The sequence below is a fragment of the Dipodomys spectabilis genome, unplaced genomic scaffold (genome assembly GCF_019054845.1).
Source record: "Dipodomys spectabilis isolate Male_0828 unplaced genomic scaffold, ASM1905484v1 ptg000054l, whole genome shotgun sequence".
NCBI lineage: Eukaryota > Metazoa > Chordata > Mammalia > Rodentia > Heteromyidae > Dipodomys > Dipodomys spectabilis.
Window position 1 is genome coordinate 40225546 of NW_024870731.1, and position 121896 is coordinate 40347441.

At 41.6% G+C, this 121896-nt stretch overlaps 1 protein-coding gene and 1 pseudogene across 3 annotated transcripts; one reads left to right on the forward strand and one right to left on the reverse strand.

Annotated features, from left to right (window-relative positions):
• Nucleotides 1-40525: 40525 nt before the first annotated feature.
• On the reverse strand, nucleotides 40526-112913 carry Rad18 (RAD18 E3 ubiquitin protein ligase). 3 transcript variants are annotated; one of them, XM_042679802.1, is made up of 13 exons: nucleotides 112830-112913; nucleotides 109294-109375; nucleotides 104905-104966; nucleotides 103245-103315; nucleotides 92902-93245; nucleotides 91016-91115; nucleotides 86727-86911; nucleotides 78182-78258; nucleotides 76609-76669; nucleotides 69143-69241; nucleotides 65920-66094; nucleotides 53737-53799; nucleotides 40526-41392 (listed from the first exon to the last, which is right to left on the reverse strand). In XM_042679802.1, the coding sequence occupies exons 1-13, from the start codon at nucleotides 112878-112880 to the stop codon at nucleotides 41290-41292; spliced, it is 1473 nt and encodes a 490-aa protein (XP_042535736.1). In that variant the 5' UTR covers nucleotides 112881-112913; the 3' UTR covers nucleotides 40526-41289. The 3 variants fall into 3 exon arrangements, with proteins under 3 accessions (XP_042535736.1, XP_042535737.1, XP_042535738.1); XM_042679803.1 differs by lacking the exon at nucleotides 53737-53799; XM_042679804.1 differs by lacking the exons at nucleotides 91016-91115; nucleotides 92902-93245.
• Nucleotides 98851-99262, forward strand: LOC122107937 (annotated as a pseudogene).
• Nucleotides 112914-121896: the final 8983 nt, after the last annotated feature.

Below are 121896 nucleotides of genomic sequence, written 5' to 3' on the forward strand. Positions count from 1 at the left end.
AGCCCCAAGGTAATGATTTTTTAAAAAAGAAATACACAAGGAAAGAAAAAGAAATTCAGACAATAAATCTTCTGCACAAAAATACTGTGAGACCTGGAGAGGAGAATGATTTTGGAAAAGGCACAACACTTCTAAAGAAACAGCTTTTAATGTGCTAATCTAAATCAAGTAGGAATTGTGGGGAGGGCAGTTTTTACAAATTAAATATAATATAGGACAAAAGCCAAGAAAAAAATATTCACTCTAAAACTCACAGTGACCATGGCTTTTTTCCCAACCCATTGTGGAAACCATCTCTAATCAAGCTGAGTTACTGTAGCAAGTGCAACAGGGAGTCTCTGGGCCTTCTAATGTTGCAGCCACAGTAATTATGCCGCCCCTGACTTTCCCAGACTCCTTTTGCTTTTCAAGGAACCAAGTACTTTAGAAAGGCAATCACTTAGAAAGGAGAAAACAATCCACTGAGTAATTATAATTAAAAAAAAAAAAAAAAAAAGCCTGGCTCGAGTGGATTACATCTGAAATCCTACCTGAGTTCTGAGAGGCTGAGTTCTGAGGATTACAGTTCAAAGCCAGCTCAGGCAGGAAAGTCCATGAGACTCTTATCTCCAATGAACCACAAAAAAACAAAACAAAACAAAACTGGAAATGGTGCTGTGGCTCAAAGTGGTAGAGTACTAGCTTTGAGCAAAACAGCTCAGGGACAGCACATGGGCCCCAAGTTCAAACCCCATGACTGACAAAAAAAAAATTGAGTTCTAACAAACACTACCAGACTAGGGGGAAAAAAAATGAACCTTTCTTATTTTCTTATAAAGATGGGTGGTTCATGCCTGCATCTGCCACACAGGAAAAGGACCCACACCATGTCGTGCCAAGATTCAACGGCTATACTTTTCTCAGGCCCAGGCTTCATGTATAACATTCATGGGACTGCTGTACTGACTTACTGCAGAACTTAACTCCATCCTACATCCCAGGCTGGGCCCCGGGACTTGGGAAAGGGATGGTCAGGCCCTGGGGGAAACTCAGAGATGAATGGCTTGACACCTAGGGATGGATGATGGGGCAGACTTGGTGATGGGGTAATGTCTCCAGTGTGCATTACTTACTTTTCTTTCTTTTTTTTTTTTTAAGCTAAAAGCCTAAGAGCCTATTTCTTAAGGTCAAGAAGCGTGTCGCCAGCTGTATCAAAGCTTTTTGCCTTGTCAGATGGTCCAGAGTTGGTCCAGAGCTATACTAGGAGTCTTCTGTTGTCCGTGCACTTCCTGTCTTCCCGGAGGTTTCTCTCTGCGTCTGGAAGAGCCAGCTGGCAGACACCCAGGAATTCTCATTGGCAGTGGATAAGCCTGGAGTTTGGCAGGCCAACAGGGGCCTGGGCCCTGCCATCCTGAGTTAGGACTGAGAGGAGAGGGGGAGAAGAATCAAGGGGAGCTAGGTTCTGGTCTTTAGTCTTGAGCAACACATTCCTTGATACTTTAGCCCTAACAGGGCTTTCACGTGGATTGGCTGGATTTGGAAACCTCGCCAATCACAAATGTGAAAAGAATTTCTAAGACTGTGCCGGCATTTACCACGGGCGGTGAAGACCATCATCTCACCAGGGAAAGCAGCGTTGGGTTTTTATGGGACACTCAGGGCTGCTGGATGGCCCACCCCTGGCTTCCAAGAGGTCGCTGCCATCTGTGCTCCTCAGGTTCCTCACCCAAATGCCAGCCCTAACTATCTGAGTTGCAGAATTGCTCAGTTTCCATGGAGAGGAAAAGGGTGGGCAGAAGTAGGGAACGGCTCTGGGAAGAAGTTCACCCTGTCAACAGTAACAGAACATTAGAGAAGCATCAGCAGCTCTCTCTTTACCTACTCTGTACCACTGGTTTCTACTTAAGCCATGATGTTGGTACATGATGTGTTTTAAGCTTCAGTGATGAATGCAGCTGGGATCTCCCTGGGTCCTGAACAGGCCCTCAGCTAACACAGAGGCTGCTAATAAGCAGACAGTCAGGGCTGCAGCCCAGCAAGGAGAAGAATCACCTATGAGCACAATCTGGGAGATTCCTCACTCCAAGTCTCCCTTCCTAGGGTTCCCAAATTTCACCATTAGAAAGCTATTTCTCCATTTCTCCTTAATCTATTTCTCCTTAAGTCCTACGGCTCCTTCTCTTACCTCTATTAGCTGAATCTTTCCAGTTTCCTGTGTGAAGGGCCTTTCTCTGTCCACCTATACTCTCTGTCTCCCAGGTGGTGGGTCCCACCCTCAGCCCTGTCTCCACTTACCACCTCTGTGCTCAGCAACCCAAATGTCCATCTCCATCCCTGACTCCTCTCCTTGGACTCCTTCCTCTGCTTTCCAGATACCTCAGCGATCCATAATGACACATCAAATCAACATCTCCTTCAGATGCTCCCTGCCATGACTTATGTATGTAGATCAGTAAGTCCCTTAAGGATACCTGGTTGAAACTGGATCCCCATTTGAAGGATTAAGGTGGAAATTTAATTTGATTCTGGGGCCCCTGGAGCTGATGGGATTATGATGGGGTTAAGAAGATGCATCTTGCCCTCAGATTTTCTGGACCATATCAGAACTCTGCAATGAGAAGTACCTCACTAGCTGTGGGCCTTTTGCCTGCCACCCCAACCCCGATAATAAGCTAAATAATAGCCCCCAAAGATACGGAGGTCCTGAATCCTGAACCTGCAAATACTACATTAAAAGAGAAAGAGGAAAAAATCTTTACGGAGGTGAGGAAGTTAAGGAATCTGGTGACAAGATGTTCCTTGGTTCTCTAGGTAGACCCACACACTTCCCACCTAGATCTCACAAGCCACTCCCATTCCAAGGCCTTAGTTGGTTAGGTTCATTTGTGATTCAGACAGGTCTCACTTCGAAAGCAGGGGGGGAAGGTTGTGCGCTAACTGAGCCACAGACACTGCATCCTCACAGAAGCCCTTGTTTGTTAGATCCATACCCCGTCGGCACCACTTGTATGAACCACTCAGGTTGTTGTGTGGGCCGTGGCTGATTTTCATCACCACAGGTATCTCTTCCTCTTCTGGCCAGGAGGTTCTAGGAACAATTTCCGAAGGGGTTCTGGGAAATAGACTTCTTCCCTCTTAAGGGAAAGTGTTGGAAAGCGGTGCCTCTGCTGTGCTGGAGCTGTCATTTGACCAGGACCAGAACTAGCTATGGATGCAGCTGACACTGGGACAGCAGAGTGGAGAGATGGCAGGAGTCCCTGCCCCTGAACTTCCTCTAAACATCCTGGTGTCATCACCAGAGATGATGCCAATGTCTTGCTGAATATCCCTGCTTCTGGGAAGTTTGTTTCTAAAAGGACCTGACACAGTCAAAAGACTGGACCCTTGCTTCCTGCTTCATGCCTCATATCATCCAGGCAGAGCCTCTGCCTTTTGCTTTTCGGTCAGAAGAAGTGATCGATATCAGATATCAGATCTCACAGACAGGGCTGTGAGATAATAAGCAGACAGACAGGGCTGCACCCCAGCAAGGACAGAAGGAAGAATCACCGACAAGCACATGCTCACAGAAAACGAATTCTATCTCTAACACGCAGGCAGTGGCGGGAAGAACAGGACCTCTGCTTTCCCTGTGAGCAGCAAAGTAGGAGAAAACAGCCTCACAACTAGAGCTGCCTCCAAGAGTGGCTTGAGAAAGTTACTTCAAAACAGCAATGCCTCTTTGATGGGCAGTGAAGATGACCCCAGGGAGATGACAGCCAGGAGAGCCTCCGGTGTCACCTTTACCTGGCCTTCATGAGGTAATCCCGCACAGCTAGTGACAGAATTACAAAACCACATGGGCGAATACCAGGGGATGATGGATCCACCTTTGCTGCTGGCTAGCCAAACTGCTCTGAGCGTCTTCGCAGCCCAGGAAATGGCAGCAGTGGTGCCCACTTGATAGCACTGACGTGAGGATTCAATGCACGGGTGTCATACCTGCTCTTACTTTTAAAGGAGCGTGGATGCTTTGAAGAGCACAGATCATGACAGCTCAAGATGATTGAGCAGTGGCATCCTGCGACGGTACCCCAGGCCAGTCTGTCGCCACGCCAGTGCTGTGGCGCTTGGCCAACTGTCTGGACTATAACTAAAAACTTGAAAGAAAAGATAGCCCGGAGCTGGAAGCCAATGAAGTGAAGCAGGAGAACGCCCCCGCGGGGCACAGAAGGGGCGTCTACCAGCTAGACACTGGCAGGACGCAGCCATCTGCCTTCTGTCTTGTTGGAGCGGTGTTTAAATTCCCATGGAAGCCCGTGGTCATTTCCTGGAATCGTAGGTGGTCAGGCAGCCCTGAGTCTCACCCATCGGTTTAGAAGCCAAGACCCAGGGGCTCACAGAAGGGACCGGCAGATGGGCAATACTGACGTTAGAACCGAGGACTCCCGACACCCAAGCCTATGACTCTAATGCTTGAGGGAATCATGACTGTGTTGAGTTTGCCCTGACAGATCATTTTTCTCTGAATTTATTTGTTTATGTGAACTCAAGTGTCCTTTCAGCAGTCACAGAGAAAAACTGTGGAGGAGGCACAGAAGTCCCATTGTTCTCAGCCTCCCTTGGATTCCTATCAACCATCAACACCAGAACTTCCTGGCTGTCTGGTCCCATCCCTCCCTTATATCTGCCACATGCTCTAAGTGTTTTATGGGGTGTTTACTTGTTCTTCATGGCTCTGCATCCCATATATAATTATCAACTCCATAAAGGCAGAGCCGTTAGTCAGGACTGGAAAACCAACCAACAAATTCACCCACATAGAGGTGACAGAACCCTACCAGACTCCTTCCAGTGATGTACAGTGTGAAAGAGGACCCTCCAGGAAAGGTGAAATGGGCTGAGAAGAAAAAGTAGAATTTGCTGAGACCTCGCAAAGGGCCAGACATTCTGCTGGGTAATTAACACACATTATCCAAGACAATGACCTTGCATAGTAGATCACCTGTGACAGGAAAATGCTTAACTCAAAGTAAGGAGTCTCTGGAAGAGATTTGAGACATGGAAGAAATAAACAAAGGAGTTGGGCGATGGTGGCTCATGCCTGTAATCCTAGCTACTCAGGAGGCTGAGACCTGAGGATCACAGTTCAAAGCCAGCCTGGGCAGGAAAGTCTATGAGACTCTTATCTCCAACGAACCACCAGAAAACCGAAGTGATGCTGTGGCTCAAGTGGTAGAGTACTAGCCTTGAGCTGAAGAGCTCAGGGACAGTGTCCAGGCCCAGCGTTCAAGTCCCATGACCGACAAATAACTAAATCAAAAAAGATTTTGAGCCTGAGATGGAATCTTCTCTTTTATTTTTTTAGCCATTAGTATTATTTATTGTATGTTATTTGTCTTATAAAGAGATACGTTCACAGGCATCTTTTTAAAACTTCCTTGATTTTAAATATTTTCTTGCCAGCATTCTAGAATGAAGTTTATTTCTAGAGTGTAAATTAAGTATTACAAACTAAATGCTGACTATCTGACAAAATATTAGGGGAAACAAAGCAGGGCATATCTAGGACCAATATATCAATTTGGAAGTCGTCAGGAATTTGTCAATGAGTAGATTATGAGATGGAATCTTCTTAGCCACTCTTAGCACAATCTAGAGACCCAACTAACTCTGTCATTTAGAGAAGGGGAATGTTTTGATATCACAACTTCTCAGTAATAACCAGAGGAATCATCACTATCCACAGGGCAAGTTTTCAACTGCTGGAAGTTTTGTGCAGCTTTCACATAAGATGTGCACAGAGGGGGCTGGGAAGGCGGCTCAGTGGTAGAGTGCTTGCCTTGCATGCATGGGGCACTGGGTTCGATTCCTCAGCACCACATAAGCAAAAAGAAAAAAACCGGAAGTGGCGCTGTGGCTCAAGTGGTAGAGCACTAGCCTTGAGCTGAAGAGCTGAGGGACAGCGCCCAGCCTAGCGTTCAGGCCCCACGACCGGACCCCAAAAAAAAACAAAGATGTGCACAGACGGCTGGAAGATGCTTTGTTAAGACATGGACACAATTCAGCTATCTTTTCATCTATAAAGACAAGGGATTTTAAGGATATCATCCTGTAGCTTTCTGACAAACCCATGGTAGATGTGAATATGTCTACATAGAGGACCAAACCTCAGAAAATACTGGAGCCTTGACTCTTGTCAACTAGACTTCACACAAATCTGATCCACGGGAAAACCACAGAGGTTTTGGTGGAACGGAACATGCAAGCATGCTGCCAGCCTTGACTCGGATCTGGATTGTGATCAAAGGTGGCTCAATTTAGTAATACAGGAATTAGGTTGAGCCAGCTATCTAGCTGTCAAGAAGGCCGTTTAGGGCGAAGTGCCAGAGGAAAACTCCAACAGACGGTGAAAAGAAGACTAGACAATCACTCCCAGGGCAAAACTTAGACCTTAACCAAGAAGATTCCTCACTCTTGAGTAGGAAGACCTATTGCTGTGGGTTTGAGGCTTACTGTGTACCAGTGAGTGCTTCTGCCCTCTCATTCTTCCCCCTTTTGAAATAAAAGTGTCCATTCTATCCACCTAGGCCTCTTAGATATGTATGGATCAGACCATTAATCTGGGTCCCTGGGTGTCCAAAACAACAAGCTGCTACATTTGAGAAGTCACACTGGAACCTGATATGGATCCTAATAAGGTCCTGGACTTCAAGCGTAACATCACAGTTCCATGAGGATGGGGAAGGGGGACTAGAATGGGTGGAAGCATCTTCGTATCTGGGATGAATATGCAAATAACTCTGTTCAGAAGATTCACTTTAGTGGGCTAAAAAAAAAGAAAGAGGATTGCAACCAAAAATCTTATTTCTTCCACTACCTGTGTCATTTGTAACATTCTTTCGCAGCCTCTCCCATGAATAGCTGAAGTTGATGTCTGTATCCTTGGCTCCTGGCTGGCCTAGTGACATATTTTGACTATGTGTACACTCATCTCTCCTCAGCTGTGAATCCTGACATCACTGTATGACTGCCCATTTGTGCTGCTCTAACAGAATTCTATGGATCGGGTAATTTACAAGGACCAGACACTTATTTCTCAAGATTCTCAAGGCTGGAAATCAGGATGGGGGTGCCAGCATTATTAAGGGAGGACTGCTCTCTGCTTCTAAGATCCTCTGTCTGACATGCTCTCAAATGGTAGAAGGCAGAAGGGTAAAAGAGGTGAATTCTCTCTGAAGCCTCTTTTACAAGGGCATTAATTCACTCATGAGACAGGAGCTTTGGTGATGTCACCACCGCTTTTATAAAACCCTACCCTTTAACACCACAACAGAGATCAAATCTCAACATAAAATGTAAACATGCTGACTGAATAATTGAAGACCTGTGGCCTGGTCCACGCCTTTGTCCCAGGTGATATCCAGACAGTGGCAGACATGAGAAGGAGATGGCCCTAACCCAGTTAGCTGTCCACCAGCTGACCTTCCAGCTGCCCACTGGTGCAGGAGCAAGCTCAGTTGTAGGAATCCCAGGAAGAACACTCAGATCAGCTACACTGCTCACTTGACCTGCACACAACGAGCAAATAGTAAACAGCTACTATTTTAAGCCACCAGGTTGGCTCAGTGATATTTACACTACAAAAGCTTATCAGTGTGTTATTCTTCAGCTTTGAAGCCTTTGTTTTAGTTATGAGATTTCCCTGGTTTGGAGTCTTCTTCCTGGCTGCCTATCCCTGCAGCGAGGCCATTCATGTTCTAATAGCCGTCCTTGTCTCTTTGGCCTTCTCCAGTCACACTTGTGAATTCTGCTTCCTTTGTGTTTGGCAAGATACAGTGAGGCAGTAAGGACAAGGTGGTCCGGCTGGTCTAAGGGGCAAATGCAGGCATAGTACTGAATGAAAGATGAAGCAGGTTCTTGGCATCCTAAGTTTCTGGTGCTGGAAGAGATTGGGCCAGATTCATTTTACAAGTGAGAAAAATGAGGTATAGAGGAGAATTAACTTGCTCAAAGTCACATGGAAAGTTAGCAGCAAAGGTGAGAAGAGAATCTAGGTTTTCTTATCTCTGGTTTACCTCTTCCCATTGCCCTGGGTAGCATCTCCAGGCCAAAAGATTTTGAAATCTTTGGAGGACCCTTTCTCTCTTGGTGTTGCTACTAGCTTCCAAATCCCCAGTGCCCAAACCCGTGTGTACTACCCACTTTCCAGCTGTCTGACCTTCCTGACTGATCTCCTCACTTTCCCCTTGGAACCCCTCCTCCAAGGTTTTCCAGTTGCCTGGCCTGGCTCACAAGGCTCAGCTCAGACATTCTTCTGCAGCCAACTTCATCTTTCTGGGTTTTCCTCCTATCTATTCTCTCTTCTAGGATCATTTGGAATGTTCTGAGACAGCAGGTCACATCATTCTCCTCCTTGGATGTGAAGTGATTTCTGATGCCCTGAAGATAAGGGTTGCATAGCTTCTCACAATGAGTAAAAGGCCCTGCTCCATGCTTACTGTTTTGGCCTTCTTCACTCCCTCTCATCCTCCATCCTGTTTCTATAAACTCCAGCCACAACCGTCTTCACTCCCCAAACATGTGCCTGGCAGCATACGTCTCCATGGTTTCAAACACCTCCTTCCCTATGATCCAGCCAAGGAACATCTGTATCTCATCTGTGTTCCCTGCAATCCATTTAGCAGCCCCCTGAGAGTCCCTGGATCTATGTGTTGGAAAGGAAAATGTGCCTAGACCACCATATAGCATCATCTCATCTCGAGCTGCCTACATAGCCAACTGCCTTGCTAGTCCATGGACTGCTCATACAGACAGCTTCTCCTTATCTCCGAATCCTCTAGTGCTTAGTAAAATGCCTGACACATAATAGGGGCTTTTAATTACTATGCAAATGAGTAGATGAGTAAGTGCATGAATGAGTAAACCGATGGCCTTGTGGTGCAGCTGAATTTGTCAAATGTGAATTTCCTGTTCGCAAAATGAAAAACGAACCCTCTGGGGTCAGGAGTGACACTGAGGTCTCTCACTTATCTGCACAATGCCTGGCGCAGGGCTGCCAGCACGCAAGGGCTTGGAAAAGGCTCATCCATGGCTGACTTCCTGGCTGACTTCCTTACTGTCTGTGGCTCAGTTTCTGTAAGAGACAGGCATGTTCTTTATGGCTTCTTTTCCCATCCTTCACCCCTGGCCAGTCAAGCCTAGACTACTGCAAAATCACTTTTTAAAAAGTAATATGAAGCAAAGGATAGAATTCTTTTGTCCTTAATCATCAGGGTGGCCTGACTGCCTGAAGGCAAGAGTGAAGCGAACCCCTTCCTAGAGGAGATCCTGAAAGGGGGCGGCGGGGAGAGCTTGAAGGACAGGAGGAGGGGCAGGGCTGTGCATCAGACCCTGGCATGTGTCTCAGATGTGGACCCTGCCCTTGAAAACTTCTAGTTCATTAGTGGAGCATGTGGTGACATGATTCAGGTAATATTTTGTTAATCTTTACTATATGCTAGTAGATTGGGTGTTGAGGGATACACACATGAATAATATATCAAAGAAACTATTAAATGAGGGAAGAAGAAAAGGGATCCTTTAAGCTGGAAATAGGGCGTTATCAGAAAGGGCCTGAGAAATCTTGAAAAAGAGCCAAAAATCTGGCAACTAGCAGTGGGGTCATTCTAAATGAAGTTAGAGAAAAACTTCTCTATTAGTGCAATAAGAGCATTTGATAAAATTCAGCACTCTTTAAACACCTTAACAACCTAGAAATTATAAAGAAACTTCCTGACAAAGACCTATTTTAAGAACTTAGGGGGGAAATGTCATAACTAGTGATGTGAAATTCTGAGAGCATTCCCTTTAAAATCAGGAGCAAGCTGAGGACATCTGCCAATACTTTTGCTCTATGCTCAGCTGAAAGCTGTTTGTTGTGCAGAAACTTAAAGAAGAAAGAAGGTGTGTAGAACATAAAGGAAGAAACATTATCATTGTTTACAATGATGAATCTATCTGCATAGGAAATCCTAAAGAACTTTCAGATAAATCATTAAAAATTGCTAAGTCAATAAAATTAATCACATTATATATGATTATACATCATAACACTCTTGAGATGAAATTTACCATAGCAACAAGATAGTATCACTAGGGGGAAAAATAAATGAAAGAAACAAAATCCCTCCATAGAGAAAAACTATTTAAAAAAGAACTTAAAATCTAAGAATCTAGAGACATAAACCATATCTTTGGCCAGAAGGTACAATATCATAAGCATGTCAACTCGCCTCCATTTGATGCAGAAACTCAATGCAATTCCAATAAAATTCAATAGAGTTTTTCATCAATATTGACAAGGTGATTCTAAGAATACACATGGAAGAGCCAAAGGAAGAGAATGGTCTGAAGAAGAAAAAACAGCTGAGGGGACTTGTCCTCCCAAAGGCAAATATAGTTGTAGTAATTGCAGCAGTGTGGCAGTGGTGCTGACAGACAGACCTGTGGCACCGTATGGAGAGACAGCATATGCATACCTGATCATTCATGAGAAGAGACTTAAGACACAATGGGTGTGTGGCTTCACCACTCCGCTCCATTTCCTGTAGCCCCTACAATAATGTCTTCATTAAATTCTCTTCAGTTACAATGCTTCTGGCCAGCATCTTGACTAATAGAGCAGCTTTGTAAGACAGGTGAGGGAAAGAAAGGCTACTGAGTGAAGGGTGCCAGGGTTTACTAGTTGCCCACATAAAACACTACAATTTCTCACATTGTGCACAGAAATCATCTCCTTAGGCCTCAGTAAGCAGAAAAGACTTTTCAGACAAGGTACATAGAAGACAAATTATAAAGGAGAAAAAAATCAGTTAAGATCCCCCATACTGATATTAAGAACTTCCACTGAAAGGCAATGTAAAAGAGATTTAAAAAAGACAATCCCAAAAGATTGGAGAAAATATCTGTAAAAACTTGACACCAACAAATTGCTGTTATCTTAGAAGTGTGAGGTCCAATAATGTAACTATGAGATGTGAACTTTTTCAATTAAAACTAAAAATGCAGTTTGGCTGTACACACTGGTCACATCTTAAGAACTCAATAGTCACACGAGGCTAGTCACTACCTATTGGGCTGTGCAGATAGAGACATTTTTGTCACTACAGAAACTTCTACTGAGAAGCCTGATCTAAAATAGATTGAAAACAAAAATCAGAGGAATCGCTGAGAAAAAGACAATTTGCTTGTGAGACTAGACCACAGCATGCTCAAATTAGACATTGTCTCTGGGGGTGGGGGGGCATGTCAGGACAAGATCAGCATCGGAAGCAGTAGACTCATTCTTCCCACATGTGGAGGCATGGCTAGTGAGGGCCATGTATGCCTCCCAGGTAGCTGGCATTCAAGGTGTGGGCCACTGCACCTGTAATTACATCCAATGAGACACCTGTCCTGTTGAGCACAGTACAAGCTCTCAACCCTTGCTGGGAGACGGGACACTGTCACCCCCAATTCCTGCTTCATGGTGATTTTCAGTGGCACTCTCTTACATCATGACAATACCAAAAACCCAGCTTTGCAAAGTCATGGCATCATATCGAAGAAGGTAGTCATCTACTCATTCCTTTACATGAGGTTGAATAGCTATGGAGCATTGCTTGCTATCCTTTTAAAATTATTAAATGAGACACCGGGCCCTGTGAGTTCCCAGAGCATGCTGGTACTAGGTGCCATAGTGGGAAGAAGGGGGTGATCTATAGAGTTTCACCTTAGCTGGGGCCATTTAACACCAGACAAAAATGCAAGGATCTGTAAGAATGAAAGGCAGTGGACCGAGAGGTCTTTAAGAGCATTGCTTAATTTCTCTGAGATTCCCTTTCCTTGTCAGTAAGATGGACCTAACCACAGCTCTCCTGCCTACCTTAAGGATTCTTGCAGCTTCCAAAGAGCCCATGGGCTTTGAGATGGCTTGTGACCTGCAAAGCGTGGCACAAAGGTTGGCATTGTAGTCACTGTGCTCTCTCCTCCTCAGAGGCAACTGGAGACTCTTCCTCACCCATGGTCGACTCCCAGCACCTTGCTGCTGCAGGGGACCATGGGATTCTGAATAATGCTCAAAGCACAAGTGGCTATCTGCTATTTTCTCACTTCTCAAAGAGCAGGTACTATCTCAAAGGTGAGTTTAGACAAGTTTCAGGGCCCAGCAAGTTCACTGGGGGACCGAAGGGAACAGCCCTGAATGAAGAACAAACACCTCCACTCTTCTGAAACCTTCCAAGTATCATGGCCACCGCACTTCCTCCGGGCTTCCTCCTTGACTGCTCATGTTTCCTATCAAATATGAATGAAGAGGAGGCTGACTGTATTATAAAATTAATAATGTAGGATGGTAGCAGCCAAAGCCATTCATACTTGTAATTGCTTCTGCAACCATTTTCATGAAAGCAATCTCATGTTTGTCAAGAACCAGGAATGAGAGCTCTTCCTCAGCTATTAATAGGTGCAACTACAAAATAGAGTTGTACTTTCCTGTACAAAAATAAATGTATCCTGTAACTATCTGTGTCTGATGTCTAGGGAACAAACTTATTTTTCCCAGATTAAGCCCAGTTCATTTTCTTTAAGGAGAATAACCTTGCATTCTTCTGCTGCATTTCTTAGCCTTGTTTTCACTGAAGACCTTGAATCATGTCATACGAAGGACACATGTTGTACAATCCCTTGCAGTCATCATAGAACGTCTGCAAAGGTGCTGGAAAGGGGGGATGGACATAGTATATGAGGGGTCTACAGGTCTGCCACACTGCATTGTGACACCAAGCTCATGCTCGTTAGGTTCACAGTAAGGCGGACTTCGGCTCTGGAAGGAGGGAGGGAACTGAATGCATCTGATCAAGAGAGTAAGCAGAGAGTGAATGGGAGAGCATGAGCCAAGCAGGATTGAGTCTCCAAGCATCTCTATGAGATAATGAGAGACTCGTCTGAGTAGAAAAGATGGATGAAACTCCAGTGCTCTTTGCTAGAGACTCCAGATCATAGAACAAGCACCATGACTCTCTTCATGCAGGAAGTCAGGCACATCAGGAGCTCAGAGCCCTGCCTGGAACTTCAAATATACAAATTCTGTGTAGTAATGATAATAACCAGTATTCTACCAAGTATTTTCTATATTCAATTTTAGCTTGTTAAGGAGAAGAAAGAATTCTTTAAAAAAAACTATTTAGTCTTAACACGTAGTGGGTGGCCCATACATTGCTATTGCTATAATTCATCTCATACATACTCCATCACTTAATATGCCCAATGATTCTATGATAGAAGTGTTGCCACTTGCTTCATTTCATAGCCATGGAAACATAATCAGAAAGGGTAGATAATGTCCCAGATCCTGATCAGCCTAAGACAGAAGTAGTCATAGAATTAGAATCTCCACCCCCATCTAAATTCTACACCCTGATGAATGCCTAAGGGCTATGTGCAGAGTCTAAATAACTAAAGAAAGTCAGGACTCCAAGTCTGTGGCCTTGGTCTCCAGTGAAGACCCTTGGCCTGAGAAGGCCAGGCAAGGTTATTCCCTCTGGGCTCTCAGTCCTGAAGGATGAAGCCCTCCTTCATCCGTAGGGAATCCTTAAAAGCCCAGCTTTCTGCCTCCCCTTCCCTGTCTCTGGCTGAGTCACCCTTGCTGGCTTGTATCCATCATGATCAGAATGGCTTTGTGGACTATTTGTACCCTGACTCACTTGAGGCAATAGGAAAGCAAGGAACTTGGTTGACCTGATTTATTCCTCATCCTTTCACATCAATGACAAGAAAAATGTTCAGGGTAAAATTCATGTGAAGTATCTTAGAATTTGGGGAAGAACTATTACGCTAGTGAGAAAGCCTATATTCAGGAAGCAAGCCTAGTCTGAGGCCTAGGCCTCACCATGAAAGCGAGGTTCTAATTATAGGCTGTAGGATCACACCCCAAAGTTGGCTTTAATGTTTGATGAGGAAATCTGGCATTATCATAATTGGCTTAGGCCAATCAGGATTTACCCTGAGAGCTGGAATGAGTGATCATTCCTGCCCAGGCAGGGTTTGGGGGGATAGCAATGAAAATGAAGAGAAAGGAGAGGAATTTCCCTAAATTACTAATAGTGTTTCTTTAAAAGTTTAGTTATTCTGACCTGGGCACAGGTGGCTCATGTCTAGCTACTCAAGAGGCTGAGATCTGAGGATCACAGTTCAAAGCCAGCCTAGGTTAGAAAGTCCCTGAGACTCTTATCTCCAATTAAACACTAAAAAGCCACAAGTGCAGCTATGGCTCAAGTGGTAGAATGCTACCTTAAGCAAAAAATCTCAGAGACAGCACCCAGGCCTTGAGTTCAAGGTCCAGGACAGTCAGAAACAAAAAAAAAAAAAGTTTAATTTTTATTCAGTCTGCTTGCTGATGCTATCATGTAAACATTAAAATTATTATAAAAGCAATATGTCAGCATGGACAGAAAGTTCTTCAATTAAATAAGATGGAAAAACAGAACATAAATGCATACAAAATGTCTCTATATGGACCACACTGGAAGATCATCAATGGTGAGAATAAGACAGATTTCAGTTTTCAACACCCTACGTATTCTGTATTATTATCCAGGGTTTAAAAATGTCAATGCAATGACATGGATACAGAAAAGTCAACAGATATCTATTGGCTGCCCTTAAGTATGGTTGAGATACTAAAATATAAGTGGAGTTCATGAATACCTGAGTAAGGTCAGGGCTGAGAGGTTCTTCTGAGATCCAGGTGCTATGTTGGAGGAAATGATTACTTGATGTAAAAGTCTGAGCATCTAAGCAACTCGCTAAACACAAGTGTTTCTTCTCTTTTAACAATGTCAAAAATGTAAAGAGTACATTTTGAGTGGATGGCCAAGCATTAAATATAGCCTTCTTGGTTCATCAGTATTTGTGTGTGTGTGCGTGTGTGTGCATGTGTGTGTGTGTGTGTGTGTGTGTGTGTGTGTGTGTGTGTGTGTGTTACTGGGAATTGAACCCAGGGCCTCTGCACTCTCCAGTGGAGCCCGTCCCCTCCTGTAGCCTTTCATTTGTAGTTTGTTTTTAAGATTTTGCTAATTTCACTTGGGCTGACCTCAAATTTATTATCTTCTTGCCTCTGCTCCCCAAGTAGCTGGGACACAAGTAAGTACCACCATGCCATGCCTAGCCAGAATTCACCCTTGAAGCTTCAAGAAAACAAGAAAACATAGGGCATTAACTTTCAGAGCAACTAAGTAAGAAGCTACAGGGAGACGTTTACATGCTACTCATTGAAAAGATAAACCGGTTTCAAAACCCATGGAATCTAAAGTCTCAAGGGAAGACACTTTGCCTGTAGGTGTTAGTTGGTGACAGAGCAGCTTCTTATCTGGAAAACTCTATGTAGGAAGACCTCAGGATGAATAACAGCAGATTTTTATGTACCAATATAGTTTGTAATTTCTCCTGAATAATCCCTGTTATCTATGGAGAGGGAAAGCACTAGTCTATGATATCTGTTTTTTTTTTTTTTGGGTCCGGTCGTGGGGCCTGAACTCTGGGCCTGGGCACTGTCCCTCAGCTCTTCAGCTCAAGGATAGCGCTCTACCACTTGGGCCACAGCACCACTTCTGGCTTTTTTCTTTTTGCTTATGTGGTGCTGAGGAATCGAACCCAGGGCCTCAGGCATGCAAGGCAAGCGCTCTACCACTGAGCCATCTTCCCAGCCCCGGAAAGCACTAGTCTAAAACTGTGGTGTTCTCAACTGATTGCTCCATCTGGACACAAGCTTAGGAAGGCTTCAGGAGTGGAAGATGGTTGGCTATTAGAAAGAATATCCACACTCAGGAAGTCCTGCTATCTGACACTCCTCTTAACAGCCTTTATTCCCTCTTACCAGGAACACTACAATCAGCTGTGTATAATAGAAGTAATCTCAAAATGACAGCACCAATGACATATTATTTAGTACTAGGTCCAGAGCTAGGTGAGGAAATTCAGCACTCAGTGACCTTTCTTCCTCTGTCTGTCTTCTGTCTTTAGTCTAGAGCTTTCCCTTCAGACTTGTCCTCTCATCATTCATGGTACAAAGGTAACAGCCAGATTATGGCCTCACGTTCAGATACAGTGATGTCCACAAGAAGAAAAAGTGTTCTTTCCTTATGTCTGTTTCATTTTGACAGTTACAAAGGCTTTTCCTGAAACACTTAGCATTTTACAGCTCCTTAACCATAACTGCACCAAATGCTCCTAAACTAATTACCAGCAAAGGAAATAAGATTGGCATTTTGTAAAGAAGCATGACCATGAGAAGGGTAGATTCACCAGACAGAAGGAGAAGAATTCTATTAGAAAGACAAAGGAAATGTAGTAGGGCATTCATTTAGGGATGCTATACCTAAATGTCCTATGTTTTCGGGGGGGGAGGGGGGTTGGTGTTGATGCTAGGCTTGAATTCAGGACTCTCTGCACATGTTTGGGTCTTTCTGCTCAAAACTAGTGCCTTATCACTTGAGCCACACTTCTACTTCTGGTTTTTTGATGGGTAATTAGAGATATGAATCTTGAGGTGACTTTCTTTTTTCTTTTTCTTCCCTAAGTTCAAGAGTCTCACAGAGCTGGGTGCTGGTGGCTCATGCCTGTAATCCTAGCTACTCCAGAGGCTGAGATCTGAGGATCACGGTTTGAAGCTAGTCTGGGCAAGAAAGTCCATGAGACTCTAATCTCCAATTAAACACCAGAAAACCGGAATTGGGAGCTGTGGCTCAAAGTGGTAGAGCACTAGCCTTGAGCAAAAAAGCTCAGGGACAATGCCCAGGCCCTGAGTTCAAGCCACACAACTGACAAAAATAAAAAGAAAAGAAGTCTCATGGACTTTCCTGCCCAGGGCTGGCTTTGAACCATGATCCTCAGATCTGAGTATCTAGGATTATAGGCATGAGTCACTAGTGGCCAACGCATCTTCTTGATAGTACTCTTTCCCCCTACAACAAACAAACATGGCCCTGACCTCTCTCACATTTAGGCTTCCAAGCACCTGCCCCCACCTGAATGAAGTGTCTTGCAAATTGGCCTAAGTATTAAGAAACTTTCTTCCAGATAGGTTTTATGTGGAGAGCATCAGCACTTGTGTGGAGTCTCCTGGGAACTCCTCCCATAGTCAGGTCTGTGTCTCACATCACTGTCATACTTGGCATTGTCTGTTTCCTATTTTAATTGATTATATGTCTTCTGTCTTCTCCAAACAAGGCCACAAGCTTCCAGGGGACAGACATTATGTTCTCTCCTCACAGTATTCAGTCTCTGCTTAGCACATTGTACTCGCTCTGCTCATTCAGTTGAAACCACCAGAGCTTTGCATCAAATAGCTAAGACCTAAGTGCCCACATAGTATATCCAAGTGCAACTCTTCAAGGCCAATGCTTGGGCCCCCAGGTAAACAATGAATAGTCCAATGGAGCATGAGGAACTTGCCAAGCTAGGTGGGAGGCTGTGCACTCCACCTGCATGAAAGAAAACCTCCATTCTGGAGATGTTAATCAGTAGCAGAAAGGGTCACATAGCCATGGTGAACATCCTGCACAGCATCTACCCAACCCCAAGCCCAAAAGAACCTGAGTCATCTCACTGCAATGTGCAAGAATTAGGCCAATTCCTTAACTTTGACTTCATCATTAACACAAATAGGCTCTTGCCCACTCTTATTTGGTGAGAGATGATCTGAGTAGAGTAATGTTTTTGTCTTTGGGTCTTCCAGACCTTTGGCTCCAGATTCTCTCCCTGAGTGCATGTGAAGACAGCTCTTGTCTTTCCGTTGCTACTTCTGTAACCATTTTCTGTAACCTCTCTGTGGATCTCAAAGTGACAGCAGGCCTCCTCTCAGTCACCTGGCTGGTTTCACTCACCCTAAACACTCCAGCTTGTCAGTGTCCTCTGAATGCAAAGGCCAGAGAAAACCAGAGCCTGGCAGTAGTTTGAGCAGCAGAGGCAGATGCTATTTGGGAACTACTGCAACAGAGGACAAGAGCAAGATCTCAGAACTCATGGAGAAACCTTAAGCCTGAGAGCTGGGCTCTGTTTCAAGTATAACAAAGATAAGTGGAAATGTATAGCCAACATCAAGTTGAAGGATCAGAGGAGAGAAAGTTACTCAGCGCAAACATCCTTGAAAGGGTAAGTTCCAGCTCACCTGACTCTCTGAGCTCATGGAAGGCAGACCAGACAATTGAGGGGTGAGGAACACGACCACATCTCAGGGTAGTGAGTGAAGTCTCACTAAACTGACCTAGTAGTACATTCCTGTTAAAACTGGGTGATGCACAGAAGAACACAGAAGCCAAAAGGCCTGGATGAGAAGAGTGTCCGCACAAGCCAGACTGAGGTTTGGTGAGAGATGGCATCTGGCTGAAGCAGAAAAAAAAAAGGAGATTTTTTTCTGTCCTGGTTAGGTACTTAAGTATACACAAATTGCAGATTGTTTAAGATACTACCAAAATGAACTCAGACATTGAACTCACTGGTTTAGAAAGCACAAGGACTTCAAAGTCAAACAGACAAGGTTCAAATCCCAGTCATTGACTAGCTAACTGTGTCACTTTGGTCAGGTCATATGTATGTTCTGACCTTCTGGTTCCTCATTTCTAAAACGACAAACATGAAATTGATCTCCTAGGGTCAAACATAAACTATAAATGGAGGCCCAGGACGTACGACCAGTGACAAATGAAAATGTAAACTGATTGTTTTCTACACACTTCAGTTTTGTACCAACCACACAAGTGGGAAGTACAAGTAAGACACGGAACCACTCTCAGCTCTCAGCTTATCCCAGTGCTTCCCAACCGCGATGGAAATCACCTAGGGAGTATCCAAACATGATTATCTCCCAGACCTAATCACAGACCAATGAAGTCAGGATCTTGGGGACACAAAGAGCTGATATCTATGTTTTATAAAATACAGGTCTGTGAACCACAGAACTAGACCAGTCTCCTCATTTTTCAGGGGAGGAAACTGAGGCCCCGAGAGATGAGTGGATTTTCTGTTGTGCTTTTCACATTTGACTTGCATTTAGGGCCATCAGAACCAGTCCTTGTGGACTTCAGAATTGACCCATGTCTACATCCCTTCCAGTCCACATGTTCACTTGCCTTGTCTTGTATACCTTCACCAGACCCTGACTGTCATTAGGTTGACACCAGCAAGGATGAGCTTTGCTCCATCCCTTGCTCAGGTCCTGTGGACACAACTCCCAGCCTGTGGCTGCTGCAGACATTCGCAGATGAGCCATTTGTGCCGCCTCCGCACCAGCCTCTGGAGAGGCTCCTGGAAGCTGCTCCAGCAGTTGGGGGTGGGAGGGGGGGGAGTGCTGGGTCCCTGCCTGTACCAAGAGAGCTAGGTCAGCTCTCTGCTGCAGAAGCTGTGCCCTCTCATCCTGCCCTTCCCCCAGAGGAGACCAGTAGGGCAGAGCTGAAAATGCAGACCCCTTGCTCCAGGGTTCTGCTGTGAGCACTCCAAGAAGGGCCAGCCTTACTCCAGAGCAAGTTCCTTGATTTTTGAGGGAGGGGGCAGGGTCCTGCTATCCCCTTCAAGGGCATGCCCCGGGGAGCTGACTTTCTGCCTATAGGCTCCATCTCTTACGGGTTCTACCATTTCTCAACAGTATCAGGCAGGGGCCTAAGCCTTAAAATATGGACCTTTGGGAAACATGCCAGATCCAGACGAGCAGAATGCTGAGGGCTGGTTAGGAAGTCTGCACAAATCTATAGTCTGTTTCTGTTGCTTGGGTCTGGAAGCATGGTAGTTCAGTGAGACTGGCTGTCAGGAGGGGAAGCTGGGCAGAAGGGGAGAGTAAGGCCAAATAGGAACCATGTAGATGAACTGCCGTCATGGTCAAATCATGGCTGAGCTGACAAAAACAAATGCATGCCTCTCTTGAGCAGCCTCCAGCCTCGCCTACGCCAGCACAGTGACACACTTTTTGACAGAGCTGCACGAGCAGTGCTGGGAGAGGTCTGGGGAGGAAGGATGATGGAAGCCACAGGAGCCGTGGGTTCCGGGTCCTGCCCCATGCCAACAAAGAGATGGTAAGGCAACACAGGGCAGCACTGTCCTACACCTGACACCTTCAGGGCCGGAAAATTGCTACTCCTTCACTTCACCTTCCAAATTTCATATAAATTCTGCTTGAAAACCAACCCTAACTGGAACCACACAGGGAAGGGAACTATGGGAAATACAGGTCCAACTTGCCTAAGTTGACTTAGTCCAAACCACCTCCCTTCTTCACACAGACAAAAGCAGGAAGCCAAGGGAATGACACTCCTGAGTTGGAAATTAGATAGGAGATTGCTGTGGCAGGGTTTGTTTTTTTTTATTGTGAAAATACTGTACAGAGGGGTTACAATTACATGGGCAAGATAGATAATGAGTACATTTCTTATCAAGCATTATAGCCTCCTCCTTTGTTTACCCTTCCCATCCCTTCCCAGCCTCCCCCCGCCCCCCCCATCCCCTCCCCCCCCCACCAAAGTTGTAAAGTTCGTTTTTGACATGACAACTTGTACTTCTGTGTCAGGCTTTTTGTGGGAGACCCTTCCCCAGGATCTCAGTCCCAAACCCGCCCACTCTAGACTTCTGTCACCACCGTCTCACAGGCTGCCATCTTTGGCAGCGCATGAATACTTAACTCTGGCTGCAGTGTTCCAGTAATTACAGCTTAAGGTTCTGCTCCCAGCTTCCACAGCCCTTCCCTTGACTAGCACCTTTCTCCTTCCATCTTTCTATCCATATTTTCAAAATGACCCAAAGTTCACACCTTGACCTTTCAAGGCATGGACCCCCTTTCTAGTATCCTTGCCAAATGTCATCAGTTTACAATCATCAGAACTCTCCACTACCTGCTGATAGCAACCTGCTGATATCAAAAGGGCCTGCCTAATTTTGAATGGAAATACATTAGTTATATAGTGGTAAAATATCTTTCCCTCTGGCTTCCACCTTAACCAGGTGTCACATAGGAAAAAAGAACAAATTCCCCATGTATAGCAGTTAATAGCATCAGAATTGAAACAGACAAACCTGGGTTTGGATGTTAGCCTGGTCCTTCCAGCTCTGTGACTTGGCTCTTTACCCATCCACTTCTGCATCCAGTGGTGGCTCTTGTCTTTGGAATGAGCTACATAGAAGACCAGTTTCCACATCTGTAAAATGGAAAACCTGTGAGAATTTAAAGAAATACATATTTAGCACCATGCCTGTAACACATCCTTGAAGGTCGATCGATGCTAGTTTTCATTACTCACACCTATCGACCTCCCTAAAAGGGGGAAAGGTCAGCTGAACATCTCCGGCTCATTCCCAGACTCCCCCCATTATAAGTGCTGAACAAGGTCTGGCAAGCTCATTGCCCATGAGATAGGACCGCCCTGGCCTGCTGCTTGTTCCATGTTCACCAATGCTCACCGTCATCCTCTAATATGGGGGTAATGCCAGTAGCCCCGTGCTACTGGCATGTGGAAGCTGGGAGGGCTGTACACAGGACATGTTATGCTTCTACATCTGACAGGAACAGGAGGCTCTGGGAACGCTGAGAGCTATCCCTACCCTGGAAGTGGGTAGAGGAGATAGCACCAGCTGGTTAGGCGCCAGGGTGGGGACTCAGCTCTGTAGATGCGGTGCCATGGAGGCAGGCCTGGCCCCAGCGCACACCCATGCTCTGCTCACTTCAAACTGCCAGAAAGGCACTGAGGGAGGCATGTCTTCAAACGGATACACTTCCTCTAATTCCCTACTCCAGATTTCCTCAACCCAGAAAAACAGCCAGGGAAAGGAATGTCATCCCATCTGGAGGCAAAGAGTACTGGGAATGTCTCTCCTTCTCCAAGGCTAAGGACACCCAAGGCAGACAGAACATCCTGGAGGGGCTGCCCTCAACTTCCCTCAGACATCTTCATGGGCCAGTGGCCTGGGCTCCTCGGTGAGAAAGTGACCTCCTCCTGGCCGTGTCCTTTTCTGTACAACACGGAACAGTGAAGGAAGAGAACCCCAGAGCAGGGGGCAGGGCCAGGATAATGGGGCACCTGGATTGTATACAGGGGCCAGTGGGGGTTCTCATAGTTCCCTTCAGGCTGTAGTAACCAGTCTCCAAGGGCAAGCTGAGGGAGAAAGCCTACCAGGCTGGTGCGCCTTTATTCATCTGAATCAGCTTCCCCTCTCTGCTTTGGCACCAAGTGCTGAAAGCATTTGTGCTTGATCTCAGGGGCCATCTTTACCCAATGGGAGCCAAGAACATAGGACTATGTTCATGCCATAGCGGGTGCACACAGAAAGAGGAGCAAGCGTCCCCAGTGTGTGCCCTGTCCATTGACAGCCCGCTCCCATCTCTCTCCTATTGGCTGCAATGCTGCTTTAATTGCCTGGCAACTTGCTTGTCTCTCTAAAATACCCAGTTACTGGCACTGGGAAAGGCCCAGCCCGTAGACACCCTACAGAAATGTGCTGAATTCAATGGAAGAGCTGGCATCTCAACCCTGTCTCACTAGGTCCAAGCCTGCACTTTCTATTTTCCTGTAAATTCTCTGGATGAACAGAGCTGTCAGGACCAGAGGGAAGGCCTAGGGGATGGGTGACATCTATGACACGTGTTTTTGCCCCTAAAGGCCTGGCTTCCACGTCAGTGGGGATCTGATTGGTGTTCACGGAGAAGCCACCAAGTGTGGAATAAGTTGCTAGACAGGCCTTTCATGGGTGGGAATGGAAGGCCTCTTCTAGCTCTGGGACCTCCCAACAGCCCCTCCAAAATCTTTTCAGTGCTACAGACACTTCCTGCCCAGCCCCCCTCCTTCCCATTCCCCTTTCACGGGTCCAAAGTGGTCAAAGGGCTCTGCTTTTCCTTTCTCAGACTTTCCCTCAAGTCCCTGGCGCCTCCAACTGCCTTGCCATCCACCTCACTCATTGACGAAGCGACAGAGGGGCCGAGGAGGGCAACTGTGGTACCAACGAGATACTGGAAGACCCACAAATCCCATTACTGTCTAAAGATACCCAGAAGCAGTCACTTGACTTCCCTGTAACTTTGATATGATTTGAAAGTGGCAAGTCTGGGTTTAAACTAAACTGCATTATCCAAAGAAGTGATGTCAGCTGACAGAGGAGAGAAAATGCTAAGTGCTGCCTGGTAATGTGTACCCTTAAGAAAGGCACATGGGCTGCAGGGGCTGCCAAGAGGAGAGCAGATAGACTAAAGATACGGTGACACTGCAGGACCTCAGCAATCCCAGAACCCCCAACCAGGCCCACATGGAAGGTCGGCTCTGCCTAGAGATGTGAAACTGGAAGCTGAGTTGAAGTAACTGTGGCTGGTCACTCCAAGCCAAGCTCTTCATCCTTCCTCAGAAGAGCAGCATAGAAGGGGCCTCAGAATGAAAGCAGAGCCAGGGGACCCGAACCTGAGTGGGGGACAGGAGGATCAGAAGGTCAGACACAAGCCGGACAAGGCCAGAGCAGGACTTGACCAGAGGAACCTGCGGGCTAAGGCAATCTCTTGCCTAGAGCCACCTTCCAATCTTAGCTCTTCTCCAACAGGTGTCAGGCTCGAAGGTTGGAAACCAATGGCAAGATCACCGATCTGAGACCATCAAATCCCATTGCTTTGATTAAAGTCAGATACTGCATATGGAATAGCACAGGAAACTAGAAACTTAAAAAATAGATGTGAAGCAGGGCACCGGTGGTTCACACTATAATCCTAGCTACTCAGGAAGCTGAGATCTGAGGATCATGGTTCAAAGCCAGCCGAGGCAAGAAAGTCCGTGAGACTCTTATCTCTAATAAACTACCAGAAAACTGGAAGTGACGCTATGGCTCAAGTGGTAGAGCACTAGCCTTGAGCTGAAGAGCTGAGGGATAGCGCCCAGGCCCAGAGTTCAAGCCCCATGACAGACCAAGAAAAAAAATAGATGTGAACCAGTGATAACAAGCCATTATTACACAGTTCTCATTTTGCCCTAGCTAAAGGAAAACATAAACCTAATTCAGAGTTTAAATGCCTTGAGAAACAGTTACCTTTGACCCTTGGACTCCATCAATTATGGCCATAGTTTTCATTGTCATATTTTTATGTTCATCTTCTTAATACTGAGGTCAGGGAAGAAATATGTAAGTATAGCTGGGCACACTGACTCATTATCTGTAATCCTAGCTACTCAGGCAAAGACAGGGACAATAGCAAGAAAGAAAGAAAGAAGAAAAGAAAGAAAGGAAGGAAGGAAGGAAGGAAGGAAGGAAGGAAGGAAGGAAGGAAGGAAGGAAGGAAAAGAAAAACTAGCAAGACTCCATCTCAACCAAAGCAAAGCTAGGCATCATGGTATCTCTATCTGTCACCCCAGCTAAGAATGCACAAATAGGAGAATCTCAGTTTAGGCCAATTCAGGAACAATGCAGATCTTATCTCAAAAACAATCCAAGTGAAAACAAAAAGAGAGAGGGACAAAGAGGAAAGCAGGAAGAAAGAGAGGAAGAGGGAGAAGGAAGGAAGGGAGGGAAGGAGAGGCAGGGAGGAAGGAAGGAAGGGAGGGAGGAAGGGAGGAAGGGAGAGAGGGAGGAAGGGAGGAAGGGAGGGAGGAAGGAAGTAAGGAAGGAAAGAAGGAAGGAAGGAAGGAAGGAAGGAAGGAAGGAAGGAAGGAAGGAAGGAAGGTAGGAAGGAGGGAGGGAGGGAGGGAGGGAGGGAGGGAAAGGTGAGAAGAAGGGCGGAAGGAAGGGAGGGAGGGAGGGAAGAAGAAGGAGAAGGTTAAGTACACAACAATAACCATATTTAACATTATTTAACTGTACCCTACTGACAATCTTTTAATAGAAGGGCATACAAGAAGGGGAGGGAGCCCTGTAAAATCAATAATCTGCTTGGTAGTTATGGTTTTATGGTCTATGCTTAACTATCATGCAAAATTTTATTCAGTGTGGAAGGGCATAGGATTCTGCTTCGTTCTCATCCATGTTGACTAATGTGAACCCATTCAGCCACTCTCTTTCTGGTAGTAAAAGCCCCAAGGATTGATCTGGTCAGGGTCCAGAGAAGTCTTATTCTTATCCAGATATCAAGGAAGTTGTGTAGTAACAACATGAATGCATCTGAAGCCCAGGAACGCTGGCCTCTGAGTTTAAGAGAGCCTTAACACAGAGCCTTTACAGAATCTGTGTGACAGCCCAGCTTCACAAATGGATCGAGGTGAAAGCAAGGCACCTAGAGGGACAACCTAAACCCAGATGATGCCCCTAGCGCATTTCTCTAGGCTGAAAGTGCACATCTCCTGTCTAAGTGACATGGGCAGAGTAACAGCCTCCGGAGGCAGCCATATCGTCACTCCAGAACTTATGAACATGTTGGCAGAGGGACAGCAAGGGGCAGATGGGACTAAGATGACCTTAAAACAGGGAAATGACTCTATCAACCTTCCCTCCTTTAAATTGTTTCTGTCAGGGAGTTGGTCACGGCTATGCAAATGTTAACAGATGCATTCCTCATATACTACATCTACAGTCCTGTGAAATGTGGCACCCATGACCAAACACACAATTCCACATAAACAGAGAGTTTGGGGACCAAGTTCAACAGTTCCAGTACTATATGTGAGAGCTAGACCAGTCACAGTTCCTCAAGCGGGTGTTTCCAAGTCATTGCAGAGAATCTGGATTGTTCCAGCCCTGACGTTCCAGGGTGGTACTTAATACCATCATTCATCTCAACGAGTATTCATTGTTCTTATTCTAATTTCATCACACTCATCTCTGATATTTGTACATAGTAACCTAGACAGGTTTTCTAATGTTGGCCAGAGCTGTGGAGTCTCTTTGGTTTGCCAGGTTGCTGCTGGGGAAGCAGGCACCCTAGGAAAAATGGCATCCTACAGCAACTGCTTGAGCCGTCCAAACACCTCCAAGCACTCTCCTGGTTATTTTCCTACGTTCTCTTCTCAGGTGCTTTCCAACACAGAGCCTTTCAAATCTAGTCTGTATTTTTCTTATGCAGATGACATTGACATCTATTTTTCTTACCTCAGATCCTAAGCTTCTGATTCAAAGGGACAGGGTTGAGAGACTAGTTGTTTGTAAATAAAACTGGAGCACAGTATTTAAATCAAAGGCATATTTTCTTTTTTCACTTTTAAAAGATCCACTATGAACATCAAGGAATTGGCTGGCATCGGGATAGGACTTGAGCTGCTGGAAAATGCTGAGACAGTGATCCTTCTTACATTAGACTCTTTTCTGTTTTATGACTAATAGACGATGGCAATGAATTACTTATGGGAAAAAATATTTTAAAATTTAAATTAATTGAACTATAGTAATAGTGTCACTCTTTCTGTAAAAAGACTTTTCCAGACACTTAACACAATCTGATAATAGCTATAATGTATTCATCTGTATTCTTCTCAGCCAGGTAGAAAGGCAAGAATTGTTGGGCCCATTTTTTTTTTTCAGATAAGAAACATCAGGGCAGTTTAGAAGACTTACTCGAGCCACAGTGAGTCACTAACAGTTTTAACAGTACATTGGGTCAGGTGGGGTGTGTTTTCCCTTGACTTTGTGTCTCCATGGTGCAGCCTTACAAGAAGCAATTTCTCTCTGAGCTAACTGGAATGTCCTCACCTGCGAAATAATGACATTGAACTCGGCAACTTCACAAATGATTTCAAGCTTCGATGTTTTATCTTGAATTAAAGATCAAGAAAAGCAAAACAGCACCTCTCCAGCCTCTTTATTATTATTATTTTTCTCTGTCATCACAACTGCCCTAATCCTCAGGCAGCTCTGGCCCATCCCCTGATGAGACTCAATCAGTATGCTCCTAACACTGGAGTTTATATCCATAACAAAAATTGCTGCTCTTCTTGTCACAAAACCTCCAGAGAGATGTCAGCGCTGAGAATTTCAATATGACAGACACTGCCAGATAATCTGTCAAACAAATAGGAGGGCTATTAAAATCCATGCAGGCACCCAGGAAGATGGAGCACTTTCAACACTAGAAGTTTCTTAGTCATCGTCAATGAAGACTTATTTGTATAATATGCAGCTTAACACAAGGGTTCGAAGCAAAATTAAGTTCAGACTCTAAGCTAAGTGTTATGTAAAAATAGAAAATACCTTCTGTAAGTTTAGGTCTTCAGTGATGGTCCTTGTAACATTCTTTAGTTGGGGGTGGATATTTCCACTAGAAAAGTAACAAACTATGCCGGAACAGAAATTAATTTAATGTTTATAAGTTCCCAATAAATGGCAAGCACCAGTGGCTCATGGTCTATAATCTTAGGTACTCAGAAAGCTGATATCTGAGGATAATGGTTTGAAGCCAGCCTGGGTAAGAAAGTCTGTAAGTATCTTATCTCCAATTAACCACCAAAAAGCTGGAAGTGATGGTGTGGTTCAAATGGTAGAATGCCAGCCAGCATTGTGCAAAAAAGCTAAGGGACAGAATCTAGGCCTTGAGTTCAAACCCCAATACTGGCATACACATGAAAAATGTTTACAATAAAGACTTTCATACATCTAAGTGAGGAGATATACATACATACATAAAACTTATTATTCTATGATGATTAAGAGTAAGTAGTGAGCAGTGCAAATAAATGATATAATGGGTGTTATTTTCATTGAGTTGAATTCAAACATTTCTGGAACAGTTGAAGAGCAGATAGAAGGGAAGATGGAAACTGAGGAAGAAAGGATGTGGCTCAATGGGCCCTTGCCCAAGACCTCTCTGCTTTCTCAGCAAGAACTCATTCCACATGGGTTCACTGTTCAGCTCCTATGCTCAGACGCTATTTAGAATGCTGGGATTGTAGCAGTGACTAATGAGTCAGGTCCTTGATCTCACAGACCTCACTTTCAGCAAGGGAAGAAGAATCAGTCACTCCACTTAGATTTTGCTTCCTCTGTGATTTCCTTTGTGATTGAAAACAAAGTTTTCTAAGGCCTACTGTGTGCCAGATATCAGTCTAGGCCCGGCCAACTCAGCAGTAGCAGCTTCTCCTGACACAGAGCTGAGGGAGGAGGAGAATAAGGTGACACTTGCATGCCAATGATCATTGCAGCATTACTCATAATAACGAACAAAATGCCCATCTATGGAGAAACCATTTTGTGTGTGTGTGTGTGTGCTGGAAGAATAGTTCTGGACCTGTAAACCTAGCTATTCAGGAAGTTGAAGGAGGAGGATTTCAAGTTCAAGGTCAGCCTGGACAATTCAGCAAGAACCCCCCTCCAAAAACAGAATAAAAATGTTTCAGAAGTAAAGGAGAAGAAAGAAAAAAGAAATTGTATTCTAACTTAAAAAAAAACAAAAAACAAACAAACAAACAAAAAAAGCCAGGCACTGGTGGCTCACTCCTGTAAGCCTAGCTAGTTAGGAGGCTGAGAACTGAGGATTGTACTTCAAAGCCTGCCCGGGTAGGAAAGTCTGTGAGACTCTTATCCAATTAACCACTAGAAAACTGGAAGTGGCGCTATACTCAAAGTGGTAGAATGCTAGCCTTAAGTGAAAAAGCTCAGGGACAGTGCCCAGGGCCTGGGCTCAAGCTCTACAACTGGCAAGAGGTAATCATAGCTGTGGACATAGCTCAGAAGGGAGAGCTCTTGCTTAGCCCTGAATGAAATAAATAAATAGAGAGCTTGTCACATGTTACAAAGTGGCTGAATCTTGATGAAATTATTCAAATTAAAGTACAGCAATCACAAAGAGACAAATACTGAATGATTTCATTTAAATGAAGTATCCAAAGAAGTCAAATTCATAGAATCTAAGTGAAGCAGAATATTAAAATGTTGAGAAAAGACAATAAATACATGATGCCAAAGGGAACTGTGACTTTAATCACCTTGCAAAAATGACAGTTAAAAACTGGCTGCCTAAAGAATCCTTCGACTACCAGATGAGTTTAAAAGGATTGTAGAATATTTGAGATTTCTTTGTAATTATCCCTCTCTTCCCAGAGAGAAAGGGGTACTTACTCCTCCACTTGGAATGAAGCAAGGCCTGCAGTAAGTATACTCAGTGAGCTTGACACACCTTCCCTGCTGTTAGAGGTGTGGAGGGCATGGCAGGATGATGTTCAGTTCACCAGCCTCAAAGTCCAGAGCTGTCTGAGATCTAGATCTAGTTGTGATGACACTAGTTAGTCTCTGTAATGTGTACTTAATCAGTAAAAAACCCAGTTCTTCAGTTGCATGGACATTCCAAATGTTCAAGAGCCATATGGAAGAGCACATAGAATGTCTAGAAAACTCAATGGGACAGCATCAATCTAGAGAGTAAGAGACAAGGTGGGGAATGAGGAACTGCTCTGTTGGCCCTGACCTGCTTTTCCATTTGTTAGGGAAGAGACAGAAGTGTACCCAAGGCATTCAGGCTACTTAGTAAAGTTGACCTGCAGTCATTTTAAATCCTGAAGAGAACTGGCCAGAGTAGTAGTGGGATTCCAAAGTGTAGCATGTATCAGAGAAAATAAAAAATGGAGAAGGACCCAAAGAACCAAAAGCAGCACTGGGCCTGCTCAGTGGATAGCTGTCTGATGATGATATAGTAGAGTTGCCCTGGCTCCCCGTCACCTCCCTCTCTTCACAGCTTGACACACAGCCAAAAAGCAGAGGATGGGAAAAAGAATAAAGCATGGAAGGGAGAGGTCCACAAGGACCCCCCCCCCCCGCTTATATACTCACTGCTAGCTCACCCAAGCTCTAGCTGGTAGGGGGCATGCTTAACTAGAACCAAGTCCAAGGTTTACTCTGCTATTACATTAACACCAGACATATGAACCATAGAGTACAGCTTCTCCTCAACTTCCAATGGAGCTATGTCCTGATTAACCCAGCCCATCATAGCTTGAAAATACCTAAGCAGAAACACATTTAATATGTTTAGCCTACCAAACCAGGCTTAGCACCAGTCCACTGTCAAGTAAGAGTTGTCTCCCTTTGTGATTCTAAGGCTAGCCAGGAGCTTGCCAGATAGCCAGCCTGGCAAAAGATCAAAATTCAAACGTTGAAATACTGAATTTATATTGCTTTTGCACCATTATAAAACTTTTAAAAAAGTCCTAAACCAAACCATTGTAAGTTGGCGACAATCTAGATATAATACTTTGTATTATATCAGAGTAATCAGATAAGTCATTGGGCCATAGAACTTTTTATATCAAAATAGGAGATCCATTGAATACAATTGGAAGATAAAAAGTAATTGCTTCCTCATTGAGTCCCAAATGTTTGTACAACTGCTCACTACTTGGTTTGGAGCCTGAGCAACCATGAAAAGAGATGTAATGAACTGAAATAGGCAAAATAGGAGCAAAAGCAGGCCAACCATGAGGTGACTGGCTAGATTCTGCCATATGCATAAATCCTCACTACAGGCTCAAAAGCAACAGGACCAACTGGTCATAGAAAGAACTTTCCAAAACTGTTGGAAACCTAATCTTCTAGCCAACAGGACAGGAAGTGATTTCCACACATCCCAGTACTCAGGAGATGAAGCAGGAAGATTACAAGGTAGAGGCCAATCTGGACTAGAAAGTAGGACTCTGTCTCAAAAAACCCCCACAAATAAACATGAACTTTTTAGTTATTTATATACATATTTTTGATTCATTTGGGCTTATCTTAGTTTTCTCTTAATTGCTTGAGTTTCTTGGGGGGAGGGGGTTTTCCTATCCTTTCCAGCCCTACCCTGGTTTGATCAAGTTTTCCACTTCCAAGCTGAGAAAACATTGCATTATTCATATTCACTAAGGGTTTTACCCATCTTAGGATGCAAAGCAGGTCAGTGCCTTCAAAATAAATAATGCTCAGCACTGTGGAATGCCTTTACAGTCTAATTTTCTGCTCCCAGGGAATTTTGAGTTGATTGTGGTCCTTCATTATAGCCAAACACACTCTTTCTATCTTGTTCCAACCACCCTTCTCCTCCAGTCTACATTTAATTAAAACATATCATTATGTTTTCAACCGATTTCTTTGCTCACAATGCCTTTTGCTTACCACTCCTTTCTTCTAGATTCCATTTCATTCTTAAGAGCATCTTTCACAAGTACTTCTCAACAAACAACTGTCTGCATTCTCAATACACTATCCTACATAAAGAATAAGCTGGTTTAAACAGCAAACAATTATCACTTATATTCTTTTGCTTTGCTAGAAAAAAAAACAAAAAAAAGAGTTCTGGACAGGATATGACATTTAGGAAAATCTATTCATCTATTTTCCTCTTCTGGCCAGCAAATGTAAGATATTGAACCAGATATGAATAAACATGCCTCTATAAAGACTCTTTCTGTACTCATGAAAGGTGGATAGGAGAGTCAGCAACTTAATATTATGCTATGAAACATCCTGTCTTAGCCCCAACTCCTCAAGGTTTTAACCCAAGTAACTCAATACCATGTATTGAGAATAGAAATCAAAATGCCCTATGTACATGTCATGCTTTCAGAAATGTAATATTATGCTGTCAAAATGTTCTCAGCAGATAGCCTTTAGAATTCAAATAATTAATAGCAAAATGGTTTCATGGGCTAAGGCTTTAGTTCAGTAGTGGAGTACATGCCTAGAAAGCTCAAGACTTGGGTTCATACCTGGCACTTCATATAGATAAGATGGATGGATGGACAGATAGGTGATAGATACATAGACAGACAGACATGCATATATGCATAGGTACACACAGATGCATAGTTATGTAGAAATAGAAAGATGGTACAGAGATAAGCAGATAGATTCATTTAATAATTTATGAAAGTACATTTATATTAGGGCTGCTCAAAATCAGATATTACATAAAAGATGTGATGTGAAGCTTATGCAATCTGAAGAGAAAGAAAACATACTGTGTGGAATCCTAAGGTTCCAATTGTGTTGCTTGTGTAGTTCCAAAGCCAGAAAACATAGGGACCCAAAAATTTCCCCCTTGTTGCCCACATGACTTTCATTCACGTAGAGACATTCATAACAGAATGCCAGCCTTGTGTGCTGCCTATTCATCTGGTATCCAAACCAGCTGGGTTTCTTTGGCCAGTATTAGAGGAACAGTGCTGCTATGCAAAACCTGGACATAAAACATAGTAACAGTATTTTCTAGCCATTCTCCTCAGAGATGTTAAATACAAATACTATTGCATTAGAACACCAAATCTTTTTGATCTTTGTTTGCTTGTAACTACAGAATTGTCTCTAGTCCCTTTCCATTTTAGACCCTGACAGTATTGACAGTTAACACACACAGCCACACACAAAACATTTCACTTGCTATGAAATTCTCATTGAAGGGTCCTTGTGCAGTTCTTAATATCCAGTACCAAAAACCCACTTGCTGCAGAATTTAATTTTCTTTTTTTTTTTTTTGGTCGGTCGTGGGGCTTGAACTCTGGGCCTGGGCACTGTCCCTCAGCTCTTCAGCTCAAGGCGAGCGCTCTACCACTTGAGCTACAGCGCCACTTCCTGCTGCAGAATTTAATACCTTGGTGCTTTATGTTTTGAAAACCTGGCCACCTTATATTAAAAGTGTATGTCCTGGTAATTCCATTCCTTGGGGCCTAACCAAAAAAAGGAAATATACAGGAAACTATATGCACCATGATGTCAAGTTCAAAATTATCTAGAACTGGAAGAAATCAACATGCCCAACTGGAGAATACTTGTGCAAAATGCAACCCATCACCCAGATGGATGGCTAGATGATCTCGAGAGTACTGAGAATACACTGTGAAATGTTTTTATGACCAATGAAAGCTGTGATGGGGTCTCGAATAAGTCATATGCATTTATAGCGCCATGTGCATTACATTTTTGTACTGTGGCTGTAAATTAATTTGTGTAATCATCTGATTAGCATGTTTCCTTCTGGTTTACAAGTTCCACCAGAGCAAGTCTGGCTTTTTATAGACATACATACATACATACATTCTGGTTTTGTTTTGTTTTTTTGCATACATACTGGAAAGTTGAGGAAGGGAAAAGAGAAAGGAGGATGAAAATATTTTTATAATGGGGTGAAGTTGTGACTTAGTGGTACAGCACCTGCCTAGCAAACATGAGGCCCTGAATTCAATCCCAGTACTACAAAAAAAAATTTTTTTAAAGGAGAAACACTGTGGGTCCAGGTTACAGCATGCTACCCAACTAGGAGAGCATACAAGGAACACAGCAAGGTCAGGAAGGAAAGACAGAGACAGACAGGAGAACCTGAGCATCTCGCAGGTTTCATCTCAGGGCTGCAGGGAGGATGGCATCCGCGGTGAAACAGGATTCTCCAGCTGGACTAGTAACATGCTGCCCAAGCAACACGACCTAGCACGCTGAGGTGGGGGAGGGGGGAGGGGGATTAGATGCCTGCTAGGAATTTGTCAGGGAAGGAATTTGTCAGGGAAGCAGCAAGGCATTTAGGCATGAACTTGTGTCTGATTCTGAATGGTCTGTCTGGGATACCTGTAAATAGCAAGGAAGGGTGGAGAGGTACTCTCTAGAAGGTGAAAGGGTGGTCAGTCCATGAAGCCTGTTGTTGTCAAGGATGTCTGAAAACATTAAGATTAAAACCAAGGGGAAAATGGTAATGAATTCTACAATAAAGAAGTCACTTAGTAGAAAAAAATTTTCTCATTTGAAAAATTGATGTTTTCTTCAATCAGATGCTAAGAATTTTGAAATTCACCACTTCTGTCGTAGACTGTCCTGGTTCTAAGAAACACAGATTTCATGTTCAAGCACAATAACGATATGCAATGCACCAGTCAAGAAAATTCTTATCCAACAGGGCCAGGAAGCACATTAAAAAAAAAAATCCTTCACAAAGTCTTCTCTATTTGCTTTTTATTTTCTTCTTCATTAGTACTGGAGATGGGGTCTCAGGATTGCCAGGCAGGCACTATACCACTCGAACCAACACCTTTGCCCTTTGGGGTATTGGTTATTTTCAAGGTATGGTCTCTCTCTATCCTTGGGTCACCCTGGTTTGTGATCCTGTTTTACACTTCCCCATGTGACTGAGGATGACAGGCAGGCAGCACCATACTCAGCTGTGCTTTGCTGTAGCTGGAGTAACAGGTGTGCTACACTGCCCAGCCGTTGCTTTAGCTGGAATCTCGCACACTGTTTTTGTCTGGGGTACCCTTCAACCTACATCCTCTGTGTCCACTGCTCAAGTAACTAGGACTACAGACTGGAGCCACCACACCCAGTTTGTCTACTCCTTTTGACATAAATCTTCCTTACATGATGCAGTCATAACACAAATTCATTTTCCAAGCAGACCAATAATCAGTGTAGACTGGAGAGACTAGAAAGTGAAAGATGGCCTGACCCACTAGAATCATCTATATGACCTTTTCCAAGTAACGCGCAGCCCACGGCACTGACCCGAGCCTTATGTATCCCTGCCACTACGCACCAAATGGAACCGAGAGCAATTGTTACATCCTTGAGGAAAGGCAGAAAGAAGAAACAGCGAGTGATGACGTAGGTTTGGTGAGGATTTGCTTCATGAAAAGCTGTTTTAAAATTAGCAGTTTCAATTCTGTATCTGACTCTTATCTAAGCTAAATTCCTTAGTCTATGTTCAACAGACATAAAATGCTTTTCTTCCAATGTACAAATCCTGAACTGTGCTAAGGAGTAACATCTAGAGCTCAATAAATGCCTACAAGGCCTTATTTTTTCAGATAAACACAGGTGTTCTTTTGTGTTAGGTGCTTCTCAGCTTGGTGCCATTGAGAGTTTAACCTAGATCATTCTATGGGGTGTTGTGGCTAAAATGTACATTTTTCTCAAAGGTAAATAGAGGAAGTACTAACTCCCAGGACCTGACAGTGACTGGATTTAGAGACAGGGACTTTAAAGAGTTAACTTCAGTGGTTTTCATTTCTAGCGACTCAGTGATGCAGACATCATATGGATGCATAGGTGTTTTTCCGACATAGATGGCTTACCTCCCATCAGATCAGTTACTGGCTGATAGACAGTGACTAGTGCTGCTTTTGGCTTTCTTCTGTTATTATTTTGTATTAGCAGACATCATTAGTACAAAGGGGCTCCATTGTGGCAATTCCATAGACACATAGGCTTCTCGGGACAAGTTCACTCCTTCTATTATATTTCTTTACCCATCTCCTTTCTCCTCCATTTTTTTTTTTTTAGTGTTTGCGGAGATTCATTATCTTCATTCATAAGCACAAACACATACAACATACTTTGAACCTCTTCACCCTATCCCAGAACCCACCTCTTTCCCTCTCCTATCTAAAAGATTGATACCCCACACACACACACACTCCAGACAGTATCCCTTTAACGCTCATGCCCCATTGTTATTATCACCTCCATCATTGTAGGTCTAGATCCCATATAAAGGTGAAAATAAGCAATATTTGGCTCTTGGGGCTTATCTAAAGATGAAGATGTCCAATTCCATCCATTCTCCTCCAAATGACATAATATATTCTTTATGGCAATTTAATACCCCATGGTGCCTACATGCTACATTTTCTTTACTTTTTTGGGCAGTACTGGGGATGGAACTTGGGGCCTCATTCTTGCTAGGCAATGCTTCTACCATTTGAGTCACACCTTGAATTTTGAAGTAGAGTCTTACATGCCTGGGTTGTGGCTGGGGAAGTACACTACTAGGTGTTGTTGAGATGGAGTCTCACAAACTTTGATGTGTGGGCTGCCCTTAAACCATAATCCCCCATGTTCCACCACCAAAGTAGCTAGGACTAGATTTGAGCCACAATACACAGATAATATATTCCACATTTTCTTTATCCACTCACCTATTAATGGGCACCAAGGCTGATTCCACAACTTGACTATTCTTTACAGTGGAGCTGTAGACATGGGTGTGCATGTATGTCTCTTATACATTAAACTCCTTCAGATATAGTGCTACAGCAGAATCAGAAGGGTCTAATTTAGATTTCTGATGAACTCAATTTACAAAAGACAGTTCACTTTGCTTGGTATGACATGTTATTCAGGGCTTTATTTTTGTCAACCATGGGTCTTGAACTCTGGGCCTAGGCACTATCCCTGAGCTCTTCAGCTCAAGGTGAGCACTCTACCACTTGAGCCACAGTGCCACTTCTGGTTTTCTGGTGGTTAATTGGAGCTGAGTCCCACGGATGTTCCTGCCCAGGCTGGCTTTGAACTTCAATCCTCAAATCTCAGCCTCTTTAGTAGCTAGGATTATAGGTGTGAGCCACTGGTTCCTGGCTTATTCAGGTTTTTTTATGCTTCTGTTAAAGTTTTTCTGGTTGATCTACTTCCGTGAAGAATTACAGGATTTTGATAAGAATTGCATTGAACCTGTGGATTTGCTTACCACAGTATTTCTGCCTGTCCATGCACATGAGGGCATATGGCTCTCTAATGACAGCTTCTTCAATTTCTTTCTTCAAGGTTTTAGTTTTCATTTAGGTTTCTCACCTCCTTGGTTTATTCAAAGCTTTTTAGTTTGTTTTTTTTAATCCCACTGTAAGCAAATTTTCCTGATCATCTCCCAGACTGTTCCCTGTTGTATCCAGGATAGGAACACATACTCTGAAAATAGGAATAATTTTATTCCTCCCGTTCTATTCCTTTATTTCTTTTGCTGGCCTTCTTGGTCTGGTGAAGAGCTCTAAATATTAAGAGTAAGAAGAGTGTCCTCATCTTACCTGACTTCAGCTATAATTTTTGTTGTACTCATTTTGGTATCTGGGTAATATTCATTTTATAGAATGAGTTTGTTAGTGTCCCTTCCCTTCTATTTTATAGAACAGTCCTTCTTGAAATATCCAGTAGAATTCAGCAGTAAATTAATCTAGTCCTGGGCTTTTTCAGTAGATGTTACTTTTTCAATCTCATTGCTTAGTATAAATATTTGTATGGTTTGTATCTTCTTGATTCAATTTTAGTATGTCAAATACATCTAGAAATTTACCCATTTCTTGTAGATGGTCTAGTTTATTAGAATATAGTCAGTCTTCTCTAAATCTACTTTGGATCTCATCAGCAGTTGTTGTGATAGCTCTTTTTTTGTTTGTTTTTGGTGCCAATCCTGGGACTTGCACTCAGGGTCTGAGTGCTATCCTTGAGATTTTTAAATCAAGGCTAGAGTTCTACCACTTGAGACACAGCTCCACTTCTGGCTTTGGTGGTTAATTGGACTTTCCTGCTCAACTGGCTTTGAACTGTGATCCTCAGATCTCAGCCTGCTCCTAATAGCTAGGATCACAGGTATGACCCACCAGTCCCTGGCCTTGTTTCTTTTTAAAGAACAACCTTTTTGTTTCATTGATTTTAATTGTTGTTTAGTCTCCATTTCATTAGTTTTTTTTTTTTTACCATAGTCTTTAGTTCTTTCTACCTGCTAATTTGGGGTATAACCAGATGAGCTTGAGGTGCATTACTTTTTTTTGGATCTCACTGTGAGTGTGATATAGTCACTAAAAGCTATACTTTTCCTCTTAGCACTGTCTTTGCTGTTCTCAAGTGGTTCTAGTAAATTCAACAGATTCTTGGAATTTATTGATTTCACCATCTGACCCCAATAATCCGATTACTTGGTTATTCAACAATACTTTAAGTCTAGGTGCTTGAACATTTTCTGTAGTTCATTTTGTTGACTTCCAGTTTCATTCCATTGTGGCCTCCTAGAAGGGTTATTTCAATTACCTTCTATTTAATAAGATTTGCTTTATGTCCTAAAATATGATTTATTCTGGGGAAAACCCCAACATCTACAAAGAATGTGTATTTTGCAGCTGCTGGATGACATATTCTTCTTTGTTGATTTTTAGCTGTATAACCTATTAGTGAGAATGACATACTAAACTCTCCCACGGTTATTATATTGGGTCAATCCGAGTTTCTAGTTCCAGTGGTGTTTAATTAATGAAAATGAGTGTGTTGATGTTTGGTAAATACAGGTCAACAATTATTTCCTCTTCATGGGTTGTTGCCTTTACAAAAATGAAGTGACTTTAGTCTCTTTTAATTTTGGCTTGAAATCTGTCTTTATCAGATACAAGCATGCTTTTAGGGTCCATTCACATAGAAAACCTTTTTACCAAGCTTTCAACCTAAGCCAATGTTTGTCATTGTCAGTGAGATGCATTAATCCTACACAACAGTCAGGTAATCCTTTACAATCCAAACTGCCATTCTCTATCTTCTGAGTAGAGAACTGAGACCACTGGCTTAACACTGAAACGTATGTGGTATTTCTTGTCTTTTTTTTTTTTTTTTCTGAATGAATTCTCACTTGCCAATATTCTTGTCTAGTGGGATTTAATCTTTCCTGTATTTTCTTGGGTGTCTTTATCTTCCTTTTTTGTGCGCAGAATTCCTTTAGTTTGTTTTATTTGTTATGTTTTTTTTACAGTGTTGTTTTAGTGGTCACAAATTCCTCTAGTTTTTATGGTGGAAGTTTTATACATTGCCTTCAATGTGAATATCCTTGCTGCATAATTAAATCTCCATTGACAATTGTTTTCTTTGAAAACTTGGAATATGCTGGGTGCTGGTGGCTCATGCCTGTAATCTTAGCTACTCAGGAGGCTGAGATCTGAGGATCGTGGTTCAAAGACAGCGCAGGCAGGAAACTCCGTGAGACTCTTATCTCCAATAAAAACCACTAGAAAACTGGAAGTGGCACTGTGGCTTAAGCGGTAGAGCGCTCGCCTTGAGCTGAAGAGCACAAGGACAGCGCCCAGGCCCAGAGCTCAAGCCCCACAACCGTCCAAAAACAAAACAAACTTGGAATATACCATTCTATGTTCTCCTTTGGTTTCTGCTGTTCTGATGGGTTTTCTTTCATGTGACATGTCATAATCCTCATAGCTTTCAATGTTCTTTGTTCTATATATTTAGTATTCAGATTGTTTTGTCTAGATTTCTTTTCTCATCATGCTTATTTGTTATTCTGAAAGCCTCCTGTGCCTGGATGACCCTCTCTTTCTCAAGAGTGAGAACATTTTTTTGCTATTAATTTGTTCAGTACATTTTTTACGCTTTTGGCTTTTTTGTTGTGGGGAGGAGAGGGAAGCCGTCATGGGACTTAACTTCTGTCTGGGCACTGTCCCTGAGCTTTATTTAGTGCTCTGCCACTTTCAGCCATAGCTCCACTTCCCACTTTCTAGTAGTTACTTGGAGAGAAGACATTTCTGCTTGGGCTGGCTTTGAACCACAAGCCCAGTTCACAGCTTCCTGAGTAGGCAGGAACCACCAACATCTAGCTGGCGTTTATCTCTTCTCCTCTTGTATATCCATGATTCACAGGTTTGGTCTTTCTTTGGTGTCCTAAAGGTCTTGTATGAAGTGTTTGATTTTTTTTTTAGTGTTTTTGTTTTTGTCTAACTTATCGACTTCTACCTTATCTTCAAACCCCATCACTATTTCCAACTTGTTCCATTTTGTTAGTAAGGCCTTCAATTGATTTTTTTGTTACTGAGTTGACATTTCCAGGATTTCACTGATTTTCCAGGATTCCTGCTTTTGAATTCCTCCTTTTCATTCCCATATTGTCTTTATTGTTTAAGACAGCTGTGTTTGTATCCTTGGAACTCATTCAGGGGCTTTAATCCTTTTGAGCTTTGCTGTTGACTTCATTGTTTGAAATTTCATTAGCTTCACTATCAAATTGTCTTAATTATTAAAACTGTTTTGAAGGAAACATGTTGCCTTGTTTTTCTTATTCCTTATGATTCCACCCTGGGATTCACACATCTGAAACCAAGTTGTTTTTAGAAGTTTTAATCACTTGTAGTCTTCCAGTTGAAATAGTCTCACTGTTCATGTAGAAGAGTATAGTGGCTGGGCTCAGGTGCATTTCCCACTACTGCACTGGGGAGGATGGCTCAGTGTACAGTGCACCAGGATTGATTCTTAGCACTGCTCAGATTCTGTTTGTGTCTCCAGAGATCTTAAGTGTCTGAGTCTCAGGGTGACCCCATTGATGGCATCAAAGAGTGGGTGAGCAAACATACCACTGAGCTCTTCACCTGCTGGGGAAGAACTAACAGACTTATTTGCTCTGCCTATTGTCTTAATGTTGACAGACATTGTCCAGTAGTTTGCCTTCCTAACAGGAGAAGGAAGCAGTGGAAGTTTCATAGTTGAGAAGGTCTAGATTTGGGCCCTCAGTCCTGACTATGAGTAAGTACACACAGTAGGATGCCTGCTTGTAGCTATCTTAATGTAGCATTCCTAACTTTAGGCAGATGAACTATTACAAATTATTCTATAACCATTTGGAACACAGAGAACTCAGCAGATTTCAGTGTGAAAAATGCTAAAACTTGCCATATAGAAGCTCCCAAAGCATATGAAAAAAACCAATGTCAACAGAGGTATTCTCTGGAAAAGAGATGCCACAAATGTTGTCCCTGGCACATTAATACATCTGTTGTTTTAACACTGTCAAATTTTCTGTCAAGTTATTGAAAGCTGACATGTTTAGATTGGGTGTTGGTGAAAGGTGGGCGTATGCTGGCTCTGAAACACCAAAAAGAAAGCAGTAAGAACTGGACCAGGAGAGACACACTGCACCAGATAACAATTCATTATCATGATCAAAGCCTCTATTCAGTGATTCACAGGATACTGTTACAAGGACATTATTTTTTTAAAGTCTATTCATTTATAAAATGCATTTATTTCATACTTTTTGTTTAACAGCTAGGATTCAGTGTTAGTGATGTGATTGACCCAAGTGAAAAAGTACTAACTGCAATCATTTTAAGTGCCACTTCAGAAGAATAAGGTTTCAGCTATTATGACTTCGTGACTTTAAATTACAATACTATCTGACTTAAAGAAAATTATATTACTGTGACTTTATATTATAATCCTACTTTGAGTAATATGTAACAACAAACAACTGCACTAAACATCTGCCACATCCATCTAGTCACTGCTATTGGGTACTCACTCCAGCATACAGTCACTCTTAAGTCAACTGCCTGTTACAGTAAACAAGATTTGTGAAGTTGGCTTCTCTATGGAAGAAAAGGAAAAACATCTAAGGACATTCTGAAATTTAGAAATCAAACCAAATATCTTTGCCAAGCAGTGTACCCACTCTGGAAAGCTGGTGGTTGCTAGATGCAGGAAGCAACTGACCAAGGGGAGTGTTTTGTAATATTTTTCTGCTTCTGGGAAGGCAACGGAAAACAAAACAAAACAAGTTAACTGTTACATTTAGAATTAAACACATTCCCTTGGGCAATTATATATGTGCAACCTATATATGGTAATCAAAAGTACCATACTCTATCACTGTATTAGAAAAGCAGGCAAAGGCCCACACTAATTCCTATTACGCTTGTTTCTTGGCTCAGTCTCAGCATTTTCAGCTGCTCTTGTGCGGCGATTCTGTCTTGGACTTACTTCTCTGTCTTGAAGATCATTTCTGAAAACAAAAAGAAAAGAAAGGAGATCTTAGAAAGCAATACTTGCTATTCTAAAGCAAGGTCTAGATTATAAATATTTTCACAGGGATTATTTCATTAAAACCTCAAATAGCCTTCCATTCCATTTACAAGCCTCCAGCTAGTATAAACACCATCATTCCCACTTTATAAATGATAAACAGTGAAAATGAAAAGATCACAGAAAAGCAATCTTTCTTCTGAATTCACATCTAGCAGTTTTACACTCTGCTTAACATCTTAACATTTTAAAAGCTAGGGGAAAAAAGTTTCCTCTATCCTAACAAGAAAGTCCAGATAGTGTTACTGAGAGAACAGCAGTAAACTTTCTGGCCCACTGGGCTCAAGCAAAGTTTATCCACTGAAGAGCAAAAGTGAAGTCAGTCTGCTCACGAGAGAGGACAGAGAATAATTTTGTCATCACACAGGGAAAGACTCATTGCTTCTGGAGATGACAGGAAGTACAACATCCACCTCTGGAGGGCAGAAATTCATTGCAGGCAGATGATCTCACATAGACACCAAGGAACGCTACAATGGGAGGGTGGAAGGAGTAGTACTGGGAAAACACCATCCCTGTGACACAGGAGCATGGACTTACAGAAGACAGAGGCTGCAGCAAGGCAACAGAGAAGTCCTACATATGAGCCCAACACCAAGTCAGATGCAGGCATGAAACAGCCACAGAGAAGACCTTTCAGAGATGGCCGAAAGGCAGGCAGGAGGGAAATCAACCCCACATTATACAAGAGCATTATAAAAAGCATATAACTGCTAGAGGAATGTAGACCCCCTGATGCACTGAAGGTTATGTGAATCACCAGAAAATCAGCCAGGCCAAATCCTGAATTACCTGGCTCAATTTCCCATGTCTATTTCTAGACATAAACACTATTTATTTCAGTCTTGTGTGTACTTCACAGTATGTTCACCATTCAGTCAAAACTTATGACACAAAAGGAGGAAAAACCCTAGAGAAAAAAGCAACCGGCAGATACAAGATAACTCATTTGTTGGAACCATTAGACCAGGACTTTAATACAGTTATAATCACTACATCAAAAGGCTTTAGTGGGAAAGCTGGACACCACCCATGGTCAAATGGAGAACTTTAGCAGACAGGGAAACAATGAGCCAAATAGATAAGTTAGGACAAATTCACCAAAGAAAAACATTCCTTCAAAGGATTCATAACGATGATGCAGAAAGGTGATGAAAGACATGGTGAACTTAAAAGACACATCAATATACATCCAATTTCTGGCAATAGTATTCTACTTTCTATCTATGGATTTTCCTATTCTGGGTATTGCAGGTGAATAGAATCATACATATGTGTTCTTTGGTTTCTGATATAATTCTCTTGGTGAATTATTGGGACATTTGGTATTTTTGAGGTTCATCCATGTTTTAGTACATATCAATATTGTGCTGCTTTTTATGGACAAACAATATTCTATGTACAGATAGGCCATATTTAGTTCTGCTTATCAACTGATGGAATTTGAATTGTTTGCACATTTTTGTCTATTGAAATAAGTAATGATGCCACAAATATCTGTGGGTAAGCTTTGTATGGCTATATATTTTCCATCTCTTGAGTATGTACATGAGAAAGAAATTGGAGTACAATACTATATAAGTGGTAACACTATACTTAACTTTTATTAAAAAAAAAGACATATCAATAAAATTCATCCAAACTTAAGAAACAATGAGTGTGCAAAAAACAGAATCACTGGAAAAGAGAGACATAATGGAAAATAAACTAGTTGGCTGTAAATTTTCTACAAATAACTAAAGACATCAAGACCAAAAGCGGTTAAAAGACTCAAATCAGAATAAATAAGAAAAATAAAGGAACCATAAATAAAAGCATCTAGACAGCTATGTCATGAAGATAAAACCGAAGCTGGAGACAAGTTTGAACTCCAAAGGGGTGCTTCCAGTTGGAGAATGCCTCCCTCTGTCAGAGGGTCCACTCAAACAAATAAAAAAATCATTAGCCACAAGATTTGCAATCTCAAAGGGATCATCTGAGTGGGGAAGATATGCATTTCTCTATGTGTGGCTCTTCCTATTGAGATTCTGCTCCACCACCAGCAGGACAGGCAATTCTATATTCAGAGCACATCAATTTCTATATACCTTCTGATGTCAAAGCAACAATGAATTAGCCCAAAGAGTCCCTCTCCTCCCACACCCCATGCCGCCGAGGCCACATTAGCTTCCCCTGTCTGCCTACATCCAAAAGAGCCATGGACATCATAGTCCTTCCCCTCCCCAAAGATCAAAGTATACTCAGATGGGTGCACCTCCTCTGGAGGCAAGAAGACCTTGGCTTTACTCCCAGGCAACCAAGTCAGAACAGCCAAAACAGGTCTGAAAGAAATATTTAGGTTGACAACACCAAAGGCCATTGATGATGCAGGTGCACAAAATAATGCAGCGAATCTGGAAGGCACTTTAGTAGATTCTTATAAAATATACTGTTACTGTATTACCCCGTATTGAACTGCACTCCTTGATATTTTCTTAAAAGAGCTGAAAACATATCTTCACACAAAATCCTGCACACGGCTATTCCCGGCAGCATATTTCGAATCGCCAGAACTGGGAAGCAGCCAGGATAGCCTTCAGGAGGAGTAGATAAATCTGTACATCCAGACAATGAAATACTACTCAGCATGAAAAAGAAACAAGTTGTCAAACCAAGAAGAGACATGGAGGAAATTTAAATGAGTATTACAAAGAGAAAGAAGCCAAGTTGGATTGTTGAGTCCAAGTACACAACTTCTAAAGAAGACAAAAATTATGGGGAAAATACAAAACTCAGAACTTTCTATGCTTCAAGAGAAGGAGAGATGTCTAGATTGTAGGTGACCTTGAGGAAAGTGAAACTATTCTACATGACATTAACACCGTACGTGCATGGCCTTACACACTTGTCAAACCCATACAGTGAAGAACACAGAAGTGAATATTATAAAATGTTACAGACATTTTACAAAAGAGATCTCACATTATTTTATTTCAAGGCTGTAAAGCTCCAGTAATCAAGAGTTTGTTACTGATGAAGACAGAAAAAGAAAGATTCCAGAAAAAGACCCACACATACACATTCAATCATTTTTCAGTAAAGGTTATTAAATGCACATAAGATAGTCTCTTCACACCATTGGAGCAAGTAAAGATCTCTGTATAAAAAAAGAAAATTTTAACCACAATCCACACGTTGTAATGTTACAAAAATTTGCTTCAAATAGGCTACAACCTTTAATAGACCTTAATAAAAAAAGACTAAAAGGTCTAGGACATGGGATCTTGAATTAGGCAAAAATTTCATATGCAGGACAAAAACAAAGCACATATATTCTTTTAAAACTCTGAAACATATTTCTTCAAAATTTCAAAATGAAAAGGCAAATAAATAATATAAAAAGGTGAGCATAAAATCCCCATTAAGTTTTGCACTGTAGCATGTTCTGCATATAGCTTTTGACACATTTCAAAAGGCTTATACAGACTACAGCCTATAGAACTTGGTCAGACTTACAGAGCAGGGAATTCCCACTCCTCAGACCAGGCCAGGAGGCCACTGATGAATAAGAGCACTGTCGGGACGCAATCCACAGCCCACTTTAACCTGCCTGGCTCCCCATCCACAGGACTGTAAATAGAATGAACGGGTTTTGATAGTTTTACTCCTGCTGCTTTTAGGTAGTTTTCCACCCATTATTTTTGCTTCAAGTATTCTAGGGCACTTGGTAAGTGCATCTTCAAACTTCATTTTGCCAACCTCAGCCTTTTAATTGGATTATTTAAGCAACTTCAGTTTATTGCAATTATAGATAAAGTAGGATCTCTGTATGCCATTTTGCTTCTGCTTTCTTAAGTATTAAACTTTTTTTTTCTACTGCAATATTTAAATTCCACTATTTCTTACATTGCATCTTGAATTTTATATTCTTAATGGTAGCCCTGGGATTGTAATGAGCATATTAATTTACAACAAAATCCCATTCTCAATTTTAAAAAAATATCACTTGGATTAATGTCAGTAATACACAAAAAATTTGCTTCTATATAAAGCTTTCCTTCCAATCCTTGTGCTGTAAGTTGTCACATAAATTGCAACATATAGTATGACCCAAAACATAGATTTATAATGACTGCTTTATACCCTTACCTTTTAAAACAAGAGAAAAAGAAAAGTTATCATCAAAAACACATCAAAACTATCTTTTATATTGGTCTATGTATTTACCTTTACTGTAACAATTTGTTTGCTTATGTGGATTCAAGTTACTACCTCAGGTCCTTCCCATTCAACCTAAGTAGGATTCTCTTCAGTATTTCTTATAGAGCAGTTTCCTGACATTGAAGTTTTTTTATCAGGGCTGGCCACTCACCCCTACGTGCCAATTAAAGGGCAGCAATGGTGAAAACAGACAAAGGAGATTCATTATGTGGCAAGGGCCTGCCACAGGAAGGCAGCACTGAAGCCAATCTTCAGCCATCTTTGGGTACAGACATGAGCTCTAGTCTTAAATAAACAAAAGTAGGGGGAGGGAGAGAGATAGGTATGCACAGTTATTATTATACATAGTCACAGAGATGACCCAGTGGTCAGAGGTGGTAGCAGATGGTCTGACAGTCCATGCTCTCAGAACTGGTCAGGTGGGGTCTCCAGGGAGCTGTCGCATGATGGGATAGGATACCAGGCCAAAGAAAATTGGAAAAGGCAGAGAAAGAGAGCGATAAGAGAGGATAATCAGCAGGGACCAGGGGTCCCAAGGCTCTCTAGCACTTGCACCCTGAGTTCCTGCAAGCAAGTATATTCGAGTTCATACAAGGAAGGTTACCAAGGATACACGCAAAAAGTAAGGCATCTATATTAATACTACAATCAGAACTAAGACAGTTTGTGACAGACACTGGTTCCTTATTCTTTTGAGACAGAAGACTGCAGCCCAGGGAAAAGTCCAGACACAATGTCTAAGGTTAAGTTAATCAAAGTCTTTGTGTCCAGCCTACAAGGTCAGCACAGCTGCCAGCCTAAAAAAAGGAGGAGGGGTAACACCCCAGTCTCTTCATTCTCTCAAGAGCTGTCTGTTTTAACTCTTCCATAGCTCAGCATTCCAAGTGCTATCAAAGTGGTTTTCCAACCTCTCAGTTTCCAGGTTTCACAGTTCAGCTTCAGAGTTCTCTACAGGGAGCAATCTCATCTCCATAGGCAATGGTGTCCATTTGGGGAGGGAGGGAGGGTGCCAGACTCCACTGTACTTTAGGAGTAGTTTAGTGCCTTATCATAAAGATGTTATTGATCAGTCCAGTCCTTTCCTGGATTCTGTGGTCACTGCAAAGTGAATGGTTTAAAACAACGGACATAGATACAAACTGAGGCTGCTTTTAGTTATGTAGATGTCTTTCAGCAAAGGCAGCTTTCCTCATGACTGACTCAGCTGCTGTTTCTCTTGATGTCTTTATTTCTCCTTCAGTTTTCAGGTCTTTTTTTTTTTTTTTGGTAGATCATGGGGCTTGAACTCAGGGCCTAGACGCTGTCCCTGAGCTCTCTTTGCTCAAGGCTAGCACTCTACCACTTTGAGCCACAACGCCATTTTCGGTTTCCTGGTGATTAACTGAAATAAGAGCCTCACAGACTTTCCTGCCCAGGCTGACTTTGAACCACAATCCTCAGAACTCAGTTTCCTGAGCAGCTAGGATGACAAGCATGAACCACTGGCACCTTGCTTCTCCTGCAGTTTTGAAGGGTAGATTTGTTAAATACGACATTCTTGGTTGATGTTTGGTGTAGCACTTGGTTTGAATGTGGCCTTCTATTGTCTCTGGCCTCCATGGTTTCTACCAAGAAATTACCAAATCATATATAGGTTATGAGTTTGCTTTTCTCTTGATTCTTTTAAGATTTTCTTCTTTACTTTTGGCAGTTAGATTATGGTGTGAATACCTGATTTTCTGTTACTTGGATTGTAGAGTATGTTGAATATGTAACTTTTTTGTTTCTTTTTTGTCAGTTGGGGGGGGTGGGGGCGCTTGAACTCAGGGCCTGAGCACTGTCCTTGAGCACTTTTTACTCAAGGCTGGTGTTCAACCACTTTGAACCACAGTTCTACTTCTGGTGTTCTGGTGGTTAACTGGAGATAAGAGTCTTATGGACTGTTTCTTTTTGCCCAGGCAAACTTTAAATTGAGATTCTCAGATCTCTGACTCATGAGTAGTTAGGATTACAGACATGAGTCACTGGTGCCTAGCTGGATATGTAATATTTTTCATTAAATTTAGGAAACTTTTAGCCACTATTTGTATACAAATTCTTTCTATCCTTTTTCCATAGGTTTCCCATTATGCCGACATACTTACTGCCTGGTGTTCCATGGGCTCTGGAGCTATTTATTATTCTTTATCCTTATTTTCTGTTTCTCATAGTAGATAATATTAGTTGACCAATCTTCAACTTTAATGATTCGTTCTTCCTCCTACTGAAATTTGCTTTGAGCCTTGGTGAACTTGGTGAATTTTTTAAAATCAGTTCTTATGCCTTTCAAATCTAGAATGTGATTAAAAGAAAAAAAAGAACCAAAGAGACATCTATTTTGCTTTAATAGCATTCTGCATTTGGTGATTCACTATATTCCTATTCTCTGTTAGTTCTTTACACACAGTGCCTTGAGTTCTTTGGGTAATTTAATATAGGTGATTTAAAAATCCACTTTTCTTCTTGGTCCAGCCACAGGAAGAAGCTCTTTCTAAGGGCCTCCTCCTCCTTTTTTTTCTTTTTTTGTTGGTTGTAGGGCCTGAACTCTGAGCCTGCGTGTTCTCCCTCAGTTCTTCAGTTCAAAGCTAGCGCTCTACCACTTGAGCCACAGCACCACTTCCGGCTATTTCTGCTTATGTGGTGCCAAAGAATGGAACCCAGAGCCTCATGCATGCAAGGCAAGCAATCTACCACTAAGCTACCTTCCCAGCCCTCCTCCTTCTTTATAATTAGTTGTTTTCCTGCTGCAAGTACTTTCAGTTCCCTAAGGTATGTATGGGGCAAAGGGCTCATCCAGAAAACTAATGCGTAATCTTGAGTGAGAGCCAAAATCTGGCAAGCATATTTCATGGAGAAGAATCGCAGATAAACTGTCAACATTAATAAGCAAGAAATTATTTAACAAAATGTTAAGAAATCAAGTCTAACAATATATTTTTTTAAGTCTGACATCACCTCCAAATTAGACTTCTTTCAGGAATAACATCTAATTTAATATTGAAAAACAAAAACAATCCGTTACCATACAAACAAAATAAAGGGGGAAAAATCCCTTATTTATCTCCACAGACATATTCAAAGCACTGGCTAAGCGGCTGCAGTGGTGACTCAACAAAGAATTTGTCTACTATGCTTCAGTTCTTCCCCCAGAACTACAAATAAAATTTAAAACTTTGATAAAACTCAACATTCAACCACATTAAAAACTAGGAACAGCCAGCACTGGTGGCTCACGCCTATAATCCTAGCTACTCAGGAGACTGAGATCTCAGAATCAGGGCTCAAAGCCTTCCTGTGCAGAAAGTCCCCATGAGATTCTTATCTCCAATTAGCCACTCAAAAATGGGAAGTGGATCTGAGGTTCTAAGTGGAAAAACACTAGCCTTGAGTTCAGGGATGGCACCCAGACCCTGAGTTCAAGCCTCACACCACCACCAACAAACAACAACAACAACAACAAACACCTAGGAATGGGCTGGGAAGGTGGCTTAGTGGTAGAGTGCTCGCCTTACATGCTTGAGGCCCTAGGTTCGATTCCTCAGCACCACATAAGCAGAAAAAAAAAAGTGGCACTGTGGCTCAAGTGGTAGAGTGCAAGTCTTGAGCTGAAGAGCTGAGGGACAGAACTCAGGCCCAGAGTTCAGGCCCCATGACTGGACCCTACCCCACCCCCCAAAAAAACATCTAGGAATAAAAAACAAAACAATGAATGTTAACCCTCTAAAACCTGGGATAGGAAAAAGATGCCCTTATTACCATACTAGAAAACATATCCAATATGGCCAAAAATATGCAAATTTAAATCACAATGAGATAATACTAGAAGCTCACCAAAATGATTAAAATTAAAAATACCAAAAATTAAAATTACCAAATACCGGATAAGTATATGGGACTGACAGAGATTTGAACTAGTGCAATCTCTTTGGAAACATATTTGGCCATAACTACTAACCCTTGCCTATGTATACCCTTGGATCCAACATTACTCTGGGAGTATTTCAACAGAAGTAAATATGGAGGACATCTATGGCTCTTTTTTTGTAGTTGTTATTTGTGTATAGTACTCTAGGTAAAGATTGAACTCAAGGATTCATGCTCTCACTTGACTTGCTTGTTCATGGCTGGTGTTCTGCCACTTAAGCCACAATTCCAGCCTGCCTTTTGCTGGTTATTTGGAGATGGAGTCTCAGACTTTTTTGCCCAGGCTAGCTTCAGACTTTAATCTTCTATGTCTAAGCCTCCTGAGTAGCTAGGATTACAGGCATGAGCTACCAGAGCCTGGCTACATTTACGTTTTTGAGGATTTTATGTATAATAGCCCTAAACTCTAAACAAACCATTCATCTATCAACAACAAAACAGACAAATTCCTAGCATAGAATACTATGCATGAATGGTTCACAAACTTTAGCATGTAGCAGAATCACCTGAGGACGTGTAGGAAGGGGTCTGAGGATTCCACCCCTCCATAAGAAGCAATGCCAAAGAGTGGGTTTACACACTCTCTCAGTAAGCTGAGAGTGTACATCTTGTGACTGTGACTATGACTTCCTGCTATTATGAAGTCATCCATAAACATTGTACAAGAGTATCTGTTACTGGTCAAAATGAATTCTATTTCTTCTATTTGTTGACTGGTATCAAGCTCTTTTTTGAAAATCATTTTTTATAACTTTTACTCATATATTTTTTGGGGGGTCCTAAGGATTTTCTTATTATTTTGTATACTTGTTTTATATGGTAACTATTTTGCACAAATAAAAAAAAAACACTGCTATAGATACAAGAGAAGGAACAAACTACTGTTATATACAATCATAGAAAAAAAGCTCACTGACATAACACAGTGCCAAAAATAAAACATCAAGGTATGTGTACCATATGATTTCATTTGCATGAAGTCTAAAATCATGCAAAATCAACCCACTGTCAGAACCGTGCTTGTCGGTGGTGGGTTCTGATTTGGAGGCAGGAAGGAAGCTGTGACAATAGTGGTAATGTTCTACGTTACATCTAAACTGGGGTGGACTGCACAGGTCCTGAGAGAGCTTGGCTGTGATGGCCCCTAAGGAAGCACACCTTGTGCCTAGGGTCTAGCGCTAGTTCTGTGATTCTCCATTTCACGAACCGAGTAAGGCAGAAGTAAGCAGCACCCGTTGTAGGACAGTCCTTAGCTTTCATACATGCACTCTATCAGTCTGGGTTCATGAAAGGGCACAATAATTTGAAGAAAAAAGTTTTAATATAAGTAATTCCTAACTATAACAGGGATTAAAATAACAAAGGAATAGCTAGTAAGCAGAACTCTGCAGAACACAAAAATAGCAAGATAAAAGGAACAGGTACAAGCCAGGTGCTGGTGGCTCACCCCTAAAATCCTAGCTACTCAGGAGGCTGAGATCTGAGGATTGCGATTCAAAGCCAGCCCAGGCAGGAAAAGTCTGTGAAACTCTTATCTCCAATAAACCACTAGAAAACGAGAAGTGGTACTGTAGCTCAAATAGTAGAGCACTCACCTTGAGCTGAAGAGCTGAGGAACAGCACCCAGACCCAGAGTTCAAGACCCACCACCAACAAAAAAAAGGAACAAGTACAACTTCTACTACCTCAAGAGTTCCTGCCTCCCACCCAGACAGATGTGAACCTAACTGAAGAGGGCACAGCTGTGGCTATCCGCTGCAGGTGGAGCAATGGGCCTCCCTGTGATCATTACAGCAGACTCTAGAGACATTGTATGGGAAGAGGCAGGCCTGTGAACACATGGGAACCAAGAGGCAAAACCCCTTCCTACTGCTGTTTCCTGGGTACCCTCAACAGACAACATTTAACAACAGAGTTGGCAAAGGAAAATTATTTAAAGGACCCAGTTTAATCCTTACAGAGCAGGTGAGAGTATTTACAGAGCTGTCACACTTGGTGGGAAGGTAAAGCTGTTGAGAGGCATTACCTGATTCTACCTCTAAAACTACGCTACAGCATAAGCACACATAGTAAAAACCACAGCAACTGAAGCTGTTTTATGCTCAGCTGAAATAGAGGGCTCAGCTTTGATTCTGGCAGTGTCAGGTCAACAGAACTCTCCAAAGTTTTGTTCTCTATAAAGTGAAAAGATTGGGTTAGATGAAGTCCTGCATTCTTTCTGCTTTAACATTTTCTATCCATGAGCACTTAAGTGGTGGGATGTGCGCTCTCACAGTGATGATCCTATGAGGTCATCATTATCAAGAATAGTTTTGGGGCTCAAGAATGCTGGGCTATATAACTTGTTAGAGTTACTGGGATCGGGGTTTCATTTAACATGAATGGGTGCAAGACAAAGTAATTGGTAAAGGAATAACCTCCTCTCCCAAGCTTCAAAGACAAATAACATTAGGTGAGAAAAAGTACTGTGGCTGGCATCTCAAAAATGTTACTGATTTCAGACATGGGGCTAGAGCAGACCTAAGCACAAAGGGCATTTGAAGCCTATTTACAGAGTTCCTTCCTAATTCCCAGAGGAATAAGAAGTCACTGAAATCATTAACACAGAGGGATGAATAACTAATAAAACTTACACTTTGAAAAGATCACTTTAGCCTCAGTGTGGTAAGCAGAATATGAAGAAGCCAGAGGACACAAGACAAATTAAGAAGCTACTGTTCAATCAAGACATGATAGAAGCATGGATTATGGCAATGAGCAGTGGAAATAAATTGATGGGTTTTAGAGATATTTAAGAAGTAAAACCTGGGCCTGGGAAGGTGGCTCAGTGGTAGAGCGTTTGCCTTGCATGCATGAGGCCCTGGGTTCGATTCCTCAGCACCACGTGAGCAGAAAAAAAAAGCCAGAAGTGGTGCTATGGCTCAAGTGGTAACGTGCTAGCCTTGAGCTTAAGAGCTGAGGGACAGTGCCCAGGCCCAGAGTTCAGGCCCCACGACCGGACCCCAAAAAAAGAAGTAAAACCAACCGGACTGGTCATAGATTGGGAATACAAGCAAAGTAAAACAAGATGTCAGGAAAGACTTGCAATTTCTTTGGCTTAGGAAATTGGCTGAAAAGCAACACTGGAAAAGGACCATGTTTCTATCCTGTCTTAGATTCCATCAAGCCCTCAGTTTTGTGTTTTGACAGGTATTAAAAGTATCTAAGAGAAGACATCAAGTATGTGGTTAGATACGTGTTGGGAGCTCAGAAGAGGTGTAGGCAGGAGAGATAAACTTATTAGGAAATCAGTTTAATCTTGACCAACACCAACAACTGGTTGAAGATAAACCAGAAAAAAAAAAAGAAAGACAAGTAGCTGGGGAGAAGCAAGAGGGAAACCAGAGTTAGTGTTTCAGAAAGCAATAAAGGCAGATCAAGGAAGGTAAAGAGATCTGTAGTATAATGTGTAAGAGCTAAAGATGAGATCTAAAATATGTCCTTTCGTTAGCAACATGGGATCTACAATGTTTTCAATGGAAACTAGTTCAGAAGAATGATGGGCTAGCTGAATATGCTACATCAGCTACTAAGGAAGGGATGAGGGATACAATGGCAGGTACAGAGGACACCACTGCATACTGAGAGCTAACTGTGAAGACACAGCTGAGGGAGAGAGTGCCCATATAAGAAAAAGAAGCAAGGAGGGCCAACGCTCCTGGTAAGAGTAGGAATGAGATAGAAATAAGAAGGGAATGAATGAGACTCAGGTAGGAGGAGGGACAGCCTCTAATTATAAAAGGAGAGATGACAATAACGTACAAATATAAGTAGATGTCTACGTTTCGTGTGAAGATTCCCATATAATGACTTCTATTTTCTTTATTAAAACTCTCTAATGGTTATGAGCCAGTATTTAAGGCCAAACTACTAAACAATGCGTAGAAATAATCTGGACTTACAGAAACAATTCCTACTAATTAGCCAGTGTTCCAATAGTATTCCATCTCTATACAGAAATATCAAAACAAGATTATTAATTGCTTAAATCAGAAAGTACACATATTCTCTTGATTGAAAATCAGCAGCATAAAATTAGCATTTCTCAAAGTATAAGCTTATTTCTTGAGTATGAGAACTCACTTATATGATTCTTCCCAGGCCTCCTCTTCTTCCAGGAGATCTCTTATGATGTCTGAACTGGAACTGAAAGAATATGTGTATCAGTAGTGCCAGACAATGTGTGTGTGCTGTGTGTGTATACTTTCCACTAACATAAACCTCTAGTCTACAAGAACAGAAAAACAAACCAGCAGACCAGTGGTAGTTATGTGTGGGTACAACAGGGCGGGCAAGGAAGGATGACAAAGTGGCAGAAAGAATCTGGAAGGAATCTGATGGCTCACTACCTCGACTGGGAGAATGGCGTCCCAGTCACACACATGCATGAAAACCCATCAATATTTACCATTTATTATTACACAATTTTATTAAAGGCATAAAAAACTTAAGGAATTTTCAATAAGAAAAAAAAATCCGAAACCTAAATAAATCCCTCAATATAAAAACTTTACCTAAATTGAATAATCATGACTTTTTAAATTTCTCACATCAACCAAAGATCAAATCGTGTTTTATTCAGTCTCTAACACCATGAAAAACAAAGATAGAAAAAAACAAAAAATAAAAAAACCAACTTTAACAACGAGATTCACAAGAGATAAGTTCCTAATTGGCTTTTAGTCTCTTGGCAACCAAAGTCAAATAAATTCTAATTAATCCAAACTGTGCTAATAATGGAAACAGGTTATAAATGCATCCTGGCTCCAAGTCCTATATCTCCAGCAAGGATATAAAGCAGATTTATAGAAGACATGTGTTATTTAAAAGAAAAAAAATTAAGGTTTTTAAAATCATTTTAAGCATCTTGTTCTTACCCAGATCAATATGACTTAATTTTAGAAAGCCTATGTGTACACCAATATCAAAAAACCTCTTCTCAAGACCTCATGACCTGAAATAACACGGCACTGTAGGAACAACTCAGCCTTTCTCACTCTGCAGGCAGTGTAGAAAGCTGAGGTATCCCAACCCCAAGTGTGAACCAAAGGTTTGGAAATGTTAATGCAATCTTTTCTTTTTTGCAGTACTAGCTATAAAACCCAAGGCCTCAGCCAAGCTTAGGAACATGCTCTACCACTTGAGCCACGCCCCCATCCCTTTTTTGTACTTGGCATTTGTGTTTCTGTAGGGTTTTGTTACTAAGCTGGCACCATATTGCTAAAACTGCTCAACCGCACTACTAGCCCTTTATTCTATTGGTTATTTGCAATCTATACCACAGCTGATCTGTGCTGTGATCCTCGTATATTTGTGCTTCCCCATGTTGCTGGTGATAGCAAGCCTTTGCTGACCCCAGCCCCTGGGCTACCCTGTGGCTAGTTAGTAACAGGCATGTAATGCCTTAGCTAGCCATTGGATGAGATGGAGTTTCACCCACTTTTTTTTTTTTATATGCTCAGGTAGGCCTTGAACTCCAATCCTTGAGAACCACCTCCCAGTTGCTATAATAAGCTTGAGCCACCATACCTGGCTTCACTGGTTTTGTCAGGAGTAGAGCATCATTTCCCTGCTTGAGTGCACACCCGGACTAGGAGTCTGCCTACTTTAGGATTCACATCATTGCTCAGATCACAGAAACACATTACTGAACCCATCTTCCCTCAGTAGGAAAGAGCCTCTTGTACTTCTCTGTCTGAGCTGGCCTAGGACAGCTGTCCACCCAATCTCAGCTTCCCAAGCAGCTTGGGAGGAAAGGTGTGCACTATTGTAGGAGCTATGGGTTGAGAAATGCAGATCTCTTGTACTTATCTTCCCAAGCTGGCCTTGAACTGCAATCATCTCAAATTCAGCTTCCCAAGTAGCTAGGCTTACAAAGTGTGAAGCAAAGGCACTAAGATTTGTATTTCTTCTTCTCCTCATTGTCTTCAAATAGCTGTACAAAGGAGTTTCAACGTACCAGTTTGTATGTATAAAGTATTTTGTTTTTGAGACTTAGCCTCACTACTATTGCTGGACTTTGTTTATGAAGTATATGGGATTACAGATAAATGCTACCACACATAGCTATCAATTATATTCTAAATGTTACTCTTATAACTACCACACATACCTATCAATCATATTCTAAATGTTACTCTTATAATGACTAAAGTTTAAAATCTCTGAAGATTTGAAGTGACAGCGGATCATTCTCAACCACTTCTGACAAACCACTTTGAAGCAATACCTGCCTAAAATGCCTGAATAGGAAAGAGCAACAGTGGCCATACCACCTGTTTTATGCAAGTGATTTCCTCCCCCAGTTCCCTGGATCTCAAGGGGCTACGTGCAGGGCTCGCCGATGGGGATTCCTACACTCAATGGCCTATGTAGAGGTAAAGTCACACCCCAAAGTGCATTGCCTCTCTAGATACCCAGCACAGTGGTTCACAGGCATTTGAGAACAAAGAATGCATGTGTAGTAGTAGCTTTCAATATCTGTGGCTTGAGAAAATACAGTGATTTTTAAAAAGTGATAAACTGATCACGATAAATGATTATGAGTTCAGTAAGGGGTTGGAGTCAATGCTCAGGTGGTAGAGCACCAGCATGAAAGCATCAGATAACAAGTTCAAGTTCCAGTCTCAGAAAAAAGAAAAAAATTTTCAGTAATACTTAGTTCATACATCTTCACTGCTGCAGTACAAGCACATATTTTTTCCATTTATAGCTTATTTTTTAAAATAATTTTTATTGAGGTTAACTGATTACATAAATTTCACAGTATTGTGGGATAGTGATACTTACAGTCACAAACACATTTTAACCTTCACGAGGCAAACTGTCACTATCATAGTCTATAATGTTTGTGAATTCTATGAGCTTTGGTAACTCAACTATTTCTTCCACATCCGGTGATATGTACATTTTTTTCCCTTTTGCTTAGTGTGAGCTGTTCCCTCTTTTCCTTTCATTCCCTCCCATCACCGCCCTTGAGTTGCTTAGTTCGTTTTCATCAATGTCCAGTGCAGCTGATTGGCCCCTCTATTGTATATTTTCCTGTTTCCTTCTGATTCTGTGCCCTCCTCCTGACTTCCCTCAGATGTGTACATATATATACACCATATGTGGTCAAGAACATGGAGTTCATTTAGAAATGATATATAGGTACTACAATTTTTGGATCCATTCATCTGTAGTGGGACATCTGGGTTGTTTCCATATCTTGGCTATTGTGAACAGTGCTGCAATGAACATGGAGGTGCATGGGTTCTTGCATCCTGGTTCCTGTTGCTCAGGGTAGACGCCTAGGAGTGGTATGGCTGGGTCATACTGGAGGTCTATATTTAGCTTTCTGAGGTACCTCCAGACTGCTTTCCAAAGTGGTTGTATTAGTATACATTTCCACCAGCAATGCAGTAGAGTTCCTCTTTCTCTGCATTCCCTCCAGCGTTTGTCATTGGCTGGATTTACTGGGGTAAATTCAGGTGGTATCTCAGGGTTGATTTTATTTGCACTTCCTTTACAGCCAGGGATCATGAACATTTTTCTCTCTTTTCTAGATGAGTACTCTACTACTTGAGCCAGGCACCTACCCATTTTGCTTTTAGGTTGTTTTTCAGATAGGATCTTGTAGCCAACTACCATCCTCCCGTGTTTCTGAATGAGAAGGTAGGCGTGTGACCTCAGGCCTGTGCGATGTTATAACTGATTGGAACTTCTAAGCTAGGCTGATGATAGCTTAGATGACCAGGCTGTGGACCCTGGATCCCGTCACACAACCAGAAAAAGAGTAAAGTCAGCTCCTGCCAGCACCTCCCCTAACATACATACTTTTCTTTTTCTTTTTTGTAACAGGAAGGCTTACTTAGCTAAGTAAGCAGGACAGTCGTGCCTGTCACCTAAAGTCTCATCACTTTGCCTAGAAGCTTTCAACCCACCTGTACAAATCACTTACTTGTTAAAGGAAAATATCTGCTGCACATTAGTGGCATAAACCTAAGAGGTTTTTGGTATGCTGCCTCAATGGAAACAAACAGTAGAGGAGATTCACAAAAACACCGAGAGTTGCCTATACTCTCCTCTCCCTCTGTGCCTTTAATGCCACTGCCCAGCCCGGCTGGTGGTTCCCCAAAGACTTTCTATCTACTACACTTCAGGCACTACCAGAAAAATCACCAAAGCAACCAGTGGACTGTCATTGTGTCAGTCCAAGTGGGAAGTCCAAGTTTTACCTACCATGGAGTGACAAGATGACCTGTTATGCCTGCAGTTTCAACTTTAGTCACCACTGAGGTACTAAGAGTTGATATATACAATGCTCTGCTATATTATAGAACTTCTAACCACCCACCCCCTTTTTTTTGTGCCAGTCCTGGGGCTTGAACTCAGAGCCTAGGCTCTGTCCCTGAGTTGTTGTGGGTTTTTTGTTTTGTTTTGTGGGTTTTTGTTTTGTTTTTTGGTTGGTTTTTTTTTTGGCTCAAGGCTAGTGCTCTACTAGTTGAACCATAGTTCCGCTTCCAACATTTTTGGTAATTAACTGGAGATAAGAGGCTCCCGTACTTTCTTGTCTAGACTGACTTTGAATGGTGATCATCAGATCTTAGCCTCTTGAGTAGCTAGGATTATAGGTGTGAGGCCCCAGTGCCTGGCTTGTTCAACTCTTTTAAAGCAATGTACTCAGCTATATTCTACTCAACAGTCACATTCCTGAAATTAAATAGGACTTTTTAAAGAGTACTTACTGGGCCTAACATCCAATGTTTCTAAAATTAACACTCATAGATCTCTTCCTTTTGAGCAATCTTTGAAGTCTTAGTAATTTTACTATGTCCTGAAGATCAAAAACTCCTTTAAAATACTTTCAAGTCTTGTTAAAAAAAAAAAAAAGATAATTACTCACTCTAGCATACCCAACATCAGAGCATTCACAATCCCAAGCAAATACAACTTTCAAACCTAGAACAATGAACTTCTTCAGAATAAACTTCACCTTCTCTGCTTTTGGTCAGTTGTGGAGCTTGAACTCTGGGCCTGGGCGCTGTCCCTCCGCTCTTCAGCTCAAGGCGAGCACTCTACCACTTGAGCCACAGTGCTACTTCCAGCTTTTTCTGTGTAATGTGGTGCTGAGGAATCGAACCCAGGGCCTCATGCATGCGAGGCAAGCACTCTACCACTGAGCCACCTTCCCAGCCCCGGATCATTAAATTTTAAGAAGCTCTATAAACATGAGTTCTGACACATAAAAGCTAACAGCTCCCCTGGGGAGGGGCATTCAGATCAGGCTCTCTGACACCATCAGTCCATGCCAGAGGGCATCTTGGTTTACCTTTGTGTATGTATGTGCTGATACTGAGGCTAGAACTCATGGCCTCACACTCACACTCAGCTTTTTGATCAAGGCTAGCTAGCATTCTACCACTTGAGTTATGCCTCCGCCTCTAGGTTTTTGCAGGTGAACAGGAGATAAGAATATTTTCCATTTGTCTGGTTCTATCTGGCTGGTTCTGAACTGAGGTGCCGAGATCTCAGCTGCCTTAGTGGCTAGGATAATAGGCATGAAGCTCATTCCTGTTACCTACAGTGCCCAGCTAGAGTGGATCTTATATAGATTATATGTGAGAAAGCTCTACTTACCAAAAAAAAAAAAAAAAAAAAAGAATGCTGAAAAGATGTCAAACACCTTTGGAGGCTGTGAGGATTTTAGCGTCAACATTAAGGTGTGTTGTCACCTGCTGTGTGAGATCATGGACAGGTTACATAAACTTGCTAACTCTCAGTGTCCTCATATGCAAAGTCAGAATAATACACACACCTTATAGGGATATCTTTTAAATGAAGCAATACAAGACTTAATATTCAACCCAGAGCTTGGCACACAATAAGTGTTCAACAATTGCCAGTTCCATTTTCATGAAACAGATTGGACTTTGAATTACCCAAATAATTGCCTCAGCATTATGTTTCAATTTGCCCTAGGAAAGCTGTCACTGTGTGCACCACTTTAGTCTTTGATTTCCACTGTTTCTATGACACCAGGGTGCAAAATCATCAGAACTTGTTATTTATCCAGCACAAGAGGTACGCAGGGTACTGCGGGCTAGGAAAAAATGTAAGCATCTGCTATAAAATTCTGTGGATTAGAAATTACTTACAGGTAGAACTTTTCTACTCTCTAATAGTTAATCTCTTCTCCTCAACCCCCTCCATCTCTTTTCCTAAGAGTGCAACTCTTTGAGTACAACTGAGTATATGCAACATAAAATTATAAAAAAAACTGGGGCTGGGAAGGTGGCTCAGTGGTAGAGCGCTTGCCTTGCATGCATGAGACCCTGGGTTCGATTCCTCAGCACCACATAAGCAAAAAGGAAAAAAGCTGAAAGTGGTGCTGTGGCTCAAGTGGTAGAGCACTAGCCTTGAGCAGAAGAGCTAAGGGACAGCAGCCAGGCCCAGAGTTCAGGCCCCATGATCGGACCCAATAAATAAGTAAATAATAAAAAAACTACAGGACAGATCATTGAGTATGGATGGAAAGTCTACAAAGCCTACCAGACAATGATGCTTAAACAAAAGCTGCCCACTACTATGAATTCTTCCTCAAACGGCTATTCTTGCTAATCTGTTCCATAGGATGTCCAACAGCTCCATATATTTTAGTTGTAATACTAAACATTTTAGGTTTAAAAAGACTACCACTCAATGAGAACAACAAGAAAAAATACCATTTTCTGAGCATCTACCTTTACCAACTACTGTGTTAATTACTTCATACGCATTAACTTTAATTCATAGACGCACCCTGGGCTTTCTCCCAGTTTGACAGAGAGAGAAAGGCTCAGAAAAATTAAAGTTGCAAAACCGGTCCTTCACATTATATTGATCTAACTAGTGGTGGCTCTTTTGCTCAAGGCTAGCACTCTACCACTTTGAGCCACAGTGCCATTTCCAGTTTTCTGGTGGTTAATGGGAGGTAAGAGTCTTACAGACTTTACTGCCCCAGCTGGCTTTTAACTCTGATCCTCAGATCTCAGCCTCGTGAGTAAAGGTGTGAGCCATCAGTGCCCAGCTAAACTTGATACTTTTAATATTTCTTCTATTCATTCAATTACACTTCAGCAAACATACAGCTTTATTTTAAGGCCTCAGCCCTTGAAGCCCAGGGCACCAGGCTCCAGCATACCTGTGGATCCCAGCAATACCAAAACATTATTGATTTCTACCAGTGCCAAGGAGAAAGGTTAGACCACTAAATTAAAGAGAGAAGCACTCTTTCTGGACCAGTGACTTTAAATTCTCATAAAAATATGTATAGGAATGTTTGGGGTGTTTTTGAACAGAAATATAAGCACATTAAATTATTTCCAAATAGTGGAGCCCTCCCAGCTCTCAGGAAAAATTCAAGTTTGAAGCAGAATTAAATATTTGTATTTGCAGCTAACTTACAAACTGACCTAAGAAACAAAAGAAGAATCCAACCCTGGAAGTCGATGAAATGAAATATTTTTGAATTACCGAAATATTCAGAGCTGCAAGCTCTCGAGCTAAATGAGCACGAGAATAAAATAGCTTTTTCAGCTATCAATGGTATAAATGACTGATGCAAATAGAAATCAAACACTAAAAGAACTCACAATAGGTTCAACAACTTGTATTTAAAAAAAAGCATCAGGCACTGGTGGCTCACACCTGTAATCTTAGCTACTCAAGAGGCTGAGACCAGAGGATTTCAGTTGAAAGCTAGCCCAGGCAGGAACACCCATTAGACTCTTATCTAAAAACTGAAAGTGGCATTGTGGCTCAAATGGTAGAGCTCTAGCCTTTAACTGAAGAGATCAGGGACAGTGCCCAGGCCCAGAGTTCAAGACCCACAACTGACAAAAACAAAAACAAGCAGCATTCCAAAGTTGCATTTTTGTTGTCACTTAAGCCTTAGTTTGATTACAAGTGCCTCTGAGACAGAGATGGCAGGGTTGGCTATGACACTGGTGCTATAACCAGGTGCCCTCCACCTAGAAAGGCCAGCATCTATAGAATACAGCTCCTCATCCTGAGGATGCTTGCCTAACTGTATAAATTCAGGATGCCTACATCCACCAAAGTTCAGATCATAAAATTCCCATCTGAAAGTCTGTGCAAAAAGCACAAGAATTTCAAAACTCACCTGTATGACTAGATTTTAGACTCAGTTCCCACATGAAATGAAGTGTTAAGACTAAAGGATCAAAGTGTATTAGCAGAATTATCTCTCCAAAGTTATTTGCCCAAACTTTTAATGATCTTGATGTTTGACATTTTTTTAATGTGTTCCATCACCTATACCCAGTAACGAACAAGTTATAAATGGCTCTCGTAAAATGTACTCATGAAGCAAACAGCACTTAACTAAAACCACATGTTAATGATATCTTAAAGGCTGCTATAATGGGCTTTTGCGGAATCAACAGAAAAGGGGGGAAAAAATCCTCTACAAGAGAAACCCATCATCCTGTAACACTTGAATTCTTCTGAGATACAAGAATAATGCACTCCACTTACATGGTAAAATCAATAGGAGTGAGCAAAATCAGCAATTTTCTAGGTACTCATGTTCTAGAATGTACCTTGGTTGGGAGCACAGAGCACAGAGAAGATGTGCAAATGAATACTCCAGAGATTTCTGAGATGACATTTCAGAGAGTGAGAATGGAGTGTTTTCTGCTCATCACAGGACAAGAATGGAAACAGGCAATTGGAATTTCTCAGGTCATTCTAATTCACTATTGCAGGAAGCAATGATCATCTAAAATGTAGCCAGACAAAAATCCTAATCCTGACACAATGCATGGGGAAAACCTGGAGATCTGTAACATCTGGTCTTCTGATTTAAAATCACCAGTGGAAGGTTGGAGGCCTGGCTCAGATGGTAGAGCACCAGCCAAGGAGCAAAAAGTATCAGATACTTAGTCTCGGAGGAAAAAAATAAAACCACAAATGAAATGAAATGGGATGGGGCCTGACTTGAATCGCTTCTATGGTGACTGTAACCAATGCTGTCTTGATTAACCAATTTAAAACACAAAATCCCAAGCATTTATATTGTAAATTATGTTTATTCCACCCAATTTTAGTCACCAAAACAAGAACAAAATGATCCTGGTTTATTATTTTCTTTGAGGGTCTGGGAATATTGACCCAAAATAATTATTATGTGTCCAATATTTAGAAGGAATGGGCAGTTCCGTCAGAGTTAAGTCTTCTCAAAGCACTCATTTTTTTCTCTATTATGAACTGAATTCTAAACCAGTCAAAATCCCATCTCAGTTATATGAATCAAGCTAAAAATACACAAGCACATGGGGCAGGAATTCCTATAATAGAATTCACATCATAGAACATCTGATAGATTATACAGAAATGCACTTTTAAAAGTTTAGCTTTCTGGGGCTGGGAAGGTGGCTCAGTGGCAGAGCGCTTGCCTTGCATGCATGAGGCCCTGGGTTCAATTCCTCAGCAGCACCACATAAGCAAAAAGAAAAAAGCCAGAAGTGGCACTGTGGCTCAAGTGGTAGAGCGCTAGCCTTGAGCTGAAGAGCTGAGGGACATCGTCCAAGCCCAGAGTTCAGGCCCCATGACCGGACCCAAAAAAAAAAAGTTTAGCTTTCTCCAAGCATGGTAGTACACAACTGTAATCCCAGCTACTTGGGAGGCAAAGGTGGGAGAACTGTAGCCCAAAGCGAACCAGTATGAAACCCTATCTGAAAAACAAATCCAAGTCAAGAAGGACTAGCAATGTTGTGCAAATAATAGAATGCTTGCCCTAATAAGCATGAGATCTTAAGTTAATCCCCTGGACTACCACTAAAAAGTCTGGATTTTTTTTTTTTTTGGTTGTCTGATTGCAATCTGTGTATCATCTGTGTATCAACTGTGTCTACAATTCTCTCCCTGTTTCCGGCTGCCCCGATCACTGATTTTCTCCATCTCTCGCATTCCACTGCTTTACTCATAAGCTTCTCATCCTTCTGGATGCCCATCTGAGAAGCCTCCCTGCCACCCCTCTCCCAGCATCCTACATCTCCTCTGCCAAGCCAAGGCAGGTTTCTTTTCCTCTGAGAGACTACAGGGCAGCATGTCCTACCTACACCCAACAAGGGCAAGAACTGTGCTAGAGCCTGGTCTATCACGATTAAAAACACAAATCAAAACTAAATGTCCAGGAACTAAAGGAGTTTGAGGAGGCCAGGAACACCCGAGTGAGCAAGCAAGGGAAGAAGGTTCTCTCCCTCCTTCCCTTCCTCCCTCTTTCCTTCCTTCCCTCCCTCCTTCCTTCCTTCCTTCCCTTCCTCCTCCCCTCCCTGTCTGTCTCTCTGTCTCTGTCTCTCTCTCTCTCTCTCACACACACACACACTGGCTGGCGTGACAGGAAACATACAGGCATAGAGAGGGATCCAGACACCCCACATCTGCTCCAACCAATTCCACTCTCTCTCCAGGAATGTGGGACAGGGACTCCTTTCTTTCCCCACCTCCAATCAAAATCGAATTTCTCTAGTGAAATCATAGCATATCAGAGGTATGTCATCTTTGTTTATCTTCTCTAAGTTTTGTTTCTGTACTAGTCAAGATTCAGTGGAGGCAGTACACTCAAGTGGCTTTGCTGAGATTTTGTACAATCTTGCAATTTCTGAAAGGTGTAGTAATTGGTAAATAAGCTGTACATTCTTCTACTACTTAACCATTGTGGGTAATAAATTCTAATTATGAATTATAATTCTAGAACTATACTTATTATTTATATATATTGAAGCATCGTGTTTGTATTAAAATTTCCATTTTTCTAATCATTTTTTATTTCATTATAAAGCCCTATATTTTCTACTTTTTAAAAGTACATGTTATGTGGGTTTATTGTGAAAAATAGAAAAACCAGAGGAATAAACTTCTACAATTTTATCAGCCAGCAATAACTTAGTGCTAATCATTTATAAACACATGCTTCTAAAAACAGATGTATGGCCAGACACACTGGTGTTTTTTGAGTTTTTTGGTCAGTCATGGGGCTTGAACTCTGGGCCTGGGCGCTGTCCCTGCTCAGCTCTTCAGCTCAAGGCAAGTGCTCTACCATTTGAGCCACAGTGCCACTGGTGGTTAACTGGAGATAAGTCTCACGGACTTTTCTGCCTGGGCTGGCTTTCAACTATGATCCTCAGATCTCAGCCTCCTGAATAGCTAGGACTACAAGTGTGAGCCATCAACACCCCACCCAATGGGCTTTTTAAAACAGGAAAACCATACTATTTTTCCATATAAAAATACTTTCTGTAAGAGAGGAGTCATGCTGCTGTAGGCCTAATGTGCACGGAAACATTGTGAGAATTTTCTTTCATACAGTCTTTTCATCATACAGAATGTCGACCTATTATCATGTTGAAAAGTGGTTGGTTTTCTTTGTGCTAGAATGGTATTCAAGCTTTCATAAAGTGGTAGATGAACAACTAAGAATAACCTTGTTTTCAGATTCAATGGGTATGTTCAATATGAATAATTAAAGCGCGTTTTATTGCCAACTTAATTTTTTTCCTGTAAGGGCTTCTTTTAGAATTGAAATTCTTACTATTTTGTTGATCTTCTCTTACCAACTTGGAAACAGATGATAAATTAATAATAATTTTGGATTTTTATATAGCTTCTTGTCAGATGATTTCTGGGAGTTCAAGAGGCCTGTCCAAATTTCTGTAAATTAACTTATTGTTCTTATTAACCAAGAAGGGAATGCTTTTGTTTTCCAAGTTTTGGCAAGCCGGGGGCAATGCATTTTTATTGAGGACTAAGTGAAAAGATGCTATTGATTACAACCTTAGAGGCAGCTTCATCCCCACACTAAGATGAATTGTAGTCCTGCTCCAGCTTAGAAGACTCTGCAGGCCATTATTTTGTAAAAAGAAAAAAAAAGACTGTGCACTTTACGTGTAGGCAAAGGAGTTAAAAAGAGACTATCTTTTGGCATAACTAGAGAAATAATATGACCTCTATAGAGCCTGTCATAGCAGTACCCCATTTCTTGATTTGGTATGGCCATACAAGTCACTAACAATTTCACTTCCCATCGTGTGTTCTTTCTCAACTCTAGAAAAATGACCTAAACAAAGGCTTGAACGTGGAAAACAAAGTCACTCTGTGGTCAAGGCACTACACTCCTCGCTCCCAGCTTGCCACTGTGAAAATTATAGGCTTGGACCACCAGCACCATCTCAGTATACATGGGAAATAGAACTGTGAAATCACCAGGTGCTACATGTTCCTTACCTATTACATGAATCTGACTCTGATGAGAAAAGAACCACTTCTTGAATATCAGTGCAGCCAGAAGAATCATCTGGTCCCGCGGGCTCAGATCTCCCTGGGGAGCCTGGTTTTGACTGAAGAGAGTGGTTTGTTACCAAGGTGGTATCTGAGAATTTCACTGTAACATCTTCCTGTCCTAAAAAGGAAAAAAATAAATAAATGGAAAACTGGAAAGAAACAGACTGAAGAGAAACTTCAAAATCAACAACTTCCATCACACTTAATATTTGTAGTAATACTCAAAAACAAAAAACAAAAAACAGAAGTATATGCCACAGGTTCCAAAACTCTAATGACAGCCAGGACACAAGAACCAACATGACTGTGTTGTTACCGAGTCCCACAATGAACTTTATGTTTTCCCAGGATTAAGTTAATATTTCCTTTAGTACCACAAATGGGAGGGGACAAAGAACACTGCTTGCCTAGAATGAGTGAAATTCTGGGTTTAATCCCCAGTACCTGGGAAGGAAAAAAAACAAAAGAACCAATGGAAAACCTAGTTAACTCTAATGGGTCTTCTATTTATACATTACTGAGAAGTACCTGCATACTTTCAAGATCAGAGAACACTAATAAGTATAACAAAAAAATTCAAGATCAGCTAGTAAGAAAACTACAATCTTTGTCACTAATACATGATAGTGAATCTAGGAAATAAGATGTATTTCCTGAACCTATGAAATAAGATGTATTTACTATGGAAAAGAAAAACCAATCAGACATGACAGTATTTCTACTAATTCTTTATCACATTCTGTTTCTGAAGTTTCTTTTTGGAAATTAAAGATACACTTTCCAGAAGTAATTAAGCTTTTGAATGCCACAAATCACAAAAATGTAAGCTAATGTTGCCTGATGATCATTAAGCCACCATTACAGAAACAAGGTCCATCAGGGAAAGAGGAAAGAACCAACCCTAGGGTCATCAGAAAGTCAAGAATCCCCTCTTCTAAACACATTCACAAAGAGCACCTTCAAGGGAACTAGTCACGCAGGGACTCAAGGCTTCTGGGCAATGGTATCACTCAACTGGCCAGGAAAACACAATCAAGCAGACAAACCATGGAACAGGAATTTTATTTTTGCACAGTATCTGCATTCTTTTCCCATGTACAGTAGCTTCTAGAAGATAAATGCCCTGTTGGGAACATCATTCAAAAATCTGAGGTCACTTAAAGCCAGTGACTGTCCAAATCTAGCCTTAGATCTCAGAATGAAGGTCTTCAAAGGAGATGGTGCATACCTGTGATCCTAGCCACCTGTGAGGTAGAAGTAGGAGGACTCTACTCTTGTTAGGGCAAAAGCACAAGACCCTAGCTGATAAACAAACTAAAAAGAAGAGGACTGACTAAGGGTATAGCTCCCATAGTAGAGGGCTTGTCCAAGAGGCTCAAGGCCCTAAAATCAGTCCCTAGTACCATAAAAAAGGTGCATGAATGTATGATGCTATACAAATCCATCTTTTCAATCTGTCAGTGTCTGTCTCTTTCATACTCCCACCTCTCTAATGTCCCCGTTCATTCACAGCAATCACCTCTCAAGCCAAAACCAACATATCTGAACCCCATCACCTCTTTCAGTCTAATGTTTTAAATGAGTTTCATCCCCTTCACGTATAGTCCCTCTCTGTTTATACCCTTCCTACATATACAAGTAACTCATACTCACTCTTACCTGTTCCCCCACCCTTAATTTCCCTCAGTACCTAAATCTCACCTGGAAACTAGACTACTATTAGCATCATCTGTTCTTTCGTTTGTTTTGTTTTGCATTTTCTGCTTTCTGCTCCTGTTCATCTTATTAGTTTGTTTGCCTAGTTGTCTTTTTCCCAGTTTTTCTTCCCCTTCTTTCTTTTTCTTTCTTCCTTCCTCCTTGATCATGAGTGATACTTGTGACATACCTACTCATTTTTCTTAACTTCACCTCCACTGCACTCCAACCCAACACAATTTTAATTTTTCCCCTCTTCCAATTACCTCACTCCACCTCACCATTTACATCTCCTATAAAGCTTAACTCTCACCCCTTCCCACCCTGTAGAACAAAATACCTAACATTATTCCAACAGGCCTTCCCTCTTGATTTTTCTATTCCTACCAAAGAACAAAGATACACCTTGGATCCTAAATTTATCTAGAAAGAAAGATCATAACCAGAGTAGTAACTCCTCTTCTTTAGCACATTGTGACTTCCATCTACAATAACCCTAAGAGGAAGAAAAGTCTCACACTTGTCTGGAGCACTGAGATCAACTGTGAGTGAACAAAGACCCATCTCTCAATACAGCCAATAAATACTCAGCCATTGCCCCATCTTAAGGAAGCTGCAAAAAAAAAAAACCACCAACTGAGAGCATTCAGTCCCTACAAACCCTGAAACCAGATGCATAAATCCTGGATCATGAAATTCATGAATAAACAAGACAATGTGTCACTCTTAAAAAACAGTAACACTAAAGCAAAGGACTCAAGTGAGTGTAAGAAGGAAGCAAGTCCAAACAATAAGCTCAAAAAACAATAATAGGAACTGTCAACAAAATAAAGGAACAGATGTTTAAAAACCTACATGAATTCTGAGAGAAGTTGGACAAACAAAAAGAGAAACAAGAGAAACAAACAGCTAAATGAAAGAAGACGCTACAATGGATTATTTTGTTCACTGGCCTTGGCAACAGAAACCTAATATTAATCTTGAATTTTAAAATGAATCAGAATTAATAACATGCTACATAGGCTGTGGAACATTCAAGTACATTAGCTATAGACTGCATTCCTCTAAAGTAAACACTAGAGTTCTGTAACAAAAATAATTCATTTTCTTTGTAGGACATCTTAGTAGTTACAGCAATAAATCCCATACCTAGAAAATATCCTCAAGGTTAAACTACTGAGGAACTTATGATTTTTTCATTAACTGCATGGAAGATAGACTTTAGAGATTGTTTCTTCAGGACATTTTTTTGAATCACTTTTCCCAGAGTAATAAACTTAGTTTATATTCAACAACTGCTACTTGAAGTATATCTAAAGATACTTTTTCCCAATTCAAATACCTAGTAACTCCAGAGTAAATTCTCTTGGTTTTACTTTCTTTTTATATTAAAGATAAATAATGAACTTCATGTTTGTTCTGAATACTCTCTCACCCATGCACCCGGATAGGAGCCCTCTTGCAGATTCACCTTTTCCCGTTGCTTTGTTTTCTGATGTCCAACCAGTTTTCTTGTATCCTTTCTTGGCCTGATCCACCAGAAGCTGAAATTCATTCTGATGTTTTTTACCTGAAATTAAAATGATCTTATAAGTGATGGGTGAAGAAAGCAAACCATCCCTAAGTGATGGACTGAGTGTCACAAGGCGTACGAGCTAGCTCAGCAGCATCGCCTCAGGAAAGAAACACAGCTAAGGCAAAAGCTGCCAAGCAGAAGACAAAAGACTAGAGGGACCACAGAAGCCTCTTTCTCTTTCTCTATCCCTTCCCCAAATATAAACATGGCAATAAGCTATCTATCACTTTTGTTGGCTACTTTAGATTTCTTCCCGAACCCCACCCTAAGGAGAGAGTTTTGTTTGTTTGTTTGCCAGGCCTGGGGACTTGACTTCAGGGGCTGGATGCTATCTGAGCTTCTCTATCTCCTGGCTAGCTCTCTACCATTTGAACCACAACTCCACTTCCAGCTTTTTGGTGGTTAACCAGAGATAAGTTTCCAGGACAGGAAGGACTTTCCTGCCGGCGTTGGCTTCAAACTAAGATCCTTTGAGCTCAGACTCTTTAGTATTAGCTAGGATTATAGGCATGAGCTACAACACCTGGCAATTCTCCATTTTTTTCTTTTTCAGGCTACCAGGAAACAGATTTGTGGGTAAGAAATTTGCTAAAGTAATCGCATTAATATTAAGGAGGCTTAATGCCTTTATCTTGCAAAGTAATAAAATTCCAAATTGAGAAAAAGAGATTTTCCTTTTCTGGTTTAACTCTAATTGCCCCACAGCTGTGAAGCTGGAAAGGAAAGCTATGTGGCAGCTACTGCTTTGGCTTTGGCCCAAGAAATCTAATATCTACAGAAAGTGAATAATGTCACCGATTATGACTAATAAAATTGTTCCCTCTCATCTCTTCACCTCGTTTTAGGAGATTTGCCACTTGGCAAGGAGTACTCTAGAGTGTAAACATCTCTGTTCTGCTGGCTACGAGTCCTGAATTTACCTCTTAAAAGTTTTAAGTAGCTCAAGTAGTTGTGAGAGCTGATAGCTAAGTCCACATTCAACAAACTTAAATTTGTCAAGCTACTCCAAAACCTTTGTTCCGTATGCCAAAAGTGATTCATTTTCATTACCAAGTATGCTTCGACTGCACATAGATGGATTCGCTGTGCTTACATGCCGGCTCCACACCCGGCCCAGCAACTGCTGCTGCCCTTGCAAGTGAGTGTGTAAGATCACTTCACCTTACGTGTAGTCTACTAAAGGTTATTGACTAATAAATCTAACTACATGTTTCCATGTCATTTTGTATTTGAACATCTCGTGATGAACAATCTAGCCAATTTTTTTCACTCACTAAAATTATAAATAAATAAATAACCAAGTGCCAGTGGCTCACACCTGTAATCCTAGCTACTGAGAGCTGAGGATCGTGCTTCAAAACCAGTCTGAACAAAAAAAGTCTTCATGGGACTCTAACCACTCAAAAACCAGAAATGGAGCAGTGGCTCAAAGTGGTAGAGCACTAGCCTTGAGCAAAAGTGCTCAGGGACAGGGCCTAAGCCCTGCATTAAAGCTCTGTGACCCACCAAAAAATGAAAACAAAAACAAAAACAAAACATGCACCAGACTTTACAAACTTTGATATTTTTTCCAACTTGTGGCCTGGTTCTTCATTTTCTTAAGTGTCCTTTCAAACATCATTCATTTTCACAATATTTAATTGGCATATATTTATGATTTGAATCACTTGTGAATGATAAACATGCTGCCTATAATGTAAAAGCTTTGTCTCTTCCAATATGCAGATGAGCATATTGGTTTTTTTTCTCTTTCTTGCCAAATCACACTGCTGAGGACCTATAGTAAAATGCTGAGTGAAGCTGACAAGAATCAACATTTGTGCCCTGTTCCTAGTAAAGGAAAGGCATTCACAGTTTTACCACTGTATATTAATTGTAGCTGTTGTAGAGGTAGCTTTTATCAAACTGAAGAAAACCAAGCTAACTGAAAGTTTTTGTCATTAATGGGTATTCACTTTTTCAACTATTTACTTGGCTTCTATTTAAAGGATTACGTAATGTTTCTGTCCCTAAATTGGATTTTCTTTGTCCAGAGTACAAGCCTTGGAATCTACTAATCATTTCAAGACCTGTTTTCATATTTATTCAGATAGAATATCAGTGAAATGAAAAGAACAGACATAAACTATGGGGAAATGTCAAAGATGCATCTGATTTTAAGAAGACTATCATCCAAAATATACAAAGAATTCTTAAAACTCAGCAATAAGAAAATGAATAAACCATTTTTTTTTGTTGTTGTTGGTGGTGGTGGTCATGGGGCTTGAAGTCTGGGCCTGGGCACTGTCCCTCAGCTCTTCAGCTCAAGGCTAGCACTCTATCACTTAAGCCACAGCACCACTTCGTTTCCTGGTGGTTTATTGGAGATAAGGTTCTCATGGATAAGATTCTCAAAGCCTGCCCAAGCTGGCTTTGAACTGCAATCCTCAGATCTCAGCTTCCTGAGTAGCTAGGATTATAGGCATGAGCCACTGGTGCCCAGCTGAACAAACTACTTTTAAAGACTCAGATACCTCACCAACGATGACACACAGGTGGAAAAGAAGGGTATCACAAGATGCCTGAGAAAGCAGCTACAAGTTAAAACAAGGCAACACTCTACACCTACACAAATAGTGAAGCTCAGCGCACAGATAGGACTACTGATGAGGATGGAAAGCATGAGAACTTGCATCCACTGTTGTTCATCACCTCTGGAAGCAACCTTTCTGCTCATCAAAGCTAAATTAGCAACTCCTTCACTTTGTGTTGAGAGCACTTATCACTAAATAACCACTATACATTTTACCTACTGGGATATACATTTCACGTGAGCATACTTAGTCTTTTATGTTTATTCCCAATCCCCATATTGTCTGTGAAGCAGTGATTGGTGATCACTTGTGTACTAGTTTGCTTACTGTTTCTTGTCCCTTCTAATGAACTATCTATTCAAAAGTATCATTAGCGGAAGTGGCGCTGTAGCTCAAGTGGTAGAGTGCTCTCCTTGAGCTGAAGAGCTGAGGGACAGCTCACAGGCCCACAGTTCAAGCCCCACGGCCGACAAAAAAAAAAAAAGATATCATTAGCCAGGCACCATTGGCTCATGTCTGTAATCCTACCTACAAAGGTTGCTGAGATCCGAGTATCCTGATCTAACTAGACTAGTATCCTAGCAAACTAGGGCAGAAAAGTCTGAAAGACTTTTATTTGGACTGGAAGTGAAACAGTTGCTCAAATGGTAGCAGCCTAGAGCAGAAAAGCCAAATGACAGTCTGAGGCCCTGAGTTCAAGCCCCAATACTGGCATACACCCGAAGAAAATGTATAGATTATCATTTAGTCACACTGTCAGCTGTTACCGTACAGGTTACTGATAGAAGACGAAGGGACTGGTATTTTATAATAAGCCTCATAGAAATGGAATTTTTTAAATTACATGTATGTAAAACTTTAATAAAAATGTTTACAAGGACTACAGGCATAGCTCAACTGGTAGAGCCCCAACCTACAAATGGAAGACCCTGAATTCAAACCCTAGCAACTCAAAAAAAAAGTCATAAAAATGCTTCCAAAATCAAAACAGAACATAGAAAGTGGCAAAAATTCCCATGCTCCTGGAAAATGGCAATACTTCCCAAGGCTATCTACAATTTCAATGCGATACCTATCAACATTCCAACCTCATTCTTCAAGGAAATAGAAGAGGCAATCCAAAAATTCATATGGAACAATAAAAGACCCCGAATAGCAAAAACGATCCTCAACAGAAAAAACAGTGCTGGAAGAATATCAATACCAAATTTCAAATTCTACTACAAAGTCATAGTAATCAAAACAGCTTGGTACTGGCACAAGAACAGACCTCAGGACCAATGGAATAGAATTGAAAACCCAGAAATGAACCTACAGATCTATAGCCATCTAATCTTTGATAAGGGAGCTAAAAAAATAGAATGGAAGAAAGACAGCTTCTTCAGTAAATGGTGCTGGCAAAATTGGTTAACTACTTGTAGAAAACTAAAGCTAGATCCTTATATATCACCCTGCACCAGAATCAACTCCAAATGGATCAAAGACCTCGAAGTCAAAGCAGACACTGAAAACATTACAGGATGGAATAGAAGAAACCCTAGGTCTCCTTTGCACAGGCCGAAATTTTCTTAATAGAGAACCAGAAACACAACAAATCAAAGAAAGGTTGGACAAATGGGACTGCATGAAATTGCAGAGCTTCTGCATGGCAAAGGACATAGTTAGCAAGATCAATAGAAAGCCCACAGATTGGGAGAAGATCTTCACTAGCCACACATCTGACAAGAGTCTCATATCTAAAATATACCTGGAACTCAAAAAATTAAATCCCCCAACAACAAATCTTCAAAGAAACAACTGCCCAATAAATAAGTGGGCTAAAGACTTAAAGAGAAAAAAAAAGAAAAAAAGAAAAAAAAAAAAAAAAAAAAGACTTAAAGAGAAACTTCTCTGAAGAGGAAAGAAGGATGGCCAATAGACACATGAAGAAATGCTCAACCTCCCTACCATAAAAGAAATACAAATCAAAACAACATTGAGATACCACCTCATCCCAGTTAGAATATGGCTATAGTCAAGAACTCTAATAACAACAGATGCAGGAGGGGATGTGGACAGAAGGGAACCTTACTGCATTGTTGGTGGGAGTGTAAACTTGTTCAACCACTTTGGAAAGCAGTATGGAGGTTCCTCAAAAGACTCCACATAGAGCTCCCCTATGACCCAGCAATCCCACTTTTGGGCATTTACCCAAATGTTCACAAACAAGAGCATACTAAAGCTACCAGCATGATTATGTTTATTGCAGCCTTATTTATCATAGCTAAGGTATGGAACCAACCCAGCTGCCCCTCAGTAGATGAATGGATCAAGAAAATATGGTATAACAAGACCACACTAAAGCTACCAGCACGACTATGTTTATTGCAGCATTATTTACTATAGCTAAGATATGGAACCAACCCAGATGCCCCTCCGTAGATGAATGGATCAAGAAAATGTGGTATATATACACAATGGAATTCTATGCCTCCATCAGAAAGAATGACATTGCCCCATTTGTTAGGAAATGAAAAGGCTTGGAAAAAATTATATTAAGTGAAGTAAGCCAGGCCCAAAGAAACATAGGTCCCATGGTTTCCCTTATTTGCAATATCTAGTATATGTATGAGTTTAGCGGAAAAGGTCAGATAATGTGATGTTAGGAAAATGAACCCTTAGATATGTATTTTAATGTTTTTTCTTTCATGAATTTGTTTCTAACACATTTATAAGATTATTTCTTTGTTGCTTTGTATGTCCCTTCTCCACAGTATAACCCCTGCTTTCACTGTATTTGATGTTGGTATAATTTGTGGAGGGGAAGGGGAAAAACAAATTGTTTAAATAGGGATACAGGTGGACCCATTGCAACAATGAGATGTACAAGTCGTTATGTCGAAAACAAACTTTACAACTTTGGTGGGGGGGGGGGGCGGGGAGGATTGGGGGGTGGGGGGAGGATGGTAAGGGGAAACAAAGGAGGAGGCTATAATACTTGATAAGAAATGTACTCATTATCTTGCCCATGTAATTGTAACTCCTCTGTACAGTATTTTCACAATAAAAAAAAAAGAAAATGTGGTATATATACACAATGGAATTCTATGCCTCCATCAGAAAGAATGGCATTGCCCCATTTGTTAGGAAATGGAAAGACCTGGAAAAAATTATATTAAGTGAAGTAAGCCAGGCCCAAAGAAACATAGGTCCCATGGTCTCCCTTATTTGCAATCACTAGTATGTCTGAGTCAAGCAGAAAAGGTCAGATAAGGTGATGTTAGGGAAATGAACCCTAAGATATGTATTCAAATGTTTTTTTCTTTCATGCGACTGTTTCTAACACATTTATAAGATTATTTCTTTGTTGCTTTGTACACCCCTTCTCCATGGTATAACCCCTGCTTTCACTGTATTTGATGTTGGTATAATTTGTGGAGGGGAAGGGAAAAAATTAATCATTTAAATAGGGATACAGGTGGACCCATTCTAACAATGAGATGTATAAGTCATTATGTCGAAAACGAACTTCACAAGTTTGGTGGGGGGGGGGAGGATTTGGTAGGGGGACAGAGGGAGGATGGGAAGGGATGGGAAGGGGAAACAAAGGAGGAGGCTAAAATGTTTGATAAGAAATGTACTCATTATCTTGCCCATGTAATTGTAACCCCTCTGTACAGTATTTTCACACACACACAAAAAAATGTTTCCAAGAAGATATATCATAGTATATTTAAAGCCTTATATTAAGGGTAAGCAATTAAGCTTTATGAAACACCTGAAAGCTTAAAAGGTATACACTGAGGCACATTGTAGGACTAATTAATTTGATATGGCTGATTTAGTAAGGGTAGATTGATTCCTAAAATAAGTAAAGACTGGGCAAGAAATACTTGCATATTTTGATTAATTTAAATTTTCCTTAATAATGTTACAATTGTTAGACAACATATTTTGTTATCTAACTTACTTTCACATTATCTGGCTTCCTTATTTTAACAACTGAGTGATCATCTGACATTCTCTTTTTTAGCTCTTCTCGAAGAAAAAATAACTCCAGCTTCCCAAGTTTATCAGAGGAAGTTTAGAGCATACTTAACTTTCTAGCAACAAGAAAAGTGATTTGATTTGCTCTGGCTACAGCCTAAGCCTACTCCAGGCTCATGTTCCTACATTAGCATGCACTTCTACATTTATCTAGTCCAAATGTACTTTACCCTTCCTCTCAAAATATACCTAGCCCTAACTGAAAAACCTCCATGAGCACCATCAAAATCTATCATGACTAGACACTCAACCAACATTTATTAGCAACTTACTCTTTGCCAGATATTTCATTTTATATTAAAAACAAACAGCCAATACAAACATTAACAGGTATAGTAGGATGCTACCCTGGGAAAGACGTTTTTAAGGAAAAGGTTGGGAATAATAAGCTTTAAACTTTTTGTCACAAATTTGCAAACTATTCAGGTATTGAAAAGCCTTACAAAAGTTTATAACTGAGGGCAGGATGAAGTCAGGAATGTTTCCATTTTAATACAATACTCATCTGAGAGATGCTTTAGAGAACTAATTAATATTTGCAAAGTACTTAGTAATAAGCTCAAAGCAGAACATTAGTCACAAATCAAAAGGCAGTTACACACAGTACAAAAAGAAGTCTGAGTAAACACGCAACTCATATTCAGTCTCTGAGGCAATATTAACATGAGTTTGTATCAAATATCAATATAAAATAGTTTTAAAAATTAAGATACCAAACAGCAACCCAAATTCTTTGCTAATAAAAGCAAATGTGCAACTTACGGTATTTACTGTGAATTTCATCTATTTCACTTTCTGTTTGGTCCTTTGTAAAAACCATCATCTAAAAATAATAATAATCAAGAAAGACATTTAAAACTCTATCTGAATAATAAAAATGAAATAATATACGCTTTGAAGATATCAAAAGCAGATGCTTAAAATGGAAAAAATAATCTCTTATCTCTATTTTATATACAACTAGAAAAGATAATTCCTAGGTGCTGCTTTTGATGATCAAACTACACTTTTACTGATTTTTTTTCATCAATAAAAAATGTAATAATACTGACTGTTGAGCTGGTTATAATCCTAGCTACTCAGGAGGCTGAGCTCTGAGGATCGCAGTTCAAAGCTAGTCCAAGCAGGAAAGTCTGTGAGACTCTTACCTCCAATTAACCAAAAGCCAGAAATGGAGCTCTGTGTCTCCAGTGGCAGAGCACCAGCTTTGAGCAAAAAAAGTTCAGGTAGAGAACACAGGCCCTGTGTTGAAACCCCAAGACCGGAACAAAAAAATAATAATTTTTTCATGCCATTATAATACATGAAGTATTAACAAAACAATCCATTAAATTTCCTGTTTTCAATTTCATTTCCCACATCCATTTATGCAACAATACTAGGAACAAAACTGAAGACATTAACCATTAATGAAGCACATCTTGTCTTCCTCTCCTTTCTACCTAAATCCTCTAAGTCATAGTGAAAAAGTTATATAGAAAGAAAATGTAATAATACAAGACAATAATATAATACATGGCAAATTTCTAATGCTGCTTTCTTCAGTTGCAGACCTGAAAAGACCAGCAGTTTATTTGCAGGCCACTTTGCAGTTACCATGTTACAGTTAGAACATAGGTAATAATAAAGTCAATGGAAATCCCATTTTTTCCACTTGCTGGTTATAAATCTACTTCCCTGAGGTCATTACTTTCTTTACAAACACATTAACAGAGGCCTAGAATAAAATCTAATTGGGAAGGCAGAAAATGCTTCCTCCAGTATCATAGAACACAATGGCTGTTTTAGTTTGGGAACTCCTTTCCTGAAATTTTGGGCCACAAAGCTAGAGAAAGGTATGCATGAAGAACGTTGTATTTCTGATTCCCTGAACAGCTCAACAGAAACTCTGATCCTCACAAACTCTTACAAGTACTTAATATATCCATAAGCATAATTAATTGAGAATTACAGAACTGCCCCAGCTTACAGAGGATCTTAGCAGTCACACGATTCAGCCCCATATTTATACAGATGAAGACTTGAGGGGGTCACAGAGATTATGTATCAAATGCAATGAGCAGAGAAAGGGCCAACTTCAAAGCTCCCTGATACAAAAGCACAAGCTTTTTCTATGCAACTCTAACCCATAATCACTCTGTAGTTTGGATTATATTTTGTTCTATAAGTCTGACAAATATGAACAAATACTGTACCAAAGATGAGCTGCAAGTAAACCATACTACTCCACAGAGAAATGTGTTCTAGTACATTCCTTACTAAACCAACTTAATATAGCTGGCTTTAAATTTTCCTTCATTTCTACCCAGACACTGGAAGAGCCCCCTCAACATACACTCTCGTTGAGTTTACTTGCTTCAAGGCGCATCCTAGTCTTCTCCATGTTTTCAAGTTCTTGGGCTATTTCAGCAGCTGTTGAAATAAGAACATACAATCATGGTTAACTACTTTTTCGTCATTGTACCCTGCTTACATAAGTTGTTAACAGCAAAGGAAAATGGGTGATAGTATATATGAACTTCCTATTCTATTTTTGTAATTTTTCTGTATCATTTAATATAATTTTTAAGTAACAAGCTTTAAAACAATGAGTGAAAACACTAAATTCTTACACATGAACACAATTCAAAATTTAGTGTTCAAAAAACACTAAATTCTTACACATGAACACAATTCAAAATAAGCAGAAGTCAAGTAATTTTGCCTTCGCTTCTGAATAGGTCAGAACAATAATAAAAATGAATTTGTGAGTGTAAGTTCAATATTATGGGCTATCTCCTCAAACTTCAATGTACTAAATGAAACAGATCTTTCAAGGAGAAAGGTCTATAGATACCAATGTCTATAGATTCCAAGGGAAATAAATACCCTTGCTCCCCTCACCCCCAATCTTTCTGTGCATAGTTACCAATCACAATCAGAGGTCTTGGAATACAAATAGTGCAAAACTTGCAAATGCTATCTTTAGCACCTACACCTAGTCTATTCAACAGAAGTACTTATGGTTCAGCAGATCATCTTAGCATTTGGGGGTCTGAAATAGGAGGATCACAAGTTTAAGAGCAGCCTGAACTATACAACAACACAGCAACACTCTGGCTCAAAAAAGAAAACAAAAAAAGTACATACTGTGTATAAAGAATGTATAATCCTTTACATGCTTGTATATAAAAGGATACTAAGTCAAATATGCTTCAGAACAAGCGTTAGAAGTAGTAGGCAGGAAATATTATGCAGCCTTGATAATTAAGATAAGTATTTGGGGAACATCAGTATACACTTTGCTATATATGCTTACAATAATCCCTATTAAAGTTTTCTTTCTTAACCCACACTGAAGAATGCAATAGCCTGGATTTAATAAAGTATTGTTTTCAAGTCCTGAGAGGTACTTTTTGCCACCCTAATATTAGAAACAATGTCTCTTCTGCATGCCCAAGTGCCAGTACTTCTCTCCTTTCCAAACTGACTGCATCAAGGTAAACAGGAAAGCACAGGGACCGTTGGCATTCTGTCTAATCCAGTAACAAAAGCACTGTTCCAGATAGAGAACATCTGGCATTCTCTCCTCCACAGTACTAAGAAAATTATATTAGAATTAGGTACAATTTAGGGATTTAAGTCATTTTCAGGGAAATGACTGAGTCTGTTGAGGACACAGAAAGAAGAAAATAGTGGAACTCTCAGCCCAATAACAAGAAAAAGTTGGACAATCTACAGAACCTTAATTTTTTCTTGAACCCAGAGAACTAAACCCACAGAACAACCAACTAGCCTGAAACCTAAGGAATGACAGGTAGGAATGGGGATGTGGTGAGGTGGTATGAGCGGAAGTGTCTGCAAAGGGTACAGGTAGGGACAGGGAGGTAAGGGGGAGGGTGTGTTATCATGAATAGCAGGCAGTGCACAAAAGAAAGATGGACCAAGATACTGGTAAGTTCCAATATTATCATTTGTTACAATTAGCTGACAAAAATGTTAGTCACTATCATAAAATAAAATGGTGGAAGAGTAACCAGAAATACTTTGGATCAAGAGTAAAATGTGCTACCATGTATAGTATTTCTAGAGGGTGATTAATGCATTACTAAAATACATATTTTCAGTAGTTTAAAGGTAGGTTTAGCCAGGAGCTGGCTCACACCTATAATCCTAGGTACTCAGGAGGCTGAGATCTGAGGATAACAGTTGGAAGCCAATCTGGGCAGGAAAGTTCCTGAGACTCTTAGCTCCAGCAAAACACTCAGAAAAAGCTGGAAGCCGCACTGTGGCTCAAGTAGTAGAGTGCTAGCCTTGAGCAAAAGAAGCTCTGGTACAGAGCCCAAGTTCAAGTCCCAGGACCAGAAGAAAGAAAAAAAAGTTACCCTTAGGCTGGGAATGTAGCTTAGTGGTAGAGTACTTGTTAAGCATGCACGAGGCCCTGGGTTTGTTTTCTAATACTGCATAAACAATAAATAAAATTAATAGAATTTTTAAAATAACCATTAAAAATTTTTAAGTTATTTTTAGCCAGGCACCAGTGGCTCATGTCTATAATCCTAGCTACTCAGGAGGCTGAGATTTGAGGATCGCAGTTCAAAGTCATCCTAGGCAGGAAAGTCCATTAGACTCTTAACTCCATTTAAATACCAGAAAACCAGAAGTGGTGCTGTGACTCAAAGTGGTAGAGTGCTACCCTTGAGTGAAAAAGCTCAGGGACAGTGCCCAGGCCCTGAGTTCAAACTGTTACAAAGGGAAAAGAAAACAACACAAGAACTAGAAGCAAAGTGAGACAAAGCCAACTAACTGTGTATCAAATAAATAACACATACAGACTTGAGAGAAGCAAGAAAACTTAAGAGACACACCCTCACTGAAGGTCATGGCTGCATACACAGAATGCTGGGGAGACAGAACTAAAATCAGTCCTGAACTCTTCACGGGCCTATTTTGTAAGGCGGCAGTAGAGTAAGGTGGAACAATTATAAAACTATATGAACAATTACCATGCTGATCCTATTTGCAGTGAGAATCCTGATAGAAAGAAAGAAAGAGAGAGAGAGAGAGAGAAAGAGAGAGAAAAAGAAAGAAGGAAAGGAAGAAAGGAAAGAAAGAAAAGCACAAACAGAATAAGAGAAAGAAGCCTTCAGGGATTAAAATAAACACAACTGGTGTATTATATATTTATGACCTCTAAACTATATCAGTACAAATAGATTCACCCATAAACAGACATACAGGATGCATTTGCATCCACATCCACGATATGAGCCTGTCTCTGCTATTTAGAATACTAAGCTGCCCAAAGAGCCTAGAAAGACTTCAACAAGGATTCTAGACAAGTAGCTAGTTGTGATCTCACTTTCATCAATTTAAAGAATCAGAGGTCCTCAGAGAAATGCCTAAGTATACCAGGATATTCCAAAATTACATTAAATGTAAATGGCCAAAAAGAAATTAAGAAAAAACAACCACCAACAGTCGAATACTCACACCTGTAATTCTAGCTACTCAGGAGATTGAGATCTGAGGATTGTGGTTCACAGTCAGCCTGGGCAAGAAAGTCCATGAGACTCTTATCTCCAATTAATCACCAAAGAACTGGAAGTAGAGCTGTGGTTCAAGTGGTAGAGTGTTATACTTAAGTACAAGTACGGGGGCAGGGTCTCAATCTGAGTTCAAGCCCCAGGACCAACACAAAAAAGGGGGGAAAAAAAACAGATTGAATTTTGAAAGATGAAAACCAAGCTATTTACTATAAAAAATAATACTATTGTAAATGAAAAGGCAGGTTAAAAATAAGAGATGTTGGAGGATGCACTGTGTAAACACTAATGCAAAGAAACCTGGAGGAGCTGTAAGACACAATAGGCTTCAGTGCAATGAATGCTATCAGGGATGAGGGGAAACAACACATAATGTGGTAAAGAACAAGACTAGCCTGCACTATTTCATTATGCCAGAAATAAGAAAATGGTAACAAAAGTAAGGGCAGGGGAACACAACATGTCAGAACAAGTAGTCAGGATGAAGATGCTCCTACTGGAAAAATACAAACACCAAAATAAATAGGAGTGGCATGTGTTAGAAATCTGTGGATCCTTCCCTATCTATGAGATTCAATTAACAAATAAGTGGGGGGAGGGGACATCATAGAAGGGAGGACTGTTTTCAGAATCATGACAGGGACTAACTGGCAAGTGTGAATAGAATGCTGACTCTCAAGGAAAAGATTAGCTCAAGTAAAAGTTCTCAAAGGATATTAAATATAAAAGTGAAATTTTAATGAGTTATGAGTTACTGTGTTAAAATGTGCCTATGGACTGGTATTAATAGGCACACTTTAACACTGTATAATTGGTTATTAAGGGATATGAATATGATGGCGACACTAACACAGTGAAGGCCTGGAAGGCTGAGGCCAGAGCGTATACTACTCTGGCCAGGAATGTGTAACCCGGATATGATTTCAAGGAAACACTAGGTCAGAGCCAGACAGGAAATACCCAATCAGGAAACAAGGTCTACTGCCTTGTCTTCAGTTTAGAGACAAAGCTGTAAGCAGAAAAAGATGGAAAAGCTAATATGACTAAACGCAATATATGATACAAAACTGGATCAGGGACTGGGGTCCGCTGATGAAACTGGAATAGAGATGATAGATTTAATATTCTAACTAGGTTAAAGCCACTGAAATTGCTAACTGTACTGTGGCAATGAAAGAGAATATTCTTTCCTTAGGAAATACAAAATGAAATACTTATGGAATAAGCTTCATTTTGCAAATCTACAGGACAATAATTCATTCCATGAAATAGAAATCTCCATAGACTAAGCAGAATGAGATATGCAGATTAATATATAAATGCAGAATGTTTTTTATATGTGTACGGATAGACAACTTTTTTTTACATATTTCCAGCAGAGAGAGAGACAGAGAGGGAAAGAGGGAAAGGGAGAGGGAGAGGGAGAGAGAGAGAGAGAGGGAGAGAACAGGATAATCGTTCGAAGTTACTATCCTCATGGCGCAGAACGGCGGATAGGCTGGCGCCCCGGCGCGGCACTGCCAAGGACGTGGAGCGAACGTGCTGGTGAACGACGTCCACGAGGGCCGGCCGGCTGCAGGTCCCCTCGAGGAACCCCGCTCGAGGCTCTCCACGCCGCGTGCGCACACGCGCGCACACACTCTCACACACACATACGTACAAGACTGTCCACGGCAGCGGAACGGGAAAACGTGGAGGCCAACCACGGAACGGGCTAAGGCACGATCACGTGCGTTACGGATTAATGCACTGAAAAAACAAGGAGAAAACGGAGCCCGGCGCCGCCCAGCGCCTGCGCACTTGCACCCCCGGCGCCCAAGGCCGGCACTTCCGGCACAGCCGGGAAGCCACCGGGCGGGGGCGCGGGGCGACCCATGGCACGATCGCCCTGACAACACAGCCACCGAGCTCAGAGGGGCAGGCTCCTCCCGTGTCCCCGCCCGGGCCCGGGCGCGGCCTGCGGGCTTTCCCCCCCCCCCCCCAACCGTCTCGCGATGGAGACGCTCCGGGACGTCCAGCGGGCTGCGCGGGCCGCTCGGTGGCACACGTGGCGGGGCGCGGAGCGGGCAGCGGTCCTGGGGCTTGAACTCGGGGCCGGCACTGTCCCTTGGCCTTTCTGGCGGCTAGCTGGAGATCAAGGCCTCTCCCGTCCGGGCTGGCTTCGCGTGGCGGCCCCCAGATCTGTCGGTGGCCGGGATTACAGGCACCAGCTCCCGGGAGAAACACGGCCTTTTGGTAGCATTAGATTGGCAATAGTTTGAAGACCAACGGGGTCAACTCGGTCATTACCTTTTGATACTGACAAATGGGTAATTTTAAATATGACACACGTTTCTGGAGAACTTACAATGAACCTATTTTTTTTACGAGAATAAAATGGAAAGAACATAGTAACATCAATCTTAGGGGTCACCTTTGACTGGCATGTACTCGAACCTGTCTAATACAGTGGCTTGTGTAATCAATTTTAACTTATGAATCACTTGCAAACGTTAAGTTAGTACACTGAAATTAGGTAAAATGAATCTGCTCAATGAACTGCACATTTTGCTGGGGAAAATTTGATTATGAAACAAAAATGTTTCACAGTTTTTTTGTCTTTTTTCCCCTGTATATATTAAGGCGTGCATGGTGAAGCAAATGCAAAGTAAATACTAGCTCCTTGCATTTGTGGTTTTAATTTCCCTTGGAAATTAAATTGCTTATAGACCCTGTAATTATAGTTCAAATGTCACTGAGAAAGCTGACGGATAGTCACTAGTTAGTGCAAATCGTTCATTATACTTAATGGGAAAACTAGACTAAGCCACAGTAGAAGACTTCAACTGTAGGGTCTACAGAACAAGGCAAGAGCAGCAGCCGGCTTTGTGCTTTCAGACGTCTTTTTCATGAAATAATTTGCTCCTTCATTTGATTTTGAAGTCACAGGGCTTCTGGAAATTCCTTTTAAAATTGTTTTTCCTGGAAATTCCTTTTAAAATTGTTTTTTCAACAGGCGCCAGTGGCTCACGACTTTATTCTTAGCTATTTAGGAGGCTGAGATCTGATACAATTCAAAGTCAGCCCGGGCAGGAAAGTCAGTCTTACCTCCAATTAACCACCAGAAAACCGGAAGTGCCACTGTGGCTCAAGTGGTAGAGTGGTCCCCTTGAGATGAAGAGTTCAGGAACAGTGCCCAGGCTCAGAGTTCAAGCCCCATGACCGACATACACACACAAAAAAGTTTTTTTCCTATGTTATTTTAATTGGGAATCTAGACAGGCATTTACATTCTCAAGTGTTTATTTCTGCATACAGGACTGTAAACAATCCTGAAAACAGATTTTAATATCCAAGATATATTCTTGAGGTTTTTAGCCTCCTGGTCTGTTTAATAATATATGTGTTAATACATAGGTAGATAATTCTTGAAGTCTTTTTGATGGGATACACCTACTCTGACTTTATTTTGGTACCTTTAATCTGTAGCAACCATTTGTGGGTAATCAAAAAGCCAAGTGTACCTTTCCTCCGCCCCCCCAAAAAATGTGTTTCTCATTATAAAACTGTATATAAACCAGGCATCAGTGGCTCACACCTGTAAAGATAGCTATTCAGGAGGCTGAAATCTTAGGATTGCAATTTGAAGACAACCCATGTAATCATCTGTGAGACTCTGATCTCCAATTAATTGCCAAAAAACTACAAGTAGAGCTATATGGCTCAAATGGTAGAGTGCTAGCCTTGGGCAAAAAAGCTCATGGACAGTGCCCATGTGTATATACATACACATACACATACATACATACAAACACACATACAATGTGTGTATTCTTTGCAAAAATAAAATAAAAATGGAAAATGCATATTCAAACCAGGAATAAACGCTTCTCAAAATGTTGCCATCTAGACATAATCATTTTGGGTCATACTGTGTACAGTTTTGAAAGCTACTTTTTAAATGTAAATGTTCAAAACCTGCCAACTTTATCCAACAACAGTGTGTGTTTTTTCGGATGAGTGACTATTGCTCATTGTCTCAAAAGCCATGTCCCATCTAACTTGTTTTAAAATTCAAATTTCTAATGTTTTCACCTGAAAGAAATAAATTTTTCACAGAAATGGAGGGACAAATGCAGCAGTGGTACTCTAGACATTATGATGAAAATGACATACAACTTGTGAATGGGGATGAGAGGGAAAAACTAGGAGAGAAAGAGGGAAGGAATGACATTGTCCAAAAAAGAAACACATCCTTTACCTAACTTAAGTAACTGCAACCCCTCTGTATCTCACCTTTATAATCACAATTTTAAAAAAATTTTAAGAAACAAAATAAAAAAAGAAAATTTTGAAAGACATATGTAACCTAATTTAAATACTGTACAATACATACATATTGTACAATATACACACTGTACAATATATACATATATCATATACAATATCTACATATATCAAATACATATATCATATACTTCCTGAGTGTAATTTTTATGTTTTTAGGTATCAGTTGAAAATGAATAATAGAAAAGAAAAAATAAAAAAGTATAATAATGATACACAAAGCATGGATACATCTTACTTGTACATAAAGACCAAGTAGTCAAGATGGAGGTCAAGCAAGGAGGCACAACTGGTTGGGAGGATGGGAACCCTGAAATGCTGAGGTTATAAGGGCATTTTCTCTTTGTGATCACTCACCAGACAATAAACTTTTCTGTGTTTCTTTAATTTTGTTAAAAATGAGGCAATGTTAATAGAAGGACAAGCCATTAAACAGTACACACAGAATGTGAACATTTTTGGGAAACAATAATAACCAAGGATAAATGTTTTTAAGTAAAAATGTAATAGTAATGCTTACTAAATGCTAGAAAGTACTGTGCTATATACACTCTAATACGTACTTTATCATTTATCTCAAAAACATTATAAGTAGCTAGAAAACCCTTATGAATAAGAAAACTGAAGTACTCCTCTATATAACTGATATAGCTAATAAAATCTTAAAATTAAAAAAAGAAAACTGAAGTTGAAGACATCAAATGACTTGCCCATCATCACCTAGCATAAAGCTAAAACCCTGAGACCATAGCTCAGGCTCTCTAGATCCACTAAATTTGTCTCTGGAAAGATACATAAAAGGTGGCAACAGTGCTGAGTCTGAGAAGGAAATTGGGGACTGGAATACCAGTTGACAGGAAAGCTGGCTTACGATAGTATTCTCTAGATGACTTTTGAAGGAATATATTTGCATATCTCTTCCTTTACTGAAATGGTATCTAGAAATTGAAGTTATGGTTGACGGTCTCTAGGCCTCACAGAACTGCTTTATCCAGAGGATAAGCGTGGCTCACTGTTTTCTTACTTTACCTGATTTAGGATGCAAAGCATCACACTGGGCATTGTACATGTGTACAAATTCTTGGTGCCTTTTAATAAGCTGCTGTTTATTTCCTTGAACAGATAATCCATGCTGCTTTAGCTTTTTCTTTAAATCACGATCAGAGAGTAAGTTATACACCGTTTTGGGCAGCGGCTTCCTTTTGTGAACAGAACTGAAAAATGGGAAAAAAAGATGTGAGGATTATTGTGAATTATCAAATGTTCTCATGTAAAATAATAATTTACCTTTGAACACCTGCCCGGCAGAAAGAACTATTCAGATAAACAGGGAAAGAGAAGGGAGTTTGTGGGTAAAGATGGGTAAACATGACAGTGACATGAGGTGCCTGAGGTGCCTGCAGGATCTTTGGATAAACAGTAGTGCAGGTAGCACCAGAAGTTGGAGATTTTAATCTCAGAACAAGGTCAGGCCTAAGGATGCACACTCAGAAGGCTCCTATGGAAGGATTGTGGGCTAAACACTATGAAAGGTCATAGATGTGGATCATTCCATGCTTTACCTAAAATCTGTCCATAGTTTCCATGCAAAAATCCTCAAAAACCCCCGCTTCCTCAGATGACTCAAGTACAAATGCTACTGAGGGTTAGGCTATAGACTGAAGAATCACACAGAGCTTCTCTAGAAAAAATGTTCTGAAGCTGGGCGCCGGTGGCTCACATTTACAATTTTAAGATACCTCAGGAGGCTAAGATCTAAACCAGCCCAAGCAGAAAAAGTCCAAGAGATTCCATCTCCAAAATAGCCAGCAAAAAAAAAAAAAAAAAAATAGGCGGGAGGTATGACTCAGGTAGTAGTCGTCTATCAGCTGTGAGTGAAAAAGTCAAGTGAGTGCAAAGCTTGGGAGTTCAAGTACAGCAAAGGGGAGGAACAAAATTCTGATCCACCCAAAAAACTAGCCCCTCAAATCCTAGGCAACCATTCTGAAAAGCACTAGCAGAGTACTACAAGACCTGCTAGGATGGTTAGCTTTACCCAATTGATGCTCACCATAAAAAAGAACACACAAAGTTGACCAGTAGGTAGGTAATACATATTTTTGTAGTATTATCTTCAGGGAACACAGATGAAAATATGAGTTTTGTTATCTTCAGATATAATTATTCACATTTATCAATACATAAGACCTTACAAAAAATGTATTAGTAAAATCATCAACTGGCTTTTCATTTTTCATTCTGTTTTTACAGTAAGCACACTGATAATTTTAAGCATAACACTACATACTAACAAAGCCGTATTACCTTCTACTATCCCACATCTAAAGTTAATAAACAGTATTTCTTAAAATTCGCTGGGATGCCAGGAGCCATGGGCTCCTGCCTGTAATCATAGTTACTCAGGAGGCTGAGGATCTGAGGATCTGAGGATCGAGGTTCAAAGCCAGCCCAGGCAGAAGTCTGTAACCACCAGAAAACTGGAAGTGGCACTGTGGCTCAAGTGGGAGAGCACTCACCTTGAGCTGAAGAGCTCAGGAACAGTGTCCAGGCCCAGAGTTCAAGCCTCATGACCGACAAAAAGATTAAAAATACACTGGGATTCAAGGTACCCAAATGCATCTATGACTACAACTTCATAAATAGGAATCATTTAGTGAGTTTTAGTCCACTTCATCTGAATATATCATCACTCCCATAGTGTATTGCCACGCCCAGCTGTGAGGGCAACTAGGTACTTAGTAAATGTTTTCAAGATGGATATTATCATTGCAATCATTTAAAAATGTGAAAAGCAAAGGCGAAGGTGAAAGCTAATATTACTTTACAATGAAATAGATTTTTAAAAAAACAACAAACAACAAACCAGGTGCCAGTAGCTCACGCCTGTTAATCCTACCTACTCAAGAGGAGATCTGATGGTCGAAGTTCAAAGCCAGCCCGGGCAGGAAAGTCCATGAGACTCTTATCTCCAATAAACCACTAGAAAACCGGAAGTGATGCTGTGGCTCAAGCTGTAGAGTGCTCGCCTTGAGCTGAAGAGTGCAAGAACAGCACCCAAGCCCAGAGTTCAAGCCCCATGACCGACAAAAAAAAAAAAACAGCTTTACAAAGGATCTACATAGTATGATATGGACTGTGCCTCCCATTATGATTCAAGACTAAAAAAAAAGACCTAAAATCTGTTTTTAACGGGGATCCCCAGGATAAATAGGATGCAATGATCCAAAGGTCAGACTTAGAGAAATACTATCATCGAGTAAAGACAAAACAACCAAATATATCTCTATTAGCACCAGTAGTGTTTCATGAATAAATTATTTCATGTTTTATTAGGAAAGTCTAAAAGCCAGAAAAGGACTCCACTGTAAAAGGACCTGTAAACTTCAAGAGTCTATTTTTCTGAAACTCATTCCTTCTTATAATGACAGCCAATCAGACACTACAAGATTGACAAAATTATGACAAAATAAAATCACAGCAGGGAGCAACACCTGAATCATTTTACAGGCATTTACAATAACCACAAAGGGAAAAGCAATTCATTAAGTCTCTATCTAAAACATTTTCTTTATCAAGGATAGATGATTAAATTTGTAACTGTGAAAAAATCTAATAAAAACTGCAATATTCACTGCATTTACAATGAAATGCACTACCAGAGATCAACAATTTCTATCAGAAATTTGAAAATGTAATGCCAGATAACTGCATTCCCGGACATGAAAATAACATTGATCTTCTGGTGCATGATTCGGTGAAACTGTGTAGTATATAAAGTGGGCTCAGATCAAGGAGATCGTTTTGAATCCACTGTGAGGTGATCCTACACACAATGGTTGTAGGTTGCCATCCACATCTAGGGAATGACCTATCAGTAAGGGGGATGTGGAGGAGAATGAAAAATAGATAGAGACACTGTATGACCAGACCCCAAGCCAAGTATATTAAGTTGACATGTGGGTCAGGGTTCTCCCAAGTATGTTTGACCAAGCTAGTAAGAAAGGAGTTATGAGGACAAAAAGATTTGGAATCAAATAAACTTAGGAATTATTGGATTAAAGGAGATTCAGCAATGCTCTTTTGTGGAGGACTTCTCAATACCTTCAGGACACTAAGGGTGATAGAGTACACACTGTCAAGCACACTGTGACCGACTGGCAGGACCCAAGTATCAGAACTGTATTTGGAACCTCGACTGGAACATGAACTTAATCACACACGAACATCTATGACTCTGGATACACTGAGAGCTAAATACACTGGAAGAAATGTGAAAAACACACAAAGAAAGAAGTCCAAGCAAGATTATCAGTGCTGACACCTTACTCTCCAGAGCAAACCCTCAGCTTGACTTCTACCTCATCCTCTGGGGAGAAGCACTTACAAAGGGAAAAGCAAGTAAGTCATCCTGTTCTGTCTTTCAAGAAATAATCCTTGGAACTATCCAAATTCCCTGAGTAATCTACACATCTAAATTTTGTTCTGATCAATGCTATGCAAACAAGATTGTTTTAAGTCTGGAGTCAAGGATGACCTCTTTTGCAAATTAACAAAGTATCCATGTATTTTATATGCCAGCCTATATAAATTAAAATATTAGTCTGTCACCTGAAATCTGTATCCACTCCAAATTTACTCATAAACATGAAGTGACTTTTTTTAATCTTTAATCATCAAAAGACACTTATAGGAAGTATAGATATGGCTCAATAAATAGAGTGCCAGCCTTGACTGAAATAAAAAACATTTATAGGGAGGGGGGAGAAGGATGAAAGGGATGGCATTGATCAGATACATTATATTTATAAACTGATTTGTTGAATGGTAACTTTTTTGCATAACCACTTAAACATAAAATATAATTTTTAAAAATGTTGAAAGTATTAGACTTTGAAATGTATTATTCAATATTTTTAAGTGACTGAGTATCCTAAAAACTAAAGAAAGATCTTGTAGATTTTATATTTATAGTCTGGCCTTTCTTTCTTTGACCAAAACATTTTATGGTAGTTCTAAAAGGCTAAAATTAGAAACTTAAAAAAAAAACTGAATTCTAAATCTCTAATTTCATATTAAGTGAAATGCTAGTGGTGTAATTATTTAATCATGTTATTAGATGTGGCAGAGTACAAATTTGAGGGAAAAGTTAGAAGAGGAGGAGGCAGAGGTGAACAGCAGAACTGAAGGGAAAAGCATGTGAGAGAGGGAATATGACAACTAGTCACCTGGATAAGATGAAGCCTGATTTTTTTTTTGAAGTTTATAAAGCAAGAGAGGCACCTAGCTCAAGTAGCTCAATTGTTATGCCACTCTCTTACCTTCTGAGGCTTTCCTTCTTCTCTTCACGTGATAAACAGGTGTCTAAGTGCTTATTAATGTGGTTTTCTGAAATGTTAACCCCACAAACAGGACAATCCACTATATTTTTTAAAAAAGAAAAACAGAGACTTTATTATCTGTAGAAAGAATAATCATAATTAATATAAGCTGGCATCTTTGAACAGTAAGAATACATACAGATCCCAACTTCACATTCACTTAGGAAAGCAGAAGAGAAAAGAACCACCCATAAGGGCAGTGGGGGCAAGCATACAAGCATTTGAGAAAGAACTGAATTGTGGGAAATCATATAATGAGAATCCTATACTTAGAGACTGCTTTGGTTAAATCTTTTCTACCAGGGTATGACCAAACCATAAAACTAACATTAAATTTTTCCAAACTTTAGGAGCAATACCCCTTTAGCATACAAGTAAGCATAACTTTGGAACAAAACTATAATCATTGACAAAACTGAACAGCTAATAAAGGTGCTTATCTAGCTGTTCAGGCTATACCACTGCCAGACCAGATCAGGTATACCTTACTGAAGTTGCTGCTTCACAGAGCTACAGGGGACTGGGGAGGTATCTCAGGGCCCAGAGACCATCAAGGACAAAAAAGGCAGTTGTCAAGATGGGAAGGAGAGGGGTACAGTAGAGCAATACAATCTTTAGGTCCTCTATCCCTACTTTTAACCTAACACTGCCAGTTCTGTTTTATATGTTATGGTTCATGTAACACTTTATTGGGGGGAGGGGTTAAACGGGGGTGGGGGATGTTAAGTATCAAACTAAATACACTACAAGAACTGTCAGTTGGTGAAAAAGGATGAGACTGGTAGGAATATAAGTGAAACTTACATGTGCAAGAAATACAAACACTGAAGTACCAATAAGCAAAGTGCAATCCATCTAAGTTTTAATAAACACTAGCAGCCTTGCACTGTGGGTTGGATAGGTTTACTAAAGTCAAACGATCTTAATAAAGGACAAAGTAGCAAAGAATTTAGGCTTCCCAGGTCACTGGTTACACCATAATCACCACTTGGGATCTGTGCCACTGCATCTGGAAAGAAATCTAAACCATATACAGTGGGTGTGGCTATGTTCCAGTCAACCTTCACTTACTAAAATAGGTAGCGAGCCAGATACAGTGTGAAGGGCTTATTAGGGTACAGGTGGAGTTAAGAAACAAGTTGGACAGCTAGCCGAGAGGTTAATGTCAAAACCTTTAAAATGCCATGCAGAAGAGCATGTGGAATTCAAGTAGTGATTTAATTATAAAAAAAAAAAAGTGCTGTTTTAGATTACAATGGAGTGGACATGCTGGGTGAGGGAAGATGAGGCATTTACAAGTGAAAACTAGAAAGCCACACCACACCTGAACCATGAGCTAATGAAACTGCTCGGTCTGGAGAATCATCTCCAATTTCTCTCCATGGAGGAAAGAGATCAAATAATCCTCTAATCCCCGACGACTACATCAATCTTTGAAATTGCAAATTGAAGTTTATCTGTTTCTACCCCCTCAAAAATTATGTCTGGCTGGGCTGGGAATGTGGCTCAGTGGTAGAGTGCCTGCCTAGCATGCATGAAGCCCTAGGTTCCATTCCTCAGTACCACATACACAGAAAAAGCCAGAAGTGGTAGAGTGCTAGCTTTGAGCAAAAGAAGCTCAAGGACAGGCCCCAGGCCCTGAGTTCAAAGCCGCAGAACTGGCAAAAAAAAAAAAAAAAAGGTGTATGGGTTGCAGGTGTGGCTAAAGTGGAAGTTCATTACCCAATACAGCACAACTTCTCAAAAACTGCTGACAGTTTATTCTTATGTCATATGACAAGATTTTCCCTAAGTGTGAAAATGCACATAGGAAAATAGTTTCCTACCTTTAGTATCTTGCTTCAAAGCAGATGTAGAGGGTGTCACTGGACCATTAACATCTGAGGAACCAGGTGCCACCTCTTCTACAAAGCCTGTCTTTTTGGTCTCAGTAGAAAGGCTTGTCTCTTTTTGAGGGCTAAATTGTCTGTCATTTTCTTTTATTGACAACTCTGATGGAGAATCTCCAATTTCTCTGGTCAAGAAATTGTCCATTAGTCTGCTTCCTTGCTTTGTAGGATGTCGGAAGACCCCAGGAGTAGATACTTTGATAGCAAGCTTCTTCGAAGAAGAAGAAGAGGAAGCAGGAGATAGAGGTGGTGACTCTAAAGTAAACCGCAATAGACGATTCCTTGAAACATACACACACACAAAAAAAATCACAACAGATAATTAAGATATCAAATTATTGACGATTCCTTGAAACATACACACACACACAAAAAAAATCACAACAGATAATTAAGATATCAAATTATATATGAAAAATTGAATGATATGTGCTGTTTTCACAATTAAGACTTGTTTCTCTGAAATATACTTATATCCAAATCACAACCACCATACCAATATGTTTCTTGTCAAAGTAAACACAAAACAATAAATCTAACTTAAAAGATAATTACTATGTGTGTAAAAGAAAACAGGGGCTGTAGTGGTAGATTGTGCCTGTAATCTTAGCTATATAGGAGAAAAGGAAGAAGAGCAAGAGTTCCAAGCCAGACCTAAAAAAGTTAGCATGACTCTATTTAAAAAAAAAAAAAAAAGCTGAGGGTATAGCTTGAATCTTGCCTAGCATCCATGAAGCCTTGGGCTCAATCCCAGTATTGCAATTAAAAAAAAAAAAATAGATGGATGAACAGATAGATAAACAAACAAATAGATAGCAATTGTAAAGAACTTCAAAATCTGAATAAAAACATAAAAATTGTTTGGAGGCACTGGATTGTAATCAACACAAAACTTTTGATTCCCTGAGAGAAAAAAGACATAGGAAATGATTCAATACTCCCCCAAGATTTGTTCTGGGATTTGCATATTGAATTGACAAAGGGGAAACCTGATTTCACTGACTAGGAAAAAAACAGAGCAGAGTTCTGGGCAAAGACGTCTAGGACTGGGGGTACAGAGCACTTGACATGTGTTGGCCACAAAGAAACCCCAGTAGGCTGTTTAGAAATTCTCATCTATTTGCCATCATCTGCAGACTCCTCAGGAAAAAACAACAGTGCAGAAGATGTGCTAAAAAGCAGCTGTGGGAAACTGATCAGTAGTCGAAAGCTGCCAGGGCTTGAGCCCAGCCGCAGTGGAGACTGAAACCAACTATAGATATTCAGGTGAGATAGCACAAAGCCATCTGAGAAGAAAGGACCACACTGTACATACACATAGAAAAAGTAAAATAGACTCAAACTATTTAAACATTATACCAGGCTTTGGCAGAAAAAGGTGAAGAGCTGGTAAGGTAATTGCCTGTCAAAACAAAATTCAGTATCATCTTCCCGGGGAATAAGTTTCTAGCTTCTACAATATTTTGTCCACAATGTTCACCACACATTTAAAAATCACTAGACATGCAAAGAAGAAAAAACAGCCACTAATCAAGACATAAAGTATTAGACATAAACAAAACAGAGTTTATTCCACAGTGGCGCTAGTAGATAGGACCTTTGAAAGAACTGTAACAGGACGCTGATGAAACCTAAGTAGAGGCCAGGCACTGGTGGCTCATCACACCTGTTATCCTAGCTACTCGGAAGCTGAGATCTGAGACTCATGCTTCAAAGCCAGACTGTGCAGGAAAGTCTGTGAGACTCTTACCTCCAATTAACCCCCAGAAAACCAGAAGTGGTGCTGTAGCTCAAAGTGGTAGAGTGTTAGCCATGAGCAAGAATTCAGGGATAGTGCCCAGGCCCCAAGCTCAAGCCCCATGACTGAAACAAAAGAAGAAGAAGAGAGGAGGAGGAGGAGGAGGAGAGGAGGAAGAAGAAGGAGGAAGAAGAAAGAAGAAGGAGGAGGAGGAGGAGGAAGAAGAGGAAAGAAGAAAGAAGAAAGAAGGAGGAGGAGGAGGAGGAGGAAGAAGAGGAGGAAGAAGAAAGAAGAAGGAGGAGGAGGAGGAGGAGGAGGAAGGAGGAGGAGGAGGAAGAAGGAGGAGGAGGAGGAAGAAGAGGAAAGAAGAAAGAAGAAAGAAGGAGGAGGAAGAAAGAAGAAGAAGGAGGAGGAGGAGGAGGAGGGAGGAGGAGGAGGAAGAAGGAGGAGGAGGAGGAAGAGGAGGAAGAAGAGGAAAGAAGAAAGAAGAAAGAAGGAGGAGGAGGAGGAGGAGGAAGAAGAGGAGGAGGAAGAAAGAAGAAGAAGGAGGAGGAGGAGGAGGAGGGAGGAGGAGGAGGAAGAAGGCGGAGGAGGAGGAAGAAGAAAGAAGAAAAGAAGGAAGGAGAAGAAAGAAGAAAGAAGAAGAAGAAGAAGGAGGAGGACGACGACGAGGAGGAGGAGGAGGAAAAAGAAAGAAGAAAGAAGAAGGAGAAGAAGGAGGAGGACGAGGAGGACGAGGAGGAAGGAGGACGAGGAAAAAGAAGGAAGAAGAAGAAGGAGGAGGAGGAGGAGGAGGAGGAAGAAGAAGAAGAGGAGAAGGAAGAGAAGAAAGAAAGAAAGAAAGAAAGAAAGAAAGAAAGAAAGAAAGAAAGAAAGAAAGAAAGAAAGAAAGAAAGAAAGAAAGAAAGAAAGAAAGAAAGAAGGAAGGAAGGAAGGAAGGAAGGAAGAAAAAAAGAAAAAAAGGAAGGAAGGAAGGAATGAAGGAAGAAAGAAAATAAAACCTAAATGGGTAAAAAAAAAGGTATCTTAAGAGCTAAAATCCTTTTTTAAAAATTAGTGAATATTCTACAAGTGAAAATACCATATCTACACTGGGTAACTATAACAGCAGACAGCAGAAGACAGTATTAGGAAAACTGAAGGTAAGTCAACAGAAAATAATCAACTAGACGGGCGTCAGTGGCTCACAATAGCTACTCAGGAGGCTGAGATCTTAGGATCGAGGCTCAAAGCCAGCCTGGGCAGGAAAAGCTGTGAAACTCTTATCTCCAATAAGCCACTAGAAAACCAGAAGTGGCATGGGGCTCAAGTGGTAGAACGCTTGCCTTGAGCTGAAGAGCTGAGGAACAGCGCCCAAGCCCAGTTCAAGCTCCATGACTAACAAAAAATCATCATCATCATCATCATCAACTAAAGTACACAGAGATAAAAGATAGAGGAATGAAAGAAAAAAGTATTACAGAGGATACTTAGAATTCCAAGAAAAAATGGAAAATAAGCAATATTAGAAAAATCAATGGCCAACCAAGAACCTTCTAAAACTAATAGGGGAGAAAAAAAAAAATCAAGCCTTAGCTACTTCCACTGTATAATTCACAAAAAATTCACTGAGAAAAAAAGATAACCAGAAACTCTCCAAAGCTGAGAAATTAAACACCACAATTCTAAATAACATAATCAAATCCAGGGAAAATTAAAAAAAGTCTACGGGATGGGAAGGTGGCTCAGTGGTAGAGGGTTGCCTAGCATGCATGAAGCCCCGGGTTCGATTCCTCAGTACCACATAAAGAGAAAAAGCCCTAAGTGGTGCTGTGGCTCAATTGGCAGAGTGCTAGCCTTGAGCAAAAGAAGCTCAGGGGCAGCGCCCAGGCTCTGAGTTCAAGCCCCAGGACTGGCAAAAAAAAAAAAAAAAAAAAAAAGTCTAGTAATAGTATGATGGTTTTCTAAAATAGTATTCACAGGAAAATTTTTAATAAATTAATAGGCAAGTTGAAAATCAGTATTCTAAGCTTCTAACTTAAAAGGTCTGGAAATGAAGCTAAGCACCAATGGCTCATGCCTATAATCTTAGCTACTCAGGAGACCAAGATCTGAGGATCAGAGCTTAAAGCCAGCCTGGGCAGGAAAGTCCATGAGATTCTCATCCCCAAATAACCAGCAAAAAGCCAGAAGAAAGAGCTGTGGCTCAAGTGTTAGTCTTGAACAAAAAAGCTAAGGGACAGCACATCTAGTCCTGAATTCAAGCCCAGTATTCACACATACACACACACACACACACACTTAGGGAATGAATAGCAAACTCTCAAATAAGTTAAAAAGACTGAGAATATTAAATGCTGTAAAGAATATGAAGCCGATGGAACTCTCATTTTGCTAGTGAGAATATAACTAAATTCAATCATTTAGAAACCAGTTTTGAAGATACAAAACAAATAAATGGAATCACACTTCTAGATACATGCTACGAGAAATATATGCCAAAAGATATGCATAAGAACATTCACAGGAGCTGAATTCACAATGGGAAACAACCCAAATAACTATTGATAAGAAAACAGGAAAAATGACCCATATATTTATGCCTAAAGTTGAGACAGCTAAAGAAAGAGATCAAATGTTTACCATAGTGATCTGTTGGCCTGAAGACAATACAGTAAACTCTTTAGTACTCATGCCACCTACGGGCTACTTGCTTCACTCAATAGGAAATGGTATAAAAAAAGAGACAAAGCAGCAATTGCTTTATTCTGCTTCAGTTTTATGACAACTCATAAAAAAACACTTTTTTTTAGTCTGAAACCAGGACTCTAATGCAATACCTGATGCTTTTGCTCATTGGCTAGCATTCTACCAACTGAGCCATGACTCCAATCTCCAAAAATTCTATTTATATCAAGATGTCCTTCATATTATAACCTCCTGCTGCTGATGCAAGTAACAACAGGGTGAGGGCTACAGTAAAGAAATACAAACTAGGGGCTGGGAAGGTGGCTCAGTGGTTGAATGCTTGCCTTGAATGCATGAGGCCCTGGGTTCGATTCCTCAGCACCATATAAGCAGAAAAAGCTGGAAGTGGCGCTGTGGCTCAAGTATTAGAGCGCAAGCCTTGAGCGGAAGAGCTGAGGGACAGCGCCCAGGCCCAGAGATACGATCCCATGACCAACCAAAAAAAAAAAGAAAGAAAGAAAGAAATACAAACTAGAGTTAAGGAAGAAGGTACTTCAACGACAAAAGTCATACAGGAGAAACAATTGTGTGTTTCTTTATTTTGAAGATAATGCAGGGGTCATAATAAACAATAAAAACAAGATGGAAAGTTCTGCCATCACAGGGCTTGTTGCAAAGGAGTGTGCTGACTTGTGACCTAGGGTCCCATCTAATGCATCACATGATCCTTCAGTGCATTTGTAAAAAACTAATAACCCATTAAAAATTATGTCCCCTACCAAGAAAAATAAATAAAAATCTACATGAAAGCTAAAAGAAAAAGTTAAGCATCATCATCTCAGAGAGGGAAAAAAAAAATAGAGAAAATGTAAATGCAGAACCATGTTACTCATCATCTCCTTTGCTTCAACATCTGAATCTGAGACAAAGAAGTTTCTGGAAAAGTTTTCACTTCATTGTGACAAAGGAAAGCACACATTTTCCACCTAACAGGTAAAACCATTACAGATGAAACACCTACCCTGACGGAGCAGTCCTTTCCAGCTAAATGTCAATACCATTGATCTTCGCTTCTATTATATAATCCAAACAAATTTTATTCTAATTGTCTCTCTTATTTCAATGGATGCCAAAAAAAGACCATACCAGAGAGCATCAGCACCACCAGGATAAAACTAGTCCTGACGCTAAAGCAAAAATCCATTTATTTATCCAAGTACCAACTACTCTTGGCAGAGAAACATGACAGAGAACAAAACAAAGCCTATGCTCTTAAAGCTTACACTACAGAAAGAGAAGGAAAACTAGGCATAGATACAAAAATGGGAAAAGTGCTATCAAAAAAATGGAGCTAAGGGGCTAGAAGGATAGAAGCGTGCCTAGCGATGGGCTAGAAGGATAGAAGCGTGCCTAGCCATGCATAAGAGCCACACTGTCCTTTCTCTCCACCTGGCCATCTTGTCAGCTGCTTTCCATTGGGAGCCCTCCCACACCTAAGGCAGGAAGATGGTGGCCAACAAGAAGACAAAAAAGTCCCTGGAGTCGATCAACTCTAGACTCCAACTTGTTATGAAAAGTGTTAAGTACGTGCTGGGGTACAAGCAAACACTGAAGATGAACAGACAGGGCAAAGGGACATTGGTCATCGTTGCCAACAACAGCCCAGCCTTGAGGAAATCTGAAATAGAATACTAGGCCATGTTGGCAAAAACCGGTGTCCATCACTACAGTAGCAATAATATTGAACTGGGTACAGCATGTGGAAAATACTACAGAGTATGCACACTGGCTATCATTGATCAGGTGATTCTGATAACATTAGAAGCATGCCAGAACAAACTGGAGAAAAGTAAAGAGTAAACAATTTTTCTTTAATAAAACTTGCCAGAGCTGTTAAAAAAAAAAAAAAGAGCCAAACTGTCACCCCCAACTCCAAAATACAATAAAATAAATGGAGTCAAGTATGAAGAGAGAAGACCACAGAGAAGACAGCCTAAAGAAAGAAGAGTCCAAAGACAGTGAGAGACTAACACGTGTGGTCACCTGAGGAATTGGTGTTTCACCTAGAAGTAATAACAAGCACAAAGTCCAAAGAAAGAAAAAAATTAATAAATAAAATTAATTTTTAAAAATAGAAGTAAAAGGAGCTGGTGGCTCATGCCTGTAATCCTAGCTACTCAGGAGGCAGAGATCTGAAGTCCATGGCTCAAAGCCAGGCCAGGAAGGAAAGTCTATGAGACTCTTATCACCAAATAGCCAGAAGTGGAGGTGTGGCTCAAGTGGTAGAGTGCCAGCCTTGAGCACCAAAGCTCAAGGACACAGCCCCAGGAGTTTGAGCCGCAGGAACAGCACCAACAACCCCAAACCCCTCAGCTATGCTTTTGCCTAGATAGCTGGCAGTAGGCAGCGTTCAGGTCTCAACAATTGAGAACCAGCAAGAAGGGGGAGAAAAAGGGGACATAAAGTTCTAAGAGGAGAAAGATTATATGAGGACCAGAGGACTGGCATGGAGAAGATGCGATGGAGTACTATAATTCAGATGTTAAATATACTTCAAAAGGAGCCAGGTGAGAATAAGAATTTCCAAATGGATGTTTAGGATTAGACCAAATTGGTAATCTTCCCCTCATTTCCACTGTCCTCATATTAAAGCGGAGTGGCAATGTCTAACACCCATCCCATCTGGTGGACTTTCATACCTGACCCTAAAAGACAAATCAATATACTCTTGTCACAGGCAGACGAGCAAAATCCTGAAGTGTTTTACTGACTTGATCAAAGGCATCCAGGTAGTTGGGCAGCAAATTCAGATTAGATTCCAGATACTCTGACCTGTATGTAGCCCAACGAATTCCTCTACAGGATTTCTTGCTCCAAATAAGTAACTATGACCTTAAAAAGTATCGAAAAATCTTGCCAATTTCAGGTAACACACATAACTTTACCACTTTTACTAAGAATCAAGAGGCAGAATAGGCTTTTGTGTAGTGATGGGCAGTCAGTCATTAGATCCATGCAATCAGGGCAGTGCAGCTCTGCAGTGCTGCTTCAGATTAGAAGCATGCAAGCATACAAACAAGAGAGTTGTTTAAACAGGCACAGGCCCAATGAACACCAACTCTTACATAACAATGTTTAAGATGACAACACAATACTAAATACACCCAAGATATACAGTTATAACAGCAATAGAAATCTACTGTAAGATTCCTTTATTCTACTTCGGTGAGGGGGAGTATTTGAGGAGGTGAGAAGGGATGGTAGGGGAAAAACAAAGGTAGAGGCAACAATGCTCGATAGGAAATGTACTTATTACCTTACTCATGTAACTGTATCCCCTCTGTACAGTATTTTTACAATAAAAAACATATTAAAAAGATTCCTTTGTTCTAGGTACAACCCTGAACATCTATAAATAATTTCTAATTCTTAAAACAATCCTACCAAGTTACTCTTTACCTTTATCAGATAAGGAAACAGAAGACTAAATAATCCTGACCACAACTATATCATAATTTAAAAATCAAGACTGGAGTCCAGTTCTGCCTCAATCCAAAGCCAATAAACTACACCTGCACCACAAATAAAGATGAAATTATGTTCATTATGTTCCACATCCTCTGTGAGCTGCTAATAGAACTGTTATCTCAAAGGTTTAAAACATGAAATATTTAGAGAAAACTCCCATGCTGATGGTACATAAATCATAGAAATTTATAAAACCAATGATACGGATGGAGACTGGCTGCTATGCCAAAACAAAGAAATAATTCTTTCTCACTCAGAGCAAGATGATGTTCAATTTAAGCAAAAATATTCTACTTAAGTCTTCTGCTCAATATAATCGGTTCTCAGGATCTTTTTTCTTTTTTGAACTCAGAATCCTTCTGCCTCAACCTCCTGGGTGCTGAGATTATAGGCATGTACCACCACATCTAGCTAAGAACATTATTTTAAATCAAAACTGAGGGCGGAGCATTTGAGTTTTTTTTGTTGTTGTTATTTTTAAATAAAAAGCAAGAAGCACAAGAAAACATAAGAGCTGCACAGCAACTTTGCATCTGAATATCTATGAAAGTATTTCCAGTATCTTCTTATACTCAATTTAGGATACTGAATTTTTTAAAACCAGATTGACAAATAAAATGGCAATAGGAGCCAGGCATGGTGGCATATGCCTATAATCCAAACTACTAGGAAGAAAATCTGGAGGTTTGGTATTCAGAGCCAGTCCATGCAAAAAGTAGGACAAGATCCTATCTTAACCAACAAGTCAGACATTTGAGTTTCACAACTAACATCCTAGCTATGTAAGAGACATGGATAGGAAGGTTAATGGTTCCAGCTGGCCCCAAATAAACATCAGGAAACTCTATCCAAAAATATAGCTAAAGCAGTGGGAGTATGGCTCAACTGATAGAGCACATGCCTACAAGCCTGAGGCCCTGAGTTCAAAACCCCAGTACTCCAAGAATAAATAAGCAATGACAAATGGTAAAAACAACAAACAAAGTCAATAAGTAATACAAATATCTTTCAATCTGGTAAACTTAAATTTACTCATCAATCCCAAAGCCAACTTCCAACAAGTAGTAACACTGATTCGCTTGAATTTCATCCCTACTGATTTTGCAGATGAAGTACTTCAACATTATCTACCCACAACAAATATCCAAGAGACAGGCAGGATGCTAATTCCAAGAAGTCCAAGAGAGAGAAGAAAACAATAAAATCCCCAGGGTCTGTGACTCTAAACACACTGGCACTTCTCCTCAACAAAGAGCAGCTGCTATCTGCAAAGCTTCTTTCCGCCCAGCAGGGAGTTTGCCACACTTCAGTAGAGACCAGCTAAGAAAAAAGAAGTCTCTACAAAGAAAATGAAACAGCCCCTAAACTCCTCCTAAGAACCATGATCCTTCTCTCACAGACTTTACAAACTAACTGGTAAAGCACTAACAATGAGAAAAATAGGCATTTTAATTAGGGGAATCAGAGAATGTCAATTTCTGAATCTGGGAAAGCATGCCATCTTTATATGCCACTGCTTCAGGAAACTGGCCAACCAGCCAGCCAGGGTGTGGAATGTCATGTTAGCTGAGTTAAAGTACTAATCTTGATCACTTTCAGGATGTAAACCTATGAGTACATATGAAATAAATGCAAGAAGAAATCTGTTCACATTTTTAGAAGTAATGTAGATTACCTCCAAGAATGTTCCAATAAGCCAAAAATTCATAGACTTAAGTATATGAACACCTAGTCTGATTACATGATTAAAACTGAGAATAAGCCCAAGATCTTATTCGGTAAAATATACCCTCTGCGTGACTAAATTCATTTTTATTCATTCTTGCATTTGACAGTTGGGGAGTATCTTGAGTTTTATAAAATACAAGCAATTGCATGTTTAATAGAACATATCCTTTATACATGCTGAGTAAGTCACATTCATAATTAAAGGTTCACATATAACCACTACAACAAGTACACATGCCTCATGTAGCTCTGACAAGTGCAAGCACCCAGAAGTAGGAACTCTCCAGGGGCAACAAGCACACTCAGCGCCAGGCCATTTCTACTAAAGGAACAGGGCTCCCTGGGGAAGAGACTGGTTCTAGGGCTTGGGCAGGAAAACTACAAGGAAACCAGTAACTATGTAAGCAATACCATTTTTAACTTTAAATTATTCTTCCTAAGAGGGCAATTCCTGCAAAGGAAGAAAATCCTCTTACTACACAGTAGAACTCCCATGTGTGAATAACATGTCACTTCCTTCTTCTACTCCAAAATATTCAACCACACATTCCCAGAGCAAAAGTGCATGGAGAGGGACACACACAAGTAGTTAAGGGTTAGTCACAAAATTAAATCATACCGGGCAAAACTCATGCTTTTTACCAGTTCGTCTAAAATGCGGTTGTTTTTCAGGTCTGGCTCCGTGACCACCTAGGAAAGAAAAACAACAGATGGAAGAAGGTCAAAAACAATAATTAATTTGTGTAATCTCATTTTCAGAAATGTCTGACCATCCTCCTGAGAATCTCCCCACTAACAGTCTTCCAGGAAAAGTCAGCAAAAGTTAATTTATGTGATACTAACAGTAAATCAGTACCTGCTAAGGGAAGTCTGATAAACGCTCTGGAAGGCATCTGTTGAAATCATGTATTATTGACTCTGTCCTAAGACAAACCTAATATGAGCAAGAATCTTTCTCCAAAATGCCAGCACTCAGCCTTCCCTAACATTACTTCTGAAAAAAGGAGAAGTGCTCCTCTCAGCAACATAAGTTTCAGACTTAAAATAAGACTGCTTTTCAAGAATACTTCTGTAGTGAGTACAGTACAGCGTCTACTTCAGTGAAGAGACTGTCATGTGGACGCAGTGGGACACCCTGGGGAAGATCTTGGACTTAGTGTGCCATGTTTCTCACATAGGGAAACGGTTCAGGCAGGCCCAATGATATTCTGACATCATATGCCCACCAGGGAGAAAAACTAGCCAAATCTGCAAGAGTCCCTGTGTCCTTTCCATTGGCCTCACCATTCCTTCTTTCTCTATTCTCATGTTTTTCCCCTTCAATCTGTGGTTCCACTTGTTCTCCAACATGAGAAGTGTCAGAGACTAAAGCCATGGTTTGCTAGCATTTGCTGTTGTGAGTCTGGTTTGAAAAGAGGTAGGAGCTAGCCAGGCTAGTATTGGATTAAGCCCAATACCATGGATCTTTGCCCTTTGCAAAAGAACAATCCTAATTATCAGTTAAAAGAGAAATTATAAAAAAAAAAAATTAAAGCTGGGCACCAGTGGTTCATGCCTGTAATCTTAGCCACTCAGGAGACTGAGATCTGAGGATGCCAGTTCAAAGCCAGCCCAAGCAGGAAAGTCCACTGGAATCTCATCTCCAATTCACCACTAAAAGGCTGCAAGTGGAGCTGTGGCTCAAGTGGTAGAGTACCAGCCTTGAATACCAAAGCTCAGAGAGCATCTAGGCCCTGAGTTCAAGCCCTTAGGGCATGCAGGAAAGGAAAAAAAAAGGAGGACAAAGACCAAAGCCAGGTAGCAGTGGCTCACACCTGTAATCCTAGCTACTCAGGAGGCTGAGATCTGAGAATCAGGGTTCAAAGCCAGCCTGGCAGGAAAGTCCTTGAGACTTTTATCTCCAATAAACCACCCGAAAACTGGAAGTGGCACTGTGGCTCAAGGGGTAGAGTGCTAGCCTTGAGATGAAGAGCTGAGGGACAGCACCCAGGACCAGAGTTCAAGCGCCACGGCTGACAAAAAAAAAAAAAAGACAAAGACCATAGGAATTAGTATTCTCATCATAAAATTAATTTTTAATTCATAATTTAGATTAGAAATTCTAGTGAGAAATTGAACAAAGCTCAGTTCTCCTAACATGTACTTTAGAGATCCTTGTGAAAATGTTCTATATATGGCTTAATCCAATAACTACACATCTGCTCATAGTTTTGTCTGTACGTGAAGCAGAAATATTTACTCCAATCTCTAAATTAAAAAAGAAAAAAGAAAAAACTCACCACACAACAAGTTGGACACTGAGTTTTGTAGGACAAAAATTTTCTTATACAGAGAGAACAATCTGCAAGAAAACACATAAAATGCAAAATAAGTTCAACTATATTAATATAGAAAGCTGACTTTTAACAAAATCTGGCTTAAGCTTTGACAATTTCCATCATCTAAGGTATGTTACATATAATCTTAGATGTATGCACATCTAGTGCTTATACTCTATGCACATTTAAACAGGCAATTAAAAGGCATTTCTAGGAAAGGAAAATGTACCAAATATAACGAGTCCCTAGACAGTCTAACCATGTAAGCAACACCATCCACTTGTAAACCACAAGAAACATAACAGACCTCAGTGAATAAACATACAAGGTATTATGGTCAAACTGTTTGCAACTGAGAAACCTGAACTAGGAATTCTGTTGAAATTTTCTGAAGGTGTAAAGGGGAGAGGAGGAGAGTGACACAGGGAGTGTGTCAAACTGTAACAATGAAACCCAGTCTGTATAAATAATGTAAGATGGGGGGGGGAGGATTGGGGGGAGGGGGGAGGCTGGGAAGGGATGTGAAGGGTAAACAAAGGAGGAGGCTGCAATGCTTGGTAAGAAATGTTTGCATTATCCTGCCCATGTAATTGTAACCCCTCTGTACGGTATGTTCACAAATAAAATTAAAAAAATACATAAAAAAAATAAAAATAATTTAAGATAATAAAAATAAATAAATAATAAAAAGATATCCTAGGTATCTCTAGTGTCTACCCAAAAATAAACTTATAAATTATCTAGGTTATCAAATTAGGGACTTGCACAGCCTGACTCTGGGTAAACCAGCACCACGTGGTTTCTAACTAGAGTGCTGGGGCAACCATGGAGAAAAGAGTGGCCTGTCTTTACTTCACACAGTTCACAGGAGTGAGACAATTACACTACCAGTCGGGGTAATGAGTCCTAACAATTTAAGGAGGAATAAACATAAACTAAATTCACTACACTCAAGATGGTATAAAACATACTCCCAGTAAGAAAAGGCAGATGTGGCTAAAGGAATAGCACTGTAGACCAAATTCAGCTGACTGGAGGAGCTTCTAGTTGGCCTTTTTGTTGAGGCAAGGGAAACAGTACAATTTCACTGGTGCAGAAATCCAGAAATAGGCAAGCCCCACAGGCCCAGTAAGACCCAGGAGGAAAAGGAAGGGACTGGTTATAACAAGGGTAAAGCTCTGATGAGGAGCAAACATTCAGGCACCAGAAAGAGCTTGAAGCTGCCAGTCTACCCTAACAACAAGGAAAATGTGCACAAATGGAAAAAATGGATATATGGATCTTCTTAGATCCACAAGAAAAGCAACATCACAGAGAAATGGCTGCCCCAAAACCCAAGAGGCAGATAGGCAGATACAGAGAATTACCATTTACTCCTATACAAGCCTTGGTTAACTTTGTGAAGTAAACTATATAAAAGAGGAGAAAAGGATGGCTGTTGGCTAGCTCCATGATAATGGTGATTTAACAGGTTTTATGAACCAGTGATCTAGAAAGCATGGATTTTGGGCATCTGCCATTATCTAGTTAGAACAAACAGACCAGTGCAAAAACCCGACACCTGAGCACAGCAACCGACTCACTGCCAGACTGCTTCTCCTGTACTGTTGTAATGGACTAGAACAAACCAAGCCCTCTCCCCACAAAAACACTCTTCAAAAACATGGGTTTGGTGACCTGAACTCACTTGCGTATCACTCAAACCACAAGAACTGAAGATCTACAATAGATGTTCATTATTCTTTTCCAAAAGTTAAACAGAGCAAAACCGAAGTACAATTTAAAATGATGACTCCTGAAATGTTAAAGGAATAGCACCAAATAGCTAGGACTCTAAGCCATCAATTCTACTTGATCCAGAGTAAAAGAAAGAAACAGATCCCAAGAGACTTGGCTCTGTCTAAAACTCTGAGGTACTCTGTGTCACAAAAATAATACTACTGGCCGGGCACCGGTGACTCACACCTGTAATCCTAGCTATTCAGGAGTCTGAGATCTGAGGATCACAGCTTAAAGCCAGCCTGGGCAGTCTGTGAGACTCTGTGAGGAGAGGTATGGATCAAGTGGTAGAGCTCTAGCCTTAAGCAAAAACAAACAAACAAAAAAAGTACAAGAATCAAAGGCCCTGGACTCAAGCCTCAGAACTCACACTCTCATTCAAACATAGCCACTAAAATCTAACTATATGCTGTTTACTGGAGAATCATTGGAAGGAGGAGAATGGAACAAGCCATTTGATACACAGGCAATCAAAACAGAACAGGAGTCACAACACTTACACAAAAGACTTAAAGCAAAGAAAAAGGAATGACATTATACAACGATAAAGGAACAAATTCTACATGAAGATATGATAATTATATAAGCACTCAACATCAGAACAGCAGGACACATAAAGCAATGACAGAACTAAAGGGCACACAATAAAACTAGACAGCACCACCATTAGTACGATTTTAACACCCAACTTTCAGTAACAGAAAAAGCAAGGAAAAAGATCAGTGAGGAAATAGAGACTTGCACAACACTGTACAGCAGCGACTCTACCAGGCACACAGTGAACATGCCACCCAACAGCAGCAGGACTCAGTATTAGTGCCAAGAATATTTAGACTGTGCATCTAAGTATTCCAAGTAAAAATGTCATGCCAGATCAAAGGGCAAGATCTAAATATAAACTGTCCACCCCCAAAAAAATCAATTTAAAGTAAACATGAATAAATCACTGGAAGGAGAGGAATGGGGCAAGTCATTTCATGCACATGCAATCAAAACAGGAGTCACAACATAATCCTAGCTACTCAGGAGGACCACGGTTCAAGGATGGCCCACACATACACACAACAGATGGGTAGTGGTGGCTCATGCCTGCCATCCCAGTTATACAGAAGGCTGAGATTTGGAGAGATAGGATTCCAGGGCCCAGGCAAAAAAGTTCACAAGACTCCGTCTCAAGAAAGAAGCTGGCATGGTGCACATACCTCTCATCTCAGCTAGGATGAGAAACTTAAAAAGATCACGGTCCAAGCGTACACATGAGCAAAATCCCAAACCCTTTTCTCAAAATTCACCATCTCAAACAATGGCTGGAGGTATAGCTCATCAGTAGAGTTAAGTGGCTGGCAAGTATAAGGCTCTGAGTGCAAGCTCCAATAACACATTAAAAAAAGGTAAAAGGATGAGAAAATATAAGCCAAAGAACCACTAATCTAACAAACTTGGGGCTGAGGATATAACTCAGTGGTAGAGTGCTTTTCCTGGAATCGACCCCTAGTACCACCAAAAAAATAATAGAGAAACTAGAGATTCGGTGTGGTGGCTAATGTCTAGCTACCATGGAGACAGAGATCCAAAAGATCTAGATTCAAAACCAGACTGGGCAAAAGACTGAGCAAAACACAATCTCAACACATAATCCATCTATGCACGGTGGTCCACACCTGTAATCCCAGCTATACAGGAGGCATAGGTAGAAGGATGTAAGATCAAGACCAGCCCAGATGAAAACTCAAATCCAGGGAGAAAAAAATAACTAAAGCAATAAATAACTAGGGCCACAGCTCAAGTGGCAGAACTCTAGCAAACACAAGGCCCTCAGTTCAAAACTTCAGTACTACAAAAAGGTACAAATAAAATGCTATATACTAAGCATTTAATACATAAATACCTCTTATATAGAGGACAGGCTTAGTGTAATAAATGATTCTTTCCAGTATCACACAGCAGTTAAGTGATAAAACTGTCTTCAGTAGTAGCATAATTCTGTCACTGGGGAAATTCAGATGCTCTTTGACTAACAATAGTTGGGCTTACTATTTTCCACTTGGCTATGCTGCAAAAACAATATGCATAGCTGGGTGCCAGTGGTTCACACTGTAATCCTTGACACTCAGTAGGCTGAGATCTGAGGATGGAGGTTCAAAGCCAGCCCAGGCAGGAAAGGTTATAAGGCTCTTAGCCCCAGCTAACAACCAAAAAACCAGAAGTGGAGCAGTGGCTCAAGTGGTAAAAGACTAGCCTTGAGCAAAAACCGTTAGGGATACTGTCCAGGCCCTGAGTTCAAGCAAGGAAGGAAGGAAGGAAGAAAGAAAGGAAGAAAGGAAGGAAGGAAGGAAGGAAGGAAGGAAGGAAGGAAGGAAGGAAGGAAGGAAGGAAGGAAGGAAGGAAGGAAGGAAGGAAGGAAGGAAGGAAAGAAAGAAAAGGGGAGGGAGAGAGGAAGGGGGGAGGGGACGGGAGGAGGGAGGGAAGAAGGGGAGTGGGGAAGAAGAGAAGGGGATATATACACACACATATTTGATGCTAAGTTAGTACTACTTCACACTTTTACTCTCAGAAACAAAATATACTTACAGTTGTGTGAACATTGAGGAATTATCATGGCAATGTTGAAATATTCAAAGCAAATTCCACATCGAAGCAAATCATCTATTGTCTGAAAAAAAACCAGAAAAACATATGCACATATGAGAAGACATCAAGATTGGAATGTCTGCCTAGAAATCTCTCCCTATTCCCCTCAAAGACAAATTCAGTAATACTTCATCAAATATACTCGAAAGCTAACTCCAGACAACTACAGGGATCTTGGAAAAACTTCCCATATAATTTTTTTTTTCTTTAGCACTAGGGATTGGACTCAGGGCCTCACATTTGCTAGGCAAGTGTTCTACCACTTCAGCCACACCCTCCAGGGTTTGCTTTTAGTTTTTAGTTTGTTTTTCAGATAGAACCTCATTTTTTCCCAGACTGACCACAAAGATATCCATCCTACCTCCACCTCCCAAGAAGCTGTGACCAAAGACACAGGCCATCACACCAGGCTTTTATTTATTTATTCATTCATTTTTATTATCGTGGGCCTCAGTAACTTTTTGCCCAGGCTAGCCTCAAAGCAAGATCATCCTATCTTTGCCTCAAGTAGCAAAGATTTCAGTTATGCCTCAGCATACCCAGCTCTCCTAAGAGCCATTTTTTATTTATGTTTGGACAGGTAGTGCTGATGCTACAGATTCCTGGGCAGTACTGTTAGCCCTTTATAAGGCTGTAGCAACTCTGTCCCTGCTCCCACATGCCATGTGGGCCAGGCCTCATTCTAGTACCCTCCACCGTATCATAAAAGGCATCAGCAGTCAGTCACTATTCATCTTCAGGGTCAAATCAGGGACTATTAAATGCAAATACTAGAAAATAGCCAGGAATGGCAGTTTGTGCCTATAATCCCAGTACTCAAAACTGAGGCAGGAAGATCCTGAGTTTGAGGCCAGCATGAGCACCATAGTGACAGCTTACCTCAAATAAACAACTAATCAAATACCTATCTATAGCAGGCACACAATACTGGGCATGAGTCTAGCCAGAGCTAAACTTCCTGTCTTCCCGCTGGCAGTCCAGTGCTTTCTGCCTAGTATGGTAGTAAGCCAAATGAGGACACCCTAGAAGTAGCTAGCATCAATGACAGCATGGGAGGTAAAGAAGTGGAAAAGTGAAAAAGTCACATATGTTTATGTTATCTTGGAATGTAATAGAAAAGAACCTTCTAGCAGGGGTGAGGCCCCAAGTTACATCCTCAGTACTGCAAAAAGACTGTATACAAATATACTGAACTCAGGGCCTCACAGACAGCTGTGTGTGTGTATGTGTGTGTGTGTGTGTGTGTGTGTGTGTGTGTGTGTGGACAGCTCTCCGTGTGTGTGTGTGTGTGTGTGTGTGTGAGACAGCTCTGTGTGTGTGTGTGTGTGTGTGTGGACAACTCTCCGTGTGTGTGTGTGTGTGTGTGTGAGACAGCTCTGTGTGTGTGTGTGTGTGTGTGTGGACAACTCTCCGTGTGTGTGTGTGTGTGTGTGTGTGTGTGTGTGTGTGTTCCATACTGGACCTTGAACTTAGCACCTCATGTTCTCACTGGTTTTTCCATTCAGAGCTGGCACTCTACCATCTCCAGTTCTGGCTCTTTAGCTGGTTAATTGGAGGTAAGAGTCTCCAGGGTTTGTCTGCCCAGGGTGACTGGCTGACTTTGAACCAATATCCTCAGATCCCAATCTCCTCAATAGCTAGGATTATAGATATGACTTGTATAATATATATTAAAGACATTCCCAAAAGATAAAACAAAGAAATAAATAATGGTTACTAACAATCAAGGAACTGGGCAAATGAGGGGCATGGCTGAGAGAAAGAAAGAGAGACAGAGACAGAAAGAGAGACAGACATTTTGAATGCTTTCTTTCAACCATAGAATGTATCACTTAAATTTTAAAATAGAAGAAAAAATGACTAATGCCGCTGAGTGTGGTGGCTCATGCCTATAATCCTAGCTACTCAGGAGGCTGATACCTGAGGACTGCAGTTCAAAGCCAGCCCAGGCAGGAAAGGCCGTGAGACTCTTATCTCCAATAAACCACTAGAAAACCAGAAGTGGTGCTGTGGCTCAAGTGGTGGAGCACTAGCCTTGAGTTGAAGAGTTGAGGGACAGTGCCCTGGCCCAGAGTTCAAGCCCCAAGACTGACAAAAAAAAAAAAAAAAAAAGCTAATGCCATTAATAGTCCATATGAAATATTATATAACCATTAAAATGTTTTGAATGGATAATGCCATAGGAAAATGTTCATATTTTTAGTCAGTTCATGTTTTAGTTCAGTTCATGTTTTTAAGTCAGAAAACAATTCCACAATGATACGCAGCTACAACCATGTGGTTTAATCTTTCTAACATGAGAAATAGTTTCAAAATCTCAGCCTTGAAGAAAAAGCCTAAGCAGCTCCAAAGGATTTAACTAAATCCAAGAAGTTGAATATCAAAAATCTCAAAATATAAATACAGTGGAGGAAAACCCGGCTCACAGAGATCACTCACAAGAGGCAGAGGTTTAACCCTGCACAACTGGAACTCAAATCTATGCTCTTCTCCAGTGCAGATTGGTGTCAAGGCCACATCAAAGCTCCAGTTTCCATAAATCCTTCCAGTAGGGACCAACAAAGGGGGAAACCTTCCCAAACAGCTTCCCTGATGACAGCAGAAAGAAAAACACTTCTAACCTTGCAAGGCGACTCGGGTCTATAATCGCTACTAATTGAGAGACAGAGATCAGGAGGAGGGAGGGAGGGGGTCACGACCCCCATCTCAGCCAATAATCTAGGTGTGCCAGTGAGCCATCATTACACCTGTCATGCCGGCAAAGAGAGGACTGTGTCCAAGGATCACGATCAAGGCTAGTGAGGGGTAAAACAAGACCCTCAATCCGAAGATACCTATGCACAAAGGGTTGGGAGCAGGGAGGCATGGCTCGAGTGGTAGAGTGCCTGCCTGGCAAGCACAGAGCCCTGATTCCAAATTCCTGCGCCAGTACTACAAAACGAAAGACAAGAACAAGACCGGACCCGTCCTCTACCCCCAAGACGAGTGCCGGGCCAGGGTGGGAAGGGGGGCGGGGCCTGCGTCCCGCGGTCGGCGCGAGGCGGCGCGGCGCGCCGCGCGGAAGCGGCCCAGGCGGAGACCCGGGGGAGCGCGGGCCGCGCAGGGCGGGGGCTCCGCCGCGCAGGGCGGGGGCCCCGCGGCCCGAGCCCGGGTCGCCGGCCGGGCGAGCGCGGGTGCTCGGGGCGGGCCGGCGCCCCGGCCGTTGTCACGGTTTATGACCGGCCTTCCCGGCGACGCTGCGACCGCTGGGGCGGAACCTCGGGACGCCCGCTTTCCTCAAATATCCCAGCTTAGCTCACCAGGAGGCGGCCAAGGCTGTCCCGCGTCACTTCTCAGGGGGGAAACTGAGGCCCGGGGCCGAGCGACGCCCCCGGAGGCAGCGCCGCCGGCGGCCGGCACCCGGTCCTTCACCCCCGCCCCCCGAAGCCCCGGCTTCCCACGGACACCCAGGCGCCCAGCCACCCCGAGGCACGCACCTTCATGAACTCCAGGCCCGCAGGCCACCGAGGCTCCACCAAGGGCTCCATGGTCCCTCCCGAGGCGCCTCCCGCGCTCCACGACCGCTCGAAATTCCCCGCGCTACTGGGCTACGTCAGCAGTCCGCGGCGCGCCGGAGGCGAGCGCGGCGCCTGCCGGGAGTAGTAGTTCTCATGGGCGGAGCGCCGACGAGGTGCGAGCGCATCTACGCATGCGCCAGTGTCTCTCCTGGCGGAAAAAGAATGAGCTTCGGGAATCAAACCAATCCAAACCTTGTTCCTTATTTCAAGGGGTCTACCTGTCCCTCCTTCAGGACGCTCTGCGCCAACTCTGAAATGATCTGAGCTAGGCGGGAGGCTTTGGTTTTGGTGCCGATCCTGGGTCTTGCACTCAGCATCTCTTTGGTGCTCACAGCTAGTTAGGCAAGAGTTGTATCGGACCGTAACCTAGGAAAGCAGGTTTTAACCATTGTCGTGTCTGGTGTGGTAAGCTACAGGCCCAACAACGTGACCGTAGCGTTTCCTTGAGTCACACGTGGTGGGACACTGAGCTTGTTTACAGCCAAGAGCTGCAGCGAACACATCTCAGTAAGTCTAAGCATTCTTGAGCCAGGATATTTGGGGACCAAGTTGCCATACATGGAAGTGCTTGTCAGTTATATGTGCTCTTTCAAAACTGTTAGCTGGCACTGGGTGATTGAAGCAACCATCGGTGCCTTCAAAAAGCGAGAGGGAGGAACTCTATTATTGTTCTACTGGGAGGCGCTGGGCAGCACACACCTACCTGATGCTCTACCCAGCATTTATCCACTGCCGTCTGGGCCTCAAATGAGCACAGATGTGGCCCAGGGCAGAATCCTACAGCTTGCCATGAACACGTTTGTGCTCATTCGTCATTTGCTCAACAGTTTTGTTTTGTTTGGGTGGGTTGTTGTTGTTTTTAATGCTTATAGTGAGCAAGGCACAGGAGCTTTCCTGGGAAGTAGGCAGAGGATGTCCTTACCACTTTACAGATGTGGACATGATGCTTAGAGGAGTCCAGTCTTCACTCTTTTGAGTGTTTTGTTGTTGTTGTTGTCCTTGGTGGTGGTCATGGGACTTGAACTCGGGGCCTGTGCTCTGTCCCTGAGCTCTTTGGCTCAAGGCTAGCACTCTACCATTTGAACCACAGTGCCACTTCTGTGAATGTTTTTTTATAACAAAACTCTAGCTCCTGAATCAGAGCTCTAGGTGACTGATTTTTCCAAACACTTTTTTTGACAATGGCAAATTATAATAACAGCATTTGGACAACAGACTTTAGTATCCATTACAACAGCAGTGAACATTTATAGGCACTAGCATTCTATGCACTATTGTAACTGCTACATGCTTTTTTATTTTTTTACCTCCTATTCCGACTCAACCAACTGAGAAAGGGGGAATTGGTCCGGTACCTGGCAAGTAGGTGAAGATTTGAACTCAGGTAGTCTGGGCTCATAGTCCATATTAACCATTGCAGAATAGTCTTATAAAGACCTCACGATGAAAATTATTCCCATTTATAAATATAAGAACTGCTTCACAGAGAGGCAGAAGAAGTTATCCAAGAGGATGTAGTTTTGTCAGTGGCAATATTCAGGCTTGATCCTGGGTCTTTTAACCGCAAACCACAAGAGATGCAGACAAAGGCACACAGGGTGGAGCAGGGTCTGAGAATCCCAAGATGCAGGACAGTGTGCCTACAACAGGAAGATGAGTAGGGAAGGGCTCAGTGGCCTTTGTGCCAACCAATCAAAGACATTCATGCAGATGAGCTCCAAGCAAAGTAGGATACTATTGGATAGTATGGATGCAGGAGAGTGGGATGCTAGGAAAAAGCATGAATCTAAGGGTCTCAGACCATGTGCTTAGGCCAGGAGTCATTCCTTCTTGGGGTTGATATGATGTAATTAGCTTCAAGGTGACAAATAGCTGGGAAGGTGATGAGGAATGAGAGTCAATATGGGAAAGGAGTAAGAGTGAAGGAAGAAAAGAGTTGGAAGAAATGTATTTTTTTTTGGGGGGGGGTCTGGTCCTGGGGCCTGAACTCTGGGCCTGGGCGCTGTCCCTCAGCTCTTCAGCTCAAGGTTAGTGCTCTACCACTTGAGCCACAGCGCCACTTCCGGCTTTTTTCTTTTTGCTTATGTGGTGCTGAGGAATCGAACCCAGGGCCTCAGGCATGTAAGGCAAGCACTCTACCACTGAGCCACCTTCCCAGCTCAAGAAATGTATTTTTCATTCAACCACAAAGACAGATTTGGAAGCCAGCATCCCTTGCTGGTCTTGGATTCTCAATTCACCTCCCCGTCTATGGAAAGCCTCCAGAAAAGCACCATGCTGTTCCTCTGAGTCCTTTCTCACCACTGCTTAGCAAGCCTGGATGAACAGATGAATTACCAAGTAATCCCACATTCCTGCAGAGCTTTTCCTCCAGGCTGGGTACTTTTCTTCCTGTGGTCTTCCTTCTGGCACCCCAAGAGCTAGACACCGCTCCAGTCTCACTGTGGGCCTGGGAAGGAAAACTTAAGCACCAGAAGATTCTAAAAGCCCGCTGTGAGCTCAGGACACTTGTCTTACTCTTACAGCATCTATCCACCCTCAAGAGCCATTCTCCTCTAACAAGCTGCTGTTCCCAGGGACTCTGTGCTTCTGTTAGATGAATAACGAGATTGTACCTTCTCTATTCAGAAGTAAAAACAAAATGTTCCATATATTTTTTTAAAAAGGCAGGCTAAGTGCTCAGTGGACTCTCCCACAACACTTAGCACCAAGCGAGAATTCTGCCCAGGAAATTTGAATAGGCCTTTTACTAAATGTTAAGTATAGTGTGTCTTGAATATTGCATTGGACATGATTATACTGAAGAATTGTTCCCTGTTTATCTGAAATTCAAAGGTTTTTTTTTATTTTTAAACTGGGCATCCTGATTTTTATTTACCAATGCTAACAACTCTTAGGAGGGAAACATCCTCCCAGCTGCGTGTGCGCCTGACCTGCGCCCACCCTGGGGCCCCTGAAGCCCTGAGCTTCTGCCAAGGGCCTCTTCGCATCTGCCCTCTGCTCTCCCTCCCTCTACCCAGTTCCTCCCAGGTCTTCATGGGAGAGGAGGGTGGTAAAGAGTTCAAGGCCTTATCCTCCTTTCCTGCCCTGTCTTCTTTTTTTTCCTTTTCTTTTTCTTTCCCTCTTCCATACTGGAAATTGAACTCAGTGCCTTATGAATGATAGGCAAGAAGGCTACACTGACCTAACCCAAATCCTTCATTTTGTGAGACAAAGTCTCCCTACATAGGCTGTGCTGGCTTTGAGCTTCTGACTCTTAGCTGCTGGGACTATAGCTCCACCACACCCATCCCTCCATTCATTTTAACAAATGTACCCACAGCCCCTGCCCGCCTGTGCCAGTTGCTTGGCCCACAGCAGTAGATATATTAGACATGGCGTCTGCTCTGAAGAAGCTAACATGGGGAGAGAGAGTAGAGCCATGAAAAAAAAACCATGAGTAAATAAGAATGTCAGAAATATCAAATGATGTGAAAGAAAGCACTAAATGATAACAATGTAACAGAGGGTGGAGGACAGGGATGAATTCCAGCCAGCGCCCTGCCTGTTCCCCCTCTCACCCTGAGGTGACAGAGTCCCAGGCTTAGGCCAGCAAGTCCTAGTTTATTCACTAACACTCCCGGGCCCGTGGCCACCAGAGATGCTCAGCTGCTTGCCTTCTTCCCAGGTCATGTTGAGAGGCCGCCAAGCCCTTCCTGTAGATCCTTTTAACGCAGGTTTCTTGAGAACCTACTGTGTGCCCAGAGGAAACTAGACAAATGGAAGCCTGTCAGCCAAGCCCTGAGCTAGACAATCTCCCAGCCATCTATCACGGTGTTGCACAAGCACCAGTTTCTTGGTTCAACGCTGGTGAGAATTTGGTAGCCACTCATCAAAATGCTCATTGAGTGAGCCACCAAGAAAAACACCAGGCAGGTACTTGAACCTGGAGTTCTGGAGCCCCGGGAGCGGAGTAAGGAAGCTGAAAGAGGACAAAACTTGCCAATCATTCACTCTGTGGTAACTCAGAGAACACAGTTTAGAGCTGTACAGACCAGAATTTCAACCCCCACTATTTACCATGGACTCTTGGTAAGCGTCCTGGGTAGGACGCTCAGTCTCTAGGTCTTGTTTTCTTATTTTGTAAAACTGGGATGATCATGCCTGTCTCTGAGGGCTGGTACAAGGATTCCATCTTTTCCAAGTGCTGGAAGTTGCCTAAGAGAGCACTTGACACCATATGAGCGGCCACCTTTGGCATCAGGAGTAATAGCTATCATTATGAATACTATTCTTCCTAATAAATGTGGTTAATCAGAAGGCACAGAGACTGAGTGCCAGATTTGATACTGGCTGTGAATCTCAGTTCTCCCACTTGGCAAGGACAGCCTGTGCTCTTCACAGATGGTCCCCAGTAAAAAGAACCAGGAGGCTCATTGGAGAAATGGCTCGCTTTTTAAGTCTAGAGCAAGATGAGCCTGCAACATTTATCAGGCCCCCAAATAAGGAAGTTGCCAACAGGCCGTGAGTGGATGCTGAGTAGGCTGAGGCAGGATTTTGAGAGCAAAGCCAGTCTGGGCTGCAGAGAGACCCTGTTTCAAAATAAAACATCATCAGTGGATTCAAGAGCCAGCCTAAAGTTGGTCTCGCTGACCTAAGAATCAAAACAAAACACTGACTTCAACTGATAGAGACTCACTGGAGAAATTATTTTTTTGCTGGTCTTGGGGCTTGAACTCAGGGCCTGGGCACTGTCCCTGAGCCTCTTCGCGCTCAAGGCTAGCACTCTACCACTTGAGCCACAGTGCCACTTCCAGCTTTTTTGAATAGTTTATTCGAGATTTGAGTCTCAAGGACTTTCTTGCCTGGGCTAGACTCAAACCGTGATCCTCAGATCTCAGCTTCCTGAGTAGTAAGGATTACAGGTGTGAGCCATCAGCAATGAGTAACATTGGATAATTTTTAATCCAGGAAATTCTCCTGGGTCTCAGCAGAAGAAAAGAAGATCTCATTTGTGGCTGCTAGAGGTAGCCACAATCTCAACTCTCAATCCAAAAGGTGAGAGATACCAGGAAAGAATCAAACACTTACACAATGAACTCTATTTGGGGGAAGCTTAGCTAATAAATATAGCAGGAGGTATAACATTAGCTCCAGGGGCTGGAAAGGTGGCTCAGTGGTGGAGTGTTTGCCTTGCATACATGAGGCCTTGGGTTCAATTCCTCAGCACCACATAAGCAAAAAGAAAAAAGCCGGAAGTGGTGCTGCGGCTCAAGTGGTAGAGCGCTAGCCTTGAGCTGAAGAGCTGAGGGACAGCGCTCAGGCCGAGTTCAGGCCCCACGACCGGACCCAAAACAAAAACCAAAGAAAACACAAACCAAAAACCCCACAAAACATGAGCTCCATGGGAAGAAAGCCATTAGCTGGATGGGTGCTGCGGACGTGACATTTGTGAAGTTTCAAGTTCTCAGCCCACAGCTGCCTTGTTGCTCACAAGGGAGGAGCAGTGTTTCGATGGAAGTATGAGAGTAAACAGACCTATTGATCAGGCTCACCTAGAAATGGACATGCTTCTGCCAATGGGATATATGATGAAGGGCTATAATCTAGGTGAGAATCTGGCATTCTCACCTAAAATGCTGAAACCAAATCTAGGCAAAGTTTGCGCAGTAGATCTGACTTCCGCTGGGGCGTGGAAGGAAGGCAGAGCAGGTAAGGAGTTGTGGGTCCATGATTCAAGGGAAGAGTCAAACAAATGCAGGCTCTACAGATCCTATTAGAAAACGAGTTGGATTTTGACAGTTTGTGAGCAGAGGCCACTGTTCTAGGAAGCGTCGAAACAGCTGTAACTTGGAAAAGCTTTGGTTGGATCCAGATTTTGGGGGGAAAAAATCTACTTGCAAAAGAACAGGTTTTGGAACAATCAGGAAAATTTGAATAAGAATAAAGTGTTATATTATGTCTAGAAGTTGTCATTTATTTTATTTGTTCTGATAAAGGAATTATCATGTAGAAAATACCATTTTTAAGAAACGTATTTCAGGCTAAATGTTATAAATAATAGATGACTTACCTAAAAATCAAAAATGAAGCAAAATATGGTAGATGAGAAAAGTGGAGCAAATGTGAAATATGTAAATAGGTGTTAAAGCCAGATGATCGATGTAATGGGCTAACTATTCATTGCACTCTCAACATTTGAATTTTATCATCAAAATTAAGTGTACCTTGCCTGCCATCTTTAAAATAACCTCATGGGGGCAGCAAAGCATCGTGCTAGACCTGAGCTCAAGCAGAGGAAAAAATAAATGCACCCCGCCATGCATAATTCGTTTTTACCTCATTCTTCCATGTAGCTGACTTCTAAGGGACGCTGATTATGTGCAGGGTCAGATTCACCCCCAACCCTGTGATTCACCCCCAGCCCTGCCCTATTGCCACCACACATGTAGTTTCAGAAGGAAAAAAAATGAAATAATCCAGGTAAATTGTATCAAACAGTGCCTGGCATCCAGGAAATGCAAAGGATGAGTATACTTGCATGCTTAATGCTCTCATTTGGGGCTCTGAACCAGAAGCAGGCCATCACTAATCCACTTACCTGTAGGCCCCATTGACAGATGCAGTTTGGGGAGTGAAGAGCTGGGGTTGAGATTCTCCAAAGGCAGGAGACCACATTGTAGCAGCTCATTGAGAGTGTGTTCTCTCTGCCAGCCACCGCCCCAGCAGCAGGACTGTGAGGCCGGCGCTGTTGCTGTCCCTACTCTGAGGGGAGAAAACTGAGAAAGTTAAACAACTTTCCTGATCTCTCTGCTGGAAAGAAGGGGAGGATCTAAACCCAGGAGGCTGGCTGCAGAAGCAGCACTTGCATCTACTGGGTTAACTGTATTCTCTGAACGTTTCTCAAGGGCGCCCCCTGGAGGGCGGGGCTGTGGAAAGTGTCTGTCCCATGTCATAGTTCTGAGGATAGAGCCAGTCTTGTCTTTTGGGTAAACCACTGTTGTCTACTCCCAGCCCTATGGTCACGCTAAGCTGACCTCAACCTGTGGCTCAAGAATGGGCAGGTGACCAGGCCAATCAATAACAATAAGCCCCACCTTCCCATTTAGTGGGTGGTTCAGGGTAAGCAGGTGATTCAACTTAAACCAATCAAAGAAAAATCCTGACTTTCTAGGGACCAGAAGGTTTCGCTCCCAGAGGTTGTGGTCTCGTCCATTTGCCTTCTGTCTACCTTCGCTTTCTGTGTCCACAGCTTCTTGAGTGGCCCATAAGAGCCACTTCTCTACCACGACAACTCTCTTGTCCCATCCCTGTGGCCTTCCATCTTCTCCTCCATGCAGCATGAACCTGCAAAATGTTAACTTGATTGTCAGCTTGGAGCCCATAGATTCGTGGAAAACTTTGGTGTGTTTGCTAGGGTAGCATTTAGTAATTGCTGCATGACAGATCACCTGGAACGTGAGTGGGGCTGGAAACCATCGCCAGTTATTAATTGTCATGGGTCTATGGGGCAGAAGCTGTTCTCACCATCTGATCTCCTCTGGAGATGCCCAGTCTGGGTGGGGTGGGGTCGATAGCCCCCTCGAACACAGACACACAAGTCCACTCCAACCCTTCAGCCTTAACAGCAGCAGACTGCCAGATGTGTTGGATATGCTTACAACTGCAGTTTTCCTTCAATAACAAACTCACTTTTCCGGCCAGCTGGCTTTCAGCTGCCCAAGTTTTAAAAAAGATACTACATATATATTAACATATATATTATCTCCTTCTCTCCACTGAGCTCCATACAAAGGAGCTCAAAAAATGTCTTTAGGACTCTTTATGCCTTACCTGTCTGGCCACAGGATGAAGGCTTAGCACAGAAAAGCAGAGCCATGGCCTGGGCCCCTCCCTATGTGTCAGGAAACCAGCACTGGGCTCACAGAGTCATAACAGCAGATTTGGGAGTCCATGATGCTGGGCTTTCCTTTAGAAACCTGTGCTTCCTGCTAGACTGTACTTTTTTTTTTTTTAAATTGTGATACCAGCTCATGTACAGTCCTCATTTTGTTTAGCTAATGTAATAAACCTTTCCTTCCTTCTCTCTAAAAACCCTGCTCTGGTCATTTGTGAGTGGCATTGAGTTGAGGGGACTGAATTTCCACCCTCACAGCTGCTTCAGAGGAGGACCTCTGGCTTGATCCTAAACAGGGAAAGCCAGACCCTAAGGCGTTTATCTGTCCTTCTGAGACTGAGGAGGTGCAGGTGGTAGAGCCATCGACACCCCGTGGGCAGCTGTGAGATGTTCAGCAGGCTGAGTGGGCCTGAGAGAAGGGCCCCCGACACCAAGTCCACGCACCCTCCTCTCATCCCACATCTGAAGCCAGTTCTGGCCCGGGCTTTGCAGGTGTACGCACTAAGCAATCCTCTCTGCCCAGGCCAGGGTTGTTTGCAATGGATGGTTTCTCATTTGCAAGATTTAAGTCTCAAAGTGAGGCACGTGGGAAGTGGGCAGTGCCACCATAGACTATGCTCTGGGGCTGGTATGGAAAAATGGACAGTCAAAATTTGCCCCTTGTTGTCCTGTGGGTTCGAGGCACTTTTATTCATCATCGAGTGGAAGTTGTTTCAGTCTTCCAGAGTGGGTAATTGGTGCGGTTAACTTGTTCAAGGTCTGAGAACTGGAGGGTACAACCTGGAGCTGATCCATCTGTGTCCCCAACAGCTAACTTAGACAAGGTACATGAAAAGATGCTTCATGCTTGCTTGTGGAATGAATGAATGAAACGCTGCTAAATGGGGTTCTACTATGGACACCATAAACAGATTACAGGCTGACTATAAAATGTAGGTTCTTAGTTTTCCTAGCAGAGGAGTTTGGACTTAGCAAGAAGCCACCATCAAGTGGTGATTTGGGTGGAAACAGTCACTGGGGCTGGCAAAAGAGCCCAAGCTCTTGTGCCAAGAGGCAGGTATGTGTAGATTCAGGGCCTTCAGGCTGAGGCGTGGAGCTTGCGGCAGGCAG

Excerpts from the sequence above, each read along its gene's own strand:
- Rad18 (XM_042679802.1), bottom strand. The coding sequence starts at position 112,880 with ATGGAGCCCTTGGTGGAGCCTCGGTGGCCTGCGGGCCTGGAGTTCATG. Across the intron at positions 93,246-103,244 it reads AAAAGCATGAGTTTTGCCCG|GAATCGTCTATTGCGGTTTA; the intron begins GTATGATTTAAT and ends GTATGTTTCAAG. Across the intron at positions 53,800-65,919 it reads GAGTCAGATTCATGTAATAG|TTCCAGTTCAGACATCATAA; the intron begins GTAAGGAACATG and ends ATATTCTTTCAG.